This window comes from Melanerpes formicivorus, unplaced genomic scaffold (genome assembly GCF_026170545.1).
Source record: "Melanerpes formicivorus ecotype bairdi unplaced genomic scaffold, bMelFor1.0.p_v2 SCAF_222, whole genome shotgun sequence".
NCBI classification, from domain to species: domain Eukaryota; kingdom Metazoa; phylum Chordata; class Aves; order Piciformes; family Picidae; genus Melanerpes; species Melanerpes formicivorus.
In genome coordinates, this window is record NW_027142574.1 from 205,157 (window position 1) to 343,546 (window position 138,390).

At 53.3% G+C, this 138,390-nt stretch overlaps 4 protein-coding genes across 4 annotated transcripts in view; all 4 read left to right on the top strand.

Annotated features, from left to right (window-relative positions):
• Positions 1–5,374, top strand: part of FPGT (fucose-1-phosphate guanylyltransferase) — a 6,492-nt gene extending 1,118 nt beyond the window's left edge. The window contains 4 exon segments of the mRNA XM_068169764.1: positions 1–66; positions 1,317–1,409; positions 2,616–3,058; positions 3,060–5,374. The exon segment at positions 1–66 is cut by the window's left edge and continues 102 nt beyond it. Of these exon segments, the coding sequence (XP_068025865.1) occupies positions 1–66; positions 1,317–1,409; positions 2,616–3,058; positions 3,060–4,058 (1,601 nt within the window). The 3' untranslated portion in view covers positions 4,059–5,374.
• Positions 5,375–12,783: 7,409 nt separating this feature from the next.
• Positions 12,784–93,373, top strand: TNNI3K (TNNI3 interacting kinase). Its single transcript, XM_068169763.1, has 25 exons — positions 12,784–12,859; positions 13,544–13,652; positions 18,532–18,617; positions 21,673–21,770; positions 24,370–24,480; positions 34,541–34,639; positions 36,324–36,462; positions 45,157–45,301; positions 45,393–45,497; positions 46,399–46,493; positions 47,358–47,507; positions 48,241–48,327; positions 51,697–51,753; positions 52,991–53,083; positions 53,933–53,990; positions 55,248–55,442; positions 57,085–57,189; positions 75,200–75,252; positions 76,336–76,388; positions 77,597–77,729; positions 80,859–80,968; positions 85,621–85,680; positions 88,134–88,303; positions 92,428–92,507; positions 93,285–93,373. The coding sequence occupies exons 1-25, from the start codon at positions 12,820–12,822 to the stop codon at positions 93,359–93,361; spliced, it is 2,508 nt and encodes an 835-aa protein (XP_068025864.1). The 5' UTR covers positions 12,784–12,819; the 3' UTR covers positions 93,362–93,373.
• A 7,814-nt stretch (positions 93,374–101,187) lies between these two features.
• Positions 101,188–134,124, top strand: LOC137458099 (glutamate-rich protein 3-like). Its single transcript, XM_068169771.1, has 15 exons — positions 101,188–101,203; positions 101,485–101,926; positions 105,131–105,224; positions 106,582–106,707; positions 107,633–107,704; positions 109,374–109,502; positions 109,834–110,037; positions 111,837–111,965; positions 113,253–113,336; positions 116,154–116,357; positions 116,467–116,647; positions 117,640–117,826; positions 119,184–119,290; positions 132,999–133,133; positions 133,753–134,124. Exons 1-15 carry the CDS (start codon positions 101,188–101,190, stop codon positions 133,971–133,973), a joined length of 2,331 nt encoding a protein of 776 aa, XP_068025872.1. The 3' UTR covers positions 133,974–134,124.
• LOC137458097 (quinone oxidoreductase-like) lies at positions 129,354–131,045 on the top strand. The gene is made up of 4 exons (XM_068169769.1): positions 129,354–129,443; positions 129,829–129,930; positions 130,019–130,114; positions 130,697–131,045. The coding sequence occupies exons 1-4, from the start codon at positions 129,369–129,371 to the stop codon at positions 130,856–130,858; spliced, it is 435 nt and encodes a 144-aa protein (XP_068025870.1). The 5' UTR covers positions 129,354–129,368; the 3' UTR covers positions 130,859–131,045.
• Positions 134,125–138,390: the final 4,266 nt, after the last annotated feature.

Genomic DNA, 138,390 nt, shown 5'->3' on the forward strand with positions numbered 1-138,390 from the left:
AGAGGAAGGAGCTGCCCCTGGGAACGCAGTACCACGTCTGCACGGATCCTCCCGGGCCCAAAATCGGTGGGCAGATGTGGGCCTTTCTGCTCTGGGTGGTGGGGGCTGTGTGGTAGAATCCCAGTCTGCTTTGTGTGGGAAGGGACCTTAAAAGCCATCCAGTCCAAACTCCTTGCAGTGCGCAGGGACAGCGGCAACCAGGGCAGGTTGCTCAGAGCCCCCAAACCACCTGGCCTGCAATGGTTCTAGGAATAGGACATCCAGAACACAGAATTAACCAACTTGGAAAAGACCTTTGAGATCATCAAGTCCAGCCTATCACCCAACACTATCTTATCAACTAAACCATGGCACCAAGTGCCCCATCCATGCACTTTTAAAACACTTTCAGTGATGGTGACTCACCCACCTCCCTGGGCAGCCTGGGCCAGGCTATCATCACCTTCAGTGTCAAACATTTACCCCTTCTCTCTAGCCTGAATCTCCCTCTTTTAGTTGAAAACCCTCACCCCTTGTCCTGCCTGTCACAACCAGGCCCTGCTGAAAAGTCTGTCCCCAGCTTTCTTGGAGGTCCCTTGAAGTCCTGAAAGGCCACAATAAGGACATCATGTAGGATATAGAATGACACCAACTCATGGTTTTTATCAGTTCAAGTTACAGAATACACAATTAACTGGGTTGGAAAAGACCTTTGAGATCATCAAGTCCAACCTCTCACCCAACACCATCTCATCAACTCAACCATGGCACCAAGTGCCTCAGCCAGGCTCTTCTTAAACACTTCCAGTGATGGGGACTCCACCACCTCCCTGGGCAGCACATCTCCCAGAGACCAACCCCCACCTGGCTACAGCCTCCCTTCAGGTAGTTGTAGACAGCAAGAAGGTCTCCCCTGAGCCTCCTCTTCTCCAGGCTAAGTTCAGACCATTTGAATGTATTTTACCACTTAATGCACAGCAAAAATCTAAAGTAGTCTTAAATGTCCACAACATCATCCTCTAATTGTTAATTCCTCTTCCCTTTTGGTGTTGAAAGTGACTAAGTGGAGGTGCTCATGGCCAGGCTGGATGAGGCCTTGAGCACCCTGGTCTAGTGGCAGATGTCCCAGCCCATGGCAGGGGGGCTGGAACTAAATGATCTTTAAAGTCCCTTCCAATCCAAACCATTCTGTGAACTGTTGTCCACCGCAGAAGGGCAGCACTGAAAAACATGTCCTCATCACCCTGCCCCAGCACCTGATCCCAGTATGCCTCACCTCCCAGTGCCTGTGTTCCTGCTGTGTCTTTCCAACAGAGACTAAATCACTTTTCCTTCAGGAAATGGTGGCTCCACACTCCATGTTTTGCAGTGCTTGGAAGATCTCTACGGTGATAGATGGACTTCTTTGACTGTGCTGATAATTCATTCTGGTAAGTTCTGGGTTCTATTTCACACTCCTGGATTGTATGGCTCTTTGGGTTTTATTTCCTAAAAATAGCCTGGTGGCAGAGGAGCTGGAGCTCTGAAAATGCACTTCCCTCAGCAAAGCAATCCCAAGTGTGTCTGATCAGATCATTTGAATTTAGAGTGATGCTTAGGAGGTGTTGCTGGCACCACTTAAGCATTTCTCCCCAGCACTTAAGCTGCTTGATCAAACAGTGGAGAAGTGTGGTGGGTTGAAATTTCTACACCCCCCCCCCCAGCAATACCTTTGCCAGACCAACTCAGTTAGAAGCAAATGGAAGCTGTATTTGCAAGCAAAACTGCACTCTGCAATGGAATGCAATGAATGTGTACAAAATACACAGGGTTTACAATATTCTGCCCAAGGTCATCCAGTCCAGCTGTCAGCCCCCCACCACCATGGCCACTAAGCTATTTAGTCTACAAGTTTCTTGACAGGGACAGCGACTCCACCACATCCCTTGTCAGCCTGTCCCAATGCCTTTCAGGAAACAAGTTGTTCCTTGGGTCCTACCTAACCCTTCCCTAGCCCAGTTTCAGGTCATTTCCTCTCATTCTGCCACATGGTATCATAGAATCATAGAATTGCCAGGGTTGGAAGGGACCTCAAGGATCACCCAGTGCCAACCCCCCTGCCATGGGCAGTGACAACTCACACTACAGCAGGTTGCTCACAGCCACATCCAGCCTGGCTGCAAACACCTCCAGGCAGGAGGCTTCCACCACCTCCCTGGGCAACCTGTGCCAGTCTTTCACCACCCTCCTGGGGAGCAGCTTCTTCCTCACAGCCAATCTCAATCTCCCCATTTCTAGTTTTGCTCCATCCCCCCTAGTCCTCCCTGACACCCTCAAAAGTCCCTCCCCAGCTTCCTTGGAGCCCCCTTCAGATACTGGAAGGCCACAATGAGGTCTCCTGGGAGCCTTCTCCTCTCCAGACTGAACAACCCCAACTCCCTCAGTCTGTCCTCAGAGCAGAGCAGCTCCAGCCCTCTGCTCATCCTCATGGCCCTTCTCTGGACACCTTCCAGCACCTCCAGATCCTTCCTGTAATAGAGGCACACAGTACTCCAGGTGGGGTCTCAGCAGAGCAGAATAGAGGGGGAGAATCGCCTCCCTGGCCCTGCTGGCTCTGCTTCTCTTGCTGCAGCTCTCCAGCTGTCCTTCTTTTCTAGGTGGCTACAGCCAACGCTTACCAAGCGCGAGCGCTCTGGGGAAGCTCTTCACAGCGGTGCCCCTGGGGGATCCTGTTTACCAGATGCTGGAGCTGAAGCTGGCCATGTACATCGACTTCCCCAGGCACATGGCGCCGGGAGTCATGGTCACCTGCTCGGACGACATCGAGCTGTACAGCACTGGCGGGGCTGAGCCCCTCGCGTTCCGGCGGCAGGGCTTCACCGCCTTGGCTCACCCTTCCGAGCTGGCGGTGGGCACCACCCACGGGGTGTTTGTGTTGGATCCGGCCCAGGCCTCGGGGAGCGGAGGGCCGGAGCCCGTGCCGTGCCGGCGCTTCCTGCACAAGCCTGACGTGGGGACGATGCGGCGGTGCGGCGCGGTGTGCGCCAAACCCGGCCGGGCCAGGCCGGGCTCCTCCGGAGAGGGCGGGCCGGCCAGCGCCGGGCTGCGAGTGCGTGTACACAGACAGCGTCTTCTACATCCACCACGGCACTGCCCGGCGGCTGCTGGCCTTTTACAAGCAGATGGGCTCTCTGTGCTGTGAGATAGATGCTTATGGCGACTTCCTGCAGGCCCTGGGGCCGGGAGCCACTCCGGATTACACCACCCACACCGGTAACGTCGTGAAAGAGGAGTCACGGCTGGTTGAGGTACGGCAGAAGCTGTTCTCCCTGCTGAAGGGAACTGCGCTGAACGTTCTAGTCTTGAACAACTCCAAGTTCTACCACATTGGAACCACTCAGGAGTATCTGTCTCACTTCACAGCAGACAGCAAACTGAGGTTTGAGCTTGGCTTGCAGCCCGTGGCCTTCAGCATCTCCTCGGGCACCTTGGATCCGTCAGCGAGCGTCATCCAGAGCGTCCTGGAGCCAGGGTGTGTTGTTGGAGCTGGGTCTGTTATTGAGTACTCCAGAATTGGGCCTGAGGTCTCAGTAGGGAAGGGCAGCATCATTAGTGGGTCACACATAGATGTGAAGGTAGATGTACCTCCCAAGTGCTTCCTGAGCTCGTTGAGTGTCAGAACGAACGGGCAGGTGAGGTATGTCAGCATGGTGTTCGGTGTGGAGGACGACCTGAAAAGGAGTGTGAAGGCTTTGTCAGACATCCACTCACTCCAGTTCTTTGGAGTCAGCTTGCTGGAGTGCTTGGACCTGTGGGGCGTGAAGGTTTCCCACCAGCTCTTCTCTGGTGACAGCACACAGCTGGGGTTGTGGGCTGTGAGGATCTTCCCAGTTTGCTCTACTTTGAGTGAATCTGTCAGAATGGCCTTAAAAATGCTGAGCTCTGTGCAGGACAGGTCAGCCTTCGACCTGGGCAGCTGTAAGCTCTTGTCTGTGGAAGAAATGCTCTCCTGCAAGGATGTGGAAGACATGCTCAAGTTCAGGAAGCAAATTTATGATGAAATCCATCTGCAGAGAGCAAAAGAGAAGCCTGATGCGTAGGCTGAGCTGTACTTGAACAAATTTCCTCTTTCCAGTAGGGGATGATGGATGGCTCCCAGCTTGTGTAGCTCCTCAGCAGACAGCACACAGATCTCTGCTCTGATTCCACTGGAGCAGAAATAATGAAACTGCACCAGCAGTGTGGCTGTGCTGTGACATCAATAATGCAGCCAATGCAGATAAACTCCTCTGCTGATGAAAGGAGTGGTGAAATACATCAGATCTCTGAGAGCGCTCGTGGGGGAGCTTCTCTTGGGGTGCACATGAGGATGTTTTGTGGACTTGGTCATCAAGGTCTCTTCCAAGCAGAGCAATTCTCTGATTCTTTGTCAGTAAGAATCCTAGAATCAATAAGGCTGGAAAAGACCTCAAAGATCATCATGTCCAACCTGTCAGCCAACAGCTCATGACAACTAAACCACGGCTCCAAGTGCCACATCCAATCCCCTCTTAACACCTCCAGGGATGGTGACTCCACCACCTCCCTGGGCAGCACATTCCAGTGGCCAATTCCTCTTGCTGGGAAGAACTTTCTCCTCCTCACCTCCAGCCTAAACTTTCCCTGGCACAGCTTGAGACTGTGTCCTCTTGTTCTGTTGGTAGTTGCCTGGGAGAAGAGACCAACCCCCACCTGGTTACAACCTCCCTTCAGGGAGTTGTAGAGAGCAAGGAGGTCTCCCCTGAGCCTCCTCTTCTCCAGGCTAAGCAACCCCAGCTCCCTCAGCCTCTCCTCCCAGGGCTGTGCTCCAGACCCCTCCCCAGCTTTCTTGCCCTTCTCTGGACACCTTCCAGCAGCTCAGCATCTTTCCTACACTGAGTGGCCCAGAACTGGACACAGGACTCAAGGTGTGTCCTAAGCAGTGCTGAGCACAGGGCAGAATAACTTCCCTGCTCCTGCTGGCCACACTCTTCCTGACCCAGGCCAGGATGCCCTCGGCCTTCTTGGCCTCCTGAGCACACTGCTGGCTCATGTTCAGCTGCTGTCAACCAGTACCCCCAGGTCCCTTTTTGCCTGGCTGCTCTCAGCCACTCTGACCCCATCCTGCAGCACTACCTGGGGTTGTTGTGGCCAAAGCACAGAACTTGGCCTTGTTCAATGCCATCCTGTTGGCCTCTGCCCATCTGGCCAGCCTGTGATATGGCACAGCAGAAATCAGTTAGGAAATGGTCTGAAAACAGCTTTAGGAGTTTTCCAGAGTGGACATCAGCTCCAGCAGCAGGGGGTCATGTGGTGATCATTTGTGTCTCTCTTCTTCACATGCTGCCTTTTTGCAGTGGTGGCTCAAACAGGTGGAGGTTAATCCATTAAAGGTCCTTGTGAAATCAAGACATCTAAATGTTCATCATTTTCTTCCTCTTTTTGTTTGTGTGTGGGGGGGGGGGAGTGGGGTTTATACTTTCCTGATTTCCATGGGTGGGAGCAGGGAAAGAAACTGCCTGATGGTTCCTTCTTCCCTTTGTTACTGATAGTCTTGGGGTCGAAAGCTGGCAGCAGAACCACACTGAGTTACTTCTTTTGGTTTACTGTCAGTCATTTGGAAGCTGCTGGCTTGGTTGGGCACATTTTTTTGTCCTCCCAAATGTCCTGGTTACATTTTGTGTTCCTCTGAACTGAGCTGGGAGTCTTTGCAGTGATTCTTGATCCTCAGGCAGAGCAGTGGAGGGGAGAGTCTTGTGCAGGCTGTGCAGTAAAACTTAACAAGAATCATAGAATTGTCAGGGTTGGAAGGGAGCTCAAGGCTCAGCCAGCTCCAACCCCCCTGCCATGGCCAGGGACACCTCACACTACAGCAGGTTGCTCACAGCCACATCCAGCCTGGCTGCAAACACCTCCAGGCAGGAGGCTTCCACCACCTCCCTGGGCAGCCTGTGCCAGGCTCTCACCACCCTCCTGGGGAACAACTTCTTCCTCACAGCCAATCTCAATCTCCCCACTTCTAGTTTTGCTCCATCCCCCCTTGTCCTATCACTCCCTGACACTGTCAGAAGTCCCTCCCCAGCTTTCTTGAAGCCCCCTGCAGATCCTGGAAGGCCACAATGAGGTCTCCTGGGAGCCTTCTCTTCTCCAGCCTGCACAACCCCAACTCCCTTAGTCTGTCCTCAGAGCAGAGCAGCTCCAGCTCTCTGCTTATCCTCGTGGCCCTTCTCTGGACACCTTCCAGCACCTCCAGATCCTTCCTGTACTAGGGACTCCAGAACTGGATGCAGTACTCCAGGTGTGGCCTCACCAGAAGAAGACGACTGTGGTGACCAGGGGGTTGCTGGTGTCTAGCAGCACATTCTGAAACAAGACTCTCACGGCATCCTGGCACAGGGTTTTCCTTCAGTCAGAGGAATTAAGGATGTGATGCTGAAAAAGGGGCTACAAAGATGCCAAGGGGACCAGAACATCTCTCTTCTGAGGAGAGACTGAGACATTTGGGACTTTCTAGTCTGGAAAAGTGCAGACTGAGGGGAATCTCATCAATACTTCAAGGGCTGGTGGCAGGAAGATCGGACCAAGCTTTTTTCAGTGGTGCCCAGTGACAGGGCGTGGGGCAATGAATAGAACAGAATTAACCAGGTTGGAAAAGACCTTTGGGATCATTGAGTCTAACCTCTCACCCAACACCATCTAAGCAACTCAGCCATGGCACTAATGGCATCATCCAGATTGTTCTTAAACACCTCCAGGGATGGTGACTCCACCACCTCCCTGGGCAGCCCATTCCACTGGGCACAAACTGGAGCATAAGACATCTGAAAGCGAGGAGGAACCTCTTTACTTGGAGGGTTGTAGAGCACTGGAGCAGGCTGGCCAGGATGGGGGTGGTGTCTCCATCTCTGGAGACGTTCCAAACCCACCTGGATGTATTGTAATGGAACTGAGGGAAAAAAAGAGGGTGTATCACCTTTGGAAGCGAGGGGAGGCAACCCACAGAATGTTTAAGGATGTTGCTAGGTCTTGTAGGAAGAGAATTAGGGAGGCAAAAGCACACTTGGAGCTTAAACTGGCCTCTACTGTGAAGGACAACAAAAAGTCCTTCTATAAATACATTAATAGTAAGAGGAAGGGGAAGGAAAACCTCCACTCCTTGGTGGATACGGAGGGGAACATTGTAACCAAGGATAAGGAAAAGGCAGAGATACTTAACACCTTCTTTGCCTCAATTTTTACTAGAAGGGCAGAACGTCTTCCTGACAGCTGGCCTGCAGAGCTAGCAGAAGGAGCCAGGGAGCTGCACAGTTTCCCTATGTTCCATGAGGCGGTGGTTGGAACTCTCCTTAGCAGCTTGGATCCCCACAAGTCCATGGGACCAGATGGGATTCATCCTAGGGTGCTGAGAGAGCTGGCAGATGAGCTGGCCAAGCCACTCTCCATAATTTTCCAGCAGTCCTGGCTCACTGGCGAGGTCCCAGAGGACTGGAAGCTGGCCAACGTGGTGCCCATCCATAAGAAGGGCCGGTTGGATGAGCCAGGGAATTACAGGCCTGTCAGCCTGACCTCAGTGCCAGGCAAGATCATGGAACAGGTCATCCTGAGTTCAATAACACAACACTTACAGGATGGCCAAGGGATCAGGCCTAGCCAGCATGGATTTAGGAAGGGCAGGTCCTGCCTGACCAACCTGATCTCCTTCTATGATCAGGTGACCCGCCTGGTGGATGTGGGGAGGCCTGTTGATGTAGTCTACCTGGACCTCAGCAAGGCCTTTGACACCGTCCCCCATAGCAAACTGCTGGCCAAGCTGTCAGCCCATGGCTTGGACGGGAGCACACTGCGATGGGTTAGGAACTGGCTGGAGGGCCGAGCCCAGAGAGTGGTGGTGAATGGTGCCACATCCAGCTGGCAGCCAGTCACTAGTGGTGTGCCCCAAGGATCAGTGCTGGGCCCTGTGCTCTTTAACATCTTTATTGATGATCTGGATGAGGGCATTGAGTCCATCATCAGTAAATTTGCTGACGACACCAAGCTGGGGGCAGGTGTTGATCTGCTGGAGGGTAGAGAGGCTCTGCAGAGGGACCTTGACAGGCTGGACAGATGGGCAGAATCCAACGGCATGAGATTTAACACATCCAAATGCCGGGTTCTGCACATTGGCCACAACAACCCCATGCAGTGCTACAGGCTGGGGTCAGAGTGGCTAGAGAGCAGCCAGGCAGAGAGGGACCTGGGGGTGCTGGTTGATGGTAGGCTTAACATGAGCCTGCAGTGTGCCCAGGCAGCCAAGAGGGCCAATGGCATCCTGGCCTGCATCAAGAACAGTGTGGCCAGCAGGAGCAGGGAGGTCATTCTGCCCCTGTACACTGCACTGGTTAGGCCACACCTCGAGTACTGTGTCCAGTTCTGGGCCCCTCAGTTTAGGAAGGAGGTTGAGCTGCTGGAACGAGTCCAGAGAAGAGCAACAAAGTTGGTGAGGGGTTTGGAACACAGCCCTATGAGGAGAGGCTGAGGGAGCTGGGGCTGCTTAGCCTGGAGAAGAGGAGACTTAGGGGTGACCTTATCACTCTCTACAACTACCTGAAGGGAGGTTGTAGACAGGCTGATGATGGTCTCTTCTCCCAGGCACCCAGTACCAGAACAAGAGGACACAGTCTCAAGCTGCGCCAGGGGAGGTTCAGGTTGGATGTTAGGAAGAAGTTCTATACAGAAAGAGTGATTGCGCTATGGAACGGGTTGCCCGGGGAGGTGGTGGAGTCGCCGTCATTGAAGGTGTTCAGAAGGAGACTTGACGGGGTGCTTGGTGCCATGGGTTAGCTGTTTGGGTGGGTTGGATTGGTTGATGGGTTGGACACGATGATCTTGAAGGTCTCTTCCAACCTGGTTTGGTTTATTCTAATAAAGGTTTATTCTAATAAAGGTTTATTCCTGTGTGACCTTCCCTGGGTCTAACCCTGCCTTGGCAAGGAGTTTGAGCTTGATTATCTCCAGAAGTCCTTTCCAGCCCCCACCATTCTGTGATCCTGTGCATATGGTTGTTGGGTAGGACCTTCTGAGGACAGAAGAGCAAGTGCAGGGTCCTGCATCTGGGTCGAGGCAATCCCAGGCACAAATCCAGGCTGGGCAGTGACTGGCTGGAAAGCATCCCTGAGGAGAGAGACCTGGGGGTGCTGGTGGACGAGAAGTTCAACATGAGCTCTCAATGTGCTCTTGCAGCCCGCAAAGCCAATCAGATCCTGGGCTGCATCAGGAGAAGTGTGGCTAGCAGGTCGAGGGAGGTGATCCTCCCCCTCTGCTCAGCCCTGGTGAGACCCCACCTGGAGTACTGTGTCCAGTTCTGGAGCCCCTATTACAAGAGGGATGTGGAGGTGCTGGAAGGTGTCCAGAGAAGGGCCACGAGGATGAGCAGAGGGCTGGAGCACCTCTCCTGTGAGGACAGACTGAAGGAGTTGGGGCTGTTCAGTCTGCAGAAGAGAAGGCTCCGAGGTGACCTCATTGTGGCCTTCCAGTATCTGAAGGGGGCTACAGGAAGGCTGGGGAAGGACTTCTCAAGATCTCAGGTAGTGATAGGACTAGGGGGAATGGAATGAAGCTGGAGGTGGGGAGATTCAGGCTAGATGTGACAAGGAGGTTCTTCACCATGAGAGTGGTGAATCCCTGGAATGGGTTGTCCAGGGAGGTGGTCGAGGCCCCATCCCTGGAGGTGTTTAAGCCCAGGCTGGATGAGGCTGTGGCCAGGCTGATCTAGTGTGGGGTGTCCCTGCCCGTGGCAGGGGGGTTGGAACTAGATGATCCTTGTGGTCCCTTCCAACCCTGAATGAAACTGAAACTATGAAACTATGAAACCACCTACTGGAATGGGGAGTTTGGTTTTGTCTGAGGCTTGGGGAGTTTCCCAGATGGATGTAGCCTCTGGCTCATCTCTCCTGAAAGGCAGCTGTGGGTGGTGCAGTCCCAGCTGGAGCCCAGGCAAGTGTCTGATGATTTCACTCATGTTAGCTTGCTTTAGTTAATTACTTGTGCTGTGTAGAGCAATAATGGGGCTCATAAGGACCGGGGTGTTGATGACTTCCCTGGATGCCTGGGGAGCTCTGCCATAAAGACCTGAGGTTTAGCTGCACAGCTCGCTGGGTGCCACCACGAAACCTGAGAGTGCAGGATTAGGGCAGCAACCTTTTGGGCAGGAAATGGGAGACTGAATAATTGGGCACTTAAAAAAAGAACACAAGGGAAGGCAGCTGAAATAAAAAGAGGAGCAGCCAGATGGTCTCTGTGCCAAGAGGATTTGGGGAACTGACAGGAGAAGGTGAGCAAGCTCCAACAAGTCTGCCTGGAAATGGTCTTGGCTTGGATGCAGAGTTTGTCCTGGAGCTCAGAGGTTCCAGCTTCCTCACATTCCTGAAGCTCTGATGCCACAGCTTCATTTTCTGCTCCCTGCACACGTGGAGAGTTAATCCCTGTGCTATTGTGAGAGCAGAAACAGCAGTGCTGGCCGCCTGGGCTGGGCTGCCGCCGAGGGGCCTCTGCGCTCAGCCCTGCCCTTACATGGCCTCCAGAGCTCCAGCGCTGCTTCACTTCCACATGCATTTCCCTTCACCACCTGCTGCACTTGCTGTGACGTATCCAGATGTCACCAGAGTGATGCTGAGACCTGCAGGTGCAGCTGACAGCAGCTGATGGACGTGGGTCTGTCCTACTTGGTGTGAAATAAGCATAGATGCATAGAATGGTTTGGCTTGGAAGGCACCTTAAAGATCATCTAGTTCCAACCCCCCCTGCCAGGGGCAGGGACACCTCCCACTAGACCAGGCTGCTCAAGGCCTCCTCCAACCTGTCTCCCTCCACAACTTCTCTGGGCAACCTGTTCCAGTACCTCACCACCCTCCTAGGGAAGAATTTCTCCCTCATGTCTCATCTCAATCCAGCTTCTTCCAGTTTGAAGCCATCCCCCCTCGTCCTGTCACTCCATGCCTTTGTCAAAAGCCTCTCTCCAGCTGTCTTGTAGCTTCCTTCACATAGTAAAGAGCTGCTCTAAGGTCTCCATGGAGCCTTCTCCAGGCTGACCAACCCCACCTCTCTCAGCCTGGCCTCAGGCTGAGTGTGTGTGTACCAAATACATCTAAACAAACAGTCAAAGGAGGGAAAGAGGCATAGAGACCCCAGCATGACTCCCATGACTGGCAGGGCCAGTGCCCTAGAAGCATAGAAGAGTCTGAGTTGGACGATGGTGGAGCTCCAACCTCCTCCAGCCACATCCCCTCTTGGCAGCCTCGTGGCTGGTTTGGCTGCCTGCTGCTGCAAGTAGGATTCTTCACAGTGGAGGGTCTGGAGGAACACAGAGTGAATGTGCTGAGCTCTGAGAGCCTGCTCACCTCCTCCTCTAGCTCAGTGGGGGTTGGTCTCTTCTCCTGTGACAGAACAAGAGGACACAGTCTCAAGCTGTGCCAGGGGAAGTTTAAGGCTGGATGTTAGGAACAAATTCTTCCCAGCAAGAGAGATTGGCCATTGGAATGTGCTGCCCAGGGAAAGATGTTGAGGTGCTGGAAGGTGTCCAGAGAAGGGCAAGAAAGCTGGGGAGGGGTCTGGAGCACAGCCCTGTGAGGAGAGGCTGAGGGAGCTGGGGTTGCTTAGCCTGCAGAAGAGGAGGCTCAGGGGAGACCTTCTTGCTCTCTGCAACTCCCTGAAGGGAGATTGTAGCCAGGTGGGGGTTGGTCTCTTCTCCCAGGCAGGCAAGCAGCACCAGAACAAGAGGACACAGTCTCAAGCTGTGCCAGGGGAACTTTAGGCTGGAGGTGAGGAAGAAATTCTTCCCAGCAAGAGAGATTGGCCATTGGGATGTGCTGCCCAGGGAGTCCCCATCCCTGGAGGTGTTTAAGAAGAGCCTGGCTGAGGCACTTGGTGCCACGGTTTAGTTCATCAGACGGTGTTGGGTGAGAGGTTGGACTCAATGGTCTTTGAGGTCTTTTCCAACCTGGTTAATTCTGTATTCTGTATTCTAGATGATCCTTGAGGTCCCTTCCAACCCTAACCATTCTATGATTCTAGGAAACACCACCACCATCAAAACCCAGCTGGGTAGTCTCAATGTTTTACTTCAGTCCTGCTGCCACCAGTCCCCTGAGGGCTTCCCCAAGCCCAGTTGCCCAAGGGAGCTGCTGAAGAAGGGCCAAGGGTGGCATCACACATCTCCCAATCACTTTGTCTCCTTTGGGGACTTGAAGCTTACAAGGGGCAATTTTACCAAGAGCCCCAAATCGATTAGATATGTTGGGTGATAGGTTGGACTCAGTGCTCTCTGAGGTCTTTCCCAACCTGGTTAATTCTGTACTCAGAAGTCCCATGTCTTCCTGGAGCCTTATCCAAGCTGAACAACCCCAGCTCTCTCATCCTGACCCCACAGGGGAGGTGCTCTGGCCCTCTGATCATCTTTGTGACCTCCTCTGGACCTGCTCCAGCAGTCCCTCTTATGCTGGAGGCACCAGAACTGAATGCAGTGCTGCAGGTGGGATCTCACCAGAGTGGAGCAGAGAGGCAGAATCACCTTCCATGTCCTGCCAGTCACTACCATTCCACCAGCCTGAGGAGTTCACCAGCTGAGGGGAGCGTTCCTGTGGACTTGGGCAGCAGATCAGCCAGCTGAGGAAGTGCCTTGGTGATGTTTTCCCAGCTGACAGCACAGCCTTGCTCTGTGCCATTGTTGCATGACCTTCCCTTTGGCACAGAGGCTATTTTTAGCTGTGGGCTATCAAAAGTATTTCTCAGGAGGGCTCTCGCTGCTCTCCCACAGGGAGTCAGATTGCTGCGAGAGCTTGGCTGAAACAAAGAAGATCCCTTGGACAAATGGGGAATTACAAGTCTAGACCAACCCAAACATGCACTGGTAATTAATGCTGCTTGTTTTAATTGCTGTTTGTTTCCCCTCCCTCCCCCCCCAATCCATCTGCAAGGAGCAGACGGTTTGTCGGGAACAGCTCCTGGCTGGTCGAGTTGGAGGAGAAGGTGGTGTGTTGTCCTTGGCTGACAAGAAGAAGAATTTAGCATAGCCTGGGAAAGGCAACAAGCTCAGAAACCAAATGTCTCTGTGCAGTGGTGTAAGATCACTCTAACTTGGGTCATTGTGTGGCTTTTAACTGGTGCTTCAAGCCCTTAAGGCTGGTGCTCAGCTGCTGCTTCCAACCCTTCGGCTTCCAACCTTGTTGTGCCCTGTGTCTGTGCTGAGATGCAGCCTCAGGCTGCAGCTTTTCTTTTGCTCAGGGGAAAAACGTTTCTGGTGAGGCTTCACTTGCATTGGCTGGCTGTGGGATCAGGATATCCACGCTGGTGTGTATGGGATCCATATGTACCAGGGCAGCTGTGCCCTTGCTGCGTGCAGAAGGGGAAGGGTTGAGAGCTGTAACATTTTAGACCTTCCTCGTGTAGTAGAAGACTTTGTGAAGCAGCCTGCGACTGGGTGTTTGAAAACTCGGAGTGCTCTGGTTGCTGGGACAATGGCAGTTTGAGTCCCTGGGTTTCCTGTGTTCCTGAGGTGTCCTGTGAGTGTTTTTGTTGCTGTTGTCGTTGTCAGATGAATGGAAGAAGAAAGTCAGCGAGTCATACACCATAATCATAGAGCGCCTGGAGGATGACCTGCAGATCAGAGAGAAGGAGCTGGCAGAGCTGCAGCATGTTTTCAGGTAAAATGCCCTGGAAAGCCTGTTTGTGAATGTCTTTCAGATGAGCACTTGCTCCTCAGCAGTGGGTTTGGTTCCAGGTGTTTGCTTACGGGAGGAGTTCCTCACGTCTGGAACGTGCGCTCCTCGATGTCTATTTTTGGGACTGTTGTTGCAGCCCTCAGCCAGAGCCTCACAGCACAGCAGGACCAGAAGTATTCATAGCTTCACAGAATGGTTTGGGCTGGAAAGGACCTCAAAGGTCATCCAGTTCCAACCCCCCTGCCATGGGCAGGACTGTGTCCCACATTGCAAGGAGCAATGGATGGAAGCTGCAGCACAGGGGGCTCCACCTCAACACAAGGAGGAACTTCTTTACTGTGAGGCTCACAGAGCACTGGAACAGGCTGCCCAGAGAGGTTGTGGAGTCTCCTTCTCTGGAGCCTTTTAAGGCATGTCTGGATGTGTTCCTGTGTGAGCTGTGCTGGATTGTATGGTCCTGCTCTGGCAGGGGGGTTGGACTGGATGATCTCTCTGGGTCTCTTCCAACCCCTGACATCCTGTGATCCACCAGCCCAGGTTGCTCAAGCCCTCATCCAGCCTGGCCTTGAACACCTCCAGGGAGGGGGCATCCACAACCTGCTTGGGCAACCTGTTCCAGTGTCTCCCCAGCCTCACTGGAAAGAATTTCTTCCTGCCTTCCAGTCTAAATCTCCTCCCTTCCAGCTCTTGCCCTGTCACTACCAGCCTTTGTAAAACGTTGATCCCCAGCTCTCCTCTAGCCCCCTTCAGGTATTGAAAGGCCAGCAGAATGTGTCCCCAGAGCCTTCTCTTCCACAGGCTGAACAACCCCAACTGTCACAGCCTGGTGGCTGTTAATTACTCATGACAATATTTCCCAACAAACACCTATGTGCTCTTGTAAATTAATTAGCCCTAAGGGGATGCCTGCTCTTGGTGTGTTCCTTTTGGAGTTGCTCCTGTGCATCTGCAGGCAGGGATCACAGGCTCACAGGAGGTCAGGGCTTGGAAGGCACCCAAAGAGATCACCCACTCCAACCCCCCTGCCAGAGACCTTACAGTCTAGCTCAGGTCACACAGGAACACATCCAGATGGGGCTGGAAAGGCTCCAGAGAAGGAGACTCCACAACCTCTCTGGGCAGCCTGCTCCAGGGCTCTGTCACCCTCACAGTGAAGAAGTTCCCCCTTGTGTTGAGGTGGAACCTCCTGTGCTGCAGCTTCCATCCATTGCTCCTTGTCCTATCCCAGGGAGCAAGTGAGCAGAGCCTGTCCCCTCCCTCCTGACCCCCAGCCCTCAGATATTGATAGGCATTGATTAAATCCCCTCTCAGTCTTCTCTTCTCCAGACTAAAGAGCTCCAGGTCCTTCACCCTCTCCTCCCCAGGCAGTGCTCCAGTCCCCTACTCATGCTCCATTCAGCTCACTGACTGTGGGCAAGTAGGAAAATCATCAGGTAAATAACTGCAGACCACTTGGAAAAAAACAAAGCAAAAACCAAACAGAGGATTCTAATCACAAAGACATCACAAGCTCAGAAAAGCCAGGCTGCTCCGAAGAAACTAATCCTGGTGCTCACTTCCAGCTAACAGAGTTAGCCCTGCTTCAGCCTGTCATGTGAAGGAGGACACTGGGCTCTCAGTGTGGTACACTGACCACAAGGGCCATGGTCCAGTGAAGTGCTTCAGTGTTTGGCTCATTTTAAACCTCTTTATCAGTAAAACTATCTGAAATGGGAGGCTGCACACTCTTTATTTGAGATAAGGAAGGTAAGTGAATCACAGAATTGTCAGGGTTGGAAGGGACCTCAAGGCTCAGCCAGTCCCAACCCCCCTGTCATGGCCAGGGATACCTCACACCACAGCAGGTTGCTCACAGCCACCTCCAGCCTGGCTGCAAACACCTCCAGGCAGGAGGCTTCCACCACCTCCCTGGGCAACCTGGGCCAGGCTCTCACCACCCTCATGGGCAACAACTTCTTCCTCACATCCAATCTCAATCTCCCCATTTCTAGTTCTGCTCCATCCCCCCCAGTCCTATCACTCCCTGACACCCTCAAAAGTCCCTCCCCAGCTTTCTTGGAGCCCCCTGCAGATCCTGGAAGGCCACAGTGAGGTCTCCTGGGAGCCTTCTCTTCTCCAGACTGAACAGCCCCAACTCCCTCAGTCTGTCCTCAGAGCAGAGCAGCTCCAGCCCTCTGCTCATCCTCATGGCCCTTCTCTGGACACCTTCCAGCCCCTCCAGATCCTTCCTGTACTAGGGGCTCCAGATCTGATGTCAGCAGAAAGGCATCAGGAAGGCACCCAGACAAGCCTGGGTGTGGTGCAGTCATTTGATCCAGTTTTCATTGTCAACCTGAGCATTTTGATTGCAGCTTTTAATACAGGAAACCTTCTTTGCAATCTTTCCCCATAAAACCAGGCAATTTCTGCTGCTTTACAAGGGCTCAAACCATATTAAAATCAATTATCAGCCAGAAAACAAACTGAAGGCTTTTCTTTTTCACACCAGAAACAGAGGAAGATTTCAGTATCTGGCTACAACCCCCCTGGATTCTCAAGCACACATTAAGGGCTCAGGAGGTGAATTTTTAACACAGCTTAAAGATGGAAATTGAAGCAGGAGATGTGACTCAGCCAGCAGGATGATGTTCTGTGCTTCTGGGGCTTGCAGAGTTCACCCTGGGGACACAGCCATCCGCTCCCCACACAGGCACTGCCAGGCACCGGTGCCTGCAGGGTGCACATCCCCACCAGCACAAGAGGGCACAGCAAAGACCAGAGAATCAGAGAATCAGGGAATCAACCAGCGTGGAAAAGACCTCAGAGATCATCAACTCCAACCTATTACCCAATACCTAACACCTCCTGGCAACTAAACCACGACTCCAAGTGCCACATCCAAGCCTGTCTTGAACACCTCCAGGGATGGTGACTCCACCACCTCCCTGGGCAGCACATCCCAATGGCCAGTCTCTCTTGCTGGGAAGAATTTCTTCCTCACCTCCAGCCTAAACCTCCCCTGGCACAGCTTGAGACTGTGTCCCCTTGTTCTGGTGCTGCTTGCCTGCCTGGGAGAAGAGACCTGGCTACAGCCTCCCTTCAGGGAGTTGTGGAGAGCAAGAAGGTCTCCCCTGAGCCTCCTCTTCTCCAGGCTAAGCAACCCCAGCTCCCTCAGCCTCTCCTCCCAGGGCTGTGCTCCAGACCCCTCCCCAGCTTTCTTGCCCTTTTCTGGACACATCTCAATGTTCTTCTTAAATTGAGGAGCCCAGAACTGGACACAGGACTCAAGGTGTGGCCTAAGCAGTGCTGAGCACAGGGCAGAATGGCTTCCCTGCTCCTGCTGGCCACACTCTTCCTGCTGCAGGCCAGGATGGCCTTGGCCTTCTTGGCCACCTGGGCACACTGCTGGCTCCTGTTCAGCCTACTTTCAACCAGTACCCCCAAGTCCCTTTCTGACTGGGTTTGATGATCTTAGAGGTCTTTTCCAGCCTTGATGACTCTCTGATTTTAAGATCTTGTTTCCCAGAGGCTGGAATTCATTTTCCCCTCAGCTGGTCCCGGGGGGAAGGCTGCAGGACGGCTGAGCCTTGGATCGCTATCATTAATCACAGCTTGTCAGAGGAGAGCTGCACAGAGATAAAACACTGCTGAAGAATGAGCTTTTATTTTTACTGAGCAAAACATTTTCCACGTCAGTAAAGTGGAAGTGGTAGACGAGGGGCTGTCACCAAACAGAGGGATTGTGACTGGAATGTGTGAAGGAAATGTGTCCACACCACACTGATTTACATTTAGGACAGAAAAAATATCAGCTTCCTTAGCATGTGGTGCCCCTCTTCTGAGGAGTGCATGTGAAAACCCAGGCCCAGATAAGATTTAATCTCTGCTTGGGTAAAACAAGTCAAATTGTGTCTCCAATTTAGAGTGGAATGGAATGGAATGGAATGGAATGGAATGGAATGGAATGGAATGGAATGGAATGGAATGGAATGGAATAGAATAGAATAGAATAGAATAGAATAGAATAGAATAGAATAGAATAGAATAGAATAGAATAGACCAGGTTGGAAAAGACCTCAGAGATCATTCAAGTCCAACCTATCACCCAACACCATCTAATCAACTCAACCATGGCACCAAGTGCCTCAGCCAGGCTCTTCTTAAACACCTCCAGGGATGGGGACTCCACCACCTCCCTGGGCAGCACATTCCAGTGGCTAATTCCTCTTTCTGGGAAGAACTTTCTCCTCACCTCCAGCCTAAAGTTCCCCTGGCACAGCTTGAGACTGTGTCCTCTTGTTCTGGTGCTGCTTGCCTGCCTGGGAGAAGATACCAACCCCCACCTGGCTACAACCTCCCTTCAGGGAGTTGCAGAGAGCAAGAAGGTCTCCCCTGAGCCTCCTCTTCTCCAGGCTAAGCAACCCCAGCTCCCTCAGCCTCTCCTCCCAGGGCTGTGCTCCAGACCCCTCCCCAGCTTTCTTGCCCTTCTCTGGACACCTTTCAGCATCTCAACATCTTTCCTAACCTGAGGGGCCCAGAAGTGGACACAGGACTCCAGGTGTGTCCTAAGTAGTGCTGAGCACAGAGCAGAATGACTTCCCTGCTCCTGCTGGCCACACTCTTCCTGCTGCAGGCTGATTTAGCTGTGTTTAGGATGTATGGACTGAGGCTGGATCGCAGGCATGCTCAGAGGACCATCAATCTGCCTGCTCGCTGGGGATCAGTGAAGCATCTCCGTACTCGGAGTGCAAAGTGGGCATAAATTTAGCCTTGTGCCTGCAAAACAGCTACGCTGGGATTTCTCTTTCAAGTGTTTTCCAAGTGAAAGAAGTTGTGCTAAAGGATGACAACAGTAATCAGCTGTAAAATTTCTTTTTTTCAGCTCTGATGAAGCCTTCTGCAAAGTCAATTTAAATTACCGCACGGAGAACGGGCTCTCTCTTCTTCACCTCTGCTGCATCTGTGGGGGTATGTGCCTGGTGTTCTTCAAACCTCCTCGCTGCCTGGCTGCTGATTCCCTCTGGCTGGCAGTTGCCAGCAAGGGTCTACCTTCTGTACCTTTCTGCCTGTGTTTGCTGAGAGCTGGGGAAAACATTTGTAAGTCTTACTCCTGACTTTGCTGCTTGGGGCTTGAGTCAGGTTCCACCACACCGCATTGGAGCTGCTTCTGCAGTCCAGGGGTCATGGTTGATGATGGGCAGTGTTTTACTGCAGGTGTTCAGCTAAGCACCAGTGGCCTTCTGTGGCCAAGAAGGCCAGTGGCCTCATGAAGAGGGTGTTCAAGAGGGGATTGGATGTGGCACTTGGTGCCATGGTCTAGTCATGGGGTCTGTGTTGATAGGTTGGACTCGATGATCCCCGAGGTCTCTTCCAACCTTAGTAATACTGTGAGAATGTGATACTGTGAAGAAGAGTGTGGCTGGAAGATTGTGGGAGGTTCTCCTCTCCCTGTACCCTGCCCTGGTGAGGCCACAGCGAGAGAACTGGTCCAGTTTTGGGCTCCTCAGTTCAAGAGAGACAGGGAAATACTGGAGGGAGTTCAGCTGTGGCTACAAAGGTTTTGCTGAAGGGCCTGGAGCATCTCTGTGAGGAGGAAATAGAATAGGATAGGATAGGATAGGATAGGATAGGATAGGATAGGATAGGATAGGATAGGATAGGATAGGGTAGGGTAGGGTAGGATAGGATAGGATAGGATAGGATAGGATAGGATAGGATAGGATAGGATAGGATAGGATAGGATAGGATAGGATAGGATAGGATAGGACCAGACTGAACCAGGTTGGAAGAGACCTTCAAGATCATCACATCCAACCCATCATCCAACGCCACCTAATCAACTAAACCATGCAACTAAGGCTGAGAGCCCTGGGTCTCTTGAGCCTGGAGAAGAGCAGCCTGAGAGAGGAATCTGATCAATGCTCAGCAAGAACTAAAGGACCTGTGGGAAACAACAGGATGGGGCCAGACTCTTCTCTGTGGTGCCCAGAGACAGGCCAAGGGGCAGTGGGCACAAACTGGAACCCAGGAGGTTCCATCTGAGCAGGAGAAACTTGTTTGATGAGAGGGTGCTGGAGCCCTAAAGCAAGCTGCCCAGAGGGGTTGTGCAGTTTCCCTCTCTGGAGAGCTTCCAAAGCCAGCTGGGCATTGTGCTGCTGGGCAAGCTGCTGTGGGTGCCCTGCTTTAGCAAGGGGGTTGGACTGGATGATCTCCAGAGGTCCCTCCCAAACCTACCTTTCTGGGGTTCTGTAAGCACTTGCTGTAGGCACTAGTCAGTCAAGCCATACTGCCCATGTGGGATGGCTCATTGCTGCATTCTGCACATGCTGTGAGCTCCAAGAGAAGGACCCAGCTTGAGCAGACCTTCGCCATGTACACATCACCTTTAGTCTCCAGCATAAAGGAAACGCCTGGGGTTTATTTCACGGAGATTAAAAGAAGAATAACTCAAATGCTTTAGTGAAAAACCCTCAGCTGAGAGGATTTTTGCAACAGAAACTCAGGCTATGCAAGAGGTGGTATCTTAGGGGATGCTCATGAAGAGAGACTGGTGGTGGAATTTTCCACTCGGTTCCACGCTGCTGCTCAGCGCTCCACACGGTGAGTCCCTAGCTCAGGCACAGGCTCTGCACTTGTGATGCCATTTCCAGCAGAAATGGGCTGTGAGAGGCAGAGAGGCTTCAGCTCTGCAGAGTGCCTCACTGACAGCACACACCAACACTCTTCTCCATCTCAGTTAGATGCCAGCACGGAGGAGGGTGTGATCCTGCGCCGCTGAGAGACAGGATCTTTGCTCCTCGTTGCTTCACCACGAGGGTGGCACCACACTGGAACAGCTTGCCCAGAGATGTTGTTGAGGCCCCATCCCTGGACACATTCAAGGTCAAACTTGATGTGGCCCTAAGCAACCTGCTCTAGTTGGAGGTGTCCCTGTTGACAGCAGGGGGGTTGGACAAGATGACCTTCCAGGGTCGCTTCCAACGCAGTGCAATGTGTGAACCTGTGATCTGTGCTAGAACAGGACAGGACAGGACAGGACAGGACAGGACAGGACAGGACAGGCTAGAATAGAAATAGAAATAGAAATAGAAATAGAAATAGAAATAGAAATAGAAATAGAAATAGAAATAGAAATAGAAATAGAAATAGAAATAGAAATAGAAATAGAAATAGAAATAGAAATAGAAATAGAAATAACCAGGGTGGAAGAGACCTTTGAGATCATCAAGTCCAACCTATCACCCAACACCTCCTGACTAACTAAACCATGGCTCTAAGTGCCACATCCAATCCTTTTCTGAACTCCTCCAGGCATGGGGACTCCACCACCTCCCTGGGCAGCACATCCCAATGGCCAATCTCTCTTTCTATGAAGAACTTCTTCCTCACCTCCAGCCTAAACCTCCCATGCCACAGCTGGAGACTGTGTCCTCTTGTTCTGGTGCTGCTTGCCTGGGAGAAGAGATCAACCCCCACCTGGCTACAACCTCCCTTCAGGGAGTTGGAGAGAGCAAGAAGGTCTCCCCTGAGCCTCCTCTTCTCCAGGCTAAGCAACCCCAGCTCCCTCAGCCTCTCCTCCCAGGGCTGTGCTCCAGACCCCTCCCCAGCTTTCTTGCCCTTCTCTGGACACCTTCAAGTCTCTCAATGTCCCTCCTAAATTGAGGAGCCCAGAAGTGGACACAGGACTCAAGGTGTGGCCTAAGCAGTGCTGAGCACAGGGCAGAATGACCTCCCTGCTGCTGCTGGCCACACTCTTCCTGATGCAGGCCAGGATGCCCTTGGCCTTCTTGGCCACCTGGGCACACTGCTGGCTCATGTTTAGCCTACTATCAACCGCTACCCCCCAGGTCCCTTTCTGCCTGGCTGCTCTCCAGCCTCTCTGACCCCAGCTTTTTGTTTTATGTCTTGCCTAGCTCAGCAGAGGAGCTCCCTGATTCTTTGCTTTCAAAGCCACACTGAAGCTTCTTTGTTCCTCTGCTGGTTCTTTCCTGCCCATAACTGCTTTCTAACCCTCTTTCTGAAGGTACCAAGTCGCACATCAGAACCCTGATGCTGAAAGGGCTGCGCCCGTCCCGGCTCACCAGGAATGGATTCACAGCTCTGCACCTGGCTGCTTATAAGGTGAATCATTCTGAGCAGAACTGATGGAAAGGAACCAGAGCTGAGCAGCTCAAACTCTCTGGCTGCCAATTCTGGTGAAAATAGAAACTTCACATATTTAGGGTGCACAGGAAGATGACTTGTGACGAGCACAGCACAGGGAACCAGCGTGGGCTTTCACAGCGTCATCCAGCAGGGGACAATGCTGCTTGGGAAAGAGGGATCAGACCATGCAAGGCTGCTCAGGGTAGAGGAGAGTCCTTTTTGCCCTTATAGACACTAAGAGAAAGAGTCTGGAAGCCATTCATTTGATGATTTCTTCCTTTCTTGTGGTCTCTCCTCAAGTCCCATGTGATAGTTGGGCTTTCACAGTGTCATGCAGGAGGGGACAATGCTGCTTGGGAAAGATGGATCAGATTATACAAGGCTGCTCAGGGTAGAGGAGAGTCCTTTTTGCTGTTATAGACACTCAGAGAAAGAACCTGGAAGCCATTCATTTGATGATTTCTCCCTTTCTTGTGCTCTCTCCTCAAGTCCCAGGTGATGGCTGGACTTTCACAGTGTCATGCAGGAGGAGACAATGCTTGATCAGACCATGCAAGGCTGCTCAGGGTAGAGGAGAGTCCTTTTTGCTGTTATAGACACTAAGAGAAAGCGTCTGGAAGCCATTCATTTGATGATTTCTTCCTTTCTTGTGGTCTCTCCTCAAGTCCCACAGGATGGTTGGCTTTTTACAGTGTCATGCAGGAGGAGACAATGCTTGATCAGACCATACAAGGCTGCTTAGGGTAGAGGAGAGTCCTTTTTGCTCTCATAGACATTAAGAGAAAGAGTCTGGAAGCCATTCATTTGATGATTTCTCCCTTTCTTGTGGTCTCTCCTCAAGTCCCACAGGATGGCTGGACTTTCACAGTGTCATCCAGCAGGGGACAATGCTTGATCAGACCATGCAAAGCTGCTCAGGGTAGAGGAGAGTCCTTTTTGCTGGTATAGACGTTAAGAGAAAGAATCTGGAAGCCATTCATTTGATGATTTCTTCCTTTCTTGTGCTCTCTCCTCAAGTCCTACATGATGGTTGGGCTCAGAGGTCTTTTCCTACTGAGGAAATTCTATGATTCCATGATTCAGCTTCCATATGAGTTGTCTTCACTGTTATATTTATCCTTGAAGACCATGAATAAAAAGGAGTGCAAATAAAAGCAGGAGCAGGGATTGAAGTGGACAAAGAGAGCATTTCCCTAAAGAATATCTCCTGGGAGCTCCTTGAGTGCCCTTCTTTACTGGGATGTTGGGGAAGTGGTAGAGTCACCACCTCTGGAGGTCTCTTTTCCCAAGGAGCAAGCAATAGGACAAGGAGAAACGTCCTCAGATTGCACCCTAGGAGGGACAGGTTGAGCATGAGGAACAATTTTTTCCCCCAGAGGGTTGTCCAGGCCTGGCCCAAGCTGCCCAGGGCAGTGGTGGAGTCCTCATTCCTGGAGGGGCTTCACAGCTGTGGAGATGTGGTGCTGAGGGACATGGTTTAGTGGTGGTCTGGCAGTGCTGGGGTAGTGGTTGGATGTGGAGAGCTTAAAAGCCTCTTCCAGCCAAAATGACTCTGTTCTCTGTTTCTGTGATGCCATGATTCCATGTTGTGACCTGTAACCCAGTTTGCTGAGCACTTCTAATGGCTTGGAGGCTGAGAGGTTTTTAAAGGCAACATGAACTCAGTTCAGGAAAGAGGTTGAGCTGCTGGAAGGTGTCCAGAGAAGGGCAAGAAAGCTGGGGAGGGGTCTGGAGCACAGCCCTGGGAGGAGAGGCTGAGGGAGCTGGGGTTGCTTAGCCTGGAGAAGAGGAGGCTCAGGGGAGACCTTCTTGCTCTCTCCAACTCCCTGAAGGGAGGTTGCAGCCAGGTGAGGGTTGGTGTCTTCTGCCAGGCAAGCAGCACTGGAACAAGAGGACACAGTCTCAAGCTGTGGCAGGGGAGGTTCAGGCTTGATGTGAGGAAGACATTCTTCCCAGCAAGAGAGACTGGTCATTGGGATGTGCTGCCCAGGGAGGTGGTGGAATCACCATCCCTGGAGGTGTTTAAGAAGAGACTGGATGGGGTGCTTGGTGCCATGGTTGAGTTGATTAGATGGTGTTGGGTGAGAGGTTGGACTCGATGATCTCTGAGGTCTTTTCCAACCTGGTCTGGTCTATTCTATTCTATTCTATTCTATTCTATTCTATTCTATTCTATTCTATTCTATTCTATTCTATTCTATTCCATTCCATTCCATTCCATTCCATTCCATTCCATTCCATTCTAAGATACTAGGAAGAAATTCTTTACAATGAGAGTGGAGAGGCACTGAAACAGGTTGGCCAGAGAGGTTGTGGATGCCTCCTCCCTGGAGGTGTTCAAAGGCATGTTAGATGAGGCCTTGAGCACCCTGAGGTGCCCCTGCACACAGCAGGGGGGGTGTAACAGAGTGACCTTTGATGTCCTTTCTGCCCCCACCCATTCCGTGATGATTCTATGCAAGGCAGCAGCCTGACGGCAGGAAAGGTGCAGACAGCCCCAGCTGCCTCTGGGTCCCTGCCTGCTGCGCTCCCAGCTCTGTTCCAGGAATAACAGATTTCCACCCTGTGCCTTTAGGACAACGTGGAGCTGCTGACAGCGCTGCTGCACGGGGGAGCTGACATCCAGCAGGTGGGGTACGGAGCCTTGACCGCCCTGCACATCGCCACCATCGCTGGACACCACCAGGTGGGGGGCTCCTCTCAGAGGCTGTCTCAGCAGCTTGCTCAGGCTCACTCACAAACAAGACTGAGGACAAGTGCAATACAGTGATTGTTTTCTGTAAGGTTTGGGGGGAAAACCGCAGCTGTGCACAGAGCTGACACTGAAAAATCATGCATAGAGTATGAGTCATCCAATCAATAAGGTTGGAAAAGACCTAAAGATCATCAAGTCCAACCTGCCACCCAGCACCTCATGACTAACTAAACCATGGCTGCAAGTGTCACATCCAATCCCCTCCTGAACACCTCCAGGGATGGGGACTCCACCACCTCCCTGGGCAGCACATTCCAGTGGCCAATTCTTCTTTCTGGGAAGAACTTTCTCCTCCTCACCTCCAGCCTAAACTTCCCCTGGTGCAGCTTGAGACACAAAGGCCAAGGACCTGTTGGTGCAGCTTTGGCCTTTAGGGCCACAGCAGTGCTGGGAGGGCTGGAAGCCCTCTGCTGGGAGGCCAGGCTGAGGGAGTCGGGGTTGTTCAGCCTGGAGAAGAGAAGGCTACAGGGAGACCTTCTGGTGGCCTTCCAGCGCTTCAAGGGACCCTCCAAGAAGGACTTTGAGCAGGGCCTGTTGTGCCAGGGCAAGGGGTGATGGTTTGAAGTAAAAGAGAGAGATTCAGGCTGGAGAGAAGGGAGAAATGTTTGATACTGAGGGTGGTGAGATCCTAGCCCAGGTTGCCCAGAGGGGCAGGAGATTCTCCATCCCTGGAACCATTGCAGGTCAGGTGTCAGGTTGCCTGGGGGCCTGAGCAACCCTTCTCTATTTGCATATGTCCCTGCTGACTGCACAGGGGTTGGACTGGATGGACCTTGAGAGGTCTCTTTCAAACAAACCAAGTCCATGATTCTGTGATTCCATCAGTACTGTGATTCTGTGCAACTGTCCTTAAAGTCTTAGCAATAAGTGGCAGAGATGTTTTCTAGGTACCAGACCTGCTAACCACTGGACAGATGCTGGAATTCAGTCACTCCTCACATGTGAGCACTTCCAAACCTGGATATGGAGTGAGGCTTCCAATCACTGCTGCTCTGCCTGGGGAAGAGGCAGAGCAGAAGACTTTTACTCCCTCCTCTCCTAGGTGTCATGGCTCTGCTTCACAGCCACCATGCTTTTCACTTCAGAGCCAGGGGTTCTCACTTTGGAGCTATTTGATACTGTGGATTAGTGCAGAGGAAACTTGTCAGGGGAAGGCTGGCATGAACCTCAAGCATCAATCTTGACAAGCCTCCTGTGGGCTGGAGAGTGATGGCTGTGGGGAGAAGGGGAGGGGAGGGAGGGATGAGGTTCCCCAGCTGCCTGCAGTCAGGCCCTTCCTTCTAGACACGCTGTCAATCAGGAATGTGTTTTCTTATCATTTGCCACCCCAGCTCAGTCATTTCACACCTCATCTCGTTTCTGTCACCTTGACAACGGCTCACTCAGGCTAATTTATTTATTTCTTCAATCCCCTGAAGGAGTGGGTGTGCAAAATTACCTCAGGAATGAAGGGCTCACCGCTGCAGAGCGCTCCTGGAGCCGGGGGCTTCGCCTGCCATCTCCTCCGGGTGCATTAAGCACACAAAGTCTTTGTCTCCTGCCTGAGCAGAAGTTTCAAAGGCAGAGTGCTGGGCTAATTGATGGAGTCTGGAGCAGCAGGATCCTTTACAGGCAGATAATCAACAAGAAACACAAGAAAACAAACTCAGGGCATGCAGGTGAGACTGATGCTCACCTTTACACAGCGAGCAGCTTGGACATGGGACACACATCCGAGGTAGAAGAGCTTGGCTGGATGGCTGGAATGAAGCAGGCTTGCAATTTGCAGCAGGGAGGAAAACCTCTCTGTGTGTACATGGCAAGAAATGTAGAGATTCAGGCTGGAGAGGAGGAAGAAATTCTTTACAGTGAGGCTGGGGAGACACTGGAACCCTGCCCCAGGGAGGCTGGGCTGCCCCCTCCCTGGAGGTGTTCAAGGCCAGGTTGCATGAGGGCTTGAGCAACCTGGGCTGTGGAAGGCTTCTTACAGAATGCAGAACTAACCAGGCTGGAAAAGACCTCAGAGATCATCAGGTCCAACCTCTCACCCAACACCATCTGATCAACTCAACCATGGAGAGGAGAGGAGAGGAGAGGAGAGGAGAGGAGAGGAGAGGAGAGGAGAGGAGAGGAGAGGAGAGGAGAGGAGAGGAGAGGAGAGGAGAGGAGAGGAGAGGAGAGGAGAGGAGAGGAGAGGAGAGGAGAGGAGAGGAGAGGAGAGGAGAGGAGAGGAGAGGAGAGGAGAGGAGAGGAGAGGAGAAGGAGAGGAGAGGAGAGGAGAGGAGAGGAGAGGAGAGGAGAGGAGAGGAGAGGAGAGGAGAGGGAGAGGAGAGGAGAGGAGAGGAGAGGAGAGGAGAGGAGAGGAGAGGAGAGGAGAGGAGAGGAGAGGAGAGGAGAGGAGAGGAGAGGAGAGGAGAGGAGAGGAGAGGAGAGGAGAGGAGAGGAGAGGAGAGGAGAGGAGAGGAGAGGAGAGGAGAGGAGAGGAGAGGGAGAGGAGAGGAGAGGAGAGGAGAGGAGAGGAGAGGAGAGGAGAGGAGAGGAGAGGAGAGGAGAGGAGAGGAGAGGAGAGGAGAGGAGGAGAGGAGAGAGGAAGGAGAGGAGAGGAGAGGAGAGGAGAGGAGAGGAGAGGAGAGGAGAGGAGAGGAGAGGAGAGGAGAGGAGAGGAGAGGAGAGGAGAGGAGAGGGAGGAGGAGAGGAGAGGAGAGGATTTTGTGACAATTTCAACAGTGTCACATCAATTTAATTTTTCAAGGCTTGTTAAGTCCTTTGAATGCACCCCTGGTCACAAGCTACATTCCAGGGGAGACAGGAGGGGCAAACATGCTGATGCAGTGAAAGACTTCTGAATGAAAAGGGATTTATTAGTGGTAGACAACCTTCGAGATGGGACCAACCCCCTGTTCCCTAACAGGTCCCTTGTACAAAAACTTTGACACTTCAGATTGTCAGCTTTGCAGACTGCAAACATCAAGTAGCACTGCTTGATCTTGCCTGCATCCCCCAGCCCTAGTGAGACATCCCCAGGGGTTGTGAACTCAGAATGCCAACTGCTGTTTGCAGAATGCAACAGGCAATGGTACTGGCTCCTCAGCTTAAGGAGGACATTGAGATACCTGAACGTGTCCAGAGAAGGGCAACAAGGCTGGGGAGGGGTCTGGAGCACAGCCCTGGGAGGAGAGGCTGAGGGAGCTGGGGTTGCTTAGCCTGGAGAAGAGGAGGCTCAGGGGAGACCTTCTTGCTCTCTCCAACTGCCTGAAGGGAGGTTGTAGCCAGGTGGGGCTTGGTCTCTTCTCCCAGGCAGCAGCACCAGAACAAGAGGACACAGTCTCAAGCTGTGCCAGGGGAGGTTTAGGCTGGAGGTGAGGAGAAATTTCTTCCCAGGAAGAGAGATTGGCCATTGGGATGTGCTGCCCAGGGAGGTGGTGGAGTCCCCGTCCCTGGGGGTGTTCAAAATAGGCTTGGATGTGGCACTTGGAGCCATGGTTTAGTTGTCAGGAGGGTGTTAGGCATTGGTGATAGGTTGGACTTGATGATCTCTGAGGATAGATTAGAATAGAATAGAATAGAATAGAATAGAATAGAATAGAATAGAATAGAATAGAATAGAATAGAATAGAATGGGGATGGGATGGGATGGATGGGATGGGATGGGATGGGATGGGATGGGATGGGATGGGGATGGGATGGGATGGGATGGGAATGGGATGGGATGGGATGGGATGGGATGGGATAGAATAGATTGGAGTGGAGTAGAATGGGATTGGTTAGCATAGGATGGAATAGGATAGAGTAGAATAGAATGGGATAGGATAGGATAGGATAGGATAGGATAGGATAGGATAGGATAGGATAGGATAGGATAGGATAGGATAGAGTAGCATAGAGTAGCATAGACTAGACTTGACTTGACTAGACTAGAATTAGCCAGGTTGGAAAAGACCTCAGAGATCATCAAGTCCAACCTATCATCCAGTGGTGCAAGGGCCTGGCTTGCTGAAGTTGTCTTCCCATTTATACTTTGCCTGCTGGAAAGTCAATAATCATTGATCTTATTTGCCCTAGAGGAGTTTTTATCCTGTGCCTTGTCCAACAGACAAAGTCCTTATGTAGCTTGCCTTGGGTTTGATTTTGTTGACTCCTCCTGACCTTCAGACTAGTTTAATTAATTGTCTTTGAAGCTAAGGTAATTGGACTTGAATGTTTCCAAAGCTTCTGAAAAATTCCTTCATAAGAGAGTTTTGAGGGAGGGGAGGTGGGTTTGCAAAGTGAGGTGCTCAAGTATCATTTTGAAAGAAAAAAATGGCTATGGGAGGAAAAGGGAAGCAGTCCTGTCCTGGATTGACTGGGCTGTAAGTCTTGGCCAGCTGTGGCCTGCAGGCTCTTAGCAGCTTGGAGTGAGCCAGGAGCTTAGGGCAGCTGTCACCAATTGGCTGCAGGTATAGCCCATGATCATGCTCAGTGTAAAGGGGGAACTCTGCTGAGGGTTCCTGCTCCATCCCTGGAGGGGCTTGCTCATCTTTCTGCTCCTGAGGACTGGGTAACACTTTTGCTTTCTATTGGTGTTAATGTCAGTTTATATCATTTGGGGAGGTTTAGGCTGGAGGGGAGGAAGAAGTTCTTCCCAGCAAGAGAGATTGGCCACTGGAATGTGCTGCCCAGGGAGGTGGTGGAGTCCCATCCCTGGAGGTGTTTAGGAAGAGCCTGGCTGAGGCACTTGGTGCCATGGTTGAGTTGATCAGATGGTGTTGGGTGAGAGGTTGGACTTGATGATATCAAAGGTCTTTTACCAACCTGGTTATTCTATTCTATCAAACCTGCAGGACTCCTCTGGATGCTGCTTGGCTGGGAGGGGACATCAGGTGATAGAGGAATGGCTACAGCTCAGCCCTAAACACAGGCTAGATGGAGACAAAACTGTTTTGCTCTTCTCCTGCCCTTGCTGCTGCAAGTCCAGCCTAGGAAGCTGCTGGCTGCCTTTGTGGCCATGCCAACCAGCTGGCTCACCTTCAGCCTGCTGTGCACCAGGCTCCTGAGGTCCCTCCCAACAGAGCTGCTCCCCAGTCTGAGCTGTTGCAGTAGGGGTTTTGTGTTTGATGTGTTTGCCTATTCCTCTAGCCTGTCTGGGTCCCTCTGGACAGCAGCCCCACCCCTTGGCTGTACTGAGGACATAATTTGATGTCCTTTGCTAAACATGAGAAAATGCACTCTGTTGCCTGCCTTCATAGAATCAACCTGGTGGGAAAAGACCTCAGAGATCATCAAGTCCAACCTAATGCTTAACACCTCCTGACAACTAAACCATGGCTCCAAGTGCCACATCCAATCCCCCTGCCTTGAACCCCTCCAGGGTTGGGGGACTCCACCACCTCCCTGGGCAGCACATCCCAATGACAATTCCTCTTGCTGGGAAAGAACTTTCTCCTCACCTCCAGCTTAACCCTCCCCTGGCACAGCTTGAGACTGTGTCCTCTTGTTCTGGTACTGGTTGTCTGGGAGAAGAGAACAACCCCCACCTGGCTACAACCTCCCTTCAGGTAGTTGTAGAGAGCAAGAAGGTCTCCCCTGAGCCTCCTCTTCTCCAGGCTAAGCAACCCCAGCTCCCTCAGCCTCTCCTCCCAGGGCTTGCATGAGAAGTTAGAAAGAATTAGGACCCTTGCTGCCTGAGATATGGAAAGAAACAGCTCCCAGTGGCAGAGCCCTGCAGGGTTCAGCTTGATACCAGCCATCAGCCTGGAGACCTCTTAAACCACTCCCCTCCAAGCCCACATCTGACTATTCTTCTACTCACTGGCCTTGCACACACCTGGGCCATAAGCTCTCAGCTTTGCCACGAGTGTCTTGGTGAGATGGTGTTGAAGGCCATGCTGAAGTCAATGGCACACACTGTTCTCCCCTTGCCCCCAAAATCCACTTATCCTGTTGGAGAGGACAATCAGCTTGGTCAGGCTTGCCCACAGTGAATCTGTGACCAGCTGCACCTGATCACAGCAAGGCACTGAATCATGGAATCAACCAGGTGGGGAAAGACCTCAGAGATCATCAAATCCAACCTGTTACTTAATGCCTAACACCTCCTGACAACTAAACCATGGCTCCAAGTGCCACATCCAAGCCTTTTCTGAACACCTCCAGGGATGGTGACTCCACCACCTCCCTGGGCAGCACATCCCAATGGCCAATCTCTCTTGCTGGGAAGAACTTCCTCCTCACCTCGAGGGGAGGCAGCTCTCACTTGAGAGCTGCCCTCTCTGCAGCACAGAGATGTCCCCTGGGTGCTGAGCTGAGCTGCTAGTTACAGTCTGTCTCCTGGGGACACAAATCTATTTTTGGCATGGGTGGGTTTTTTGTTTCCTAAATGAGAATTTAAAGCTCTTTTCTTGCACCAGAACTTTTCCCCTGGCTTTCTGCAGTGATTTTTCTCTTCACACATCCCTCCAGCACACCCACCTACTTGTAATGCCTCTGACAGCTTCCAGTGTTTCCTGAGATTCCTTTCTTCTTTCTTAGAAAGGCAGCTTGTCTGTGAAGCTATCAGGATTGTCTCTGTGCCTCTCTCATCATCTACAGCTGAGTGGAGCTTGCTTAATGTGACTCACAAGCCCCTTTTTCTACCAGGAGATCACAAAGTAGCTGGCGTGGTCGCCATCTCTGCAGCCTGGGAAAAGGTGTCAGAATTCATCTAGTGCCACCTCCATCATCAGAGGTACCATCCACATGGCTCAGCACAGCTTTTTCATCTTGAAAATCCACCATGGGGCTGGAGGGCCGAGCCCAGAGAGTGGTGGTGAATGGTGCCACAGCCAGCTGGCAGCCAGGCACTAGCGGTGGCCCCCAGGAATCAATGCTGGGCTCCATCCTGTTCAATATATTTATTGATGATCTGGAGGAGGGCATTGAGTCCATCCTCAGTAAGTCTGCAGGTGACACCAAGTTGGGGGCAGCAGTTGATCTGTTAGAGGTTTGGAGAGCTCTGTAGAGGGACCTTGCCAGGCTGGACAGATGGGAAGAGTCCAACAGGATGGCAAGCACTGGGTGCTGCACATTGGCCACAGCAACCCCAGGCAGTGCTACAGGCTGGGGTCAGAGTGGCTGAGAGCAGCCAGGCAGGACCTAGGGGTAGCAGCTGACAGCAGCTGAACATGAGCCAGCAGTGTGCCCAGGGGGCCAAGAAGGCCAAGGGCATCCTGGCCTGCAGCAGGAAGAGTGTGGCCAGCAGGAGCAGGGAAGTCATTGTGCCCTGTACTCAGCACTGCTCAGGCCACACCTTGAGTCCTGTGTCCAGTTCTGGGCTCCTCAGGTTAGGAAGGATGTTGAGGTGCTGGAAGGTGTCCAGAGAAGGGCAAGAAAGCTGGGGAGGGGTCTGGAGCACAGCCCTGTGAGGAGAGGCTGAGGGAGCTGGGGTTGCTTAGTCTGGAGAAGAGGAGGCTCAGGGGAGACCTTCTTGCTCTCTCCAACTGCCTGAAGGGAGGTTGGAGCCAGGTGGGGGTTGGTCTCTTCTCCCAAGCAAGCAGCACCAGAACAAGAGGACACAGTCTCAAGCTGTGCCATGGGAGGTTTAGGCTGGAAGTGAGGAAGAAATTCTTCCCAGCAAGAGAGATTGGCCATTGGGATGTGGTGGAGTCCCCATCCCTGGAGGTGTTTTAGAGGAGCCTGGCTGAGGCGCTTGGTGCCATGGTTGAGTTGTTTGGATGGTGTTGGGTGATAGGTTGGACTTGCTGACCTCTGAGGTCTTTTCCACCCTTGCTGATTCCATGGTGTGTTGAACTACTCAAGCAATCCATGGCGCCAGCCCCGCGATGCGCCCAGCGGCTCCCCCGGGGCTGCACACACCCCAGCAGCCTTTGGGCTGTGGTGTGGGAGCCAGAGTGGTTCCATTCAGGCTCCTGTTTTGACAGGTTATTCAGGAAGCAAATATTTGATAATTCACAGCTGTCCAGGAGGACGTGGGAAGCTGAAAGAAAACACTTTGGGTTATTTATTGAAGCCAAGGGGCTATTATCTTCTAAAACACAAAGGAATCTTTACACACCAAGGGAATTATGCTTGAGCATTTACCTTCACACATTTACATTTAAAAGGGCCTTTCATTTGGGTGTTGGTTTTTTTTTCCCCTCCTTTTTTTTTTTTCCCCACTTCTAAAAACTCTGCTCTGTTTACTGCTCTGTGTTCATAATGCTTAAAAGAAAATTAAAGGTTATTCTGGGAAAATCCAGGCAGTCATTTCTGTGCCTTGTACTACAGAAATCAGCCTGTTCTCTTTTTTTCCCCTTTCCTTTCCCTGGCAGACAGGGTTTGGGGCTGATTTCTAAAGCATCAGTGACATTCAGTGTTCAGCTCAAGAACTGTAAGCTGACTGCTTGCATGTGTTGTGCTCAGCTCCTCGCCTTCAAGGCTCTGCAAGGCTGGGCTTGATCAATGGGCTGAGCTCAACAGGGTGAGGTTCAGCAGGGAGGGGACAGGCTCTGCTCACTTGCTCCCTGGGACAGGACAAGGAGCAATGGATGGAAGCTGCAGGTGACCCGCCTGGTGGATGTGGGGAAGGCTGTGGATGTGGTCTACCTGGACCTCAGCAAGGCCTTTGACACCATCCCCCATAGCAAACTGCTGGCCAAGCTGTCAGCCCATGGCTTGGACGGGAGCACACTGCGATGGGTTAGGAGCTGGCTGGAGGGCCGAGCCCAGAGAGTGGTGGTGAATGGTGCCACAGCCAGCTGGCAGCCAGGCACCAGTGGTGTGCCCCAGGGAGCAGTGCTGGGCCCTGTGCTCTTTAACATCTTTATTGATGATCTGGATGAGGGCATTGAGTCCATCAGCAGTAAATTTGCTGACGACACCAAGCTGGGGGCAGGAGTTGATCTGCTGGAGGGTAGAGAGGCTCTGCAGAGGGACCTTGACAGGCTGGGCAGATGGGCAGAGGCCAAGGGCAGGAGATTGAACACATCCAAGTGCCGGGTTCTGCACATTGGCCACAACAACCCCATGCAGTGCTACAGGCTGGGGTCAGAGTGGCTGAGAGCAGCCAGGCAGAGAGGGACCTGGGGGTGCTGGTTGATGGTAGGCTGAACATGAGCCAGCAGTGTGCCCAGGCAGCCAAGAGGGCCAATGGCATCCTGGCCTGCATCAGGAACAGTGTGGCCAGCAGGAGCAGGGAGGTCATTCTGCCCCTGTACACTGCACTGGTTAGGCCACACCTCGAGTCCTGTGTCCAGTTCTGGGCCCCTCAGTTTAGGAAGGAGGTTGACTTGCTGGAATGAGTCCAGAGAAGAGCAACAAAGTTGGTGAGGGGTTTGGAACACAGCCCTGTGAGGAGAGACTGAGGGAGCTGGGGCTGCTCAGCCTGGAGAAGAGGAGACTCAGGGGAGACCTTCTTGCTCTCTACAACTACCTGAAGGGAGGTTGTAGACAGGTGGATGATGGTCTCTTCTCCCAGGCAGCCAGTACCAGAACAAGAGGACACAGTCTCAGGCTGTGCCAGGGGAGGTTCAGGTTGGATGTTAGGAAGAAGTTCTATACAGAAAGAGTGATTGCCCATTAGGATGGGCTGCCCGGGGAGGTGGTGGAGTCGCCGTCATTGAAGGTGTTCAGGAGGAGACTTGATGGGGTGCTTGGTGCCATGGGTTAGCTGTTTGGGTGGGTTGGATTGGTTGATGGGTTGGACACGATGATCTTGAAGGTCTCTTCCAACCTGGTTTAGTTTATTCTAATTTATTCTGCAGCACAGGAGGTTCCACCTCAACACAAGGAGGAACTTCTTCATCGTGAGGCTCACAGAGCCCTGGAGCAGGCTGCCCAGAGAGGTTGTGGAGTCTCCTTCTCTGGAGCCTCTCAGGGCCCATCTGGATGTGTTCCTGTGTGAGCTGAGCTGGATTGTATGGTCCTGCTGTGGCAGGGGGGTTGGAGTGGATGATCTCTTTGGGTGCCTTCCAAGCCCTGACCTCCTGTGAGCCTGTGACCCGCAGGCACATCTCTGCCTGGTGTTTCTAACAGGAGCTCTCTGTCTGTGTGCCCCTAGGCTGTTGATGTTCTGCTGCAGCACGGAGCCTACGTCAACGTTCAGGACGCAGTTTTCTTCACCCCCTTGCACATTGCTGCCTACTATGGCCACGAGCAGGTAACTACACAGGAGCTTTGGGAAGCTGAGGAGTGGAACCCCAAGGCAGCTGTAGGCTGAGTGTTGGCTATCATAGAATCACAGAATGCTTTGGGTGGGAAGGGACCTTAAAAATCATCTAGTTCCAAGCCCCCTGCTGTGGGCAGGGACATCTCCCAGCAGCCCAGGTTGCTTTAAGGCTTCATCCAACCTGGCCTTGAACACCTCCAGGGAGAGGGCATCCACAGCCTCACTGGGCAACCTGTTCCAGTATCTCACCACCCTCATGGGGAAGAATTTCAGTATGAGGGTGGTGGGACTTGAGATCAGGCTGCCCAGGGAGGTTGTGGATGCCTTCCCCCTGGGGGTGTGCAAGGCCAGGCTGGATAAGGCCTTAAGCAGCCAAGTCTAGTTAAGAGGCATCCCTGCCCATAGTGGGGAGGTTGGAGCAGATGATCTCTGAGATCCTGTCCAACCTAAGCCATTCTATGACTTCCCTCCTAATGTCTCATCTAAATCCAGCTTGTTCCAGTTCAAATCCACCAGCCCTCATCCTCTCCCTCCATGCCTTTGTATAAAGTGCCTCTCCAGCCATCAAACTCAGCTCTTTCCACTTCCCACACTTAACACAAAAATGACCATTTAGAAAGCCAGGTTGTCCACAGGGTTCCTGTGCACATAACAGTCCAGCTGTGCTTGCTTCAGTCACACAGCTCAGGGGCTCTGTGAAACTCCAGCCCTGACCAAAGCTGACACTGAACCTCTCCACTCTGGTACTGAAGTGCAGCTGGCAGATGGACAGTCTCACAGTGCAGTCATTTGCCCTCAGCAGCTCTTTGATGTGCAGTGGGCTGATGGCTCCATTTTCACTCACACAAGTCATTCCCTGTACCTTTCTTGGGCTAAAAGCCCATCTTCTGGGGAATGTTTAAGTTTAAAAGGATGGCCTCTTGTTGGAGTGTATTTTTCATTCCAGGGGCAGGTGGCTTCCAGTTCATTGAGGAGTTGTGGGAGCAGCTTTAGAAAGAACTGAGTCCAGATGCTTCTGGGGCTGGGTGACAGCAAGAGTGGGAGCCAAGCAGATGCTCCTGAGATGCTGCTTTTCCATACATGTTTCCCTCACCCAGTATCCTTGAGAGACCAGGCTGGATGAGGCTCTGGCCAGCCTGATCTAGTGTGGGGTGTCCCTGCCCATGGCAGGGGGTTGGAACTAGCTGATCCTTGTGGTCCCTTCCAACCCTGACTGATACTATGACTTCTGGTGTGTTGGGCTGAGGGGTTCAGAACAAGAGGACACAGTCTCAAGCTGTGCCAGGGGAGGTTCAGGCTGGATGTTAGGAAGAAATTCTTCATAGAAAGAGAGATTGGTCACTGGAATGTGCTGCCCAGGGAGGTGGTGGAGTCCCCATCCCTGGAGGAGTTCAGAAAAGGCTTGGATGTGGCACTTGAAGCCATGGTTTAGTTAGTCAGGAGGTGTTGGGTGATAGGTTGGACTTGATGATCTCTGAGGTCTCTTCCAACCTTATTGGTTCTAAATCCCTGTGCCTTGTGCCCAGCCTTTTACCATAGGACACAGCAGGGGATGAATGAGGCCTCCCTGTTTGGCCCTCAGAGAAGTGCTCACACCCAGTACTACCCAAAGCAATGCTCCATCTGACTCTGCTCTGCTTGCATCTGAGGTTTTTAACCCTAATGAACCCTTTAGGTGACCCACCTCTTGCTGAAGTTTGGAGCTGATGTGAATGCAAGTGGTGAAGTTGGAGACAGACCACTCCATCTGGCTGCTGCCAAAGGCTTCCTCAACATTACAAAGCTCTTGATGGAAGAGGGGAGCAAAGCTGATGGTGAGCAGAGACATTGATAAAATAATCATACTAATCCACTGTAACATTTTGTTTTATCTTGGAGTCAGGCTTTGAACCTTGAATTTAGCTTCCTAACATATTCTGTGTGTTCATGAATCATCTCTGGGCAATTGAAAAAGAAAATAGCAGCTAGAGAACTTCCTTCAGCTCTTAAGAGTGCTTGGTTTGTCACCCCATGTGCATTCTTCAGTTACAGGTGAGAAGCAGCAGCACAAAACAGGGAGATTGTGGATTCCTCCTCCTAAGAGATGGTCAAGACCAGGTTGGATGGAGCTTTGAGCAACCTGGTCTAGTGGAAAGTGTCACTGCCCAGAGCAGGGGCTGGGAACTAGATGATTTTCAGGGGTCCTCTTCAGAATACAGAATTAACCAGGCTGGAAGAGACCTTTGAGATCATCAAGTCCAACCTCTCACCCAACACCATCTAATCAACTCAACCATGGCACCAAGGGCCTCAGCCAGGCTCTTCTTAAACACCCCCAGGGATGGGGACTCCACCACCTCCCTGGGCAGCACATCCCAATGGCCAATCTCTCTTGCTGGGAAGAACTTTCTCCACACTCCACACCTCTAGCCTGAACCTCCCCTGGCACAGCTTGAGACTGTGTCCTCTTGTTCTGGTGCTGCTTGCCTGTGAGAAGAGACCAACCCCCACCTGGCTACAACCTCCCTTCAGGCAGTTGGAGAGAGCAAGAAGGTCTCCCCTGAGCCTCCTCTTCTCCAGGCTAAGCAACCCCAGCTCCCTCAGCCTCTCCTCCCAGGGCTGTGCTCCAGACCCCTCCCCAGCTTTCTTGCCCTTCTCTGGACACCTTCCAGCAGCTCAACCTCTTTCCTAACCTGAGGAGCCCAGAACTGGACACAGGACTCAAGCTGTGGCCTAAGCAGTGCTGAGCACAGGGCAGAATGACTTCCCTGCTCCTGCTGGCCACGCTCTTCCTGATGCCCTTGGCCTTCTTGACCACCTGGGCACACTGCTGGCTCATGTTCAGCTTCTGTCAACCAGTACCCCAAGTCCCATTGTGCCAGGCTGCTCTCAGCCACTCTGCCCCCAGCCTGTAGCACTGCCTGGGGTTGCTGTGGCCAATGTGTAGAACCTGGCACCTGGATATGTTCAATCTCCTGCCCTTGGACTCTGCCCAGCCTGTCAGGGTCCCTCTGCACAGCTCTCCTGCCCTCCAACAGATCAACTCCTGCCCCCAGCTTGGTCTCATCTGCGAATTTCCTGATGATGGACTCCAAACTTTCTATGAATCCCCTTTGCTAGGTTTACCAGCACAGATTTACCATGTTCTGTGTGAATCTCACCTCCAGCACACATCCTGCTCAGGCAGGAACAAGTGTGGAGGCAAAGAGCACACCTCAGAGCTGTGAGTGCTTTTTCCAGCAGTGAGCTCTTGCTGTGTCAGTTGTGGTGTGCACAGGACTGAGGTAATTATAAGGAAAAGGGGGGGGAAGAGGAGATGTTCACTCACCACATCTAGGCAGGGGGAGGTTCACAGCCAGTGTATTCCATAAGGAAAAGAATCTGGGACACCATTTCAGGTTCTCTTCTTTAAAATCAGCATCTTCATCACTGGTAAAGAAGAAACAGAAGACTGGAGGCAGGAAGTCTTCTGCTCCAATCAGCCTGCTTTCAAACTTGGCATAAATACAGCAGCAGACGAATGACTCTTAAGTGTCCAGGAATGGAAGTAATTGGGGACATAAGCTGAAGAGATGCTGGCAGTGTTCTGTGCTGAACAGTAATTGGTGTCATAAACCTGAGCTGCTGCTTTGAACATCACCTGGCTCGCTCGTGGCTGGGCTCTGGGGCCATGGCAACTGCAGGGAAACTGTGGCCACCAAATCAGCCTGAAAAGGTCAGGACGCTGCTGGAACGCTGCGGTGGTGGCAGCCTGACAGCAGGCAGAGCTCTCCCACCCAGCCACAAGAGCTGTAAGAAAAACATCCCAGTGGTGCTGCCCATGTCTCCATCAAGGTCCTCAGAAGGACATGGAGAGACTTGAAGGTGTCCAGAAAAGGGCAAGAAAGCTGGGGAGGGGTCTGGAGCACAGCCCTGTGAGGAGAGGCTGAGGGAGCTGGGGTTGCTTAGCCTGGAGAAGAGGAGGCTCAGGGGAGACCTTCTTGCTCTCTCCAACTCCCTGCAGGGAGGTTGTAGCCAGGTGGGGGTTGGTCTCTTCTCCCAGGCAAGCAGCACCAGAACAAGAGGGCACAGTCTCAAGCTGTGCCAGGGGAGGTTTGGCTGGAGGTGAGGAAGAAATTCTTCCCAGCAAGAGAGATTGGCCATTGGGATGTGCTGCCCAGGGAGGTGGTGGAGTCCCCATCCCTGGAGGTGTTTAGGAAGAGCCTGGCTGAGGCACTTGGTGCCATGGTTGAGTTGATCAGATGGTGTTGGGTGAGAGGTTGGACTTGATGATCTCCAAGGTCTCTTCCAACCTGGTCTGCTCTGTTCTGTTCTATTCTGCTCTGTTCTGTTCTATTCTGCTCTGTTCTATTCTTTTCTGCTCTGTTCTGTTCTATTCTGTTCTGTTCTAGCTGTCACTTAATTTGCCTTAACTAGCTGAGGTCTTCACAGACTGGATTTCTCAGTTCTGCTTCAGCAGCTTTTACTTTCTCCTTTCTTTCTTTCTTGTTCTTTCCTCACACCCTCCAAACTCCTCAAGATTTCCTTTGCATTACTGAGTCAAGATGATTATCAGCTTGCATTATTTATTGTGTCAGGGAATTCAGTTTTCTGGTTTAGAATATCCAAGTGATAGAATGCAGCAATAACTGGGCTGCAAAGGATCACTTCAGAAGTTTTGATTCATTTCTGCAAGCTGGCAGATATTTTTTTCCCCCCTAGGATAATTGTAATAAAATTGGGAAGGCTTTTTCTCCTTAAAGTTGGAAAGGGAGTTCAGGGCTGTTCAGTCTGGAGAAGAGAAGCTCAACAGGAGCCAGCAGTGAGCACTTGCAGCCCAGAAAGCCAAGCAGAGCCTGGGCTGCAGCAAGAGAAGCAGAGCCAGCAGGGCCAGGGAGGGGATTCTCCTCCTCTGCTCATCTCAGTCTGCACTTTTCCAGACTAGAAAGCCCCAAATGTCTCAGTCTCTCATCAGAAGAGAGATGTTCTGGTCCCCTTGGCATCTTTGTAGCCCTTTTTTCAGCATCACATCCTTAATTCCTCCGACTGAAGGAAAACCCTGTGCCAGGATGCCATGAGAGTCTTGTTTCAGAATGTGCTGCTAGCACACCCACCAGCAACCCCCTGGCCACCACAGTCGTCTTCTGCTGAGACCCCACCTGGAGTACTGCATCCAGTTCTGGAGCCTCTGTGCCAGGAAGGATCTGGAGGTGCTGGAAGGTGTCCAGAGAAGGGCCACGAGGAGGAGCAGAGGGCTGGAGCTGCTCTGCTGTGAGCACAGACTGAGGGAGTTGGGGCTGTTCAGTCTGGAGAAGAGAAGGCTCCCAGGAGACCTCATTGTGGCTTTCCAGTATCTTAAGGGGGTTCCAAGAAAGCTGGGGAGGGACTTCTGAGGGTGTCAGGGAGGGATAGGACTGGGGGCAATGGAACAAAACTAGAAATGGGTAGACTGAGATTGGCTGTGAGGAAGAAGTTGTTCCCCATGAGGGTGGTGAGAGCCTGGCACAGGTTGCCCAGGGAGGTGGTGGAAGCCTCCTGCCTGGAGGTGTTTGCAGCCAGGCTGGATGTGGCTGTGAGCAACCTGCTGTAGTGTGAGGTGTCCCTGGCCATGGCAGGGGGGTTGGAGCTGGCTGAGCCTTGAGGTCCCTTCCAACCCTGACAATTCTGTGGTTCTATGACTCCAAAACCTCTTCCTTCCAAAATGAAAGAAAAACAGTCCTATGAGAAAAGCTGGTTGGGAGCCTGCTGGGGCAGCTCAAACAGAAGTGGTTGGTAGCCTGGAAACAAACATTTCCTTGGCTTCATGTGAGCTGAATGCTGTTTATTCTTCTTCTTCTAACTGCTGGACCTGGAGGTTACTTTCAGGCACCACCTGATAGAAAACCAATTGTTTGTCTTTATCAAGAGACCACAGGAATGATAAAATGTGTTTGCTTTCAGGGCAGCTGTGCTGCCCAGAGTTGTAGGTCCTATTTTGGGGGGGGAATCTCTAAAAGTGGCTGTCACCACTGCCAAACCCAAGCTATTTCAGCTCTGAAACCAGTGCTGGGTGTTATAAACCCAGGCACGTCCAGGCACACTGCTCAGAATATTCAACACTTTCCCCTCCCTGGGACTTGGGCTGCTTCCCTCTTCTGAAACAGGCTTGCAGTGTCCTTCTCCTCCTTTCACTGGCTGTAATGGTTTCTCCTCTAACCTGCTACCTCCAGCAAGTCTCAGTCCTCAGCATCATTTCTGCAGTGCTCCATTCTGTTCCAGACAAGAACTTGGCGTCTGCCCATTTCCCCTTGTAAGGCAACCTCAGTTTCTCAGGCCCTGGCTGCCATGCCAGCTGTACTCTCTCTCCTCCATTTAACATACAAATACTTTAAATCTTCAGTCTGAAGAACTCTCCTGGGCTCTTCCTTAGTCATTCCTGCCTCAATGGCATGCCCTTCTTGCCGTGTCTCTCCTCCAGAGTACTTCTCCTGCATTTTTGTGGCTTGATTCTGAATGGCTCCTTCACTTTAGGACACTTTATCCCCTGTGTTCCATTTAGATAGCAAAAGGCTCCCACTTAAGGCCTTATTTTAGGGGTGCTGGTGGAGGAGAAGCTCAACAGGAGCCAGCAGGGAGCACTTGTAGACCAGAAAGCCAATCCTATCCTGAGCTGCAGCAAGAGAAGCAGAGCCAGCAGGGCCAGGGAGGGGATTCTCCCCTTCTGCTCCACTCTGCTGAGAGCACAGCTGGAGCTCTGGGGCCAGTTCTGGAGCCTCTGTGCCAGGAAGGATCTGGAGGTGCTGGAAGGTGTCCAGAGAAGGGCCAGGAGGAGGAGCAGAGGGCTGGAGCTGCTCTGCTATGGGAGTTGGGGCTATTCAGACTGTAGAAGAGAAGGCTCCCAGGAGACCTCATTGTGGCCTTCCAGATCTGCAGTGGGGTACAGAAAAGCTGGGGAGGGACTTTTGAGAGTGTCAGGGAGGGATAGGACTGGGGGGGATGGAGCAAAACTAGAAATGGGGAGATTGAGATTGGATGTGAGGAAGAAGTTGTTGCCCAGGAGGGTGGTGAGAGCCTGGCACAGGTTGCCCAGGGAGGTGGTGGAAGCCTCCTGCCTGGAGGTGTTTGCAGCCAGGCTGGATGTGGCTGTGAGCAACCTGCTGTGGTGTGAGGTGTCCCTGGCCATGGCAGGGGGGTTGGGACTGGCTGAGCCTTGAGGTCCCTTCCAACCCTCATAGGTTGAATCTAGAGCAAACCCCCTCATCTCCAGCAGTGGTTGCACATCCTTCCAGAGGTGAGGGAAGTGGTTTGGAGAATCTGACATCATTCCCAACTGCACAAGCAAGGGAGAAGATGTGTGTTTCCTTCCCTGCTCCTTGTACCTTACACCCCATTGTGCTGTGGAAGCTCGTGGCCCTGAGCCCCCTGCTGTCCTTCAGGCCAGCCCCTGGGTCCACATCCTGAAACTCTGACATTCATTGCAATAAACCTTTGGCATTTATTCTCCTCTTATTTATTGCTCTTCAGGATGAATCTGTGTCTGGTAGAGCACTGCAATGGCAAGTAAAGGCTAATGTGTCACATCCCTCCCTAAACTGGAGAATCATTTTACAGTGGAGAAATAAAACAGTTGGTCCTGCCTGACCAACCTGATCTTCTATGCTATGGTGGATGTGGGGCAGGCTGTGGATGTGGTCTGCCTGGGCTGCAGCAAGGCCTTGGACACCATCCCCCAGAGCTAACTCCTGGCCAAGCTGTCAGCCCCTGGCTTGGACAGCAGCAACTCTGAGCTGGGTTAGGAACTGGCTGGAGGCTGAGCCCAGAGAGTGGTGGTGAATGGTGCCACAGCCAGCTGGCAGCCAGGCACCAGTGGTGTGCCCCAGGGATCAGTGCTGGGCCCCGTCCTCTTCAGTATCTTTTTTGATGATCTGGAGGAGGGCATTGAGTCCATCAGCAGTAAGTTTGCAGATGCCACCAAGTTGGGGGCAGGAGTTGATCTGTTAGAGGGTAGGAGAGCTCTGCAGAGAGACTTTGCCAGGCTGGACAGATGGGCAGAGTCCAAGGACAGGAGATTGAGCACCTCCAGGTGCCAGGTTCTACACTTTGGCCACAACAACCCCAGGCAGTGCTACAGGCTGGGGTCAGAGTGGCTGAGAGCAGCCAGGCAGAAAGGGACCTGGGGGTGCTGGTTGATGGTAGGCTGAATATGAGCCTGCAGTGTGCCCAGGTGTCCAAGAAGGCCAAGGGCATCCTGGCCTGCAGCAGGAAGAGTGTGGCCAGCAGGAGCAGGGAAGTCATTCTGCCCTGTGCTCAGCACTGCTCAGGCCACACCTTGAGTCCTGTGTCCAGTTCTGGGCTCCTCAGTTCAGGAAAGATGTTGAGCTGCTGGAAGGTGTCCAGAGAAGGGCAAGAAAGCTGGGGAGGGGTCTGGAGCACAGCCCTGGGAGGAGAGGCTGAGGGAGCTGGGGTTGCTTAGCCTGGAGAAGAGGAGGCTCAGGGGAGACCTTCTTGCTCTCTCCAACTCCCTGCAGGGAGGTTGTAGCCAGGTGGGGGTTGGTCTCTTCTCCCAGGCAAGCTGCACCAGAACAAGAGGACACAGTCTCAAGCTGTGCCAGGGGAGGTTTAGGCTGGAGGTGAGGAGAAAATTCTTCCCACCAAGAGATATTGGCCACTGGGATGTGCTGCCCAGGGAGGTGGTGGAGTCGTCATCACTGGAAGTGTTTAGGAAGAGCCTGGCTGAGGCACTTGGTGCCATGGTTGAGTTGGTTAGATGGTGTTGGGTGAGAGGTTGGACTTGATGATCTCGAAAGTCATTTCCAACATGGTCTATTCCATCCTATCCTATCCTATTCCATTCTATCCTATTCTATCCCATTCTTTCCTATCCTTTCCTATTCCATCCTATCCGATTCCATCCCATCCTATCCTATCCTATCCTATCTTCTTTTCCTCTCTCCTTTTGATGTGAGTCTTATGATAGGTTCCCATTCACCTGAGAGGGTAAATGGGAGCAGTTAATGATATTTGCAGGCCACAGATTACAGAAATCCTTCTCTTTGTTTTCATCCTGAAAGAGCATTGATGTTTGGAAGTGTCACTAGCCACAACTGAAGTTGTAAGTTCAGCTCGGTTTGAAGGGCTGACCTTTTCTGTGAGCCTTTGGCTTTACCTGAGAAAAGTTTTAAAGCAGGGGTTTATTTCCACTGCCCTTTATCCTCATAGACAAGACAGAACCTGGGTCTGTGTTGGTTTAGCCTTTGCCCCAGGGAGGATCAGCCTCAGGAGGGAATCATTCCTGGGAGATGTTTGTCAGAGTGCTGCAGGAAAGTCTGTGTGGCACAGGTTTGGGTTCCTGTAAGGACTAATTGCTCCTTAGTTGTCTGTTAATTGCTTGTAAATCGTCTCAAAGAACTGGTGCTAGACAGAGCTGAGAACAAAGGGTCCTGTGCAGGAGCTGGGTCTGACACTTCCAGCGGCTGTGGCATCAGCCAGTTAGGGTTGTGCTGGCTTCAAACACAGAAATTCACCAAGAACCACAGAGGCACTTGGTCTCTTTTACAAATACATAAAGCCCCTTTTGGGGGTGGGAAAAGAGTATTCCTGTGTGTCTGTACCAATGGACAGCTTGGCCTAGAGCCTTGTCCAAGCTCCCTTTTGCTTCCTGATAGTGAAGTTAACGAGGAACTATGGGAGGTATAACCAGGCCCACTCCAGGCATGGCTGAGAAAGTTCCCAGGTGCTGGAATGCATCTTCCTGGCCCCTAAACAGGCAGAGGGGCATGGATATGGTCCAGGGTAAATAGCAGCCTCAAACAATTCCTGCCCATGAGTCAAGCTGGGGTTGCTTAGCCTGGAGAAGAGGAGGCTCAGGGGAGACCTTCTTGCTCTCTACAACTATCTGAAGGGAGGTTGTAGCCAGGTGGGGGTTGGTCTCTTCTCCCAGGCACCCAGCACCAGAACAAGAGGACACAGTCTCAAGCTGTGCCAGGGGAGGTTTAGGCTGGAGGTGAGGAGAAAGTTCTTCCCAGCCAGAGAGATTGGCCCTTGGGATGTGCTGCCCAAGGAGGTGGTGGGGTCCCCATCCCTGGGGGTGTTCAAAAAAGGCTTGGATGTGGCCCTTGGAGCCATGGTTTAGTTAGTCCTGAGGTGTTGGGTGAGAGGTTGGACTTGATGATCTCTGAGGTCTTTTCCAACCTGGTTGTTTCTATGATTCTATTTTATCTTATGGGTAAACCTGAGTAGGCAGCAGAAGAGCAGCAAGAAGTCCTGTATGGATAAGATCAGGGGCAATGAATCATAGAATCAGGCATTTGGTTGGGTTGTGGGTTTGGTGTGCAGCTCTCCATTTGCTTGGGTTTGGTTGATTTGATTGGGTTGGGTTGATTCTATGATCATCCAGCCCAGCCCTTGACCCAGCACAGAAGGGTAAATGCTACACCACTGCCCGAAGTACCAGGTCCACACACTGCTTGAATCCCCCCAGGGGTGGTGACTCCACTGTTGCCCTTGGGCAGACCATCCAGAGCAGTTCTGTGTCACACTGTTCTTGGGTGTTTTCCTGGGTCCCATGGCAGTGAATGCTCAGGACAATGAGGACCACGTTCCGCTGCACTTCTGCTCGCGCTTTGGCCACCACGAGATTGTGAAGTTCTTGCTGCAGAGCGGCTTCGAGGTCCAGCCCCACGTGGTGAACATCTATGGAGACACCCCTCTACACCTGTGAGTGAGCAGGGCAGCTCTGGCTTACGGGGGTTGGGTGTGCCGGGGAGGCTGGTGGTGTTAATGGCCTCTCTGCTGCCTTCATCCCCAGGGCCTGCTACAACGGGAAGCTGGAAGTCGTCAAGGAAATCATTCAGCTGTCAGGGACAGAAAGTCTCACCAAAGAAAACATATTCAGTGAAACAGCTTTCCACAGGTGAGAGGTTTGGAAGCCTGCATCCAGGGAATTCATCTGATAGGTGTCTCCCAACAGCCAGGTGAGGAACGAAGCAAGCAGTGAGCTCACCATGAGCACTAAGCTGTTTGTTTGGGATATAGGAGAAGACATGAAGAGGTAGAATCATGGAATCCCAGCATGCCAGGTTGGAAGGGACCCCAAGGATCACCTGGACCAACTTTTCTAGGTGGTGGTGCAGTTGAAATGAGATGACCCACCATGCTGTCGAGCTGAGTATTAAAACTGCCCAGCATAGAATAATCCACCACTTCCCCTGGGAGATGATTCCAGTGTCCATCTGTTCTCATGGGGAAGCATTTTCTTCTGGAGTGCAATGGGAATCTCCCCAGCAATAACTTGTCCCCATCACCCTTTGCCTTTTCCATGGGACTCCTTTTAAAAATGGAATGGAATGGAATGGGTGGGAAAAGACCTTGGAGACCATCAAGCCCAACCTCTCACCCAACACCATCTAATCAACTAAACCATGGCACTAAGTGATCATCCCAAAGAGATCATCCAGTCCAACCCCCCTGCCAGAGCAGGACCATACAATCCAGCTCAGCTCACACAGGAGCACATCCAGATAGGCCTTGAAAGGCTCCACAGAAGGAGACTCCACAACCTCTCTGGGCAGCCTGCTCCAGGGCTCTGTCACCCTCACAGTGAAGAAGTTCCTCCTTGTGTTGAGGTGGAGCCTCCTGTGCTGCAGCTTCCATCCAGTGCTCCTTGTCCTATCCCAGGGTGCAGCTGAGCAGAGCCTGTCCCCTCCCTCCTGACCCCCAGCCCTCAGCTATTGATAGGCATTGATTAAATCCCCTCTCAGTCTTCTCTTCTCCAGACTAAAGAGCCCCTGGACTTTCCCCTTGGTTTTTTGCAGTGCTTGCACCTATGGGAAGAACATAGAACTTGTCAAATATCTTCTTGACCAGAATGTTGTAAGCATCAACCACCAAGGAAGAGATGGACACACAGGTAACATCCTCCTCCTGGTTGTGACTGAGTGCATACCCCAGCACTACCAAATGTGGGAGCCCTGCAAAGTGAGGCTTGCCAGGGGGATTCCCAGGGAAACATGAGGAGCAGCATCCTTCAGTGACCTTCAGACAGGTCTCATCTTTCTGGAGATATGTTTGCAGGCAGGTGTAGAAGTGGTAAGAGCTGAGTGAGGAGAAGTCAGGCTTATTAGTGTGTGTTTGAGGAATAAAACTGGATGTACATCAGTTCTGAAGATCAGCAAGGATTAGGCCCAAGGAAGGTGGTGGAACACTGGAACAGCTTGCTCAGAGAGGTGGTGGAAGCCCCATCCCTGGAGACATTCAGGATCAGGCTTGATGGGGCTCTGAGCAACCAGCCTGATCTAGTGTGGGGTGTCCCTGCCCATAGCAGGGGGGTTGGAACTAGATGATCCTTGTGGTCCCTTCCAACCCTGACTGATACTGTGATACTATGATCTAAGTTGGAGATGTCTCTGCTGCAGGGGGTATGGATTAGATGACCTTTAAAGGTCCCGTCCAACACAGTATGTTCCATGACTCTATGATTGTTCTGCTGAGGCTGGGCACAGAGGACACTGTCTGGAGGGCTGCACACCTCCATGTGCCACAACTAGAAGCTCCACATTTGCTTTTCCTTGCATACAGAGATGTGAAATGTGATCTGAAGGTGGTGGAGCAGAGGCTGGCGTGGTGGAGCAGCAGTAGTTGGGTTCTGGAGGTGTTAGGAGTTCATTGTCACCTCTCTCCTAGGCTGTGTTTTGGGCTCTGTGTTCCTTATTGAGGGACTCAAGGTGCTGAGTGTTGTGGGAGCCTTGCTGACCTCCCTGCTCTCCTCTTGTAGGCCTGCACTGTGCCTGCTACCACGGCCACATTCGACTGGTGCAGTTTCTGCTGGATAACGGAGCCGACATGAATCTGGTAGCTTGTGATCCCAGCAGGTCCAGTGGGGAAAAGGATGAGCAGACCTGTCTGATGTGGGCTTATGAGAAAGGTACTTCCACTGTCTGGTTGCTGCTGATTCACTGTCCCTGGAGGGGTTTAAGCAGTGAGTGGACTTGGTGCTTAGGGACATGGTTTAGTGATGGTTTAGTCCCCCTATGACAAGAGGGATCTGGAGGTGCTGGAAGGTGTCCAGAGAAGGGCCAGGAGGATGATCAGAGGGCTGGAGCTGCTCTGCTGTGAGGACAGACTGAGGGAGTTGGGGCTGTTCAGTCTGGAGAAGAGAAGGCTCCGAGGTGACCTCATTGTGGCCTTCCAGTATCTGAAGGGGGCTACAGGAAGGCTGGGGAGGGACTGCTCAGGATCTCAGGTAGTGATAGGACTAGGGGGAATGGAATGAAGCTGGAGGTGGGGAGATTCAGGCTGGAGGTGAGGAGGAGGTTCTTCACCATGAGAGTGGTGAAGCCCTGGGATGGGTTGTCCAGGGAGGTGATCGGGGCGCTGTCCCTGGAGGTGTTTAAGGCCAGGCTGGCTGAGGCTCTGGCCAGGCTGATCTAGTGTGGGGTGTCCCTGCCCATGGCAGGGGGGTTGGAACTAGCTGATGCTTGTGGTCCCTTCCAACCCTGACTGATACTATGAGACTATGACCCTTCAGTGCTGGGTTGAGGGCTGGACTGGATGCTCTTTGAGGTCTCTTCCAAGCAGATATATCCTCTGAATGACTGCATTTGAAAAACACCTGTGGAGCTCCCTGCAAACCCTTACATCTCCTCTTCCTTTCTCAGGCCATGATGCCATTGTGACCCTCCTGAAGCACTACAAGAGGCCCCAGGATGACTCCCCCTGCAACGAATACTCACAGCCTGGAGGAGGTATGGTCTGAGCAATCACCTCCTGGTGTACCCAGCAGGCCTGACCCAGGGACTGCAGGAATCTCTGGGAATGTTCTGCCAAAGTCAGGGAGCTCTGGATGGGGTCTGTTTGGCACAAAATTAGTGTCATGAGAGTCACAATTTTCCAGCTTAGGCCAAAAATCTTCCTTTGTCTTACAAATATAACCTTGAGTCCTGGGTCCAGTTCTGGGCTCCTCAGTTTAGGAAAGATGTTGAGCTGCTGGAAGGTGTCCAGAGAAGGGCAAGAAAGCTGGGGAGGGGTCTGGAGCACAGCGCTGTGAGGAGAGGCTGAGGGAGCTGGGGTTGCTTAGCCTGGAGAAGAGGAGGCTCAGGGGAGACCTTCTTGCTCTCTGCAACTCCCTGAAGGGAGGTTGTAGCCAGGTGGGGGTTGGTCTCTTCGCCCAGGCAGGCAAGCAGCACCAGAACAAGAGGACACAGTCTCAAGCTGTGTCAGGGGAGTTTTAGGTTGGAGGTGAGGAAGAAGTTCTTCATAGAAAGAGAGATTGGCCATTGGGATGTGCTGCCCAGGGAGATGGTGGAGTCGTCATCACTGGAGGTGTTTAAGAGCCTGGTTGAGGCACTTGGTGCCATGGTTTAGCTGATTAGATTGTGTTGGGTGATAGGTTGGACTTGGTGATCTCTGAGGTCTTTTCCAACCTGGTCTGGTCCATTCCATTCCAGAGTTGTCAGAACAAGAGGACACAGTCTCAGGCTGCGTCAGGGGAGGTTTAGGCTGGATGTCAGGAAGAAGTTCTACACAGGGAGAGTGATTGCCCATTGGATTGGGCTGCCCAGGGAGGTGGTGGAGTCACCATCATTGGAGGTGTTCAGGAGGAGACTTGATGGGGTGCTTGGTTGCAAGGTTTAGTTGATTAGATGGTGTTGGATGATAGGTTGGACTTGATGATCTTGAAGGTCTCTTCCAGCCTGGTCCATTCCATTCCATTCCATTCCATTCCATTCCATTCCATTCTATTCCATTCCATTCCATTCCATTCCATTCCATTCCATTCCATTCCATTCCATTCCATTCCATTCTCACTCCATGTCACTCACTAGGAAGGAAAGCTGAAAGCCCTGAGATGGAGCTCAGTCCCTGGCCATCATTGCTCACACCTTCCTACATCCTTCCTACCTCTCTCAGGCAGCCTCTCTGAGGTTGCTGTGCTGACATTTGGTGTCTTGCACTGCTCAGACTCCCTTGTGTTTGGGGCATCTGAGTCCCCCTGGGGAGCAATTAATGACCCTTTCTGCTGCAAAAATCCTTCTTTGTGTTGACAAAAGCCCAGAAGGATATTGATCCCCAGGGTTAGCTAAGCAGGCTGTTGTGCAGTGTGTTGGGAATGCTGCCTACAGAGGAGGTGAACATCTTCTGCACTGGGGCTTCTCCAGGCCAGGGATTCCTCTTGCTGTGGAACCAGGAGGACCCCACAGTCAAAGCTTCTCTTTCCACTTCCTGCACAGTGTGACCAGTCCCAGATTTAGGTGCAGCACCTCTCAAGTGTGTGCAGAGCCTTAGCTGGACTGAGCTTCTGCAAGGTGTTGGAGATGTATTTGGGCAAGCAATTAACACATCCAGACAGATGCTTTAAAGCTGGGTGTTTACAGAGCTCAGCTCCCAGTCAAGCAGAAGAACAAGAGATGACATTTCTGGTACCTGGAGAAAGCTGAGGTCTTCCAGAAAATACAGTGGGTGAACAAGACAGCAGGATGTGTTCACAGCCTGGATGGCAGGGCTTGGGAATCTGATCTGAGCTCCTGCACAAAGCCATAGACTCATAGAATCAACAAGGTTGGAAGAGACCTCAAAGATCATCAAGCCCAACCTGTCACCCTAGACCTCATGACTACTTGACCAGGGCACCAAGTGCCACATCCAATTCCCTCTTGAACACCTCCAGGGATGGGGACTCCACCACCTCCCTGGGCAGCACATGCCAACGGCCAACAACTCTCTCTGTGAAGAACTTTCTCCTCACCTCCAGCCTAAACTTCCCTGGCACAGCTTGAGACTGTGTCCTCTTGTTCTGGGGCTAGTTGCCTGGGAGAAGAGATCAACCCCGACCTGGCTACAATGATGGGGTGCTTGGTGCCATGGTTTAGGTGATTAGGTGGGTTGGATTGGTTGATAGGTTGGATGATAGGTTGGACACAATGATCTTGAAGGTCTCTTCCAACCTGGTCTGGTCTGGTCTGGTCTATTCTATTCTATTCTGTTCTGTTCTGTTCTGTTCTGTTCTGTTCTATTCTGTTCAGGGAGTTGGAGAGAGCAAGAAGGTCTCCCCTGAGCCTCCTCTTCTCCAGGCTAAGCAACCCCAGCTCCCTCAGCCTCTCCTCACAGGGCTGTGCTCCAGACCCCTCCCCAGCCTCGTTGCCCTTCTCAGGACACCTTCAAGTCTCTCAATGTCCTTCTTAAACTGAGGAGCCCAGAACTGGACACAGGACTCAAGGTGTGGCCTAAGCAGTGCTGAGCACAGGGCAGAATGACTTCCCTGCTCCTGCTGGCCACACTCTTCCTGCTGCAGGCCAGGGTGCCCTTGGCCTTCTTGGCCACCTGGGCACACTGCAGGCTCATGTTCAGCCAGCTGTCAGTCAGTACCCCCAGCTGATACAAACTGGTACAACTCCCTTGCAAGGAAGTTGGAGCAAGGTGGCTGGAGAGCTGCTCAGCAGAGAAGGACCTGGGGGTGATGATTGATGTTGGCTGACCATGAGCCAGCATGTGCCCAGGTAGCCAAGAAGGCCAATAGCATCCTGGCCTGGATCAGCAATGGTGTGGCCAGCAGGAGCAGGGAAGTCATTGTGCCGGGCACTGGCAAGGCCACACCTTGAATCCTGGGTTCAGGTTTGAGCCCCTTAGCCCAAGGCAGACATTGAGGGCTGAAGCAGGTCCAGAGAAGGGCAATGAAGTTGGTGAAGGGTCTGGAGAACAGGGCTGGGGAGGAGCAGCTGTGGGACCTGGGGCTGTGGAGCCTGGAGAAAAGGAGGCTTGAGGGGAGACCTTCTGGTTGTCTACAACTCCCTGACAGGAGGTTGGAGCCAAATGGGGGTTGGTTTCTCCTCCTAGTATCAGGTGATAGGGAAGAGTAAATGGCCTGAAATGGTGCTGGGGGAGGTTTGTATTGCACATGAGGAACAATTTCTTTCCTGCAGGAGTGGTCAGGCACTGGAGCAGGCTGCCCAGGGGAGTGGTGGAGTCACCATCCCTGGAGCTCATGGAACCTGTGGCCGTGGCACTCGGGGCCGTGGTTTAATGGCCATGGTGGTGTTGGGTTGATGGTTGAACTTGATGATTGTAGAGGTCTTTTCCAATGATTCTGTGACCACTGATCTGTCCTTGTCTTTCAGATGGCTCCTATGTGTCTGTGCCATCCCCTCTGGGGAAGATCAAGAGCATGACTAAAGGTACTGCTGATGGCAAGGGGGGAAGTGCAGCTTTCATGGTCCTTTTAGCCAGGGTGGTTGTCAGCCTGAACAGGCTATGGGAGATCCAACATCCCTGGAGTTCCTTGTTCAGCACTGTAACCACAGGCACAAGGAGCAGTTGCATCTCCCTGGGATTCTGTGGGAAGCAACATCCTTAGCTCTGTGGCTCAACATCAGGCTCAGCATTCACCTTGCTTTCATTTACCTTACAAAATTGATTTGGTTTTATTTCTTTGGAGTAAAGGGTGTGATTGTGGAGCAGTGCTAATGAAATCCATGAATTCAGACAAATACTGTGCTGATTGCCATGAATTCCACTGTAAAGTGCCTGGATTACCTTTACAAGAAAGATGGACAGTGGCACTGAGTGCACCCTCAGCAGGTTTGCTGATGACACCAAGCTGTGTGGTGCAGCAGACAGCTGGAGGGAAGGGATCCATCCAGAGGGAGCTGGACAGGCTGCAGAGCTGAGCCCAGGACAACCTCATGAGGTTCAACAAGACCAAGGGCAAGGTCCTGCAGCTGGGTCAGGGCAATCCCAAGCACTGCTATAGGCTGGGCAGGGACTGGCTGGAGAGCAGCCCTCAAGAAAAGGCCTTGGGGGAGCTGGTGGAGGAGAAGCTCAACAGGAGCCAGCAGTGAGCCCTTGCAGACCAGAGAGCCAAGCAGAGCCTGGGCTGCAGCAGGAGAAGCAGAGCCAGCAGGGTCAGGGAAGGGATTCTCCCCCTCTGCTCCACTCTGCTGAGAGCACAGCTGGAGCTCTGTGTCCAGGTCTGGAGCCTCTGTTCCAGGAAGGATCTGGAGGTGCTGGAAGGTGTCCAGAGAAGGGCCACGAGGATGAGCAGAGGGCTGGAGCTGCTCTGCTGTGAGGACAGACTGAGGGAGTTGGGGCTGTTCAGTCTGGAGAGGAGAAGGCTCTGAGGAGACCTAATTGTGGACTTGATGAGGCCATGGGCAGGCTGCTGTAGTTGGAGGTGTCCCTGCTGTAGTTGGAGCAGTCCCTGCTGGCTGCAGGAGGGTTGGACAAGATGCCCTTCAAGGGTCCCTTCCAGCCTGATGCAGTCTGTGAATCTGTGGGGTTCCTGTGGTTACTAAAAGCAGCAGGAATGGGATTCCCAGACACCAGCTGAGAGGAGGAAGGTGAGCCTTCACAGTGCAGCAGCTCAGTGCAGTGACATGCTGCCTCTGTCCTCCCCACCCCACCTGTGTGTTGCAGAGAAGGCTGACGTGCTCCTTCTCCGAGCCGGGCTGCCCTCCCACTTCCACCTGCAGCTCTCCGAGCTGGAGTTCCACGAGATCATCGGCTCAGGTACTCCAAACACATCCCTCTGGGTTCACTGAGGGGATGGCACTGAACAGCTCCAAGTGCTGGGGGCTGCACTTTGACCACAAAGACCCCATGCATCTACAGGCTGGGGTCAGAGTGGCTGGAGGGCAGCCAGGCAGAAAGGGACCTGGGGGTACTGGTTGACACCAAATGAACAGGAGCCAGCAGTGTGCTCAGGAGGCCGAGAGGACCAAGGGCATCCTGGCCTGCAGCAGGAAGAGTGTGGCCAGCAGGAGCAGGGAAGTCATTCTGCCCTGTGCTCAGCACTGCTTAGGCCACACCTTGAGTCCTGTGTCCAGTTCTGGGATCCTCAATTTAAGAAGGACATTGAGAGACTTGAAGGTGTCCAGAGAAGGGCAAGAAAGCTGGGGAGGGGTCTGGAGCACAGCCCTGTGAGGAGAGGCTGAGGGAGCTGGGGTTGCTTAGCCTGCAGAAGAGGAGGCTCAGGGGAGACCTTCTTGCTCTCTCCAACTGCCTGAAGGGAGGTTGTAGCCAGGTGGGGGTTGGTCTCTTCTCCCAGCCAGGAAAGCAGCACCAGAACAAGAGGACACAGTCTCAAGCTGTGCCAGGGAAGGTTTAGGCTGGAGGTGAGGAGAAAGTTCTTCCCAGCAAGAGAGATTGGCCCTTGGGATGTGCTGCCCAGGGAGGTGGTGGAGTCACCATCTCTGTTCACAAAAGGCTTGGATGTGGCACTTGGAGCCAGGGTTTAGTTGCCAGGAGGTGTTAGGTATTAGGTCATAGGTTGGACTTGGTGATCTCTGAGGTCTTTTCCAGCCTGGTTGATTCTATGATTCACAATAAAGATCTTTTTCTTGTTTTAAACCCTTTTAGGGTCCTTTGGCAAAGTATACAAGGGGCGATACAGGAACCAGATCGTGGCGATCAAACGGTGAGTTGCCCTGACCCTCCCGTCCCCCTGTTAATGACATCAGCTGACACAGCCTGCTTCGGGTTGGAAAGGACCTCAAAGATTCACAGATTCACAGAATGGTTTGGGCTGGAAGGGACCTTAAAGATCATCTTCTTCCAACCCCCCTGCCATGGGTAGGGACACCTTCCACTAGAACAAGTTCCTCAAGGCCTCACCCAACCTCCAGCCAGGGGCGAGATCATAGAGTTATAGAATCAGCCAGGTTGGAAAACTCCTCAGAGATCACCAAGTCCTCAGAGATCATCAAGTCCAACCTATGACCTAATACCTAACACCTCCTGGCAACTAAACCGTGGCACCAAGTGCCTCATCCAATCCCCTCTTGAGCACCTCCAGGGATGGGGACTCCACCACCTCCCTGGGCAGCACATCCCAATGGCCAATCTCTCTTGCTGGGAAGAATTTCTTCCTCACCTCCAGCCTAAACCTCCCCTGGCACAGCTTGAGACTGTGTCATCTTATTCTGGTGCTGGTTGCCTGGGAGAAGAGACCAACCCCCAGCTGGCTACAGCCTCCCTTCAGGGAGTTGGAGAGAGAAAGAAGGTCTCCCCTGAGCCTCCTCTTCTCCAGGCTAAGCAACCCCAGCTCCCTCAGCCTCTCCTCACAGGGCTGTGCTCCAGACCCCTCCCCAGCTTTCTTGCCCTTCTCTGGACACCTTCCAGCACCTCAACATCTTTCCTAACCTGAGGAGCCCAGAACTGGACACAGGACTCAAGGTGTGGGCTAACCAGTGCTGAGCACAGGGCACAGTGACTGCCCTGCTCCTGCTGGCCACACTACTTCTGATCCAATCCAACCCCCCTGCAGTCAGCAGGGACATCTGCAGCTAGAGCAGGTTGCTTGGAGCCCCAGACAACCTGATCTGGAATGTTTCTCTCACTACCTTCAGAGCAGGAGTGATGGCTTCAAAGTGGAAGAAGCTCTATTTGGATGAAATGTTAGGAAGAAATCCTTTACAGTGAGGGTGGTGAGACTCTGGAACAAGGTGCCCAGAGAAGCTGTGGAGCCTCCAAGCCTCAAAGTGTTCAGAGCCAGGCTGGACATGGCCTTGAGCCACCTGGTCTGGTAGGAGGTGTCCGTGCCCATGGCTGGTGTGTTGGATCTAGATGATCTTCAGGGTCCCTTCCAACCCAGACCTGTGTCTCATTGTAAGAGAAGTGTTAACCTCTTAATATTTGATGACATTTTTGCCTCTCCTCCCCTGTGAATGGGAAGCTACCGAGCCAACACCTACTGCTCCAAGTCTGACGTGGACATGTTCTGCCGAGAGGTCTCCATCCTCTGCCGCCTCAACCACCCCTGCGTCATCCAGTTCGTGGGAGCTTGCTTGGATGACCCCAGCCAGTTTGCCATTGTCACCCAGTACATTTCTGGAGGCTCCCTCTTCTCCCTGCTCCACGAGCAGAAGAGGTACTCACCCATCTGCTCCCTGGGTTTGTGGGACAGGGTTTGGAAGGCAGCAACAGAACGAGAGTGTGGTCAGCCTGGAGGAGGCTCAGGGGAGACCTCATTGCTCTCTACAACTGCCTGAAGGGAGGTTGTGGCCTGGTGGGGGTTGGTCACTTCTCCCAGGCAAGCAGGGATGGAATCAGATGGAATAGGATGGAATGGAATGGAATGGAATGGAATGGAATGGAATGGAATGGAATGGAATGGAATGGAATGGAATGGAATGGAATGGAATGGAATTAACCAGGTTGGAAAAGACCTTTGAGATCATCCAGTCCAACCTCTCACCCAGCACCATCTGATCAACTAAACCATGGCACCAAGTGCCTCAGCCAGGCTCTTCCTAAACACCTCCAGGGATGGGGACTCCACCACCTCCCTGGGCAGCACATCCCAATGGCCAATCTCTCTTGCTGGGAAGAATTTCTTCCTAACATTCAGCCTAAACCTCCCCTGGTGCAGCTTGAGACTGTGTCCTCTTGTTCTGGTGCTGCTTGCCTGGGAGAAGAGACCAACCCCCACCTGGCTACAACCTCCCTTCAGGTAGCTGTAGACAGCAAGAAGGTCTCCCCTGAGCCTCCTCTTCTCCAGGCTAAGCAACCCCAGCTCCCTCAGCCTCTCCTCCCAGGGCTGTGCTCCAGACCCCTCCCCAGCCTTGTTGCCCTTCTCTGGACACCTTCCAGCAACTCAAAATCTTTCCTGAACTGAGGGGAAATGAATGAGGGGAGAGAGTAATTGGCCATTGGAATGTGCTGCCCAGGGAGGTGTTGGAGTCACTGTCCTTGGTGATCTTCAAGGAAAGCCTGGATGAGGCACTCAGTGCCATGGTCTGGTTGATTGGATGGGCCTGGGTGATAGGTTGGACTGGGTGATCTTGGTCTCTTCCAACCTGGTTGATTCTGTGATTCTAAGATCAGTGAAGACAGATTGGACTGGATGATCTTGGAGGTCTCTTCCAACCTGGTTGATTCTAAAATCAGTGAAGCTCTGCTGCTGTCAATGCAGCTCCTTTCAGTGAAAAAGAAGAGAGGAAGGAACACAGCAGAAAATAATATCTAAGCTCTGATTCAGGCCTTTGGGCTGAACAAGGGAAATGAATAAATAGCCACAACATTCCTGTCATCCTTTTACACTCTACCCATCTACACAGGCTCTGTGGCATCAGCACCTGAAGGCATCCTACAGGAAGGCTGGAGAGGGACTTCTCATAAGGGTGTTTAGCAACAGGAGGAGGGGGAATGGTTTTAAGCTGAGGGAGAGTAGGTTCAGACTGGGTCTCAGGGAGCAGTTTTTCAGTACAAGGGTGGTGAAACACTGGAACAGGTTGCCCAGGGAGGCTGTGGATGCCTCCTCCATCGGGGTGCTCAAGGCCAGGTTGGATGTGGCCTTGAGCAGCTGAGTCTCGTTGTGAGGTTTCCCTGTCTACAGCAGGGAGGTTGGAGCAGATGATCTCTGAGGTCCCTTCTAAAGTAAGCCCTTCTGTGATTTTGTGTTGAAAACAAGGCCAAAGGTTCTGTGAATTACAGGTGTGATTACCTCATGGGTAATTTCTCTCTTTTTACTACATGGGAGTCAATTTTCTTTCCCCTTTCCCAAAACACAGAACCCTTGACCTGCAGTTTAAGCTGATCATTGCAGTGGATGTTGCCAAAGGCATGGAGTACCTCCACAACCTCACCCAGCCCATCATCCATCGTGACCTGAACAGGTAGGTTGGTTTCTCTGTCCTGCAAGCTCAACTGCCACCACAGGGTGCAGCTGCTAAAGCCCAGAGTGTCCTCCCATCTGGCTCACCTTTGTTAGAAGCAGGAAGCATCTTCCCTATCAGTGGAACTTGTGTGTCACATCCATGTCCAGAGTGTCCTCCTACCTTGATCTTGAAGGTCTCTTCCAACCTGGTCTGGTCTGGTCTGGTCTATTCTATTCTATTCTATTCTATTCTATTCTGCCCAGCTTTGTTAGAAGCAGAAAGCATCTTCCCTATCAATGGAACTTGTGTGTCACATCCATGTCCAGAGTGTCCTCCCATCTTGATCTTCAAGGTCTCTTCCAACCTGATCTATTCTATTCTATCTGGCCCAACTTTGTTAGAAGCATAGTTTCATAGTTTCATAGTTTCATTCAGGGTTGGAAGGGACCACAAGGATCATCTAGTTCCAACCCCCCTGCAACTCCCTGAAGGGACATTGTCACCAGGTGAAAGTTGGTCTCTTCTCCCAGGCAGCCAGCACCAGAACAAGAGGACACAGTCTCAAGCTGTGCCAGGGGAGGTTTAGGCTGGAGGTGAGGAAGGAATTCTTCCCAGCAAGAGAGACTGGCCACTGGGATGTGCTGCCCAGGGAGGTGGTGGAGTCACCATCACTGGAAGTGTTTAAGAAGAGCCTGGCTGAGGCACTTGGTGCCATGGTTGAGTTGATCAGATGGTGTTGGGTGAGAGGTTGGACTGGATGATCTTTGAGGTCTTTTCCAACCTGTTTAACTCCAATCTACTCTACTCTACTTTACTCTATTCTAACTTGTGCATCATATCCATGTCCAGAGTTGCTCAGGTGAGTTGTTCTGCCCTACCCTCTGCTCTGGGCTAACCAAAGCTGGCTGTATTGAAAGCAGAGCAGGGAGGTAAAGGATTGTGGCAGGGTTGTGGCATTCCATAGTTCTAGGTTGTATTTAGTGCTTGTAAACACAGTTCCCTTTGCTTTCAGCTGGGCTGGGCTGGGCTGGCAATTTTGTGTTGGGGGGGGCTCATTTCAACCCACCACAAGGATGTTGGTGCTGCCCTGCAGGGATGGGGATGCACCAGGCAGGGTTCTTGTTTAACCTCTTTGTTTGGGACTTTGGAGAGTTTATTGACACACAGCACTGGGCTCTCAAGCAACACCTCCTCCCCTTCTGTCACTGTTTCATCTCCTTGTTTTGTTTTGTTTTGCCTTCTTTCTTTTTCTCTTTTGCTGTAAATATTTACCCACAACTCTGAGTTCAGCTGTCTGTTTCTTGATGGGCCATGTATATGTACATATATATATATAGCCACATCCAGCTGGCAGCCAGGCACTAGTGATATCCCCTAGGGAGCAGTGCTGGGCCCCATCCTGTTCAATATCTTTATTGATGATCTGGATGAGGGGATTGAGTCCATCCTCAGTAAATTTGCTGATGACCCCAAGCTGGGGGCAGGAGTTGATCTGTTAGAGGGTAGGAGAGCTGTGCAGAGGGACCTTGCCAGGCTGGGCAGATGGGCAGAGTCCCAGGGCATGATATTGAACACATCCAAGCGCCAGGTTCTACACATTGGCCACAACAACCCCAGGCAGTGCTACAGGCTGGGGTCAGAGTGGCTGAGAGCAGCCAGGCAGAAAGGGACCTGGGGGTAGTGGTTGACAGTAGGCTGAACATGAGCCAGCAGTGTGCCCAGGTGGCCAAGAAGGCCAAGGGCATCAGGAAGAGTGTGGCCAGCAGGAGCAGGGAAGTCATTCTGCCCTGTGCTCAGCACTGCTTAGGCCACACCTTGAGTCCTGTGTCCAGTTCTGGGCTCCTCAGTTCAGGAAAGAGGTTGAGGTGCTGGAAGGTGTCCAGAAAAGGGCAACAAAGCTGGGGAGGGGTCTGGAGCACAGCCCTGGGAGGAGAGGCTGAGAGAGCTGGGGTTGCTTAGCTTGGTTGCTTGGCTCCGCACCTTTGCCCTGCTGGCTGAGAGATTCTGCCCTGGAGGATTTTAAATGATGCTTTCCACAAGAGGAAGCCCTGAAGAGGATCTCACTAGAGATCTGCAAAGCACATCATTGCCTCAGTGGGCTTTTTCCAGGTGGCATTTGTGAGGGTCAGGAGATAATGTGCTGTGAGGACATCAGAGGCCTGATGCACAGCGCCGGGAGCAGCTTCATCCCTGCAAGTTGCCAGCGTGCCAGTAGAAGCCACGCTTCCAGCCTGAGCCCCAGCCAGCCCACAGCCACAATTACCAGATGAAAATCTTTGTGACAACTTAAGAGAAGGACCAAGAGTGATATTCTGTGTTAAGTTTTGCCAGGGGCTTCACAGGAGCCTCGCATTTTCTACCTCCAATTTCTCACGCAGCTCCCAACCCCTCTTTGCGAGTCCCGCGGCCCGCCGCCACGCTCGGAAACGCGTGAACCAAATCTGCAATGTGGCTCTGCAGAACACAGGCCACCAGGAATCTTTCATGCCTCTCTACCCTGGAAAAGGGGTTATCCTTCCATTCTGGGGATAATTGGGAGTTTTATTTTGCTTTCTAGTTGTGGAAAGAGAAGTTCTGACAGCTCTCAGCTCTGGCGGGCACGTAGCGGCTTATTGCCGCCGAGAGCACGGCCAGGGATTGTAGCCACGATGATTATAGCACTTTAATAAAAGAGAGACCATTTTAGTATCAATTTAATTTAAGCCATAAGAGCTGAACATGGGGGGACCAAGCCTTTGAGCAACTAACCTTTATTTGATGGCTCTAACTAGCTGTAAAAGTTTGAGCGCTGGCTTAGCTAGGGAGATGAAAGAGGAGCTGGGAGCCTGGTGGTAATGGGGATGGTGTCTGCAACTCCTCTTTGTTACAGAAGCCCTTGTGAAGTCCCAAAATAGCAGTTGCCTTTCATTAAACCCACAGCATGTCAAAGGCAGAAGGATCCTTTCATGGCCCTCTTCTCCAGGAAGGGGCAGACACCGAAGGTGCTCTGCCTGGCTCCTGCCCCCATGGCTGCAGAGCTGCAGAACTGCCTGCTGCTGTTAAAGCCTGGATGATCACACACTTCAGAGCCTTTTCTCCTCTTTTTCCTTCCATGGCTTCATGAAGAGAATGAGGCTTGCTCTCTGTGATTCCAGCTGTGTGTGGCCTCAGTAGAAGACAATTAGTTTCTGATCTGCTGAACTCATTATTCACCTTCTGCCAGATCAGAACAGATTCCCCTTGCTGTATTGCTCAAAACAGGGGCTTCAGAGTTCCTTTCTCATCTGTGGCTTGCAAATTTCCAAGGGCTGTTGAGGCAGTAGCAGAGGTTTTGAGTGGCACCTCCCAGGCCTGATTTCTGTGGGTTGTATTTTTTACCTTAGGAAAGACATATGACGAAGTGTGGTGTTTGCTGGGGGTACCAGGCTGACAGAGCCCTTCCAGAGGCTGTCTCCTGCTTTCAGACACGTCCTCAGCACCAGGATGGCCCTCTCAGTGCTGCTCTGTCAGCAGCACTTGCACACACCATGCACAGCAGGGTCTGCCTGAGCTCTCAGCCTCTCCCCAAAACCTGTCAGCCCAGGTCATGACCCTGTGTATCACCAAGCTGGGTTTATTTGAGGCACACAAAGAGCCTTGAGCTTCTGCTTAGCCTGGAGAAGGGGAGGCTCAGGGGAGACCTCATTGCTCTCTACAGCTCCCTGAAGGGAGGTTGTAGCCAGGTGGGGGTTGGTTTCTTCTCCCAGGCACCCAGCACCAGAACAAGAGGACACAGTCTCAAGCTGTGCCAGGAGGGGTATAGGCTGGAGGTGAGGAAGAAATTCTTCACAGAGGGATTGGCCACTGGAATGTGCTGCCCAGGGAGGTGGTGGAGTCCCCATCACTGGAGGTGTTCAGGAAGAGCCTGGCTGAGGCACTTGGTGCCATGGTTGAGTTGATTAGATGGTGTTGGAAGATAGGTTGGATTTGATGATCTCTGAGGTCTTTTCCCACCTGGTTTATTCCACCCTCTCCCCTTGCACCCTCTCCCCTTGCACCCTCTCCCCTTGCACCCTCTCCCCTTGCACCCTCTCCCCCTGCACCCTCTCCCCTTGCACCTTCTCCCCTTGCACCCTCTCCCCCTGCACCCTCTCCCCCTGCACCCTCTCCCCTTCCACCCTCTCCCCTTCCACCCTCTCCCCTCCCACCCTCTCCCCTTCCACTCTGAAGCTCCACACACTTTATGCACATTGTGTGGTTGTGGTCATTTTTGCCCCAGCTGACAGAGGTCCAATTTGAACCAAGGCCACAGAAAAGCCTGTGGGTTTGTATGATCCCTGTCCCCACAGGGTACAGCCTTTAGGAATCCCTCTGGTTGTGTTTGAATAACATTTTCATCTGACATTGGGGAGGGTGGGGGTGGTGTGGTGTCTCCAAACAACTCCACATGTCCTACTCAAATCACTTACCTATTTTGATGGATAGCATATAGGGGTGCTAAAAAAATCAGGCTAAACATAACCTAAGAGTGCCATGGCTGTGCTGGATGAACCCACCACACTTCTGTGATTTCATTTATCATCCCAGGGCTTGGGCTCAGCTGAAGCTGGAAACCTGGAGGACAGTGATGTGTGGGAGTCCTGGTTGGGAGAGCTTCCCTGGTTTTTTCTTTCCCCCCCTTAAAATCTATTATCTGCTAAAATTTGTGTTCCTCACTTGACTGTTCTTGCTCATATCTGTAGATCTTCTGCCTCTTTGTTGAGGCCATCAGTATTGCTTTCATTTTCCATTCATCATGCAAGCCACTGCCAACTTTCTCATTTCTTTTTGTTCACATCCTTTCTCGCTCTCCTGAGTGCTCAGGGATCAGCCAACACTGTGATAAACACCATGGGAGGGCTGCCGTGGCCACAGCTGCACACTTTGATCTCTCCACTTCCTCAGCCCTTCAGAGGCTGTGTGCTGTGAAGGCAGAGTGCCTGGTGCATGGAAACCCTCACTGGAGGCTTTTGACCTAGCTTAGAGGGTTCTGTGGCTCCTTCTCCACACCCCCAGCTTGTCTGAAATCCTGTGTTTGTGCTGCTGGTTTGCAGAAGCCTTGCTCTTGATTTGGTGCATGCAGCTGGTGTCTTTCTGCAACCAGAACTGAAGCAATCCTCTGGCTGTGTAAAAAGCCTGCCTGGCTCAGGTGGTGATGCTTCCACACTTCTGTCTGATGCTTTCTGATTACACCACTGGACCCTGACTCATGGGTGACTTACTGGAAGGTGTCCAGAGAAGGGCAACAAAGCTGGGGAGGGGTCTGGCTTGGATGGGAGCACACTGTGATGGGTTAGGAGCTGGCTGGAGGCTGAGCCCAGAGAGTGGTGGTGAATGGTGCCACAGCCAGCTGGCAGCCAGGCACCAGTGGTGTGCCCCAGGGAGCAGTGCTGGGCCCTGTGCTCTTTAACATCTTCATTGATGATCTGGATGAGAGCATTGAGTCCATCAGCAGTAAATTTGCTGATGACACCAAGCTGGGGGCAGGAGTTGATCTGCTGGAGGGTAGAGAGGCTCTGCAGAGAGACCTCGACAGGCTGGACAGATGGGCAGAGTCCAAGGGCAGGAGACTGAACACATCCAAGTGCCAGGTTCTGCACATTGGCCACAACAACCCCAGGCAGTGCTACAGGATGGGGTCAGAGTGGCTGAGAGCAGCCAGGCAGAGAGGGACCTGGGGGTGCTGGTTGATGGTAGGCTGAACATGAGCCAGCAGTGTGCCCAGGCAGCCAAGAGGGCCAATGGCATCCTGGTCTGCAGCAGGAACAGTGTGGCCAGCAGGAGCAGGGAGGTCATTCTGCCCCTGTACACTGCACTGGTTAGGCCACACCTCGAGTCCTGTGTCCAGTTCTGGGCCCCTCAGGTTAGGAAGGAGGTTGACTTGCTGGAACGAGTCCAGAGAAGGGCAAGGAAGTTGGTGAGGGGTTTGGAACACAGCCCTGTGAGGAGAGACTGAGGGAGCTGGGGTTGCTCAGCCTGGAGAGAAGGAGGCTCAAGGGAGACCTTCTTGATGTCTACAACTACCTGAAGGGAGGTTGTAGACAGGCAGAGGTTGGTCTCTTCTCCCAGGCAGCCAGCACCAGAACAAGAGGACACAGTCTCAGGCTGTGCCAGGGGAGGTTCAGGCTGGATGTTAGGAAGAAGTTTTTCATAGAAAGAGAGATTGGCCATTGGGATGTGCTGCCCAGGGAGGTGGTGGAGTCCCCATCCCTGGAAGTATGTAAGAAGAGCCTGGCTGAGGCACTTGGTGCCATGGTTGAGTTGCTTAGATGGTGTTGGATGATAGGCTGGCCTCAATGATCTCAAAGGTCTTTTCCAACCTGGTTAATTCTCTTCTATTACCTCCTCATCTCCCATGAGTGTGACAGCAGTGGAACAGCATCAGGCTGTTGCAGCCAGGCCCAGCTAAGTGCAGACAGAGGGAGATGTTCCAGCTCTTGTCATCTTTTCTGGTTGCATCTACAGCAGATGTCTTCTCCCTGCAGCAAAACTCATTTGCATTCTGTGATAGTAACACAGTGGTTGGGGAAAAAAAAACCCTCCTGAATTAGTGTGTAAAAAAAATGAAGGCTTTCTCATTTTCTCCTCCAAGAAGTGATGCTCAGCACACTTCAGCCTACTCCTGAGCTGCCTGGGAAAGTGCAGCTCATTGCTGAGCTGTGGCTCTGCTAGGATAAAAGACCAACATGGGCACAGCCTGCAGAGTGCAATGGAACCATGGCCCTGTGCAGGCCTGATCCTGCCTTGGGAGAAAAGGTGCTGGCAGCAGTGGTTCTGCTGCCTGGCTCTTACTCCCCTAACCCCCACCTTCGGTTTTACCTCCTTTGGGGTACATGGATCCTTCCCTGCTGATTGGGGTCCTAGGATCCCAGCATGGTGGCAGCTGGGAGGGACCTCTGGAGATCATCCAGTACAACCCCACCACTTAAGCAGGGGCACCCACAGCAGCTTGCCCAGGATCACAGTGGCCTGGGGGGTTTGGAATCCCTGCAGAGAAAGAGACTCCACAACCTCTCTGGGCAGCCTGCTCCAGGCCTCCAGCACCCTCACAACAAAAACATTTCTCCTGCTCTTTAGGTGGAACCTTCTGGGTTCCAGTTTGTGGCCACTGCCCCTTGTCCTGTCCCTGGGCACCACTGAGCAGAGTCTGGCCCCAGCCTCTTGCCCCCCACAGCTCCTTTAGCTCTTGCTGAGCATTGCTCAGCTCCCCTCTGGGGTTGCTCTTCTGCAGGCTCAACAGCCCCAGGGCTCTCAGCCTTTCCTCCTCACAGAGCTGCTCCAGGCCCCTCAGCATCTTTGTAGGCTCCCCTGGACTCTCTCCAGCAGTTCCCTGTCTCTCTTGAACTGGGCAGCCCTGAACTGGACTCAAAACTCCAGCTGTGACCTCACCAGGGCAGAGTAGAGGGAGAGGAGAACCTCCCTTGATCTGCTGGCCACAGTCTTCTCCAGTACCTTCTGAAGAATCCCAGTTCATGGTGCTTGGCACTGCATCCCTCAGTGCTGCTGAGTGACGCTTTTGAGCTGCTCCTTCCAAGCTGGGGCCCTGCGTGGCTGCGTTTGGAGCGCAGACGCTCGCTTCCTTGCTTCGCCTGCTGCTGGCTGTGCTTCATCTTGATCAAACAGAGAAACAAACAAAGGAAAAGAATCAAAGCTGCAGTTTTGTTAATTCCTGATTCCTGCTCCTCACAAGCTTGCCTTCCCTGCTCCCATTCTGTGTCCTCACTACAAAGTCTCTCCCAGGAAAGCGAGATCCAGCGAGCATCTTCAAAGTTTGGAAGGGAAGCTCACATCTCCAGACGTCCCCCCGGCAGAATAATGAATTCTGATCCCTTGCTACTGATCTGTCACAGTCAATGGATTTCACTGAGCCCTTGTAGAGAGACCAGAAATGAGTGTTAGCTCTCCTGCATGCCTTAGGCTGCAGCCAGCTCCCTCTTCACCCACCATCCCTTTCCTTCTTCCAGCGGTCGCTGATGGGGAGCTGCCCGCCCCCTGCCTTTGCCCCAGCTGGGTTAAGACCACAAATTCAGGAGGCACAGCTCCCCCCACCCCCACCAGCCTGCTTCAGCCTCCATCACCTGGGGAAATCAGTTCTCAAGCAGTTGTTGGGTAATTTAAACCCTGCCTTCATCACAGTATTTCACAGTATCACCAAGGTTGGAAGAGACCTCTGAGATCATTGAGTCCAACCTGTCACCCCAGACCTCACGACTAGACCATGGCTCCAAGTGCCACCTCCAATCCCCTCTTGAACACCTCCAGGGAAGGGGACTCCACCACCTCCCTGGGCAGCACATTCCAATGACCAATGACTCTCTCAGTGAAGAACTTCCTCCTCACCTCAAGTCTAAACTTCCCCTGGCACAGCTTGAGACTGTGTCCTCTTGTTCTGGTGCTGGTTGCCTGGGAGAAGACACCAACCCCCACCTGGCTCCAACCTCCCTTCAGGGAGTTGGAGAGAGCAATGAGGTCACCCCTGAGCCTCCTCTTCTCCAGGCTAAGCAACCCCAGCTCCCTCAGCCTCTCCTCCCAGGGCTGTGCTCCAGACCCCTCCCCAGCCTCGTTGCCCTTCACTAGACATGTTCAAGTGTGTCAACATCTTTCTTAAACTGAGGAGCCCAGAACTGGACACAGTACTCAAGGTGTGGCCTAACCAAAGCAGAGTCCAGGGGCACAATGACTTCCCTGCTCCTGCTGGCCACACTATTCTTGATGCAGGCCAGGATGCCCTCGGCCTTCTTGGCCACCTGGGCACACTGCTGGCTCATGTTTAGGCGGCTGTCAATCAGCACCCCCAGGTCCCTCTCTGTCTGGCAGCTCTCCAGCCACTCTGACCCGAGCCTGTAGCTCTGCATGGGGTTGCTGTGGCCAAAATCATCATCCCTCACAGCCTGCATTCCTGGAGCCTCTCTAGTCACCAGCCTGGCCAGACCATACCACATCCTCTCCCCTAGACACCCCATATCTCCCTGCCACACACAGGGAGCAGTGGGGTGCTGAGTTTCAGAGGAGGGCATAGCTGCCTCCATGGACCTTCCTAAGCCACCTGCCAGGGCAGCCCCACCTCAGCCACATCCTCTGCCTTGAGTCCTAAACACAGCTGAGAAACCATTGCTCAGCTGAGCCCAGGGTGTCCCAGCTCAGTCACATCCTCTGTCTTGAAGCTGGAGCAGGATAGATTTAGACTGGACATCAGGAGGCAGTGAGAGTGGTGAAATACTGGAACAGGTTGCCCAGAGATGTGGTTGAGGCCCCATCTCTGGAGACATTCAAGAGCAGACTCGGTGTGGCCCTGGGCAGCCTGATCTAGCTGGAGCTGTCCCTGCTGTCTGCAGGGGGGTTGGACAAGATGACCTTTGAGGGTCCCTCCCAACCCAATGCAATCTGTGAGATTGCTGCCCTGGCACTTTCAGCCTGCAGAACCAAGAGAGGTGCTGGTTCTTTGTTGTTGGGTGGCCAACCTCCTGCAGACCTGCTGGGGTTTGTGGGCATGAAGAGTCTTTCACTCCCAGGTGCTGAGCACGGTGGTGAAAACTCATCAGCGTATGGAGCAGGAGCACTTCAGTTCTCCCAGCTGTGTGCTGTTGGGGATGTCAGCATCATAGTCGAATGGCACATGGGTTTGTACACTCAGTGTGAAGAAGAGGAGCAGGAAATGAGAGCCTTTGAAAGGCATTTGTGGCTCCAGAGAAGCAGAAGCCCATATGTGTATAAATATGCAGAGAGGTGTTTGCTCTGTGCTTGGGGGATGAGCAAATTCCTTACAGCCCCCTGTACTCTATTGCATAAAGAGCTGCTGGAGAGCTGAGAGGCTGGAGGAAAGAGGCTGCTGGAAAGCTCTGGTTAATAGCATCACAGAATAGTTAACTTGGAAAGGGCCTCCAAGATCATCCAGTCCAAAACCTTCCCCAAAGCTGGACAGACTTCAAAATGAAATGTCAGAGTGAAATCTAGTAACGGGACACAAAGCTGGCCTCAAGCCTCATCTCTGGCAGAGCATCTCACTTTATATGGCAAAACCTGCCAGGAGATTAGACTGAGCCCCTGACAGAACATAGAAAACATCTTGGACTAGACTCAAATTTGGTCATTTTGATTGACAGAGCTTCAAACCTTTTCTTCTCTATCCCCCAGCAAAGAAGTACTGCAGGAGGTAAAGGCTGCTGCCAGCAGCTTTGATTTCAAGTTCCACAGTCCAGTCCAAATCCATGGAACAGGGGCTGGTGTCAGGAGAAACATAGATGGTCAAGATCAAGGTTTTGGAGAGGCACTGAGCCATATTTGCAGTCTCACAGTGCTCATGAAACCAGTAATGTCTTCTGCACACCAGGGAAGATGTCTGTCTTTGGGAGAGGTAGCCACCAATACCAGAGGGACTGAGCTGATGTGGGATCAAAGGGTAGTGGAAACACCATCCCTGGTGGTGTCCAAGAGTCATAGAATTGTCAGGCTTGGAAGGGACCTCAAGGATCAGTCAGTTCCAACCCCCCTGCCATGGCCAGGGACACCTCACACTACAGCAGGTTGCTCACAGCCACCTCCAGCCTGGCTGCAAACACCTCCAGGCAGGAGGCTTCCACCACCTCCCTCGGCAACCTGTGCCAGGCTCTCACCACCCTCCTGGGGAACAACTTCTTCCTCACATCCAATCTCAAGCTACCCATTCCTAGTTTTGTACCATTCCCCCCAGTCCTATCACTCCCTGACACCCTCACAAGTCCCTCCCCAGCTTTCTTGGAGCCCCCTGCAGATAATGCAAGGTCACAATTAGGTCTGGTGTGAGCCTTCTCTTCTCCAGCCTGCACAGCCCCAACTCCCTCAGTCTGTCCTCAGATGTGGCCATGGCACTGTGGGACATGGTTTAGTGGCCATGGTGGTTTTAGACTGAAACTTTGACTCGATGACCTTGGAGGTCTTTTCCAACCAAAACAATTCTATGATTCTATGACTGGAGGGGGGTGGGGGGAAGGGATCTGTCGCTTTTTGCCATCCTCCTCATTCCTTTTTTTGGTCCATTAGGCACTGGGCACACACAAAATAAGATTCCAGGAGAAAGTGTAGCTAATAAAGCCCCAATTATAGCCCTCTCAGGGCTTGGCTCCACAGCACATCGACAGGCACAACACACAAAGCTCTCTCAGTTTGTAGCCCTTCTGTGAGATAAGAGACTTGGCAACCAGGAGGAATTATCTCCTCCAGCCTTTGCAGCGCTTCCTAACAGTTTGCTCTTCTCGGCGCTTGTGGCCAAGTGAGCACAATTCGAATGCTCTCTCCAGCACGAACATGTGCATGTCAGCCACGAGGAGCCGAGCCAAGGGTCGTTCATCCCTGTCCGGAGAGCCCCAGGGTGGTAGGAGCGCTCCGAGAGGATGTGCTCCCAACTCGTGCGCTGCATCCCCATCTAGTGACCCCTCTGTGCACAGCCTCCCAGCTGCACGGCCGAGACTTCCCTGCCCTGTCCCGGAATCGTGCAGCGTCAGGGCTTGGGAGGGATCTCATCCAGCCTAACCCCCCTGCCGGGGCAGGATCACCTAGAGCAGGTCACACTGGGAAGCATCCAGGCAGGTTCTGAATGTCTCCACAGAAGGAGACTCCATTACCTCTCTGGGCAGCCTGCTCCAGTGTTCTGCCTCCCTCTCAGTGATAAAGTTTCCCCTTGTGCTCACATGGAACCTCCTATGCTGCAGCTTGCACCCCATGCCCCTTGTCCTGTCCTTGGACATCTCTGAGAAGAGCCTGGCTCTATCCTCATGGCACTCACAAGTCATAGAATCAGAGAATTGTCAGGGCTGGAAGGGACCTCAAAGCTCAGCCAGTTCCAACCCCCTGCCATGGCCAGGGACACCTCACACCACAGCAGGTTGCTCACAGCCACATCCAGCCTGGCTGCAAACACCTCCAGGCAGGAGGCTTCCACCACCTCCCTGGGCAACCTGTGCCAGGCTCTCACCACCCTCATGGGCAACAACTTCTTCCTCACAGCCAATCTCAATCTCCCCATTTCTAGTTTTATTCCATCCCCCCCAGTCCTATCCCTCCCTGACACCCTCAAAAGTCCCTCCCCAGCTTTCTTGTAGGCCCCCTTCACATCTTTATAAACATTGCTGAGGTCACCTCTCAGTCTCCTCTTCTCTAAGCTGCCAGAGAAGTCATGGTTGGGTTTGGTTTTCAGGAAGGCAGAAAGCTCATGGGAATTCTCTCTGGAATTGTCAGCATTTCCCATTGCACAGGCAGCTGTTTGATAGGCTGCTAGGGTTTATCATTACTCATAGTGCAGGCCATCCTGGAGGACTGACTCAGAATGGAATATTCAGGTTGTTTAGTTACCTAGGGGGGTGGGGAGGTGGGGAGGGAGTCTCTTCTTTGTATAGCACATTGGGAAATGCCTGCTTTCCATCTTCATTAGGCCACACCTTGAGTCCTGTGTCCAGTTGTGGGCTCCTCAGGTTAGGAAAGATGTTTAGCTGCTGGAAGGTGTCCAGAGAAGGGCAAGAAAGCTGGGGAGGGGTCTGGAGCACAGCCCTGGGAGGAGAGGCTGAGGGAGCTGGGGTTGCTTAGCCTGGAGAAGAGGAGGCTCAGGGGAGACCTTCTTGCTCTCTCCAACTGCCTGCAGGGAGGTTGTAGCCAGGTGGGGCTTGGTCTCTTCTCCCAGGCACCCAGCACCAGAACAAGAGGACACAGTCTCAAGCTGTGCCAGGGGAGGTTTAGGCTGGAGGTGAGGAGAAAGTTCTTCCCAGAAAGAGTAATTGGCCCTTGGGATGTGCTGCCCAGGGAGGTGGTGGAGTCACCATCCCTGGAGGTGCTCAAGAAAGGCTTGGATGTGGCACTTGGAGCCATGGTTCAGTTGTCAAGAAGTGTTAGGTCATAGGGTGGACTCGATGATCTCTGAGGTCTTTTCCAACCTTATTGATTCTATGATTCTATTTTATCTTATGGGTAAACCTGAGTAGGCAGCAGGAAAGCAGCAAGAAGTCCTGTATTGATAGGATCAGGGGCAAGGAATCATAGAATCAGGCATTTGGTTGGGTTGTGGGTTTGGTGTGCAGCTCTCCATCTGATTGGGCTGGTTGGGTTATATTTGGTTGGTTTGGTTATCTTTGGTTGGATTGTAGTTTTGGTGTGCAGCTCTCCAGTTGGTTGGGCTGGTTGGGTTGGTTGGTTTGGTTAGGTTTGCTTGGTTTGGTTGATTTGTTTGGGTTAGGTTTGGCTGATTTGTTCAGATTGGGTTTGGTTGGGTTGGGTTTTGGTATGCAAACTCTCCATTTGGTTGAGCTGGTTGGGTTGGGGTTGGTTAAGTTTGGTTTGGTTGGGTTTGGGTTGGGTTTGGCTGATTTGGTCAGATTGGGTTTGGTTTGGTTAGATTTGGTTGGGTTGGGTTTTGGTGTGCAGCTCTCCATTTGGCTGGTTTGGTTGGGTTTGGTTGATTTGTTTGGAATGGGTTTGGGTAGATTTGATTTGGGTAGATTTGGGTGGGTTTGAGTAGATTTGGTTGGGTTGTGGTTTTGGTGTGCAGCTCTCCATTTGGTTGGGTTGGTTTGGTTGATTTGTTTGGGTTGGGTTTGGTTGGCTTAGGTTTGACTTAGTTTGGGTTTGGTTGGCTAGTTTGGATTGGGTTGGGTATCATAGTTTCATAGTATCAGTCAGGGTTGGAAGGGACCACAAGGATCAGCTAGTTCCAACCCCCCTGCCATGGGCAGGGACACCCCACACTAGATCAGGCTGCCCAGAGCCTCATCCAGCCTGGCCTTAAACATTCCAGGGCTTCACCACTCTCATGGGGAAGAACTTCCTCCTCACATCCAGCCTGAATCTCCCCACCTCCAGCTTCATTCCATTCCCCCTAGTCCTATCACTACCTGAGATCCTGAGCAGTCCCTCCCCAGCCTTCCTGGAGCCCCCTTCAGATACTGGAAGGCCACAATGAGGTCACCTGGGAGCCTTCTCTTCTCCAGACTGAACAGCCCCAACTCCTTCAGTCTGTCCTCACAGCAGAGCAGCTCCAGCCCTCTGCTCATCCTCGTGGCCCTTCTCTGGACACCTTCCAGCCCCTCCAGATCCCTCTTGTAATAGGGGCTCCAGAACTGGAGGCAGTACTCCAGGTGGGGTCTCCCCAGAGCTGAGCAGAGGGGGAGGATCACCTCCCTTGCCCTGCTGGCCACACTTCTGCTGCTGCAGCCCAGGATCTGATTGGCTTTCTGGGCTGCAACTGCACACTGAGAGCTCCTGTTGAGCTTCTCCTCCCCCTGCACCCCCAAGGCTCTCTCCTCAGGGCTGCTTTCCAGCCAGTCACTGCCCAGCCTGGATTTGTGCCTGGGATTGCCTCGACCCAGCTGCAGGACCCTGCCCTTGCTCTTGTTGAACCTCCTGAGGTTGGCTTGTGCCCACCTCTCCAGCCTGTCCAGGTCCCTCTGGATGGATCCCTTCCCTCCAGCTGTCTGCTGCACCACACAGCTTGGTGTCATCAGCAACCCTGCTGAGGGTGCACTCAGTGCCACTGTCCATGGCACCCACAAAGATGTTGAACAAGACAGGTCCCAGGAATGATCCCTGAGGGACTCTGCTTGTCCCTGGCCTCCACTGGGACATGGAGCCATTGACAGCCACTCTTTGGGTGCAGCCATCAAGCCAGGTTTGGTTATATTTGCTTGGGCTGTGGCTTGGGTTTGCAGCTCTCCTGCCTAGCTGCTCCTAAGACAACCCTCTTATAAACTGGGTAGGAAATGTTTGCAGTCCTGTGGCCAAATCTTTTTGGTAGCTGTCCTCTTCCCACCTGGAAGCTTATTCTTTGAAGTCCTGCAGTGAGTAGGAAGGACACAGACAGGGGGAGGAGATTTCCTGCCACAGCCCTCAGTGCCTTTGAACAAATGGTATGTAAAGAAAGCTGCCTGTTCTTCACATTACCTTCACTCAGTGGGTTTGAACCACCACACAAATCTCACCATTCACCTCCTTGGTTCTGGTAGTTTCAGGACAAATCCAGCAGATGCAACTTTAAGCCTTCAAATGTCTCTGCTGACAGCCTAGGGTAAAGTTCTGGCTCCCTGAGCCTCTCCATCCCCTGCAGCCTGCAGTTGCCATGGTTTCCAAGATTCCCCAGGAATCACAACACTTTAATAAGTGTCAGTACAAGTAATTATCTCTGATAAATGATTGCTCTCATCTCTGGATGCCCTGGCAGAGATTGCCCCAGACATCTGCTGACCAAACAAGAATTTCCCTCTGTTTATTCCTTTCTTTCTAGCTCCAGAAACTGCCTGTGGAAATAAAACCCTACACAAATGTCTCCAGTGGGGATCTCATTTCCCTGGGATCTCTCACTGCAGTGCAGGAGGAAGGGGTGAATCTGAGCCTCAGCCTTCAGCCCTGCATGTCAGCCTGGGGCAGGGGCAGCTTGGGATGAGCAGAAGCAAGGACAACTCAGCCCCACAGCCCTCACATGGCACCTCCAGCATTCCCATCAGCAAGATCCCTCCTGGGCAAACCACCACCCTGGCCATGGGCAGCACAGGCTCTGCCCTTCACAGGACAGCAGCCATCACCCCTGACCCTTCCTTGGTTGCAGTCACCAGTCTCCACAGATGTTGATTTAGAATCATAGAGTTGTTTTGCTTGGAAACAACCATCCCTGGAGGTGTTCAAACAGGGAATGGATGTGGCACTTGGAGCCATGGTTTAGTTGTCAGGAGGTGTTGGGTGACAGGTTGGACTTGATGATCTCTGAGGTCTTTTCCAACCTTGTTGATTCTATGATCCTGTGAAGAGACCTCCAAGATTATGAAGCCCAACCCTTGACTCAGTACTGCCAGGTCACCACTAAACCATGGCCCTCAGCACCACATCTCCATGGCTTTGAAACTCCTCCAGGCATGGGGCCTCCACCACTGCCCTGGGCAGCCTGGGCCCTGAAGGGGAAGAAATTGTTCCTCATATCCAACCTAAACCTCCCCTGGTGTAACTCGAGGCCGTTTCCTCTTGTCCTGTCACTTGTTCTTTGGGAGAAGAGACCAACCCCCACCTGGCACCAACCTCCTCTCAGGGAGTTGTAGAGAACCAGGAGGTCTTTCTTCAGCCTCCTCTCCGCCAGACTGAACCCCCCCAGTTCACAGTCTCACAGTCTCACAGTATCGCTCAGGTTGGAAGAGACCTCGAGGATCATCGCGTCCAACCTGTCACCACAGACCTCACAACTAGCTCCTCCCTCAGCTCCTCCTCACCATATCTGTTCCCCAGACCCTTCACCAGCTTCATCACTCTTCTCTGGGCCTGCACCAGCCCCTCAATGTCTTTCTTGGAGTGAGGGGCCCAAAACTGAACCCAGTACTCAAGATGTGGCCTCACCAGTGCCCAGTCCAGGGGGATAATCCCTGCCCTGGCCCTGCTGATCACTCTGTTGCTGATCCAAGCCAGGGGGTTGGTGACCTTCCCAGCCCCCTGGGCATACACTGGCTCATCTTCAGCCAGCTGTTGGCCAGCACCCCAGGAATTACCATTGTGTCATCACTTTTTCCCCCCTCAGCTTAATGGATTTCTCTCTGCCTCTGGTGGTGTCTAGCCCATTCTGTAGTGACTCCTCAGATCTGTGTTCCTACCCTTCCATAAATCAGGAAGCAGCACCATGGATTCACATCAATATGAACCTTAGAAGAGAAGGAAAGAGATCAGTCCATGTCACTTTGCTCAAAGCCCATGGCTGTGTTTCTATCCAAACATCATCTCTTTCTCCTCCTCCTCACTGCAGGGCTCACACTGAATGAAGCTGTGACACATGAGCTGTAGCTAATTGCACAAATTGGTTTGCTCTAGAATTGATTAGGAGCTGACATTCCCATTGATGAAGCTGCTGGCTTTGCCTTCTTGGAATTAATGTGGGCTTTGTAACAGTGGGGTGGGATGGGATGGGATGGGACAGGATGGGATGGGATGGGGTGGGATGGGATGGGATGGGATGGGGTAGAATAGAATAGAATAGAATAGAATAGAATAGAATAGAATAGAATAGAATAGAATAGGGCATTAACCAGGTTGGCAAAGACCTCAGAGAGCATCAAGTCCAACCTATCACCCAACATCATCTGATCAACTCAACCATGGCACCAAGTGCCTCAGCCAGGCTCTTCCTAAACACCTCCAGGGATGGGGACTCCACCATCTCCCTGGGCAGCACATCCCAATGGCCAATCTCTCTTGCTGGGAAGAATTTCTTCCTCACCTCCATCCTAAGCCTCCCCTGGCACAGCTTGATGCTGTGTCCTCTTGTTCTGGTGCTGCTTGCCTGGGAGAAGAGACCAACCCCCACCTGGCTACAACCTCCCTCCAGGGAGCTGTAGAGAGCAAGAAGGTCTCCCCTGAGCCTCCTCTTCTCCAGGCTAAGCAACCTCAGCTCCCTCAGCCTCTCCTCCCAGGGCTGTGCTCCAGACCCCTCCCCAGCTTTCTTGCCCTTCCCTGGACACCTTCCAGCAGCTCAACCTCTTTCCTAACCTGAGGAGCCCAGAACTTGGACACAGGACTCAAGGTGTGGCCTCAGCAGTGCTGAGCACAGGGCAGAATGACTTCCCTGCTCCTGCTGGCCACACTGCTCCTGCTGCAGGCCAGGATGCCCTTGGCCTTCTTGGCCCCCTGGGCACACTGCTGGCTCCTGTTCAGCTGCTGTCAACCAGTAAATAAATATCAAGTGTAGTTCAAAGGGGTTTATCTGAAGCCATTGCTCTACTTAAGCAGATGATTTGAGCTCCTCAGGAGTTTAGCTAGGAACCAAAACCCCCAAACTTTTCACTGGCAAGGTGAGGAGAAAGTTCTTCCCAGAGAGAGTTGTTAGCCATGGGAATGTGCTGCCCAGGGAGGTGGTGGAGTCCCCACCCCTGGAGGTGTTCAAGAGGGGATTGGATGTGGCACTTGGTGCCATGGTTTAGTAGTCGTGAGGTCTTGGGTGAGAGGTTGGTCTTGATGAGCTTTGAGGTCTTTTCCAACCTTATTGATTCTATGATTCAAGACACTCTTAAACCTATGACAATGTTTTTTCCCTCCCCCTCAGTCACAATATTCTGCTGTATGAGGATGGCCATGCAGTTGTTGCTGATTTTGGAGGTAAGGAGGTTTTCTGGGAGACATCTACAAATGAGCCTTAAATTCTCTGTTACTAAAGAAGAAACTGCTGAGGAGGTTGCTCTTCATTTTGTTCTTATGGGAGGACACAGAAGCTGTTAGGGATAAGAACATCCCTGGGGTTTGGGGTTTTTTCTCACCTAAATCAGCTGATGCTGTGGAGAACCCTTTGGTTGATCTGAGAAGGAAGCAGGCAGGATTCAGAAGCCTCATGGTCTGGGCACATCTCTTAAGGGGAGCTACAAGAAAGCTGGGGAGGGACTTTTGAGGGTGTCAGGGAGGGATAGGACTTGGGGGGGGATGGAGCAAAACTAGAAATGGGGAGATTGAGATTGGCTGTGAGGAAGAAGTTGTTCCCCAGGAGGGTGGTGAGAGCCTGGCACAGGTTGCCCAGGGAGGTGGTGGAAGCCTCCTGCCTGGAGGTGTTTGCAGCCAGGCTGGATGTGGCTGTGAGCAACCTGCTGCAGTGTGAGGTGTCCCTGACCATGGCAGGGGGGTTGGAACTGGTTGATCCTTGAGGTCCTTTCCAACCCTATTGTCAGTGCTCTGATTCTATGACTTGTGAGTGCCATGAGGGTAGAGCCAGGCTCTTCTCAGAGATGTGCCCAAGGAGGTGGTGGAGTCGCCGTCATTGGAGGTATTCAGGAGGAGACTTGATGGGGTGCTTGGTGCCATGGGTTAGTTGTTTAGGTGGGTTGGATTGGTTGATGGGTTGGATGTGATGATCTTGAAGGTCTCTTCCAACCTGGTTTGGTTTATTCTAAATAAAGGTTTATTCTAAATGCCAGAGGACAGGACAAGGGGCAGGGGGTGCAAGCTGCAGCATAGGAGGTTCCATGTGAGCACAAGGGGAAACTTTATCACTGAGAAGGAGGCAGAACACTGGAGCAGGCTGCCCAGAGAGGTAGTGGAGTTTCCTTCTGTGGAGACATTCAGAACCTCCCTGAGTGCTTTCCAGTGTGACCTGCTCTAGGTGATCCTGCCCCGGCAGGGGGGTTAGGCTGGATGATCTGGTGAGATCTGTGTTGCTTGGACAACAGCTGATTTCTGTTCTCTGTGTTTCAGAATCCAGGTTTTTGCAGTCCCTGGATGAGGACAACATGACAAAACAGCCTGGGGTTTGTTCCTTGCTTTGTTTCACATCATTACCACAACACATCTAGGCAAGCTCGGGTTAGGAGGGAATGGCACTAGAAAGGTTTAGTTGGAATGATGAAGTGGTGCAGGATTTTCTCTCTCCTAACAGCTCCTGGGGAGTTGGTTTCTTTCCTTTAAGCCTCATTAATAGCAGAGATGTTGTGAAGGTATAATATCTGCCACAGGAAAGCAATGCTTCCCAGCATTGTCCTTGGAGCTCTGTGGCCCCCAAATCCTCCCTGAAGTGTCATTTTAACCCTTCTCCACACACTGCTCTGGTGGTCAGAGCTCTGATCAGTCTGGATATGTGGGGCTGAGCCAGCCCCCACCCTGGTGCTGTGAGGTATAAGCTCTAGATGGTGTGAGCTGGATGAAGATCTTCCTGGCAAATGCAGCAGTTACTGTATGGAGCAGTGGCAGTAAGGAAATAATAGAGGAAAACAAGCACACAAATGCAGGAAAAGCTGCACACAGGAGGAAGGAGATGAGAAGCTTTGGTGGATGAGAAGCTCAACAGGAGCCAGCAGTGAGCACTTGCAGCCCAGAAAGCCTGGGCTGCATCAAGTGAAGCAGAGCCAGCAGGGCCAGGGAGGGGATTCTGCCCCTCTGCTCCACTCTGCTGAGACCACAGCTGGAGCTCTGGGTCCAGGCCTGGAGCCTCTGTGCCAGGAAGGATCTGGAGGTGCTGGAAGGTGTCCAGAGAAGGGCCACGAGGATGAGCAGAGGGCTGGAGCTGCTCTGCTCTGAGGACAGACTGAGGGAGTTGGGGCTGTTCAGTCTGGAGAGGAGAAGGCTCCCAGGAGACCTCATTGTGGCCTTCCAGGATCTGAAGGGGGCTCCAAGAAAGCTGGGGAGGGACTTCTGAGGATGTCAGGGAGTGATAGGACTGAGGGGATGGAACAAAACTAGAAATGGGGAGATTGAGATTGGATGTGAGGAAGAAGTTGTTGCCCAGGAGGGTGGTGAGAGCCTGGCACAGGTTGCCCAGGGAGGTGGTGGAAGCCTCCTGCCTGGAGGTGTTTGCAGCCAGGCTGGATGTGGCTGTGAGCAACCTGCTGTGGTGTGAGGTGTCCCTGGCCATGGCAGGGGGGTTGGGACTGGCTGAGCCTTGAGGTCCCTTCCAGCCCTGACAATTCAGTGGTTCTAAGTGGGCAGTGCTGATGTCCTGCTGGTGTCCCCTGCCTTGCAGAACCTCCGCTGGATGGCCCCGGAGGTGTTCACCCAGAGCACCAGGTACACCGTGAAGGCTGACGTCTTCAGCTATGCTTTGTGCCTCTGGGAGCTGCTAACTGGGGAGATTCCCTTTGCTCACCTGAAGCCAGGTAAGATGCTCCCTGAATGTTAAACTGGGGACTTCTTTCTGTATCCCAAGATGCCCCACCCTCTCCACAGTCATGCAAGACCTTGGCCTGGGTTGCTCTCCTCACACAACTGGCAGCTTCTGCAGGGCTGCATTTTGACAGGAGCTTGTCTCGCTGTACATCCAGACACAGCTGCCCTAGCCAGCTCAAGCAGCCATGAGGCCACAGGCTCTTTAGGAGAAGAAGAAATGGCCTCAGCTTGAGTTCTATGAATCAGAGATAAGAGGATGGGATGGGATGGGATGGGATGGGATGGGATGGGATGGGATAGGATAGGATAGGATAGGATAGGATAGGATAGGATAGGGCAGGGCAGGGCAGGGCAGGGCTGGGCAGGGCATTAACCAGGTTGGAAGAGACCTTTGAGATCGTTGAGTCCAACCTCTCACCCAACACCATCTAATCAACTCAACCATGGTACCAAGTGCCTCAGCCAGGCTCTTCTTAAACAGTTCCAGGGATAGTGACTCCACCACCTCCCTGGGCAGCACATTCCAATGGCCAATCTCTCTCTCTCCTAAACTGAGGAGCCCAGAACTGGACACAGGACTCAAGGTGTGGCCTAAGCAGTGCTGAGTCCAGGGGCAGAACGACCTCCCTGCTCCTGTTAGTGCAGGCCACTACTGAGCAGGACAGGGCTGCCACAACATTGCCCTGATTGGGATTTCTACCTCTAGTGGATCCAAGCCCATGGTTAATTCCTCCCATTCCCTTCAAGCAAAACCTTGCCAAGCCAAAATAAATGCATCTGGATTTCATATCAACAGCTAAATAAAACCCTTTTGTTTGTCTGACACTTCAAATTGATGTGATCAGAGCCTGGGGGCTATGGAGGGAGCTGCAAGATTGCAGCCAGGAGATTGGAACAAGGATGGGCTCATTTTTTTCCCCCACCATATCCACCTCTCATCACAGCATTCCTTGTGAGAACAGATTAATTTCTGCCATTGTCTTCCCTCATTGCAGCTTTTGTCTGCATAACAATGGTTCAGAAGCTCACTATCAGATAAATCCTGGGATATTGGAGCTCTGTGTGTCTGCAGGAGGGGCAAACTGATTTTTCTTCCTTAAGTTCCTCAAGAGGAGGAGATGCACCGGGGAATGGTTTTACAAGCCTAAGGGATGGGATAGAATAAGAATAGAATATAATTAGAATAGAATAGAGAGGAAGAGGAAGAGGAAGAGGAAGAGGAAGAGGAAGAGGAAGAGGAAGAGGAAGAGGAAGAGGAAGAGGAAGAGGAAGAGGAAGAGGAAGAGGAAGAGGAAGAGGAAGAGGAATGGAATAGAATAGAATAAGAATGGAATAGAATAAGAATGGAATAGAATAAGAAGAATAGAATAGAATAGAATAGAATAGAATAGAATAGAATAGAATAGAATAGAATAGAATAGAATAGAATAGAATAGAATAATAGGAGAAGAGAAGAGAAGAAGAGGAGAGGAGAGGAGAGGAGAGGAGAGGAGAGGAGAGGAGAGGAGAGGAGAGGAGAGGAGAGGAGAGGAGAGGAGAGGAGAGGAGAGGAGAGGAGAGGAGAGGAGAGGAGAGGAGAGGAGAGGAGAGGAGAGGGAGAGGGAGAGGGAGAGGGAGAGGGAGAGGGAGAGGGAGAGGGAGAGGGAGAGGGAGAGGGAGAGGGAGAGGGAGAGGGAGAGGGAGAGGGAGAGGGAGAGGGAGAGGGAGAGGGAGAGGGAGAGGGAGAGGGAGAGGGAGAGGGGGAGAATAATAGACCAGGTTGGAAGAGACCTTCAAGATCATCACATCCAACCCATGGTCTTGAAGGTCTCTTCCAACCTGGTTCATTAATGCGAACACAGGGGAAGAAAAAGGCCTAAAATTTGAGTGCCTTGTCCCTGTCCCTGGGCCTGGGGAAGGGATGTGAAGCTGTGTGGCTCTGCAGTCAGTGGTGTGTGTGATTGTGGTGGGATAGCTCTGTGCTGCTCGCTGAAGGCACAGAATCACAGAACCATGGATTTGTTTTGGTTGGAAAAGCCCTCTGAGAGCACTGAGTCCAACCATCAACCTAACACCTCCCTGGCCGTTGAACCATGGGCACTCACTGACAAACACCAGGAAAATACTGCTTCATGTTACAGGTTGGAGCCAGGTGGGGGTTGCTCTCTTCTCCAAGCCAACCCCCAACAGAACAAGAGGACACAGTCTCAAGCTGTGCCAGGGGAGATTTAGGCTGGAGGTTAGGAAGAAGTTCCTCCCAGCAAGAGAGATTGGCCATTGGAATGTGCTGCCCAGGGAGGTGGTGGAGTCCCCATCCCTGGAGGTGTTTAGGGAGAGCCTGGCTGAGGCACTTGGTGCCATGGTTGAGTTGATCAGATGGTGTTGGGTGAGAGGTTGGACTTGGTGATCTCAAAGGTCATCCAGGTCTTCCAACCTGGTTAATTGTATTCTATTCTATTCTATTCTATTCTATTCTATTCTATTCTATTCTGTTCTGTTCTGTTGTACTCTGCTCTGCTCTGCTCTGCTCTACTCTACTCTACTCTACTCCTATTCTACTCTACTCTATTCTAACAAAAAGGTCACTCACTGGATTTTTGCTAAGAAAAACAGCTAAAATTAGGGTTTTCCTTAGCTGTAAGAGAACTGGCCATGGGATATTTTAAGAGCTGTGAGCCCATGCCACTTTATCTGCAGCTGGAGTGTTCAAGAAAGGCTTGGATGTGGCACTTGAAGCCACAGGTTACTTAGTCATGAAGTGTTAGGTATTAGGACATGAGGATCTCTGAGGTCTTTTCCAACCTGGTTGATTCTGTGATTCTAAACCTGTCATTTGGTCTTAATAAGGAAGACATTGAATTTATTATTAAGTGGTTTGAAGGCCAACTCATATTTTTCCCCCCCCAGAGGCCTTTTTTCTCAGGGTTTATTTAAGGCTGGGTTGCCTTCCCCTGTGCTCAGCGTTAGCAGCGACGTGTTTTCATTCAGAACTGCCTTAGCTGTCTTTGCACACATGATGGAGGGAGAAGCTCTTTAGGCTCCAGGCTCAGCATGCCTGCCCCTGCTGAGGTGCCTGCAGTGGAGAAGGGGCTGCTTTCCTGGGCCCTCTGGGGCACTGACAGCTGTCTGTTGGGTTGCAGCGGCGGCGGCTGCAGACATGGCGTACCACCACATCCGCCCACCCATCGGCTACTCCATCCCCAAGCCCATCTCTGCCCTGCTGATCAGGGGGTGGAATGCCTGTCCAGAGGTGAGTGCCCCCACTATGGTGGGTTGAAATTCCGCCCCCTTGTCGTTCCCCCCCCCCCCCCACATGAACTTTGCCAGACCAGCTGGCTGGGGTCAGAGTGGCTGAGAGCAGCCAGGCAGAAAGGGACCTGGGGGTAGTGGTTGATAGCAGCTGATTGTGAGCCAGCAGTGTGCCCAGGTGGCCAAGAAGGCCAAGGGCATCCTGGCCTGCAGCAGGAACAGTGTGGCCAGCAGGAGCAGGGAAGTCATTCTGCCCTGTGCTCAGCACTGCTCAGGCCACACCTTGAGTCTTGTGTCCAGTTCTGGGCTCCTCAGGTTAGGAAAGATGCTGAGCTGCTGGAAGGTGTCCAGAGAAGGGCAAGAAAGCTGGGGAGGGGTCTGGAGCACAGCCCTGGGAGGAGAGGCTGAGGGAGCTGGGGTTGCTTAGCCTGGAGAAGAGGAGGCTCAGGGGAAACCTTCTTGCTCCCTACAACTCCCTGAAGGGAGGTTGTAGCCAGGTGGGGGTTGGTCTCTTCTCCCAGGCAGGCAAGCAGCAGCAGAACAAGAGGACACAGTCTCAAGCTGTGCCAGGGGAAGTTTAAGCTGGAGGCAAGGAGAAAGTTCTCCCCAGCAAGAGAGATTGGCCTGTGCTGCCCAGGGAGGTGGTGAGTCCCCATCCCCAAAGGTGTTTAACAAAGGCTTGGATGTGGCACTTGGAGCCATGGTTGAGTTGTCAGGAGGGGTTGGGTGACAGGTTGGACTTGATGCTCTCTGAGGTCTCTTCCAACCTGGCTGCTTCTATGATTCCGTTTACTCCCCTGCAGCCTTTGTCCAAGCACAGACTGTGCCCAGCCTCCCTGAGCTGCAGAGCTCAGGTGAGATCTGAGCCTCTGTTGTCTTGGCTGCAGGCAGTGTGTGGCTGGAAGGAGGATGTTCAGCTGTGAGATGAGAGCGTTCAAGGGCGGCTTTTGGTAGCTGTGCCGCACCAAGGATCAGCAGACAGGAACAAGTGTTCCTGCACTTCAGCAGGAGAGGGGAGTGTAGGTGACAAGTGTGAAGTCTTACATGTACTTTGAGGAGAGAAAACACCACAGCCACCTCAAGAAGGGAAAAACAGATGTGACAGTGACAGCCACACAGACTGTCTGGGCTGTCACGTTCAGACCAGCCCTGGCTGCCCACTGCTGGCTCCGGTGGCAGCACATTCCCAAGGCCAATCTCTCTTGCTGGGAAGAACTTTCTCCTCACCTCCAGCCTAAACTTCCCCTGGCACAGCCTGAGACTGTGTCCTCTTGTTCTGGTGCTGCTTGCCTGCCTGGGGGAAGAGACCAACCCCCACCTGGCTACAACCTCCCTGCAGGTGGTTGTAGGGAGCAAGAAGGTCTCCCCTGAGCCTCCTCTTCTCCAGGCTAAGCAACCCCAGTGGTGCTTCAGACCATCCATGGTGGAGGGAGAGCAGCAAGCCTCCCCTAAGAAGTCTTTATATCTCTGTCCTTATCAAATCTTCCAAACCAGGGTTGATAACTGGCTCTTTTCTGAGGCCATGTCCCAGCTGTCTCTCCTGACTGGCTGGATTTTACACAGATCTGGGCATCTGTACATGGAAATCATGCAGATGTTGGAGTGTGTGGGCACCTGTGCTGGCTTAGAGGAGTTGGGGCTGTCTCAGTGACAGTGACACTCTGCTGGCATTGATGGAGCAGGAGAATGATGGGTTTGCTCACAGCTTCTGGGCTTTGGCAGTGATGGAGGATAGAAAGCAGCCAGATGAATGTCATCTCTCTGAAGTGTTTCTCACACAGGACTCTGGAGATCCTTCATACACCAGGCAAGGGACCCTGGGAGCTCCTGGGAGCTGTCTGATGCCATCTTTGCACCGTGCTGCTGTAGCAGTTTCAGGGCTGCTTTTGCACAGGGCTCTAACCTGTCTGATAGCCAGGAAGCATCCCCCAAGAGAGTAGAAACCCAGCATGCCTGGGGAATGTTCCACCACGTGGGTTAGCTGCTTTAGGAGCCACAGGGCAGGGCTAGGCCTTGGGGTTGGCAGCCTTGGTCGACTGGCTGGTTTCCTGGTGCCCTCCTGGCATTTGCAGCCTTCCCTGATCAACAGTGATGTTTCATTCCTGATGAGTGGGAGTGGGTTTGGGAACCTGTGTGATCCTTCTGGTGTTGCAGGAGAGCTCATTTCGTATCACAGCTTTGTGTTACTAAACCACATACTCTGACTCTCCTGCTGGAAACAGAGTCCTGGATTGGAGTCCCTTTCCCAGCTAGCCCAGCTTAGGAAGGGAAGTTCTCATGTGCCTAAGCCTGTCCTTGTCCTGGCTGCCTGAGAGCTTTCTTACCTGCTTTGGTGAGCTGAAGCACATGCTCAAGTGCTCTGCTGAGGGAAGGGGAAGAGCCTGTGGGACTTGGAGCAGCAGTGGACTGCCATGAGCACTGCTCCCTTACTGGTTCTGTGTGTAATACCCTAGTGTGAGGCCTGGGGTACAGTGTGCCTGCAATGCAGGGCTGCTGTATTTCCCCCTGGGTTTATCTGTTGGTTCTGGAGCATGCTTTTCTCTTTGGGGAGGTTTGTCAGGGCTGGGGGTGGTTTGGTTTCCGTGTGAGTGTGAAGCAGCTGCTAATAATCATCAGCATGGAACTCACACTGTGTTTAAATTTATTAATAAGATGTCATATTAAAGTGTTGACTTAAGCACTCTGTAATGGATATAGTCACTCTGTCTTGTTAGCATTTCCACAGCTCATTTAGCCCCAACGAGAAGAAACCATCTCTGCAGAATCCTAATGCACTTGGGTGCTCATCACTCCAGCATCTCTTCATCCTGCTCCTGCTTCAGGCCAGGATGGTGGCTCAGGCAGGCAGTGGATGGCCTGAGCTTTGCACAGAATGGGGGCAAAAGCTTACTAAAACAATGTTCATTGAGGGTGCTTGGCGCTTGTTCTCAGTAACAAAGCTTTGGAGCTGCTTCTGAATAGTCCCAGGAGGGCCCCCGGGCAGGGAAGAGTAAAGAGAAGTCAATAGCTCGTCCTGAAGCAGCCACTGCACATCCACAGCGCTGCTGAGAGCTCCCTGCAGGGCTTCACAGCCATTGTTTCCCAAGGTCTTGGGTGTGCAAGAACCCTTGTGCAGTGATGCCTCCTGGGGAGACGTGTTCAGAGCAGGAACCAAAGCTCTGCCAGGGAATTAGAGCAAGCAGAGTAAGCAAGGCATCTAACAGCTGAAAAGCATCACCATACCCATGTCCAATTCACAGCATCCCACTGCAGGTGCCTAAACAAAGACATTTGCTTACAAGGAAGAGTTTTTCTGGGGGGGGAAATGGTGAATTTTGGGGGTCAGAATTTACCAAGAGGTTTGCTCAGTTTAAAAGCAGAAGAGGCAGAAAACGGAGTCTGTCTCTGGGTGGATTTACTGGATGCCAATGGAGTGCCTCCAAACTTGCACTTCCATCCTTTTGTCTGTCTCTGACTTCACTCAGGGCTCATCCCCACTGAAAACCAGCTCCCATGTCTCATGTCACTGGCACTGCTCACCAGGCACTCAAACATCTGTTCTCCAGAAACTTCTGTCTGTGGCTCTTTCCAAAGGCAAGCTGGTGACTAGCAAATGAGGCTGTGTCTCTTAAGCAGCACTTTTTTCATTAGCTGCTTTAATTTGCAAGCTTTAATTAGAGTCAGAGCATTTGCTGTAGTACCTGGGGCTTAGCTCTGTAAAGACAATAAACACTGGGTTGGTTTCAGTAAGTGCAACTCTAATGTCACTGTCAGCTCTTCTGTAGCCTTCCAAGGCAGTGCTGTGGAGGAAGATGTGGTGATGGAAATGAGGAGCTTGTCTAACAGTTAATTAAGGAATTCCCAGCTCTCCTCTGTCAAACATCATGGCATGCACTGCTTCAGTCAAGGCTGAACTTCCCAGGGTGAGCTCTGCTGTGAGCTGGAACAGGGTATTTATTGATTAGCAGAAACAGAAGGAGGTGGATTTGTCAGTGCTCCTCTCCCCAGCATGGCTGCCACAGAAAGCCACAGAAAGCACACAGAGGCAGAGACATGTCCTGGGCAGGTGATGGGGAGCAGCTGTAGGATGGTGCACATGCAGTGGTGTGAGTACACCAACAAGGGAGGGAGCAGGGTGGCCCTAAGTGAAGGTCAGGAGCTGCTGTGTCACAACCTTGTTCATCAGCAAAGAAGAGGCACAGCTCAAGGTCCAGCAGAGCCAGGATTTTACTGTTAGGGGGTTTGTAATCATGGTCTAGTCAATATTAGCTCAGATCTAATTATTAACAGAAGAGGAGAAGGATGCAAGTCAAGATGCTAACCGTTTAATGGCTTGGTTCTGGTCCTGCAGCTCCCAGCCGAGCCCAAGCAGGCTGAAAGCGAAGTCATGAAATGGTTGTGGATATCCTCTCCCTGGAGGTGTTCAAAGCCAGACTGGATGAAGCCTTGAGCAATCTGGGCCAGTGGAAGGTGTCCCTCCCACAGCAAGGAGATTGGAACTAGATGATCTTCATGATCCCTTTCCAACCCAAACCATTCTATGCATCTGTGAACTTCAGAGAAGGGGCAGGGAGGGAGCTGTGTGTGGTTCACCACCTATCCGTCTGTCACTCCAGCCACAGAAGATGTGCCCCCTTCTCCTTAACACTGCTGTGCTCTTCATTTTGTTCCCAGGGCAGACCAGAGTTCTCAGAAGTAGTCACAAAACTGGAAGAATGTCTGTGCAACATTGAGGTAAGGACTCGATGTCCACTGCCTTGGGTGTGCTGCGTGGTCGGGAGCTCAAGGGCAGAGCGGCAGCAGCAGCAGCTGAGGGGAGCGGTGGCCTTGGAGCCCACAAGCTGCTGGAGGTGCTTCATCCTGTGGGCAGCCAAGACTCTGCTCTTTGAATAGTGGTTGATCAGCTGCCAGGAGGAGGAGGAGGCTGGGGCTTCTGTGTCAGGAGCTGCTCAGAGAGGTTCACTGAAGACAGAGTGAGGAGAAAGTGCTTCCCAGCAAGAGAGATTGGCCACTGGGATGTGCTGCCCAGGGAGGTGGTGGAGTCACCATCCCTGGAGGTGCTCAAGAAAGGATTGGATGTGGCACTTGGAGCCATGGTTGAGTTGTCAGGAGGTGTTGGGTGACAGGTTGGACTTGATCTCTGAGGTCTTTTCCAACCTTATTGATTCTATGCTGTGGGGCTGCACTTCACGTGGTCCTGGGCAGAGGAGCTCCTCCCCATTTTCCCCATTCCAAGCTACTTGATTTAAAAGGAGAAGTGGCAGAGCTGGCCAGGGGCCTAGGAGAAGACACAGGAACCTGCAAACTGTTCCTGCTTTGGGCTGTGGCTGTCACACAGGCAGATGTGTGCCTTCAGCCTGGTGTCAGACCAGTGCTCAGGCAGAAAGATCCAGGGCTGCAGCTCTTGGAATCGGACTTTTCTCTGTGTGGTTGTGTGTGTGTGTGAGAGAGAGAGAGGGAGCTTTAAAAAAACCCAAATAAATAAAATAATAGAAGATCCTTTTCAAATGGATCACTGCTCTTGAGCTTAAGGGTCAGAAAAGGCAGCCCAAATCTATTGCATCAGCTGCAGCTGCAGCCAGAGCTGCTTGCTCCATGTGTGGGCGAAAGCTTTTAAGTGTGGAACAGAAGTGAAGCTCTGCATCAGATGGAGCTGGGGCGTCTCTGACCTGCCTGCTGTGAGATGCAGGCAGTGGTGATGCAGGAGGAGATCTGGAGCAAGGGCTTGTGGACAGAAAGAGGGAGGGGAAGTGTCGTTTAGCTGAGGAGTCAGACCTAGGCTCCCTGTGCTCAGAGCAGAGCTGTGTCTGGAGAGGCCTGAAGGAACCAGATCTCTGGCAAGGTTACTCAGCACTGAAGCTGATGGAGGGTGAAGGTGGGGCATTTTCACTCCCTACCCCTCCTCTCTTCCTTCTCTTTCTCTCTCTCAGCAAGCCATTCCTGCTCATTTTCAGTACCTCTGGCACCAGCAGCGGCAGGCAGCTTTTGTGGAGCCTGCTGCTGCCGGTGCTGTGTTGTGTGGTCAGTCCATAGGTACAACTGCACACACTGCTGTGCCAGCCCTGTCTGCACTGTCCCATCGGTGTGCATGCCTGTCCTGAGACACCTGGAACCTGTGGCCAGGCAGCTCTGCCGCTGTCCCAGCACAGAGTGGGAGGCCCCAGCCACGGGTCCTACAGCAGGAGCAGGGATGGCTCCCAGCTGCGCAGTGGCTGCTCACACACCCGGTGAGGCATGGCTGAAGTGATAGGACAAGAGGTAGCAGGCTCAAGTTGCACCAGGGGAGGTATAGGAGGGATATTAGGGACAATTTCTGTCCTGCAAGAGTGGTCAGCCATTGGAACAGGCTCCCCAGGGAGGTGGTGGAGTCGCCATGCCTGGAGGTGTTCAAGAAACCTGCGGCTGTGGTGCTTCCGGATATAGTTTAGTGGTCCTGGTGGTTGGGTTGCAGTTGGGCTCAATGATCTTAGAGGTCTCTTCCAACCTTAATGATTCTACGATTCTTGGGCCCCCCAGCCTCAGCTTGAGAGGCCCAGGCCATGAGGGAGTCTGCTCTGTCTGGCAGGCAGCAGCCAGCCCTCAGCTGAGCAGTGCCAGGAGGCACCACACTGTGCAGCAGATGTGTGGCACATGGCTGGGTTAAGACTAGAATAGAATTAACCAGGTTGGAAAAGACCTGAGAGATCATCAAGTCCAACCTCTCACCCAACAACATCTAATCAACTCAACCATGGCACCAAGTGCCTCAGCCAGGCTCTTCTTAAACACCTCCAGGGATGGGGACTCCACCACCTCCCTGGGCAGCACATCCCAATGGCCAATCTCTCTTGCTGGGAAGAATTTCTTCCTCACCTCCAGCCTAAAGTTCCCCTGGCACAGCTTGAGACTGTGTCCTCTTGTTCTGGTGCTGGGTGCCTGGGAGAAGAGACCAACCCCCAGCTGGCTACAACCTCCCTTCAGGGAGTTGGAGAGAGCAAGAAGGTCTCCCCTGAGCCTCCTCTTCTCCAGGCTAAGCAACCCCAGCTCCCTCAGCCTCTCCTCCCAGGGCTGTGCTCCAGACCCCTCCCCAGCTTTCTTGCCCTTCTCTGGACACCTTCCAGCAGCTCAACCTCTTTCCTGATGAGGGAGCGCTGCAGGAAGGCTCCTAACACATTCCCCACGGGGCTTTGTTTGCTTCCCAAACGCAGCTGATGTCTCCAGCCTCCAGCAACAGCAGCGGGTCGCTGTCCCCCTCCTCATCCTCGGACTGCCTGGCGGCGCGGGGGGGCCCGGGGCGCAGCCACGTCGCAGCCCTGCGCAGCCGCTTCGAGCTGGAGTATGCCCTCAATGCCAGGGCCTACGCCGGCTGCTCGCACAGGTACGTCCCACGGGGAGCTTGCTCTCCTGGCCACATCGTCCCCAAGAGCTTTAGGTTGGAGATTAGGAGCAATTCCTTCCCTGCAAGGAGTGCTCAGGCGTCGGAACAGGCTGCCCAGGGAGGCGGTGGAGGCACCGTCCCAGGAGGTGTTCGAGAAACCTGTGGCCGTGGCGTTCAGGACATAGTTTAGCAGTCGTGGCACCTGGTGTCAAGGTCCGGAGACATTAGATGTCTCGGTCCGGAGACACAGTTCTTTTAAATATTCCCGTGTTGTGAAATTAAAGGCACAAACGAGGCCAAAGTATCAACAGCTAGACTATCTATTACATAAATAAAGTGGACATAAGAAAGGAAGAGGGAGAAAATAGAGAAAGTGGACATAAGAAGGGAAAGGGAGAAAAGAGAGAGAGAGAGAGAGACGAGAGATAGAAGAGGAAAGGAATTATATTACCACACCCCTCATCCCCCCCAAGATAAAGTCTGTGGAGGAAAGGTGCTGCAGGAGATGTTGGGTTTGTAGAGACACCGTGGTGAGGCTTTTGCTGGAGAACAGCTGTGGTCCTCTGGGGAGATGTTGGGTTGATACAGGAACGGTGCTGAGGATTTGGCTGGAGCTGTGGTCCTCCGGGCAGCTTCTGTTCTCCGGAGCAGCATTGTCCCGGCTTCTCAGCGGCCTGGCCCGTCTCCTGTGTTTTTCTTCATCTCCATTTTTCTCCCCGTTTTTCTCCTCTGTTTCTCTCCTCTGTTTCTCTCCTGTGTTTCTCTCTACAAACCAGTAGTTGCTCAAGTCTTTTATACAGTTTTTTAGTCCTTAGGTATGTAGTCAAAATATTGTCCCTCAGGAATTCCAGTGGCAGGAAATCTGTGTGTTTGGGCAAGACCCTGGCTGGAGGAGGGGGGAATCTCCGTCTACCCTGTCTCCATCCAGACAAAGCTCAGGAAACAGGTGGAGATTATCTTGCCCTAAAGGCGTGATGGCTGGGTCCTTGGGTCCATTGTTGTAGTCCCGTGTTATCACGATGCAATCACAAGCTGATTTGCATCCAGGATTGGTGGACAGGATTCTTTCCACCTTCTTTGCAGTGGCTCTGCTATCACTTTATCTTTGTTGACTCACATAGAGAGAGACAAACTTATTAGACTCTCACACCTGGGTTACTGTTGGGCTTGATGATCTTGAAGGGCTTTTCCAACCTTAATGGTTCTAAAACTGCATGGGTCACCTCCCCAAAATGGGGTTGCCCTGAGGCAGGGCTGTGCCTGAGGAGAGGATGAGACTGGATGAGGCACTCAGCTCCATGGTTTAGCTGATCAGATGGTGCTGGGTGATAGGTTGGACTGGATGATCTCGAAGGTCTTTTCCAGCCTGGCTGATTCTGTGCTCTGTAGTGTGGCTGTGTGGGGAGCCAGCCATAGAAACAGACCTCAGAGCTGACCCACTGCTGGGGCAGCCAGGAAAATGATCCCTGCAGCCTTGTGTTCTCCTGTGGCTGCAGCACAGGGTGTTTGGGTGCTCTGAATGTGGTGTGAGCTGTCCTGCTGCCAGGAGCACAGCTAAGCCTGTGCAGTTTTCAGTGGGAGCAACATGAAACCAGTAGAAAATGAAGCCCAGCTTGGTATGGGCTCTAGGCACACACCCCTGCTCTGTCACATGGAACACAAGGCCACTGACTGCCCATCCAAGGGGATGGAGATGGAGGCTGTGCCCTCAACTGCCCTGCCAGCAGCTCTGGGAGGGGTGGTGTTTGTATCCCCATTTGAAACATTGCACCAAAGAGAAGCTACAAGACTTGTGTCACCAGGGAGAAGCTGACAAACCCAGGGTAGACCAGGGGCAGCATTCTGGTACCAGATGAGGTGGCTGGAGGCATCATCTGGCACAGAGCCACCAGCCTCCCTCACAGCATGGGCACCGCTCACATCTCCGAGAAGCAGTCACAGAGTCACCTGGGCAAAGACAAACGATTCGCCTTCAAAGCCTGCGGAGGAGCGGCGGGCTCGGTCGAAACGCGACCCTTTAGCACCACTTAGCAGCCAGCAGCAGCAACAGCAGAGCCCCGGCGAGACGTCCCGGCTAGCTGGGATGTGGAGCAGGCACAGCAGCTGCACCGGGGCAGAGGAGCGCAGCCAGGGGGCCTTGCCCGCTCGGGGGGTCCTGTGGAGAGGCGGCAGGCAAACGCCTGCAGGAGAGGCTGCCGTCGTGTGCAGGAAAGCACAGCCGAGAGCCAAACCTTCACCTGGCAAAGGGGTCTTTGAGAAACTGCTTTGTCCTGTGCTGCTGGAGCAGGACCTGGGGTGGCATTGGGGTCAGGACAAAGGCAGCATCAGCCAGACCTTTGTTTTCCATACAGGGACAAGTTTAGCTTGCATGAAAGAAGTGAAAATGTGACACATCCAGGCTGGGGTAGGCAGGAGAGGGAGAGCAGGGGCACTCTGCAAGCCAGTGCAGGACTGTGGCTCACCAGCCACCAGCATGGGCTGCTCTGTGCCTCGGGGGGCATTTAAAGCTGGAGGTGTCCTTCAGCACTCTGCCACACAAACCCCCAGTGTTCAAATCCACCCTGAGCCACCACATGCTCCAGAGAGGGAAGGGCTCCCAGAGCCTTAGTAGCTGTGCACTCATACAGCACACCCAGATAGAATAGAATAAACCAATTGAATAAACCAAACCAGGTTGGAAGAGACCTTCAAGATCATCGTGTCCAACCCATCAACCAATCCAACCCACCCAAACAGCTAACCCATGGCACCAAGCACCCCATCAAGTCTCCTCCTGATGATGATGATGATTGATCAAAGAATGATTAAGGTTGGGAAAGACCTCTAAGATCATCAAGTCCACCATCTCCATTGCCACCAGACCATGTGCCAGCATGCCACATCTACTTGTTCTTTGAACACCCCCAAGGATAGCAAATCCATCACCTCCCTGGGCAGCCTGGTCCAATGCCTGACCGCTCTTGCAGGAAAGAAATTGTTCCTCATGTCCAACCTAAACCTCCCCTAGTGCAGCTTGAGGCCATTGCTCCTTGTCCTGTTACCTGGGGCAAGAGGCCAGCAATGGTCTCACTCCAACCTCCTTTCGGGTAGCTGTAGAAAGCCAGGTCTCCTCTCAGCCTCCTCTTCTTCAGGCTGATCAACTCCATCTCCCTCAGCCCCTCCTCAGACTTGCTCTCCAGCCCCCTCACCAGCTTCATTGCCCTTCCCTGTACCTGCTCCCACTGACAGCAGTTTGATCTTGATGAAGGGGTACGCCGGGGTGCTCCCACCTCTGCTCGACTTCCTGGGCTGCCCCCCATTCCCAGCTACTCTGAGGACTCTGTGTCTTATGAAACATGCAGCTCCTCACCACAGCACAGACAACTCAGCTGGTGCCATCGCCCTGTACTACACATGGTGCCAAACTGCTGTGGCACCAAAGTGATTTGGGCTCTGCCCTCTCCTTTCGGTGCCTGTTTGGTGATTGCTCTTGGCATGGTGGGATGCGGAAGGCTGAGTTGGCTGCAACAGCAGTGCACTGTATGCCCATCTGACAGGGCAGCTGAACATGTCCATGCACCATGGATAGAAGCTCTCACTGCTGCTCTTCTGCTTCTTTACACCTTCAGCATTTCCCACAGAGCCCAAGGACAGTGCCTGCATGAGGAGAGGCTTTTCTCTGTTACGTGGCTCCCAGCCACCCCAAGTCAGAAGCCCAAGTCAGAGGCAGCTGGGCTGTCCTTTCTTTGTGTCTTTGCAGGGCTGGATTGCATTTTCCTTCCAGCTCTAGGAGAAGTTCTCATGCTCTGGAGACGTGATTTATCACAAATATATCCCAGGCAACCCCCAACAGAACAAGAGGACACAGTCTCAAGCTGTGCCAGGGGAGGTTTAGGCTGGAGGTGAGGAAGAAATTCCTCCCAGAAAGTGAGATTAGCCACTGGGATGTGCTGCCCAGGGAGGTGGTGGAGTCCCCATCCCTGGAGGGAAGAGCCTGGCTGAGGCACTTGGTGCCATGGTTGAGTTGATTAGGTGGTGTTGGGTGACAGGCTAGACTCTATGTCATCTCAAAGGTCTTTTCCAGCCTGGTTAATTCTATTCTAGTCTAAACTGATATGAACTGACAGCCCCCACTTCATTTGCAGCACTGGGCAACAGCCTTCTCAGGGCCTGACTTTGGATGACATGAGAAGAACCTTCCAGTACCCACCAGTTGACCACAATGGTGAGTTAAGGCAGAGTCCTGCTCTCAGCCCTTTGGTGTGGCTGACCAGGGGGAGCTGCAGCCTCCTGAGGTACCAAGAAGGTCCCATGGGAAAACCTACCTGCAAGAAAACTGGAATATGGTGTACAGGGTCCTGGGCCCTCTCTTCTCACCCTTCTCCCACTCTACCTCACACCCCAGACACTTTCCATGGTGTAGTGGCTGTGCTTTCCTGTTTCCATCTGGGTGTCTCCGTGCAGTGCCTGGCTAGCAGGAGGTTTGTGCTGGCTCAACTGGGTTTTAATCACCTTAGCACAGTGACCAGTGACACCTGGAAAGGGAGAACCAGCCAATTCCTTTAGCCCCACTGGAGCAGCTCATGGACAGCCCAGCAGCTATTGCTTCCTGCAGTGCAGCCTCCAGCATGAAGATGCTTTAAGAACACTTCTCAGAATGCTTAGTTTGAGCCATGTGAAGCTTCAAGTGGGAAAGGGCAGAAGGTTGTTGGTTCTTGTTGATGGCAAAGTCCAACAGTGTGATTGAAACACTGAGGTTTGTGTTTTGATGCCAGTCACCAAGGCTTCTTTGGGCCCCATGATTGTGGGTTCCTTGGGGGTGTTTACTTCCCCTTTCCACTTCTCCTCAGCAGGTGGGAGGCCTGCAGACAGCACAGGGGATCAGCAGGCTGGGAGCCTGTCTATCCCAAGCTGGTTTTATTGATGTCATCACTGCAGGGAACTGAGGGGCAGGGTTGCTGCTGTGCTGAGCTGCACCTGACTTTCCCCCTGCCTCTTGCAGGCTACGTGTCGGACCCCATGAGCACCATGAGGTTCCACTCCTGCAGCAGCAGTGGCAGCTTTGAAGAGAAGAGCTGAGGGCAGCAACTGTCCAGCTCCAGAGTCTCACCATCAGCCAGCAGCAAGAGTCCTCACCGTGCCAGCCTGACCCTCAGCTCCACAGTGAACAGACTGAGCTGCTGGTGGTGCCAGGTCCCCAGCCTGAGCTCTGCTCTCATGCCCTCCTCTGCTGGCCCCCTTGAGGGCTGGGGGTTTTGGTGGTGTGCAGCTGTTCTGTAACAAATGCTCTGCTCCCATCTTCACCTTTAGGAGTGTGACAAGATGAAAAATGCATCTGTTGTAGGGCCAGAGCTCCAGGCCAAGATGTCCTTAGCTTGGCCTGCACTAAGGGGCTGTCAGCTCTGACTGATAGGTGCCAGCCAAGAGCCCATCGAGAGGAGGAGCATCCTGGAACTCCACACCACCACCCAGGCCACCTTGGAGCCTGAGCTGTTCCTGTTCCCAGCTCCTGAACCTGACCTGGTTTCTTTTGGACTTCTCCACAGTCCCAGACACATCCTGTGTCTCATTTTCAGCTCCCTAGCACAGCTGCAGCTCCTCAGGGCCCTGGGCTTTGGCTCTTTCCTGCTCACTGAGAATAAAGAGATATTTAGGTGGCCAACCTCAGCCTCCCCTTCCAGAGGTTTGTTTTCCTTACCCACTTCCTTGGAGTGTTTTTCACACAGAGTGTAAGCTTTCCTTCACACTTGGCTTTACCAAAAGCAACACAGGAGCTCCAAATCAAACTCCAAACCTCTCACATCACCCCACAGCCATGCTGCACCCATGAGCTGCCTGCAGCACAGCAGCAGGTAAGGATGGGGTGGGGGCTGGTTCCCATCCAACCTTGCCTGGGCCCATCCTGCAAAGAGAGCTGTCAGGAAGAGCCAGGAGAGACAGCAGATGAGATCAGTCTGCTCACATCCTGGGCTGCATGCATCAAGAGAAGAACAGCCAGCAGGTCGAGGGAGGTGATTCACCCCCTGTACTCCACTCTGCTGAGACCCCACCTGGAGCACCGTGTCCAGTTCTGGAGCCTCTGTTCCAGGAAGGATCTGGAGGTGCTGGAAGGTGTCCAGAGAAGGGCCACGAGGATGAGCAGAGGGCTGGAGCTGCTCTGCTCTGAGGCCAGACTGAGGGAGTTGGGAGAAGAGAAGGCTCTGGCTGTTCTCCCCCAGCTTTCCCTCCCATCTGCTCAGGCCTCTCCTGCAGCCCGTCCTTGCCTGCCCCTGCCCCAGGAGCTGCCAGCTGCAGCTGGCTGTCTGGACACAGCCCCTGCCCTCCTGCAGCCAGCTCCACTCCCTCATCTCCATCTGCAGGGCTGCTCAGGGAGGCTTCTGCCACGGGCTGCTCCCCAGGGGATGTGGCTCCACACAGTCCCCCATGCCCTGGGGACATGAGCTGTGCTGTGCCCCACTCCTGCTCTGCCTTGCCCTCAGCTGACACCTCCTCTGCCACCCCTACCCCACCAGTCCCACTCTGTCCTGTTCCTCACCCCATGAAACCCCTTCTGATTCCATGGACACTTGCAGGGCAGAAGGAAAAGGACCACTGCTCAATGGTCCAATGTCAAAGCTGTGCTCTGGCAGCAAACACTGCAGGCCTGCCCAGCATGAACATCTCAGTGGGACCTAACACAAAGCTTTGCTTTAAGCTGCTGTGGACCCAAAAGCTGGCTTTGGTCTTTCCTGCCTACCTTTCCCTTTCAAAGCACTCCCTGCTGCCCAGACTGAAAACCAGCTGTGGCCTTCTTTAGTGCAGAGGGCAACAAACATGAATCACCACTTCCTAGCCCTGTACAGTGACCTGAAGTGCCACAACTGACAGCAGCAACCCCCCAAAGGCCTGCTCCTCTTGCCTCCATTCCCAATTGGAACACACAGCCAGGGGCTCTCCTTGCAGGGGCTGAGCATCTGCAGCCCCCAGCTGCTAGGGCTGGGCACTGTGGCCTGCCTGGCTCTTGGGGAGTCCTTGGGGTGTAGGGAGCCAAACAGGAGCCTGCCAGCCAGTGCTGGGCTGGGCCAGCCTTACCCCAAGCCCCTCTCCTGCAATCTCAGCACAGACCCCCAGGCTCCCAGAGTGACTCCTGACAGACACCTGCAACAGTAAAGGCTTTATTAACTGAGCAGGGAGGAGGGAGCAGGGAGGTCATTCTGCCCCTGTACACTGCACTGGTTAGGCCACACCTGGAGTCCTGTGTCCAGTTCTGGGCCCCTCAGTTTAAGAAGGAGGTTGACTTGTTGGAGCGTGTCCAGAGAAGGGCAACAAAGTTGGTGAGGGGCTTGGAACACAGCCCTGTGAGGAGAGGCTGAGGGAGCTGGGGTTGCTTAGCCTGGAGAAGAGGAGGCTCAGGGGTGACCTTATTGCTGTGTACAACTACCTGAAGGGAGGTTGTAGACAGGCAGAGGTTGGTCTCTTCTCCCAGGCAGCCAGCACCAGAACAAGAGGACACAGTCTCAAGCTGTACCAGGGGAGGTTCAGGCTGGAGGTCAGGAGGAAGTTTCACACAGAGAGAGTGATTGACCACTGGAATAGGCTGCCTGGGGAGGTGGTGGAGTCACCATCACTGGAGGTGCTCAGGAGGAGACTTGATGGGGTGCTTGGTGCCATGGGTTAGTCGATTAGGTGGTGTTGGATGATAGGTTGGACACAATGATCTTGAAGGTCTCTTCCAACCTGGTCTATTCTATTCTATTCTATTCTATTCTATTCTATTCTATTCTATTCTATTCTTCTCTACTCTACTCTATCTGTCATGCAGTAATCCACAATGCTCTGGAGAAAGGCGGTGCTCCAGAACACATCCAGTTCATCGATGATATCATCGTCTGGGGTAAAACTGCTGAGGAAGTCTTCGAGAAAGGTAACAAAATCATTGACATTCTTCTGAACACAGGTTTTGCCATCAAGCGAGACAAGGTGAAAGGACCTACCACAGAAATTCGGTTTCTGGGAGTGCAGTGGCAGGATGGACGCCGACACATTCCAGTGGATGTGGTAAATAGAGTCTCCAACATGGCAAATCCCACAAGCAAGCAAGAGACCCTACGTTTCTTGGGGATAGCGGGATTTTGGAGACTGCACATTCCTGGATACAGTCAGATTGTGAAACCTCTGTATGATGTGACTCGAAAGAGAAACCATTTCCACTGGGGACCTGAACAACAAGCAGCCTTTGACCAGATAAAGCAAGAGGTAGTTCAAGCAATGGGTCTGGGACCAGTCCGAGATGGTCCAGACATTAAGAACATTTTGTACACGGCTGCAAGTGACAATGGTCCAACCTGGTGCTTGTGGCAAAAAGCTCCAGGTGAGACACGTGGACGACCTCTTGGTTTCTGGAGTCGAGGTTACAGAGGTTCAGAGGCTAATTATACTCCAACAGAGAAAGAAATTTTAGCTGCCTATGAAGGAGTAAAATTATCTTCTGAGGTGATTGGAACTGAATCACAACTTCTCTTAGCTCCCAGATTACCAGTTTTGAATTGGATGTTCAAAGGCAAGGCTCCACACCACATCATGCCACAGACTCAACATGGTCTAAGTGGATGGCTCTGATAACACAAAGAGCTCGAATGGGAAATCTTGAAAGGCCTGGTCTAGTGGAGGTGATCTCAAGTTGGCCTGAAGGTATCAACTGTGCTAAACCTCCAGAGGAGAAAGTAACTCGTGCTGAGGAAGCTCCTCCTTACAATGACCTTTCTGATGATGAAAAGAAATATGCTTTGTTCACAGACAGTTCCTGTCGTCTTGTTGGGAACAAGCGAAGGTGGAAGTCTGCAGTGTGGAGTCCAACACGCCGAGTTGCAGAGGCGAGAGATGGAGAAGGAGAATCCAGTCAGTTCGCAGAGGTAAAAGCTGTCCAGCTAGCTCTCGACGTGGCTGAACGTGAGAGATGGCCAAAGCTTTATCTCTACACCGACTCATGGATGGTAGCCAATGCTCTATGGGGTTGGCTAAAGAACTGGAAGAAGAGTGGTTGGCAGAGGAAAGGAAAACCCATTTGGGCAGCAGACCTGTGGCAGGACATTGCTGATCGAATCGAGAGAATTCCAGTGAAAGTGAGACACATCGATGCTCACATTCCTAAGAGCAAAGCTACTGAGGAACAGCAACACAACCATCAGGCAGATCTAGCTGCAAGAGTTTCTCAAGTAGACATGGACTCTAATCTTGATCTTGACTGGAAACACCGAGGTGAGATATTCTTAGCTCGGTGGGCTCATGATTCGTCAGGACATCAAGGCAGAGATGCAACATACCAATGGGCTCGTGACAGATCCATAGACATTTCCATGGATGCTATCACGCAAGTCATCCATGACTGTGACATTTGTGCTGCTATTAAGCAGGCAAAACGACTTAAGCCCTTGTGGAATGGTGACAGATGGTCCAAGTACAAGTATGGTGAAGCTTGGCAGATTGACTACATCACTCTACCATGTTCTTGTTCTGGTAAGCAATATGTGCTTACTATGGTAGAGGCAAACACTGGGTGGTTGGAAACTTACCCAGTTCCACATGCAACTGCACGCAACACCCAGGTGGGGGTTGGTCTCTTCTCCCAGGCAAGCAGCACCAGAACCAGAGGACAGAGTCTCAAGCTGTGCCAGGGGAGGTTTAGGCTGGATGTTAGGAAGAAATTCTTCCCAGCAAGAGAGACTGGCCACTGGAATGTGCTGCCCAGGGAGGTGGTGGAGTCCCCATCCCTGGAGGTGTTTAGGAAGAGCCTGGCTGAGGCACTTGGTGCCATGCTGTACTTGGCAGACAAGTCCAAAACCAGACCAAAACCTGAGCCTGGTCTCTGGCTTTGCACAGAGGGTTTGGTGTTGAGTTCAAAGTTCAGGTTTGCAGTGGCAGGGCTTTGCCAGGCAAAGGTCTCTTTTAATGCCATGTTACTGTTTCTGGCTGCTGCTCAGCTGGGAATTGAAACCCCCAAGTGAATCACTGTTGTAGCATAGCACAAGCAGATACACATATATCTGCAAAGACAGAAACCCTGTCCCCAGCAGTCTTAAATCATCAGGATTTAAGTGAGGGTTTGCACATTGCCTGCTTGGAAATACTGAATTCTTTTAAATGTGGCCTTTGGGCAGAGGGCTTTCTATGACTGAGAGGCTTATGATTGACAGTGCCTCTTCTCTTGCCTAGTGCTGCCCCTATGCACTTGTTCCAAAGGCATGGAGTGACAGGATGAGGGGTGATGGCTTCCAACTGGAAGAAGCTGGAGGTAGATGACATATTAGGAGGAAATTCTTCCCCAGGAGGGTGGTGAGGCACTGGAACAGGTTGCCCAGGGAGGTTGTGGATGCCTCCTCCCTGGAAGTGTTCAAGGCCAGGCTGGATGGGACCTTGAGCAACCTGGTCTAGTAAAAGGTGTCCCTGCCCAGGGCAGGGGAGTTGGACCAGGTGACCTTTAAGATGCCTTCAACCCAAAGCAGTCTGTGATTTGTGATTCTAATTCAGAGCAGCTCTTTGCATCACTGCTGCTGAAGGTAGTGCTTGCTCTGGGGCTTCTCACCAGAAGGTGTCAGAGTGGCTCTGCTGGTTTGGTGGCAGTGCTGCTTCTCCCTGCTCAGGCAGAGCCCAGCAGAGTCAGCACAGCCCGGCCTGCTGGGCAAGGAGATGTCACACAGCATGCAGCTCTTCTGTGGCTTTGGTGGTGCAGATGGAAGGGTTTGGTTTGCTTTTGGCAGCAGCGGTGTGAATGGCACCAACCAGGGAGTGCTGGGCAGGAAGATGTGGAGCTGCAGTGGTGCTGTGGGCAGCAGGGAGGTGTGTGAGGTGGGGAGCTGCAGTGGTGCTGGGGGCAGCAGGGAGGTGTGTGAGGTGGGGAGCTGCAGTGGTGCTGGGGGCAGCAGGGAGGTGTGTGAGGTGGGGAGCTGCAGTGGTGCTGTGGGCAGCAGGGAGGTGTGTGAGGCGGGGAGCTGCAGTGGTGCTGTGGGCAGCAGGGAGGTGTGTGAGGTGGGGAGCTGCAGTGGTGCTGGGGGCAGCAGGGAGGTGTGTGAGGTGGGGAGCTGCAGTGGTGCTGGGGGCAGCAGGGAGGTGTGTGAGGTGGGGAGCTGCAGTGGTGCTGGGGGCAGCAGGGAGGTGTGTGAGGTGGGGAGCTGCAGTGGTGCTGGGGGCAGCAGGAAGGTGTCTCAGAGGATGAGTGTGTGGCTGCTGATGCTGTAGAAATGGGGCTGGGCTCCAGCTGGTGGGAGCATAAGGTCTGGTCAGCACTGTCATGCTGAGGGAGGGGGGCACTGGAGTACCCCTGACTTGGCTGTAGCAGTGCAGCCCTTGTGCATTAGTGCAAACCCACTTTAACTGTGATGTGAGGGGGAATGATTGGGATGTAGAGGGGTGCTGCAGGCTGTGTTCTCTGTCAGTCACTGGTGTCCAGTGCAGGAAGAATCACCCTGGCAAGGTGCCTGCTTCAGCTGCTGCAGCTTTATTTCTGAGAGCTGTTATTTGGCACATTTGGGGCTGGTCTTTTGGCTGTGTCTGATCTGTGCAAATCACTCATCCAGAGTGTCTGTCACCCCAAAGAGCCCTTGGTTCAGCTCTCCTTGTAGGATATGCTGTCCCCTCAACAGGGCAGGGAAGGATGGGGGGAGAGGGTGAGAATCCCAGACAATTGAATTAGAGTAATTAGAATCATAGAATCAATAAGGTTGGAAGAGATCTCAGAGATCATCAAGTCCAACCTATCCCCCAGCACCTCATGACTAACTAAACCATGGCACCAAGGGCCACGTCCAGTCCCCTCAGGGATGGTAACTCCACCACCTCCCTGGGCAGCACATTCCAACAGCTAACAACTCTCTGTGAAGAACTTTTTCCTCACCTCCAGTCTAAACTTCCCCTGGCACAGCTTGAGACTGTGTCCTCTTGTTCTGGTGCTGGTTGCCTGGGAGAAGAGACCAACCCCCTCCTGGCTACAGCCTCCCTGCAGGGAGTTGGAGAGAGCAAGAAGGTCTCCCCTGAGCCTCCTCTTCTCCAGGCTAAGCAACCCCAGCTCCCTCAGCCTCTCCTCACAGGGCTGTGCTCCAGGCCTCTCCCCAGCCTCGTTGCCCTTCTCTGGACACCTTCAAGTGTCTCAATGTCCTTCTTAAACTGAGGAGCCCAGAGCTGGACACAGGACTCAAGGTGTGGCCTAAGCAGTGCTGAGTACAGAGGCACAAACCCCTGTTAGCTATTTTATCCCTGGGAGGTTTGTCTTGATTTAAGCAGATGGGGTTTCTGAAGCAGCTGTTCCCAGTGAGGGTCTGCTTGGTGCTGCTGTGGGTGGTGGGAGAGAGTGCAGAGGCTCTCAGTACTGTGCTGGCCTCTGTGTGCAGGCAAGGTTTGGAATTCAGAGGGTGCTTCTGTGTGCACACACCATGGTCTGGGAACTCGTGCTGCAGAGGTTTCTGTCTTGAAAAGCAGCTGCTCATTGTTCCTATCAGTGTGTCCAAAAGAAATGCTGCCTGTGCTTTCCAGTCATTGAGAGCATCCTTCCTCCATTGCCATCATGTGGTCCCTGCATGTGCTCCTGACTTTGTGTGCTGCAGAGAGGTACAGTAAAGAGTTGCTGCCTTTACAAAAGAGAAATGAATATGAAGTGCAGGCAGATCATGGGAACAAAGACCCTGTGGGCAGTGGAAGCCCTTTGACACTGTGGAGCAAGTACAAGAGGTGGAAGGCAGTCCCTGTCCTTGAGTGCCTGCACTCAGTGCCTTGCGCTGTGGCCCCTGTGTGTCTGTGCTTCAGCCTGACCCACAGCAGCGAAGCGAGAGGGGAGCCAGGAGCATGGCTGGGCCATGGCATCTCCTTCCTTTCAGGACATACAGAGGGCACTGAGGTGCACACCTTGCTGCCTTCCTGCCGTTTGAACAGAAGGAATGGCAATTGGGGTGGGTATGTGAGAGCATTGTGCACCTCAGCACTTTCTGTGCTGCAGTGCTAAGTCCATGGGTCTGCGTTGGAGAAAAATCCCTTCTCCCTCCTTTTTACCTGTTATCTCCTTCTGCCCCCCCCCCCCTTAATTCCCTTCCTCCTTTCTTTCTCTCCCCTTCCTTTCCCGTTTCTCTCCCCTTCTTTTTCTTTTCCGTTTTACTCCCCCCGTCTTTTCCCTTTCTCTCGCTTTTTTACCCGCGTTTCCTCCCCTTTTGCCCCTTTCCCTCTCCCTTCCCCTGGAGACACAGCAGCTCAGCGTGTTCCCTCCCTGCGGCCCGTCCTGACCGCGCGGAGCCGGGGCTCTGCCAGGCCACGGGCTGCGGCTGCAGGAAGCGGGCCCGGGCCGGAGAGCCGGGGGGCTTGCCCCGACGTTTTGCGTGCCCGGGCTGGTGCCCGTGTCCGGCTGCGGGCAGAGGCTGACAGCCGTGGCCGGCCGGGGAAGGAGCAGCTCGGGGCTGAGGGACCCCCGAGGTGGGTGGGTCTGGCCCCGGGGCCCTCCGTGACGTCACAAGTGGCGGGGGGAAGCCCTCGGCGGCCATTGGCGGAGGGAGCCTCGGCCACGCCCCTCGGGTGTCCTAGCGACACTACGAGACGCGGTCTCTGTGCCTGGACGCTAGCTCCGAGCGCTTCCTCGTCGCCGTTCGCCCCCGGTCTCGCCGTCGCCATGAGCCGCCCGCAGTCGGGGTGAGTGGGGCGGCGGGGCAGGAGGGGACGTGGGGAGCGGGGCTGCCGGGCCGGGCCCTTCCCCGCGGCGTCGCCCTTCGTCCATCGCGCTCCCGCCTGAGCTGTCCTGCGGGCTGGTGCCGGGGGGGCGGTGGGTGGCACGGAGAGCCCGAGGGGAATCGCTGCCTCGGTGCCCGAGCGGTTTCCGTCCTGCCAGCAGCCCCCGGCCTGCCCGGGGTTCCGGAGCTGCGCCGCTGTGCTGCTCTGAAAGGCTGCCGGCCGCCTTCTGTCACAAGAGCGATGCAGAGTTAGCAGTGGTTGAGGCCACATCTCGGACACTAGGAGCACAAAAAGGAGACTGAGGGGCTGGAGCGGCTCCAGAGAAGGGCAGGAAAGCTGTGGAAGGCTGTGGAGGACGGCTCTGGTGAGGGGCGGCCAGGGGAACTGGGCTGTATGGAAGCCAGAGCAGCTTTGCTGGTGTCCCCAGCAGAAGCAGGGCAGGACACTACAGGTGGTTCAGGTGAGGAACAGTCTCCATGGGGCACAGGACTGTTTGTGTGGCTGGAGGGGCCATTCACATCCTCCAGCTGTGCAACACAACGGGCTGGATTTGTCAGTGACCGTTGAGAACTGAAGATCTGGGGCTCTCTTTGGTCATTTCCTTGGGGAGCAGCCACTGGTTTGATTGCACTGTAAGTTATTAATGGTGAAGCTCTGCTGTACAAAACTGATGTCAGGTGCCTGCTGTAGCTTTGTCTTGGGATCCTTGGGCATGAGCAAGAGTGGTCTTCAAACTGATGGTGGCTGGGAATAGTGTGCTGTCAAGTGGGAAAAGCAGGTGCTGGTGGCAATGCTCATGCAGTGACAATCCTGTGGGATAGAGAGCTGCAAGTGGACAGTGCCTTCATTGACATCCTCCTCATCAGCTCAGCATGTTGTGTGCTTTCCATACTCTGACACCCATCTGGATTTGAGAAAGAATTGGTTGGATGATCACATGCAAAGGGCTTGATGTCCAGATGGAGATGGGTGACAAGTGCTTGGAGGTTTAGGTTGAACATGAGGAAGAGTTTCCTTCCCTAAATGGGTTGTCCAGCTGGCCCATGCTGCCCAGGTCAGAGGTGGAGTCCCCATCACTGGAGGGCTTTCAAAGTCTTGTAGGTGTGGTGGTGGCCATGGTTTAGTGGTTAGTGGTGATCTGGCAGTGCTGGGTTAAGTATTGGACTCGATGATCTTAAAGGTCTTTTGCAACCCCAACGATTCTATGATTCTTTTCTCTCTGCTGGGAGAGGGAGGACTGGCCAGCTGGATTAAGCAGGAACACTGGCAGAAGCCCCAGATGAGCAAGGGCTTGCAGGACCAGCCCTTCTTACTGACTGCAGTGTGAGTTTGAGTTGGTGCCCGGGTGTGCTGTGAGGACTGTTTGTTGCACCAACAGAGGTGCTCACCCATGCAGAGCTCAAGCTTCTCTCGCTGGGGTGGCTCTGACAAAGCCACTGCCTCCACTTGCATTCTTTCCAATGGCTTCGTGGGTGCTGGGTCAGGCCCAGAACATTTCCTTGTTTCCTCCAAAGCCCTTCTGAACTTTGCACTTAATTCAGCATTTTTGAGGGCCGGCCTGTCCACATCTGGAACGGGAAGCTGAGGTTGCTGCTTCACTGGGCTCACCTGGGAGTTGCATTTTAAGCAGTGACATGGCCCATGAAATATTAGCTGGGAAGGAGTCCATGACAAGGAGTTGGATTGAGTTTCTCCTCTGCCTCTGTGCCCAGTTGCCAGGTGATACCATCAGTCAATGCTCACCATAACCATGTGATAAAGCATTTCCTCTGCTGGTTTCACGTGTGAGTGCAGACACTGGAGTGAAAAGGTGGGGTGGAGAAGTTGCTGTAGTACCAGTGTTTGAGCAGCATGATTGGTAGGGCAAGGGAGATTGGGTAAAATGTAAGTTACTGTGGGTAAGCTAGCTGTGAGATGAGTGTGAAACCCCAGACACCATCCCTGTGGATCCCCAGTCCCTGGTGTTTTGGATTTGTGGTTTGTTGGTCCTTGTTCTTTCTTTCCCTGAGCACTTTTGTGTGTGGCAACCCAGTGGAGCTGTAGAGATTTCCCTTCAGCTCTAAGGAGGGTGTGGGATATGTGGTGGGGCAGTGGGAAGTATGCTGTAGAGCAAAGGTTCTGGGCCATCTCCCTCTTTGTTGAGGGGGGGATACCTCCAAGAGCTGGGTCTGCACCTGCTGGACTCAGGCAAGCATGCAGCTGCAAATGTTGTGTAGCAGTCTCCCAGTATTGGAGGGGGGCTACAGGAGAGCTGGAGAAGGACTTTTGACAAAGGCATGGAATGACAGGATAGAGTAGAGTAGAACAGGATAGAGTAGAACAGGATAGAGTAGAACAGGATAGAATAGAATTAACTAGGTTGGAAAAGACCTTTGAGATCATTGAGTCCAACCTCTCACCCAACACCATCTAATCAACTCAGCCATGGCACCAAGTGCCTCAGCCAGTCTCTTCCTAAACACCTCCAGTGATGGTGACTCCACCACCTCCCTGGGCAGCACATCCCAATGGCCAATCTCTCTTTCTATGAAGAACTTTTCCTAACATCCAGCCTAAACCTCCCCTGGCACAGCTTGGGTCTGTGTCCTCTGAGGGTGATGGCTTCAAGATGGAACAAACTGGGTTTAGATTAGACAGGAGGAAGAAATTCTTGCCCATGAGGGTGCTGAGGCACTGGGACAGGTTGCCCAGAGAAGCTGTGGAGGCTCCAAGCTTGGAAGTGTTCCAAGCCAGTCTGGATGGAGCCTTGAGCAACCTGGTCTAGTGGAAGGTGTCCCTGATGATGGTGGGGAAGGTTTGGAACTAGGTGATCTTTAAGTTTCCTTCCAACCCCATGCAGTGTAGGATTCTATGTGGTACTGACCTGCTGAAGGTCAGAGCTTTTATCTGAGGAGGCTGTGGTGGGAGCTGGTGTTGGAGGAAAGCTTCAGGGCTGAGCCCTGGTGGAGCCTGTGCCTTGGTGGTGCTACACTGCTCGATGCAAAGCTGCTATATCTCACTGCTTGTTTCTGATACCAATCTTCTGGAGGCCTTAAGGGGTTACCTTCACATCATCTAGTGGGCATTTCTCTGGCAGAAGGCTGGGTGTGATCCATCCAGAGGGTTGAAGATGTGATGATGTGGCTGTCAAGAGGCTTCTGTGCATCTGCCTTGATTCTCTTTCAGGTTCATTCCTACCTACAACAGCCTGACAGACAAACACCTGGCTGGATATTTCAGCAACACCCGGATGAGACGACATCTGCAGAGATCAGGACTGGTGAGACTGAGAACTTTCCTTTTTCAGAGGGTTGCTTTGAATGCTGCACCAGCCATGCACCCAGGTCTGTGGTTTCTCTCCCAGCCATATGTGTTTTGATGGGTAAGAATGTGAGGAGCCAGGCAAACACGTGGGCTTGTGCTGTGCCAGAGCAAAGCCACACAGTCACACCACGGCCGGCTGTGTTTAATCACAGCACGTCCCCCTGTGTTATTCTTGACCCTGGGTCAGGTACCCATGAATGCAGGGCTCAGCCTGCTCTCTTTGGGGTCAGAGTTACAGGAGGACAGGTAAAACTGGGCTGGGAGCTTTGCTGCATGTGCCAAGTGGCTTTTGAAGACACTAGTGGCCTTTTCCCATGGGCTTGTAGTGTTAAGACAAGAGGAAATGAGTTGAAACTTGAGGAGGGGAGATTTAGACTGAATATCAGGAAGAAAGTCTTTCCAGTGAGGGTGGTGAGACACTGAAACAGGTTGCCCAGGGAGGTGGTGGATTTCCCCTCCCTGGAGGTGTTCAAGGCCTGGTTGGTTGTGGCCTTGAGCAGCCTGGGCTAGTGGAAGGTGTCCCTGCCCAGGGCAGAGGGTTGGAGCTAAATGGTCTTTAAGGTCTCTTCCAATCCAGCCCATTCTGTGAATCTGAGGAGACACCACAGCTGGCACTGAGGATGTTTGAGGACATCAAGGTCCAAGGGCCACTGGGGCTATGAAGGTGCTGGCATGGAGGCTGCTAGTGGATGGAGTGGAGTCACCATCCCTGGCGGTGTCCAAGAGGGGATTGGACGTGGCACTTGGTGCCATGGTTTAGTCATGGGGTCTGTGGTGACAGGTTGGACTTGATGATCTTTGAGGTCTCTGCCAACCTTGGTGATTCTGTGATTCTGGATGGTGAGAGCACACTGTAAGTAATATCCTCACACTCAGTTTGGATCCCATGCACCACAGATAGCATGCTGCAGTGCAACAGTCATCATGTGCATCTGCATGAAAGTGGGAGCAGTGGCTGACAAGGGCTGGTGGTTTATGTCTTGGAGAGCTTTGGCTGAGCCCTGAGCTTCTCAGAGTGGAGGCCCAGTCAGTGATTACATATGGCATGGTCACAGTGATGCCAGTCTGCTATAGCTCACATGCAGGCAGATGATCTTCAGGGAGAGGCTTTGATAAGTTCAGAGTGGTTTGCTGCTTTTGCTCCCTATTTCTTTCTGCTCATTGGAGTTGGCCTCTGCAGGATCTTTCTGTTTGTGAATGTGCAGAATCATGTTGGGCCTGTGAGAGGTTTTAGCCTGTGAAATGGGAGCACCTCTGAGCCTCCTGCTTGTTTCAATAGCTTCAGTGGTGTTTTTCAAATGTGCTTCTTGCAGATCTCAAGGAGTGGCAGAATAATCTCTGAGAAGGAATACCAGAGAAATGAAGTCAGGAAGAATCACCTGAGACACCTGAAGGAGACCCTGACTCGCACCATATTCTTTAAGATCCTTGACTTGAAGGTATGCATTCACTAAGGGTGTCCAGGCCTCTTCAGATCCTTCCCTACTGACAGCCAGTGCCTGCTAGCTTGTCCCAGGCTGCTTTATGGAGCTGTGCCCTCACATTGCCCTGAAATGCTCTCCCCTGCTGAGAATCATAGACTCCTGGAATGCTTTGGGTTGGAAGGCACCTTAAAGATCATCCAGTTCCAACCCACTGCCATGGGCAAGGACACCTTTCCCTAGCCCAGGTTGCTCAAGGCCTCATCCAGCCTGGCTTTGAACACTTCCAGGGAGGGAGCATCCATGACCTCCCTGGGCAACCTGTGCCAGTGTCTCACCACCCTCACTGGAAAGAATTTCTTCCTAAGCTGTTCCCCAAATCCAGCTTCTTGTAGTTTGAAGCCATCACCCCTCATCCTGTCACTCCATGCCTTTGTCAAAAGTGCCTCTTCAGCTCTCCTGTAGGAAATGGGACAATTTCTCTGCTTGAAAAATGGAAGCCTCCACATGAAGCCTCCACTGGCCTCGAGTTGTTCACCGACAGTGTCATCAGGGCACAGGCTGTCCTGAATCCATTACTGCCCTTTGGTAGCCATCACATTCTGGGGTGATGTTCACAGGGTTAGTCTGCTTACAAAAAAAATCTTATCAGAAGCAAATAGTTTGAACCAAATGTTATCTGAGTGCAAAATTTGGGCACATCTGCTGAATGGAGCTGGTGCCCACCCCTGCACACAGACTCCGTTCTTGCCTTGCCGTGCTGATGGACGCAGACGGGATGCCAAAGGGGTTGCATCAATCCTGGTTTCATAAGAGGGCTCAGGGAGGGTAACACCCAGGGAGCAGCAGGTGGGGGAGAGGCAGGACAGGGGCAAGTGTTCTGGCATTCAGTGCCATCTCATAATGTCCATTACCGAGACCTGCCTTTCCCTTACATTGGTAGCGTCGTCAGCAGCTGGAGTGGATGAAGAAGCCTGAGAGCTCAGTGAGGATGGAGAAGTGGCAGAAAATCAAGGTAAGGCTTGAGTGCTCTTGAGTAGTGGTGAGAGCTGGCAGCTGTGCTCTGTCATTTGACAGGGCTTCACTGAGCCACGTGTTCTGACTCTGACGTTTATGGAGGAAGTACAGGAAATAGGTAAGCAGAGGATCCTGGCCCAGCTTGCATCTCCCCCTTCCTCTGCCCAGCAGTCCAGGGACTTCCATTCATGCATCTCCTTCCTTTTGTTTTGGTTGTGCAGTGTCTTTGGTTGTGGGATTTCATTCTGAGTGATCCTTCCTTGCATTTCTGTGCAGTAATTAATGTCTCTGCTTCCTGATGGCTCTGTTGGATGCTCCATGGTTCTGCTTGTGAAGGCTGTCACTGACTGTCCTCCTTTGCAAGGCCTCTGTGGGTTTGCTTTTTCATACATTTTTCATGCTGCTTCTCAGTTTCCCAAACTGAAGCCCCACAGCCTATTGAATCTGTCATACCTGAGGCATTCCAGGCTTCTCAAGGCTGTTGCCATGTTTTGACCTTTCCCTGTTTTGAAACGGGGATCCAGAAGGGGATGAATAATTCAAGTCACACTTTGCAGTTCTCCTGGTAACTCTAGACACTGCTTCTGAGTGCTGCTGAGCCCTGAGCTGACATCTCCAGCTGTTTGCCTCCCCAGGTGATAGCTAGCAGAACCAGCATGCATGCAGTGACAAGAGGTTCTGCAGTCTTCACTTTGGTGTCATTTAGGTAGGGCTTGATGCTGTGGTTGTTGGAGTCCTGGGAAAGCAATGGTTCTTCTCCCCATGAAGTCACTTGGATTCACATGGGGAAAGTTGTTCTCATGGAAGGAGGCTGGACCTAGAGGACTGTTAAAGTCCCTTCTGACCCAAACCAATCCATTGCTTTGTGCTCATGTGGCTGCCTCCTGTTACTGCTACGTAAGCTGCACCTCTGGTGCCCAGAGGCTCCAAGCCAGCAGGTGGACACAGGAAGCAGCATATTTCATACCCATAATATCCTGCACCCCGTAAGTCCATCTGCAAAGTCATTCTCTTCCTCTTCTTTCCCTCTCTTCCTTCCCATGGGAGATGGTGGGGGAGTGTCTCAAGGTCTCTTAGGCCTGGCTAGGCCTAATGCCAGGAGGAGAAGGGGAAGGGCAGTCTCAGACCTGGCCAGCCTGAGGCTAGCCTAGCAGTGGGGGAAGGAAGAGCCCTGGGGGTTTTGGGTACCCCCTCAGGTGGGGAAAAGGGAAGTGTTGGGAGGCTGTTGGGTGTGCTGGAGGGGACTCTGTATGCTTTTAGATGGTGCTGGCTGATAGGTTGGACTTGATGATCTCAGAGGTCTTTTCCAACCTGGGTAATTTTTTCTTTCCCCCCTTTTCCCGCCTTTTCCCCCTTCTCTCCCTATCCTTCCTTGGGATTCTTTTCTCTCTGTGCTTTGTATCTTCTAAACACTTGCTGCTTTTCCACTTAAACTTCCCACCACTTTTACAATCCATTTGTGTGAGTGTCATCCTTTTGCCCCTCTCAGGGGGCAAGAGAGGATCAGCCTGGCCTATTTCTTATGCAGGAGCCTGCCATGATGTCTTCTCCTTCCTTAACCAGCTGTTCCATGAGGTCCATCCAGGGAAGGGCAGACAGGAGGCAGGCTCAGATGTTGCTGTTAGAGGACCTAGCACCTCACAGAGACATAATTTATGCTCTTTCAGATGGAACACTCCAGAAAGCTCCTGGGAGGTGGCACCCCTGCCTTCATGCCACATCCACCCAATTGCCGGAGAAATCACCATGGCCTCGATCTTTCAGTGCCTGGAGAGCCTGCTGGCCAGTCACACCTGGTGAGTCTCACCACAGGCTCCAAGTGCTGCAGTGTGAGCACACAGAGCTGGCCCTTTGCTGGGAGTTCCATGGGACTGGAGGACTTTGGAATGGACCTTGACCTGCTGCCCCTGGCTGGCAGAGCCTGCATGAATTGTTCCCTTTTGCTGGGCATTGGCTCTGTGTGGTGCTGATCACCTCCCTTGCTCCAACAATATGATGGCTGCTCAGACTTGTTCTAGAAGCCTGTGTGTGTTCCTCAGTGTGAGCAGCAGCCAGAGGGTGATGAGGCCAAGGTGCTTGGGAGCTGGTTTTGCCAAGCCTCTTGAACCTGTTACACTCTTTTTGCAGGGGGAGAGGATTGGGGTGAAGGCAAAGGAGAATGTGAGTGACAGATGCCTGCCTCGCCTCCCTCTGGGTGGAGACTCACTGATGCCTGTGCCACATCCTCCTGGGCCAAAAGACCCCAGAAGTACAGCTGCTCTGAAAAATGGGATGCCCAGATGGAGGCAGGTCCATCCCATCACAGCCCCAGATGGGCAGCTTTCAACAAAGGTGAGCTCTCTCTGCCTGCTGCTGTCTGTGGAATCATGGAGTGAGTCACAGAATCATTTGGGTTGCAAAAGACCTTTGAGATCATCCAGCCCAACCATACTCTAATTGTGCCAGGGCTGGTGCTAAATCCATGTCCCTCAGCACCACTTCTGTGCCTCTTTGAAACACCTCCAGGGATGGGCATTCAAACACTTCCCTGGAGAGCCTGTTGCAGTGTTTTGAGAACCCTTTCAGTGAAGAAGTTTCTTCTAACATGCAGCCTAAACCTCCCCATGCTGCTACCTTGGTGTGCTGCTGAAGGATGTGTAGACCTGGTTTGCATAAAGATGGAATTTTTGAAAGAAGGAAAATGTACAACTATTCAAACCAGTAACTGCCACCCAGCTACCTCTAGGGAAACCTTTAGTGGTGGAGAAAAAAGGTTGCTTGAAGAAAGAGCCCCATAGCAAGTCTTAGAGTAAAGCCTTCCCTCTGAGCCTATCTAGCAGGAGTTCAGAGGGCTACATGAAATGCCTGTAGTGTATGAAAAGTCTTATCTCTCATGCCCTATCTGCAGCCAGTTTGGACTCCTGTGAAGGAAGTTACAGGAAAGCAGGATGATAAGAGCCATTACACATGGCCCCTGCAATTTTGGGCAATTCCATGCAATGGATTTTCAGCTCAAAGCATTTTTCTGCCCTTCTGCACATTGCAAACTACTTTGCAGTCTGGGCAGCTCGATGGCTGCCTTCAAAGACAGGATCCCTCTGCAGAGGGACCTGGACAGGCTGGACAGATGGGCAGAGCCCAATGAGATTGAACACATCTGAGCGCCAGGTTCTACACATTGGTCACAAGAGCCCCATGCATCTACAGGCTGGGGTCAGAGTGGCTGGAGAGCAGCCAGGCAGAAAGGGACCTGGGGGTACTGCTTTATAGCAGCCTGAACAAGCTGTGCCAGGGGAGGTTTAGGCTGGATGTCAGGAAGAATTCCTTCCCAGCAAGAGAGATTGGCCATTGGAATGTGCTGCCCCGGGAGGTGGTGGAGTCCCCATCCCTGGAGGTGTTTAGGAAGAGCCTGGCTGAGGCACTTGGTGCCATGGCTGAGTTGATCAGATGGTGTTGGGTGAGAGGTTGGACTCAGTGATCTCAAAGGTCTTTTCCAAGCTGGTTGATTCTGTATTCTGTGTGCACAGCCATGATCTTTGTGTCCAGCTGCAAGCTGAATGCACTTTCTGTGTGTTCTGTGTTGGGAGACTTTTGGCTGTGCTATAGGGGATTCTGTGTGCTTTTAGATGGTGTTGGGTGATAGTTTGGACTTGATGATCTCAAAGGTCTTTTCCAAGCTGGTCTGGCCTGGTCTGGTCTATTCAATTCTATCCTATTCTGGTCTGGTCCATCCTATTCTATTCTATCCTATTCTATTTTATTCTATCCTATTCTATCCTATTCTATTCTATTCTATTCTATTCTATTCTATTCTATTCTATTCTATTCTAGTCTTTGGGGTTCTTTTGTCCCTATGCTTTGTAGCTTCTGCAAAACACTTGCTGCTTTCCCATTTAAACTTGCCATCATTTTTTCAATCCATTTGTGTGAGTGTCATCCTTTTGCCCCTCTCAGGAACAAGAGAAGATCAGCCTGGCTTCAAACCAGGACAGCTCAATTCTTATTTGATTAGCAGCCTGCCATGATGTCTTCTCCTTCCTTAACCAGCTGTTCCATGAGGTCCATCCAGGGAAGGGCAGACAGGAGGCAGGCTCAGATGTTGCTGTTAGAGGACCTAGCACCTCACAGAGACATAATTTATGCTCTTTCAGATGGAACACTTCAGAAAGCTCGTGGGAGGTGGCATCCCTGTCTACATGCCACACCCACCCAGTTGTGCAAGAAATCACCATGGTCTTCATCTTTCCGTGCCTGGAGAGCCTGCTGCTCAGTCTCACCTGGTGAGTCTCACCACAGCCTTCATGTGCTGCAGTGAAGCACACAGAGCTGAAGGTGTGCAGGTGCTGCTTGGCCTGCAGCACTGACTGAAGAACTCTGAGGAGCCTACAAGATAGCTTGAGGAGGGATTTTTCACAAAGGCTTTCAGTGACAGGCTGAGGGGCAATGGCTTTGAGCTGGAAGAGGGAGAGTTAGACTGGAGACCAGGAAGAAATTCTTTCCAGTGAGAGTGGTGAGACACTCAACAGGCAATCGCCCAGGGAGGTCGTGGAGGCCTCCTGCCTGGAGGTGTTCAAGGCCAGCTTGGATGGGGGTTGGGTGAGCTGGTTTAGTGGAAGGTGTCCATGCCCATGGCAGGGGGATTGGAAGCAGATGATCTTACCAACATCTATAAAGAGCTGAAGGGTGAGTGTCATGAAGGTGCCAGTCTCTTTTTGGTGGTGCCCAGTGATGGGGACAAGGAAGAGTGGGTACAAGCTAGAGCACAGGATGTTCCACCTCAATGCAGGGAGACACTTCTTGTCAGTGAGGGTGATGGAGCACTGGAACAGGCTGCCCATGGAGGTTGTGAGTCTCCTTCTCTGGGAACTTTCCAAACCCACCTGGATGCCTTCCTGTGCAGCCTGCCCTAGGTGATCCCAATGTGCCAGGGGTGTTGGACTCGGGGATCTCTGGAGGTCCCTTCCAACCCAACCCATTCTGTCAGTCTATGATTAGGGCCTCACCCTTCAAGTCCTCTGGTTTTGGTTTGTGTTGCCTGTCAGCCTTCAGGTCCTCTGGTTGTTTCCTGTCTGCAGGATTGTGTCCCTGAAGAGAAATCTTGAGAAGCTGATGTTGCAGGAATGGCACATCAGAACCTAGGGGGGCGAAAAAAAGTGTTGCTCTGGGATAAATCTTTCTAACCTCTGTCCCTTTTCTCCCTTGTCTCCCCAGGCCAGGCTGGTGCCAGTATCTTGAGTATTGTCAGTGTAAACTGTGGCTTTAGGCAAGTTTCCCTGTGCAGTAGAATTCTGAAAGCCATGGAGGTCTTGCAGAAAAGAGCTGCAGGGCTGCAGTAAGACTCAAGGGCATCCCAGAAGGCTTTGGAGCTCTGCTTAGGAGCCTCTTGGCTTTCTGCTGACAGGCAGAGAAGGGATGTTAGTAGGCCCTTGAAATATAGTGATACTAAAGTCTCAGCTGAAAGGTCAGATAGATAGTGCAATTCTAACTGGTTCTCCACTTACTAATGATAATGGGTGCAGACTGAAGAGAGCCTTCAGTCTTGAGTGACCTTCTCCTCTCCAACGCAGAGGGCACCTGGCCCCGCAGCTCATTCCAGTGGTGGACATCGTTCACATCCACACCAGTCCAAGGAGCCTGCCTGTTCTGAGGAGGTGAGTTAGCTCAGCTGAACACTTGCTTTGGGATTTAGCATTTTAACTTGGCATTCTGAAGGGGGTGCAAGGAAAAGGGGAAACCAAGAAGTCAGGAAGTTGCAGAGCATGGTACAAAAGCAGGCACGCTTCTGTCATGCACTCTGTGTGTGTGCTGGAGGCACCAAAACACAGCCCAGGGCTGCTGTTTCTCTGGGTTCATGTCCAGAGAAGGGCAACAAGGCTGCTGAAGGGGCTGGAGAAGAGGTGTGGTGAGAAGCAGCTGAGGGAACTTGGGTTGTTTAGGCAGGAGAAAAGGAGGCTGAGGGGAAACCTTCTGGCTCTCTACGGCTCCCTGAAGGAGGCTGGAGCCAGGTGGGGCTCAGTCTCTTCTCCCTAGTGTCAGGTGACAGAATGAGAAGAAATGGCCTGAAATTACCCTAGGGGAGGTTTAGGTTGGCTACTGGGAATAATTTCTTTCCTGCAAGAGTGGTCAGGCTCTGGAAGAGGCTTCCCAGGGAGGTGGTGGAGTCACCACACCATCCCTGGAGGTGTTGAGGAGCTGTGTGGCCGTGGCACTTGGGGACAGGCTTTAATGGCCATGGTGGTGTTAGGTCAATGGTTGGAGTCAGTGATCTTTGTGAGGTGTCCCTGCCCATGGCAGGGGGGTTGGAACTAGATGATCCTTGTGGTCCCTTCCAACCCTGGCTGATTCTATGATTCTCTGATCTCAGAGGTCTTTTCCAGCCAAGCCAATGCTATGGTTCTATGACATTTGCTTCAAGATTGCCCTGTAAAGACACAACAATAAAAGCTGTATTTATGGCCAAGAGTCATTTTCAGTGCTCCAGTTTTTGGATGCTCAGAGATGCCTGAAGGGATCTGGCTCTTTGGAGGCAGACTGCAACATGTCATTTCCTGAGGGTACCTGAGACTCACTCATCACTCCCAGCATCTTGATCAGTTGCTCTTGGCTTTTGTTTTGTGCTGCTGCTCTGCTCTGGAAGCTGCACACTGGGTTTCTGTAGCTTTTTCCTTTTGTAGGCTTCCTGGCAACCAAACACATCTGCAGGAAAGAGCCAGCACCACCTTTGCAACCTGCCACATCACAGCTGTGCAGTGGCAGGGTCTGCACCAAAGACTTCCAGCTCTAACCAGAAGTGCCATGCACGTGAGCATGGGGAGCCTTTGAGCACTGGGGTGAGGCCATGCTTTGTTCTGCAAATAAAATGTTAGGGACAGCTTTGGAGCACTGCTTGAGTGCTGTAGCTCTCAGAGCTGCTCCCTGCAAGCAACACCTTCTGCACAGTCATCAGCTTTGAGTCTCCTTTTTAACCTCCCTGTAGTTTTCAAGACATTGCCTCCTTGGTCTACCACCCAGCTCTTGGTCACAAGCAGGAAAAATGGGGGGACCTGCCTTTTGTAGCACAAAATTCCTCTGCATGCAAAATTCTCTCCCTCTAGGAAGATTTTCAGCAGTGTGGAGAGGGAGGCAGCCACCCAGTCCCTGCCAACAGCTCAGAATAGCTTTGCACAGTCTGAAAGTTTTCATCTGCAGATACCAAGGAGCAAACCAAAAGCCTGCTCAAAACAGGGATTGCCTTACTTCATTTAACTCATTGGTTATTTTTACCATTCCTCCTACTAAGCCACAGTAGCAGGTTCATAGAGCAAGAGCTTTCTGGGGTAGCCACAGATGGCCTTGATCAGTAGACAGTTACTTTGAGGTGAGGTTTGGACTTCTCTTCTAGAGGAGCAGGATGCCCTTGGCCCTTTGCTGGGAGTTCTGTGGGCCTGGAGGATTTTGGAATGGACCTTGACCTGCTGCCCCTGGCTGGCAGAGCCTGCATGAATTGTTCCCTTTTGCTGGGCATTGGCTCTGTGTGGTGATGATCACCTCCCTTGCTCCAAGAATATGATGGCTGCTCAGAGTGGAATGGAATAGAATGGAGTAGAATTGAATTGAATTAAGCAGGTTGGAAGAGACCTTTGAGATCATTGAGTCCAACCTATCATCCACCACCATCCAATCAACTAAACCATGGCACCAAGCACCCTATCCACGCTCCTCCTAAGTACCTCCAGTGGTGGTGACTCCAGCATCTCCCTGGGCAGCACATTCCAATGGCCAACCTCTCTTTCTATGAAGAACTTCTTCCTAACATCCAGGCTGAACCTCCCCTGGCACAGCTTGAGGCTGTGTCCTCTTGTTCTGTTGGTGGTTGCCTGTGAGAAGAGACCAAGCCCCACCTGGCTAGAGCCTCCCTTCAGGTAGTGGGTAGGGGTGATTAAAATGGTTTCTTTAATGCTCACTGCTGCCAGAAGACTGAATCAGTGCCAGATTCTGAGGGCATGATTCAGAGCTTGGATCCAGAGCATGCAATGCATGCAAAGTCTTTCTCTAGAGGTGTCTCAATTTTCATGGCTCTAGTCCCCTCAGTTTCATCCCAGGGGAGGACTAAACCTCTACCAGAAGGGTTCTGAACCACTTCTTGTATGACTGATGCCAACTGACTTTAGGTTGTGGCTGCTCTGGAGTTTGCTTGCCAGCTGGGGGAAGGCAGCAGTGCTGTGGGGTGGTGCAGTACCCAGTCTGCTTGTGATCAGGACTGTCCATGGCCAGAAGCAATACATGGTTTAGTGTTCTGTGTCTTAGGGTATGCTTCTTGCTTTGCAAATGGAAAGAAAGAGAAATGTTTCCATGAGCAGAACTGAAAGACTTGTTCTAGAAGCCTGTGTGTGTTCCTCAGCGTGAGCAGCAGCCAGAGGGTGATGAGGCCAAAGTGCTTGGCAGCTGGTTTTGCCAAGCCTCTTGAACCTGTTCCACTCTTTTTGCAGGGGGAGAGGATTGGGGTGAAGGCAAAGGAGAGTGTGAGGGATAGATGCCTGCCTCGCCTCCCTCTGGGTGGAGACTCACTGATGCCTGTGCCACATCCTCCTGGGCCAAAAGAGCCCAAGAGTGCAGCTGCTCTGAAAAATGGGATGCCCAGATGGAGGCAGGTCTGTCCCATCACAGCCCCAGATGGGCAGCTTTCCACCAAGGTGAGCTCTCTGTGCCTGCTGCTGCTTAATTCTGTATTCTGTGTGCACAGCCCTGGTCTTTGTGTCCAGCTGCAAGCTGCATGCACTTTCTGTGTGTTTCCTGCTGCAGAGCTCTGGAGGACTCCACAGGCCCTCACTACACCCAAACGTGCTCATCACCATGGTCTTCCTGGGGAAGAATCTGCAGTTGGCACACCCTGACACCCAGCACAGGCATGAAATCAGAGTGTATCAGCAGCACTGTAGAGGAAGAAACCATTGTGTCTACACAGGCATGCTACTGGAGAAAGGTAAGGGTGGTCAGAAAGTTCATCCTGGCAGCATCTTTCTTTATCTCTTGGTTTTTTGGGGGCTAAACCAGTGCTGTGGCAGTGAAATGACTTCAACAAGAAGGTTGGAAAAGACCTCAAAGATCCTGAAGTCCAAGCTGTCAGCCCAGACCTCATGACCAAGTGCCACATCCAATCCCCTCTTGAACGCCTCCAGGGATGGGGACTCCACCACCTCCCTGGGCAGCACATCCCAATGGCTAACAACTCTCTCTGGGAAGAATTTCTTCCTCACCTCCAGCCTAAACCTCCCCTGGCACAGCTTGAGACTGTGTCCTCTTGTTCTGGTGCTGGGTGCCTGGGAGAAGAGACCAAGCCCCTCCTGGCCACAACCTCCCTTCAGGGAGGTGGGGAGAGCAAGAAGGTCTCCCCTGAGCCTCCTCCTCTCCAGGCTAAGCAAGCCCAGCTCCCTCAGCCTCTCCCCTCACAGGGCTTGTGCTTGAGGCCTCTCACCAAGATGTGCTCATCCAGGGCTTTTGTCGAATCTGCTTCCACACTCAAGCTGCCCCTACTGTCCCATGGGTGAAGTGAGGCTACAATGACTTCTGCAGAGTATGGCAGAAAGGATTTAGAGAAGGGATTTAGCCAAATGCTCTGGTCCCTGTTCTGCTGTGGCAGTGAGTGGCCAAACTGAGCCTGTGTTACCTGCTTGCAGCTTGATACTGAGGGCTTGGGAAGGACACAGGACTCAAGGTGTGGCCTAAGCAGTGCTGAGCACAGGGCAGAATGACTTCCCTGCTCCTGCTGGCCACACTCTTCTTGCTGCAGGCCAGGATGGCCTTGGCCTTCTTGGCCAGCTGGGCACCCTGCTGGCTCCTGTTCAGCCTGCTCTCACCCAGGCCCCCCAGGTCCCTTTCTGCCTGGCTGCTCTCCAGTGGTGATGCAGAGGAGATAACAGCAATGGCAACGAGCAGAACCTTTTCCTCTGAACCCTTTCACTTCTGCACCTACAGAGGCCTTCCAGTTCACCTCCAGGAGGCACCATGGCTTCCCCTTCAGCCTCACCTTTTTTCTCAATGGGATGCAAGTGGACAGGCTGAGCTGCTGCTGTGAGTTCAAACTGCAGAAGCGCTCCAGGCTGGGGGGCAGCCGTGGATACTTTGGGTTTCTCCACGTGGAGGGAGCATCTCCTTGCTCCAGGTATGGTCACAAGGACTCAGCAGCCCACTTGTAACAGACTTTATCTCTAGTTTCCCCTATTTTCATCTTTACAGATTAAGCAGGTTGGAAAAGACCTCAGAGATCATTAAGTCCAACCTCTCACCCAACACCATCTGATCAACTCAACCATGGCACCAAGTGCCTCAGCCAGGCTCTTCCTAAACACCTCCAGGGATGGGGACTCCACCACCTCCCTGGGCAGCACATTCCAGTGGCCAGTCTCTCTTGCTGGGAAGAATTTCTTCCTCACCTCCAGCCTAAACCTCCCCTGGCACAGCTTGAGACTGTGTCCTCTTGTTCTGGTGCTGGGTGCCTGGGAGAAGAGACCAACCCCCACCTGGCTACAACCTCCCTTCAGGGAGTTGTAGATGGCAACAAGGTCTCCCCTGAGCCTCTTCTTCTCCAGGCTAAGCAAGCCCAGCTCTGTAGCACCTGGTCTGTTTCTCAGCACCTCTTGAAATGTGCACAAGTGAGCTTGGCTTTCACAGGCCCACAGCAGAGCTGGTGCAGAGCAGGTCTGGTGAGGAGCAGCTGAGAGAACTGGGGTTGTTTAGTCTGGAGAAGAGGAGGCTGAGGGGAGACTGCACTGCTCCCTATACCACCTAGGTGGGGTGAGAGCCCACCTGGAGTACTGTGTCCAGGTCTGGAGCCTCTGTGACCGGTTGAGGCTGTCCCCTTAAGAAAGGGAATACGGTGGTGGGAAGTTGGTAAACGAAGAAGACAGATCTAAACTAATTTCATTGGTAGGTTGGGAGGAAGCACCTTCTGAACTGGGAGTGCAGGAGGGTATCCTGGGCATTCCAGCACTTTTATCTTCTGTCTTTCTTCCGCTCCTCCGCCGAGCAGCAGCTCTCTCTGTGCTGGGCTTCCGGCCAAGGCTTGGCCTTGAAAACCTGAGCCTTGAGGTCCCTTCCAGCCCTGACAATTCTGTGATTCTGAAGGAGGCAGGAGTGAGGTGGGGGTTGGTCACTTCTCTCTGGTATGATGTGATAGGACAAGAGGAATTGGCCTGGAGTTGTGCCAGTGCTCTTCAGAGGTGATGCTTGGTGTAGCTTGAAGCTGATGGACACTTGCTGGTTTGGATTTTACTCTGTTTGTGCTTCACTTGCCTCCTTTAAGCATGGACAGTGCAATCCTTCCTGAAGGAAGAAGTGCAGCACTTGAGAATGTCAAGGTGCTTCTCTGAGTTGTTCTCAGTCCTCTCATGGTCTGAGGGGCAATGCAGAGGCAGGAGCCTGGTTTCACTGCTGGCAATGAGCTGAAGAGCTCCCTGGGTCTGCTGCCTTTCCCAGCAGTGAGACATGTGGCACTTCCCATTCCCCATCTTCTTTCACAGGTGTGATGTTGACTCCAGCCTGGACCAAAAGCCATCCCCTCCCAAGAAGAAAGCAGAGAAGAGCCATGAGGGAAAGCCTGTGGGGCCCTTGGGAGATGGAGTGCAGGGTGAGCCAAGTCAAGGCAGTGCTGAGCAGAAGTCAAGCAGAGCTGCAGTGTTGGTCATCTTAGCAAGTGCTGAAGAGAGTGAGGACAAAACAGAGACTGGAGAGGAGTTGAGAGAAGGAGAAAGGGGAAAAGTGTCTGATGATGAGAGCACAGAGAGACAGGAAGGCAGTGAGAAAAGTGGTCCAGTATTCCAGAGCACAGGCAGGGGAGGAAAAATGGGAGAGAGAAAGACACCTTCTGGTGTGGGATTGTGGGCCTGCAGTGCATGGCCTGGGGTGTCCTCTCTCAAGACAGCTCTTGTGTGAGATCTGTGGTGCTGCCTGTGTGCAGGCAAGAAGATCACTGAGGCTCCTTTGGGGCAAGCATCAGAGTGAGAGGCAAGAAAATGAGTAAAGAAGGTTTGGGAGCCAGAGGAGGATGGGAAGGCAAGAGGGGAGTGGGGCACAGTGAAGGGCCAAGAGTGCAGAAGGAGGATGGCAGCAGGTGGAGGAGCAGTAGAAGAGAAGGAAGAAATGGGCCTGGCTGTGGGTAGGCACAGAGCAAGTCTGAGGCATGCTTCTATGGGAGACAGGCCATCAGCATCAGGTGAATGGGCAGAAGGTGCTGGCCATTGGAAGAGGAGGTGGGAAAGCCTCCTGCTGTGTGATTAGAGCTGGATGGGAGGGAGAGGGGTGAAGTGTGGAGGGGAGGAGGCTGGGTGCTGGGGCAGAAGGGGAGGTGGGAAGAGCACACAGCAGCAAAATGTCAGGAAGATTTGGCACCAAGGTGAAGTACTGGGGGTTGGAGTGGATGATCTCTGGAGCCAACTGAGCCCCCAGAGCATGGCCTTGGTGTATTGTGTCCTGTCTGCTGTTGCCAGTGTTAGGCTTTGGCTGGTCCTGTTGACTCCAGGAGCTGGGTTTCACCCATCCTGTGATTATTATCAAGCCCAGAGATGATTTATTGCCTGCAGGAGAAGCTGTGTGCCAGGCTGGTGGCCTCTATCCAGTGTCAAAGCACTGGGCTCCAAAAGAAACCCCAGAGAGCATCAGAGGCAGCTGGTGAGGAGAAGCAGCACAGGAATTTTTCTTCTCTCACCATGCTGATGTCCCTTGGTTGGCTGGGAGAGAATCATAGAATCAATGAGGTTGGAAAAGACCTCAGAGGTCATCAAGTCCAACCTGTCACAGCACATTCCAATGGCAGATTTCTCTTTCTGGGAAGAACTTTCTCCTCCCCTAGAGCCTGAACTTCCCCTGGCACAGCTTGAGACTGTGTCCTCTTGTTCTGGTGCTGTTAGGATCTTTAAGGACAGCTCAAGAGCCTCAGCCCCGACACTGCTCTCACAAAGTAATGCTCTGGTTATTTTTTGCTGGGAGCAGATGGAGCTCTCCTGGGAGAGGGAAGGAGAACACCTGATGAGCAGAAGGCAGCAGGCACCGAGGAGACGGGAGAAGAATTGGCCCTGCTGCCCAAGGAAGATGTGGTGGCTCTGCTGCAGGTGGAGGAAGCTGCCCCTGGGCAGAGCAGCGAGGCAGGAGAGCATGCGAGAGAAATGGGAGCGGAGCCTGATGTGGGAGTGCTGCCTGGAGAGAGTGAGGCAGCAGGGGAAGGGCAGGCCCCTGGGGCAGAGGAAGGGGCAGGGGCACAGGTGGGCAGGGAGGTGGGTGGAGCTGTGTTAGAGGGGAAAGAGGTGGCTGGGGAGGTCTCAGAGGGAGAAGAGGCTGTGGAGAAGACTGTGGGAATATCAGAGCCTCCAGAAAAGGAAGTGGTGGATGAGATGGGGGCAGAGGGTGCCGTGGAGGCGGTGGAGGGTGTGGTGGAGGTGGCAGAGGGTGAAGTGGAGGAGGCAGGGGGTGTGGTGGGGGAGGCAGAGGGTGTGGTGGAGGCGGCAGATGCACAAGGCGCCGTGGAGGAGGCAGATGCACAGGGCGCCGTGGAGGAGGCAGAGGGTGTCGTGGAGGCGGCAGAGGCAGAGGGAGCTGTGGAGGAGGCGGAGGGGACGGTGGAGGCGACAGAGGACACCGTGGAGGACGCAGAGGCAGAGGGCGCCATGGAGGACACAGAGGGAGAGGGTGTGGTGGAGGAGGTAGAGGGTGGGGTGGGGGAGGCAGAGGCAGAGGGTGCGGTGGAGGCGGCAGAAGCATATGGTGCAGTGGAGGAGGTGGAGGGTTTGGTGGAGGAGGCAGAGGGTGCCGTGGAGGTGACAGGGACAGAGGGTGCGGTGGAGGCGGCAGAGGCAGAGGGTGCGGTGGAGGCACCAGAGGATGCCGTGGAGGAGGCAGATGGTGTGATGGAGGAGAGGGAGGCAGAGAGTCCTGTGGAGGTGGCTGAGGTTGTGGTAGAGGCGGCAGAGGCAGAGGGGGCTGTGCAGGCGGCAGAAGCAGATGGTGCAGTGGAGGAGGTGGAGGGTTTAGTGGAGGAGGCAGAGGGTTTGGTGGAGGAGCCAGAGGGTGCCATAGAGGAGGCAGAGGCAGAGGGTTTAGTGGAGGAGGCAGAGGGTGCCGTGGAGGCAGCAGAGGCAGAAGGTGTGGTGGAGGAGGCAGAGGCAGAAGGTGCATTGAAGGAGGCAGAGGGTTTAGTGGAGGAGGCAGATGGTTTGGTGGAGGAGGCAATGGGTGCCATGGAGGAGGTAGAGGCAGAGGGTGCCGTAGTGGAGGGAGAGGGTGCGGTGGAGGCGGCAGAGGGTGCAGTTGAGGAGGCAGAGGGTGCTATGAAGCAGGCAGAGGGTGCTGTGGAGGAGGCAGAGGCAGAAGTTGTGGTGGAGGAGGCAGAGGCACAGGGTGCCGTGGAGGCGGCAGAGGCAGAGGGCGCTGTGGAGGAGGCGGAGGGTGCGGTGGAAGCGACAGAGGGCGCCGTGCAGGAGGCAGAGGGTGCGGTGGAGGAGGCGGAGGGTGCAGTGGCGGAGGCAGACACAGAGGGCGCTGTGGAGAAGGAAGAGGCAGAAGGTGTGGTGCAGGAGGCAGAGGGTTTAGTGGAGGAGGCAGAGGGTTTAGTGGAGGAGGCAGAGAGTTTGGTGGAGGAGGCAGAGGGTGCCATGGAGGACGCAGAGGCTGAGGGCGCCGTGGAGGAGGCAGAGTCACAGGGTGAAGTGGAGGAGGCAGAGGGTGCGGTGGAGGCATCAGAGGGCGGCATGGAGGAGGCAGAGGCCGAGGCCGCTGTGGAGGAGGCAGAGGCAGAGCGTGCCGTGGAGGAGGCATACGGTGTGATGGAGGAGAGGGAGGCAGAGATTCCTGTGGAGGTGGCTGAGGGTGTGGTAGAGGCGGCAGAGGCAGAGGGGGCTGTGGAGGCGGCAGAGACAGAAGGTGCATTGGAGGCGGCAGAGGGTTTGGTGGGGGAGGCAGAGGGTGCCATAGAGAAGGCAGAGGCAGAGGGTGACTTGGACGAGGCAGAGAGTGTGGTGGAGGAGGCAGAGGCAGATGGTGCAATGGAGGAGACAGAGACAGAGGGTGCGGTGGAGGCACCAGAGGGTGCCTTGGAGGAGGCAGAGACAGAAGGTGCCGTGGAGGCGACAGAGGCAGAAGGTGTGGTGGAGGAGGCAGAGGCAGAGGGTGCGATGGAGGAGGCAGAGGCAGAGGGCGTGGTGGAGGAGGTGGAGGGCGCAGTGGCAGAGGCAGAGGGTGTGGTGGAGGAGGCAGAGGCAGATGGCGCGGTGGAGGCACCAGAGGGTGCCTTGGAGGAGGCAGAGGGTGTGGTGGAGGCAGCAGAGGCAGAGTGTGTGGTGGAGGCGGCAGAGGCAGAAGGTGCAGTGGAGGAGGCAGAGACAGAAGTTGTGGTGGAGGATGCAGAGGCACAGGGCACCGTCAATAAGGCAGAGGGTGTTGTGGAGGCGGCAGAGGCAGAGGGCGCTGTGGAGGAGGCAGAGGCAGAGGGCACCGTGGAAGAGGCAGAGACAGAGGGTGTGGTGGGGGACGCAGAGGCAGATGGCGCGGTGGAGGCACCAGACGGTGCCTTGGAGGAGGCAGAGGCCGAGAGCGCCGTGGAGGAGGCAGAGGGTGAGGTGGAGGAGGCAGAGGCAGAAGGTGCATTGGAGGAGGCAGAGAGTTTAGTGGAGGAGGCAGATGGTTTGGTGGAGGAGGCAATGGGTACCATGGAGGAGGTAGAGGCAGAGGGTGCCGTGGAGGAGGCATACGGTGTGATGGATGAGAGGGAGGCAGAGAGTCCTGTGGAGGCAGTTGAGGGTGTGGTAGAGGCGGCAGAGGCAGAGGGTCTGGTGGAGGAGGCAGAGGCAGAGGGTGCGGTGGAGGAGGCAGAGGCAGATGGCGCGGTGGAGGCACCAGAGGGTGCCTTGGAGGAGGCAGAGGGTGTGGTGGAGGCAGCAGAGGCAGAGGGTGTGGTGGAGGCGGCAGAGGCAGAGGGTGCCATGGAGGAGGCAGAGGGCGCCGTGGAGGAGGCAGAGGGTGCGCTGGTGGCAGCAGAGGCAGAAGGTGCCGTGGAGGAGGCAAACGCAGAGGGTGCCGTGGAGGAGGCAGAGGGTGCGGTGGAGGCATCAGAGGGCGCCGTGCAGGAGGCAGAGGCCGAGGGCGCCATGGAGGAGGGAGAGACAGATGGTGCCGTGGAGGCAGCAGATGCAGAAGGTGTGGTGGGGGAGGCAGAGGCAGACGGCACGGTGGAGGCACCAGAGGGCGCCGTGGAGGAGGCAGAGGGCGCAGTGGAGGCAGCAGAGGGTGCGTTGGAGGAGGCAGAGGCAGAGGGCGCTGTGGAGGAGGCAGATGCAGAGGGCACCGTGGAAGAGGCAGAGACAGAGGGTGTGGTGGGGGACACAGAGGCAGATGGCGCGGTGGAGGCACCAGACGGTGCCTTGGAGGAGGCAGAGGCCGAGAGCGCCGCAGAGGAGGCAGAGGGTGCGGTGGAGGCAGCAGAGGCAGAGGGTGCGGTGGAGGTGGCAGAGGCAGAAGGTGTGGTGGAGGATGCAGAGGCAGAGGGTACGGTGGAGGAGGCAGAGGGTGTGGTGGAGGAGGCAGAGGAAGAAGGTGTGGTGCAGGAGGCAGAGGCAGAAGGTTCATTGGAGGAGGCAGAGAATTTAGTGGAGGAGGCAGATGGTTTGGTGGAGGAGGCAATGGGTGCCATGGAGGAGGTAGAGGCAGAGGATGCTGTGGAGGAGGCATACGGAGTGATGGATGAGAGGGAGGCAGAGAGTCCTGTGGAGGCAGCTGAGGGTGTGGTAGAGGCGGCAGAGGCAGAGGGGGCTGTGGAGGCGGCAGAAGCAGATGGTGCAATGGAGGAGGCATTGGGTGCGGTGGAGGAGGCAGAGGCAGATGGCACGGTGGAGGCACCAGAGGGGGCCGTGGAGGAGGCAGAGGCTGAGGGCGCCATGGAGGATGCAGAGACAGAAGGTGCCGTGGAGGCGGCAGAGGCAGAAGGTGTGGTGGAGGAGGCAGAGGCAGAGGGTGCGATGGAGGAGGCAGAGGCAGAGGGCGCGGTGGAGGAGGTGGAGGGCGCAGTGGCAGAGGCAGAGGGTGTGGTGGAGGAGGCAGAGGCAGAGGGTGCGATGGAGGAGGCAGAGGCAGAGGGCGCGGTGGAGGAGGTGGAGGGCGCAGTGGCAGAGGCAGAGGGTGTGGTGGAGGAGGCAGAGGCAGATGGCACGGTGGAGGCACCAGAGGGTGCCTTGGAGGAGGCAGAGGGTGTGGTGGAGGCAGCAGATGCAGAAGGTGTGGTGGAGGCGGCAGAGGCAGAAGGTGCAGTGCAGGAGGCCGAGACAGAAGTTGTGGTGGAGGATACAGAGGCACAGGGCACCGTCAATAAGGCAGAGGGTGTTGTGGAGGCGGCAGAGGCAGAGGGCGCTGTGGAGGAGGCAGAGGCAGAGGTTGCAGTGCAGGAGGCAGAAGCAGCGGGTGTGGTGGCGGAGGCAGAGGGTCAGCTGGAGGTGGCAGAGGCAGAAGGTGCGGTGGAGGATGCAGAGGCAGAGGGCCCCATGGATAAGGCAGAGGGTGTGGTGGAGGCGGCAGACGGAGAGGGCACTGTGGAGGAGGCAGAGACAGAGGGTACGGTGGAGGAGGCAGAGGCTGAGGGCCCGGTGTCGGACGCAGAGGAAGAAGGTGCCGTGGAGGAGGCAGAGGCAGATGGCGCGGTGCAGGCACTAGAGGGCGTGGTAGAGGCGGCAGAGGCCGAGGGCGCCGTGGAGGCACCAGAGGGCACCGTGGAGGAGGCAAACGCAGAGGGTGCCGTGGAGGAGGCAGAGGGTGCGGTGGAGGGGGCAGAGTCAGATGGCACGGTGGAGGCACCAGAGAGCGCCGTGCAGGAGGCAGAGGCCAAGGGTGCCATGGAGGAGGCAGAGACAGATGGTGCCGTGGAGGCAGCAGAGGCAGAAGGTGTGGTGGAGGAGGCAGAGGCAGACGGCACGGTGGAGGCACCAGACGGTGCCTTGGAGGAGGCAGAGGCCGAGAGCGCCGTGGAGGAGGCAGAGGGTGAGGTGGAGGAGGCAGAGGCAGAAGGTGCATTGGAGGAGGCAGAGAGTTTAGTGGAGGAGGTAGATGGTTTGGTGGAGGAGGCAATGGGTACCATGGAGGAGGTAGAGGCAGAAGGTGCCGTGGAGGAGGCAGAGGCTGAGGGTGCAGTGGAGGAGGCAGAGGCCGAGGGCGCCGTGTGGGACGCAGAGGCAGAAGGTGTGATGGAAGAGGCAGAGGCAGAGGGTGCGGTGGAGGCGGCAGCGGAAGAAGGTGTTGTGGAGGAGGCAGAGTCAGAGGGTGTGGTGGGGAAGGCAGAGGCAGAGGGTGCCATGGAGGAGGCAGAGGGCGCCGTGGAGGAGGCAGAGGGTGCGCTGGTGGCAGCAGAGGCAGAAGGTGCCGTGGAGGAGGCAAACGCAGAGGGTGCCGTGGAGGAGGCAGAGGCCGAGGGCGCCATGGAGGAGGGAGAGACAGATGGTGCCGTGGAGGCAGCAGATGCAGAAGGTGTGGTGGGGGAGGCAGAGGCAGACGGCACGGTGGAGGCACCAGAGGGCGCCGTGGAGGAGGCAGAGGCCGAGGACACTGTGGAAGAGGCAGAGGGTGTCGTGAAGGAGGCAGAGGCAGAGGGCGCAGTGGAGGCAGCAGAGGGTGCGTTGGAGGAGGCAGAGGCAGAGTGCTTGGTGGAGGAAGTAGAGGGTGCCATGAAGGAGGCAGAGGGTGCCATGGAGGAAGTAGAGGCAGGGGGTGCATTGGCAGAGGCAGAGGGCACGGTGGAGGAGGCGGAGGGTGCGGTGGAAGCGGCAGAGGCAGAGGGTGCGGTGGAGGGGGAAAGGGTGGGGTGGAGGAGGCAGAGGCAGAGGGTGCGGAGGAGGAGGCGGAGGGTGTGGTGGAGGAGGCGGAGGGTGCGGTGGAGGAGGCGGGGGCAGAGGGCGCCGTGGTGGAGGGGGGTGGTGGATGGAGCATGGCTGTCTGTCCCGGGGCTGTGTGTGAGCAAGTGTAATGGGTTGGGGGCAGATCCCCTCCCCACCCCGGGCAGAAAGAACAACTCAGAGAAAGGGCTTGGAAAAGTGATGGAAAGTGTAAATAGACAAACAATAAACAAACAACACTGAAAGCTTTGCAGAGAGCCACAAGCGCTGTGACAAAGAGAGAAATCCCAGAACATGGCCAAGAACATCCCATCCCCACCTGGGGGTACACCCACACCCCCCAGGGCTCTTTCTTCCCCCCCCAACACAGCCTTGGGCCTGGGCAGGCCCAAGGGAGGCGGCTCACGCCATTTTACCGAGGCAGCAGCAGGGGAGGAAAGAGGAAGTGAAGACCCCGCATGGACATTTTACAGGGGAGCAGGGCATTATGGGAATGCAATACCTGGTCTCCTGTGACCACCCCCTGGGCTGGGCCCACCCCTTGGGACCTCCCAGGTGTGGTCTGTGCAGTGGCATCCGGGCCAGCACCCAGCCTAAACCACCACAGCAAGGCAGGGCTGGTGGCTGTCGTTGTGGTGGGTGGCCAGGCAGGGGCAGGGGCCGTGGCCAAGGGGCCAGCAGGAGAGGCAGAGCTGGCAGAGCAGGAGATGGGGCAGGAGGTGGCGGTGGCTACCGATGGCAGGGTGGATGACAGGGTGGGGGCACAGGAGGTGGTTAGAGGAACAGGACAGAGGGGGACTGGTGGGGTAGGGGTGGCAGAGGAGGTGTCAGCTGAGGGCAAGGCAGAGCAGGAGTGGGGCACAGCACAGCTCATGTCCCCAGGGCATGGGGGACTGTGTGGAGCCACATCCCCTGGGGAGCAGCCCGTGGCAGAAGCCTCCCTGAGCAGCCCTGCAGATGGAGATGAGGGAGTGGAGCTGGCTGCAGGAGGGCAGGGGCTGTGTCCAGCCAGCCAGCTGCAGCTGGCAGCTCCTGGGGCAGGGGCAGGCAAGGACGGGCTGCAGGAGAGGCCTGAGCAGATGGGAGGGAAAGCTGGGGGAGAACAGCCAGAGCCTTCTCTTCTCCCAACTCCCTCAGTCTGTCCTCAGAGCAGAGCAGCTCCAGCCCTCTGCTCATCCTCGTGGCCCTTCTCTGGACGCCTTCCAGCACCTCCAGATCCTTCCTGGAACAGAGGCTCCAGAACTGGACACGGTGCTCCAGGTGGGGTCTCAGCAGAGTGGAGTACAGGGGGTGAATCACCTCCCTCGACCTGCTGGCTGTTCTTCTCTTGATGCATGCAGCCCAGGATGTGAGCAGACTGATCTCATCTGCTGTCTCTCCTGGCTCTTCCTGACAGCTCTCTTTGCAGGATGGGCCCAGGCAAGGTTGGATGGGAACCAGCCCCCACCCCATCCTTACCTGCTGCTGTGCTGCAGGCAGCTCATGGGTGCAGCATGGCTGTGGGGTGATGTGAGAGGTTTGGAGTTTGATTTGGAGCTCCTGTGTTGCTTTTGGTAAAGCCAAGTGTGAAGGAAAGCTTACGCTCTGTGTGAAAAACACTCCAAGGAAGTGGGTAAGGAAAACAAACCTCTGGAAGGGGAGGCTGAGGTTGGCCACCTAAATATCTCTTTATTCTCAGTGAGCAGGAAAGAGCCAAAGCCCAGGGCCCTGAGGAGCTGCAGCTGTGCTAGGGAGCTGAAAATGAGACACAGGATGTGTCTGGGACTGTGGAGAAGTCCAAAAGAAACCAGGTCAGGTTCAGGAGCTGGGAACAGGAACAGCTCAGGCTCCAAGGTGGCCTGGGTGGTGGTGTGGAGTTCCAGGATGCTCCTCCTCTCGATGGGCTCTTGACTGGCACCTACCAGTCAGAGCTGACAGCCCCTTAGTGCAGGCCAAGCTAAGGACATCTTGGCCTGGAGCTCTGGCCCTACAACAGATGCATTTTTCATCTTGTCACACTCCTAAAGGTGAAGATGGGAGCACAGCATTTGTTACAGAACAGCTGCACACCACCAAAACCCCCAGCCCTCAAGGGGGCCAGCAGAGGAGGGCATGAGAGCAGAGCTCAGGCTGGGGACCTGGCACCACCAGCAGCTCAGTCTGTTCACTGTGGAGCTGAGGGTCAGGCTGGCACGGTGAGGACTCTTGCTGCTGGCTGATGGTGAGACTCTGGAGCTGGACAGTTGCTGCCCTCAGCTTTTCTCTTCAAAGCTGCCACTGCTGCTGCAGGAGTGGAACCTCATGGTGCTCATGGGGTCCGACACGTAGCCTGCAAGAGACAGGGGGAAAGTCAGGTGCAGCTCAGCACAGCAGCAACCCTGCCCCTCAGTTCCCTGCAGTGATGACATCAATAAAACCAGCTTGGGATAGACAGGCTCCCAGCCTAAACCTCCCCTGGTGGAAAAAAAGGACTTCTTCTTTCTTTCCCTCTCTCCTCCCTCTTCCTTCTTTCCCTCTCTCCTCCCTCTCCCTTCTTGCCCTCTCTCCTCCCTCTCCCTTCTTTCCCTCTCTCCTCCCTCTTCCTTCTTTCCCTCTCTCCTCCCTCTCCCTTCTTGCCCTCTCTCCTCCCTCTCCCTTCTTTCCCTCTCTCCTCCCTCTCCCTTCTTGCCCTCTCTCCTCCTTCTCCCTTCTTGCCCTCTCTCCTCCCTCTCCCTTCTTGCCCTCTCTCCTCCTCCTTCTTTTCTGTTTTGTTTTGTTTTGGTTTTATTTTTCATTTCCCCTTCTCCTCAGGTGGGAATAGCAACCTGTCAGATTGACAGAGCTCGTGGTTTAAAGGGTTTGGGTACAGCAGGAACTGAACAAGGCATGAACACGCTTCTGAGGAACAGTGCCCACCAAGCATTTAACCACAGGGAAGCTAAGTACATCAATAAAATCAAGGTAAGCATGCACCTAGGCTAGGTGAAGTGTTTTTCTTACTAACAGAACAGGTGGTTGTGGAAGGGTTTTAGAGCAGATTTATGCAGGAGCAATAATGCCCTGCCTCTTTCATTCTCACACAAGGAAAAGCTTTTCCAGGCTGGGAGAAGCTGAGCCTTCTGCACAGGCAGTGGCGTCTGTGATTTAGAAGCTCTTGCATCCCAGCAAGATAGCATCAGTCAGCACATCAAAAATCTGCTGAAATTAAACTGCTTAGCTGTCAGCCTTGCACAAAGGTGCATTTAAAATGTAGGCTGTAGAGATGTCCATTATCTGTAGCACATGAAATAGAGTGGAACCCAAGCACTAACTGGGGTGGTTTTACAGCCTGCTGTGTCCTCTGCAGGAATACACAGGAATGGAAGGAGTTGATAGCATCATAGAAATGCTCTCCAACGTCAACCTGGCTACTGACTTGCAGCTGCTGTCCTGTGGAGGAAGGGTGATGGTGAGCACTTGCTGTCACTGACTTCACCTTGTGCATTTAGTGACACAATTCAGCCAGTAGAGCTTCTCTCTCAACTCCTTTGTAACAGATTGTGGGCTGCAGAGGTCCCATTGAGATCAATCCAAGGGACACCATGAGTAAAGAGTCCAGCATCATTGGAGTTGGTCTGTTTCTTGCAACTGAGGTAAGAAGCCTGTTTGTTGTAAAGAATGTTTTGTTGGGATGCCAACACCTCTCTGTTTCCTGTTAGAATCCTGTAGAATCATTTGCAGGGGTGACTGCAGAATTTCACTGTAAGGAAAGAGGCTCAGGGGAGAACCTTATTGCTGTCTACAACTCCCTGAAGGGAGGTTGTAGCCAGGTGGGCCTTGGTCTCTTCTCCCAGGCAAGCTGCACCAGAACAAGAGGACACAGTCTCAAGCTGCACCAGGGGAGGTTTAGGCTGGAGGTTAGGAAGAAATTCTTCCCAGCAAGAGAGATTGGCCACTGGAATGTGCTGCCCAGGGAGGTGGTGGAGTCCCCATCCCTGGAGGTGTTTAGGAAGAGCCTGGCTGAGGCACTTGCTGCCGTGGTTGAGTTGATTAGATGGTGTGGGGTGAGAGGTTGAACTCAATGATCTCTGAGGTCTTCTCTAACCTGGTTAATTCTATTCTATTCTTTCTTAACATGATAAAACCATTTTGGGTGGTGAAATTTGGTTTAACACTTGGCACAAGTAGCCAGTGCTGCTCTACAGTGTGGTAAATGTTGCCTTGATTGCACGCAGGAGGAGAGGCGTGAGTGTGCCACGGCAGTCTTTGATGGCATAGAGGCTGGCTGGCTGAAACCAGCTGTGGGCTCTGAATATCCCCTGGAGAAGGTGGTGAAGGCTCATGAAGACATCATTCACTGCAGTGGTGCTCGAGGGAAGATGGTGCTGCTTCCATGAAGTCCTTTGCCATTTGCTTTGTGGCTGCTGTAGCTGCACCTTTGCTTCCACCATTCATCGAATGGGTGTTACCAAGCATCCTTGGATCAGGTGTGACAGTGACAGCAAAGGCCACCTCAGGTGAATTAATTACATTAATGACCAACATTTGCTGATGATCAGGGTTGCACATACTTTCAAGTGATTTTGGCAGCTGCTTTTTTGTCTGATGTGTCTGCTGGTGTGGCTTTGAGGTGCAGGGAAACGAATATCTTGATCTTGTGCTCAATGTGAAGTGAGAGGGAGGCCACTGCAGGTAGTGCAGATCACCAACCTGACCTTCACTTACAATGGGCAGTTCTTCCTCCCCGTCCCTGGCATTGTCTTCCATAGCATCAGGAGTGTGGCTAGAGGCCCTTGCAGTGAAGACTGAGGTAAAGAAGTTATTAAGTACCTCAGCCTTTTGCTCATCACTTGTGACCATGTCACCAGTTTCCTTTCTGAGGGGGCCCACACCTTCCCTGGTCTTCTTCTTCCCATTCATATACCTGTAGAAGTTCTCAGTGTTCCCTTTAATCTCCCTGGCTAGATTCAATTCCAACTCTGCTTTGGCTTTCCTAACCAGGACTCTTGCTGCTGGGGCAGCCTCCTTATCTCCCCCCTGTTCTAGCTGTCCTTCTCTCCACTGCCTGTAGAGTTTCCTTTTAAGCAATAGTGTGTCCAGTAGCTCTTTGCTCATCCAGGCAGGCCTCCTAGCATTCTTACCTGCTTTTCTCCTGGACACAGAGGAGCTCCTGGACACAGAGAAGGTGGTCCTTGAATACTGCCCAGCTGTCCTGGGTCCCTCTTCCCTCCAGGGCTTTGTCCCACGACACTTCGGCTAGCACTTTGGCTAGCAGATCCCTGAAGCCATCAAAGTCTGCACACCTAAAGTCTAGGGTGGTAAGCTTGGAATACTTCCTCCTGATGGCCCTGAGGAGATTCAGTGCAACTGCTTCATGGTCTACCCCTACATTCCAGTCATGGGAATCATCCCACCAAGTTTCAGTTTCAGCCACTGTGTCGTGGCATCCCAGCAGCACAGTGGCCCTTAACTCATCCTGTTTGTTGCCCAAGCTGCGCGCATTCGCATAGAAGCACTTCAGCTGGGCTGGCCCTGTCCTCCTCTTGTGCCACTTCCCCTCGGTTTCCACAGAATGTCCTGGTGGATCATTCGTGGCTTGCCTCAGGGCAGCAAGTTGAGAGCCCTTAGCAGCTCTCCTTCTCTCTGCTGCTGGTGAGCTGCCCCTCTGTTTGTCACTGGCCAGCAGGAGACTATTAACCCCGTCCCCCTTCAAATCTAGTTTCCTGTCTCTCAGTCAGAGTCTTTGATTTGTAGTGGATGAAGAAGCTTCTGAGGCAGAGGAAGAAATGAACAAAGGAGGAGAGACTGCAGATCATATGAATGGGATGTCAAGGCCCTCCTCAGGAGATGACTGTGAACACCAGAGGGAAGCCTCAGCACAGAAGGCAGTGCAGGGCTCTGAGGGGGGCTCCGTGGAGGCAAGCACTGTATGCTCTGGGAGTGACTCTGAGGATGATAAGCAAGGTTGGTTTCTTCATCAGGAGGCTGAGAGGAGTCAACCTGATGCATCTTTTCTGCTCTGTGCATGTGCAGTGTGGCTCTGGAGCCTGCAGAGGAAAAGCCATGCAGCTGCTGCAGAACTGGAGCAGAGGCTGGGGCTGTTGAGTCTGGAGAGGGGAAGACTGAGAGGGGATTTCCTCAATGTCTATCAATATCTGAGGGCTGGGGGTCAGGAGGGAGGGGACAGGCTCTGCTCAGCTGCACCCTGGGAAGGGATAGGGGGCAATGGATATAAAGTAGAGCACAGGAGGTTCCACCTCCGCACAAGGAGGAACTTCTTCAGTGTGAGGGTGACCGAGCCCTGGGTCAGGCTGCCCTGGGAGGTTGTGGAGTCTCCTTCTCTGGAGCCTTCCAAAGCCATCTGGATGTGTCCCTGTGTGAGCTGAGCTAGAGTGTATGGTCCTGCTGTGGCAGGGGGGATGGAGTGGATGATCTCTGGAGGTCCCTTCCAAGCCCTGACATCCTGTGAGCCTGTGAGCTGGCCAAAGATGGCTGTGGTGTCTGTCACTCATGCTGGCACCTGTCACTGACCTGCAGCCAAGGCCACTGGAAGAGCAAGTGTGGGCCAGCCAGAGCAGACCTTGCTGAGCTGTTCAGCTGCAGAGTCCTTGCAAAGCATTGTGACAGAAGTGGAGAGCAGCAGTGAGGAGTGTGCTGGGAGTGAGGAAGAAGGTGAGTAGAGTGGCTCTGCAGAGGGTGGCTGGCTGGGCCACAGGAGTGTGGCTGTTTCCCTTCACAGCAGGGCATGGTGCAGCATGGGCAGAGCAGCTGCTGCAGTCCCCTGTGCTGCAGGGAGCCAACTGAGCCCCCAGAGCACTGGGCTCCAAAAGTACACCCAGAGAGCATCAGAGGGAGCTCAAAACTCAAGCAGCTGGTGAGGAGAAGCAGCACAGGAAGATTTCTTCTCTCACCGTGCTGATGTCCCTTGGTTGGCTGGGAGAGAATCATAGAATCAATGAGGTTGGAAAAGACCTCAGAGGTCATCAAGTCCAACCTGTCACCCAACCCCTCCTGACCACTAAACCATGGCTCCAAGTGCCACATCCAAGCCTTTCTTGAGCACCTTCAGGGATGGTGACTCCACCACCTCCCTGGGCAGCACATTCCAGTGGCCAATTTCTCTTTCTGGGAAGAGCTTTCTCCTCCCCTAGAGCCTGAACTTCCTCTGGCACAGCTTGAGACAGTGTCCTCTTGTTCTGGTGCTGTTAGGATCTTTAAGGACAGCTCAAGAGCCTCAGCCCCGACACTGCTCTCACAAAGTAATGCTCTGGTTATTTTTTGCTGGGAGCAGATGGAGCTCTCCTGGCAGAGGGAAGGAGAACACCTGAGGAGCAGAAGGCAGCAGGCACCGAGGAGGCTGGAGAAGAAATGGCACTGCTGGGAGGTTTGCTGCCCAAGGAAGATGTGGTGGCTGTGCTGCAGGTGGAGGAAGCTGCCCCTGGGCAGAGCAGCGAGGCAGGAGAAGATGCCAGAGAAATGGGAGCACCACAACCATTTGTCTCCTTGGACTGAAGGAGATGGTCAGGGAAAGGAGCCTGCAGGTGCCAGCTCTCCTCTGCAGTGCTGGGACTTGGCACTGTGGCTGGAGGTGGTTAACATGGAAGGGGTGTGAGATGTTTGTCAGTGAATAAAGCCTTTACTGTTGCAGGTGTCTGTCAGGAGTCACTCTGGGAGCCTGGGGGTCTGTGCTGAGATGGCAGGAGAGGGGGTTGCTGTAAGGCTGGCCCAGCCCAGCACTGGCTGGCAGGCTCCTGTTTGGCTCCCTCCACCCCAAGGGCTCCCCAAGAGCCAGGCAGGCCACAGTGCCCAGCCCTAGCAGCTGGGGGCTGCAGATGCTCAGCCCCTGCAAGGAGAGCCCCTGGCTGTGTGTTCCAATTGGGAATGGAGGCAAGAGGAGCAGGCCTTTGGGGGGTTGCTGCTGTCAGTTGTGGCACTGCCAGCGACGAGCAGGGTGAGCAATCTGGCAGTGCAGACCTAGAGCCTGACATGGTGGTAGGCCATGCTCAGCAGAAATGCAGAGCCAGCTAGCAGTGGAGCAGAAGAGTGCTGTGCCTGCAGCATGGAACTAAACCAAGGCACTGGTAGCTCTACAGATGGAAAGTTCTCTTGGGACAACAGGACATGCACCTGCATCACCAAACCTTGCGTGTCATGAGTAGTTGGAGCACTAATCTGTACTGCTGCGATGGGAACCAAGGAAGCCATGCCAACGAGGCACTGCCAGTTGATAGAAGTTGTAGCAGTTCCCTTGCTACGCACTTCTGCCTTTCCTGTCTCTTCTGCTGCTACACTTTGCTGTGCTATAGCTGCACCACAGGCCTGCACCACAGGCCTGCACCACTGGTGCACTTGATGATCTCAGAGGTCTTTTCCAACCTGGGTAATTTTTTCTTTCCCCCCTTTTCCCGCCTTTTCCCCCTTCTATCCCTATCCTTCCTTGGGATTCTTTTCTCTCTGTGCTTTGTATCTTCTAAACACTTGCTGCTTTTCCACTTAAACTTCCCATCACTTTTGCAATCCATTTGTGTGAGTGTCATCCTTTTGCCCCTCTCAGGGGGCAAGACAGGATCAGCCTGGCCTATTTCTTATGCAGGAGCCTGCCATGATGTCTTCTCCTTCCTTAACCAGCTGTTCCATGAGGTCCATCCAGTGAAGGGCAGACAGGAGGCAGGCTCAGATGTTGCTGTTAGAGGACCTAGCACCTCACAGAGACATAATTTATGCTCTTTCAGATGGAACACTCCAGAAAGCTCGTGGGAGGTGGCACCCCTGCCTACATGCCACATCCACCCCACTGCCCAAGAAATCGCCATGGTCTCCATCTTTCAGTGCCTGGAGAGCCTGCTGGTCAGTCTCACCTGGTGAGTCTCACCACAGGCTCCAAGTGCTGCAGTGTGAGCACACAGAGCTGGCCCTTTGCTGGGAGTTCCATGGGACTGGAGGACTTTGGAATGGACCTTGACCTGCTGCCCCTGGCTGGCAGAGCCTGCATGAATTGTTCCCTTTTGCTGGGCATTGGCTCTGTGTGGTGCTGATCACCTCCCTTGCTCCAAGAATATGATGGCTGCTCAGACTTGTTCTAGGAGCCTGTGTGTGTTCCTCAGTGTGAGCAGCAGCCAGAGGGTGCTTAGGTCAAAGTGCTTGGGAGCTGGTTTTGCCAAGCCTCTTGAACCTGTTACCCTCTTTGTGCAGGGGGAGAGGATTGGGGTGAGAGCTGTGAAGGCAAAGGAGATTGGGACTGGTAGATGCCTGCCTCACCTCCCTCTGGGTGGTGACTGTGTGATGCCAGTGCCACATCCCCCCGGGCCAAAAGAGCCCAAAAGTGCAGCTGCAGTGAGACATGGGATGCCCAGATGGAGGCAGGTCCGTCCCATCACAGCCCCAGATGGGCAGCTTTCCACAAAGGTGAGCTCTCTCTGCCTGCTGCTGTCTGTGGAATCATGGAGTGAGTCACAGAATCCTTTGGGTTGCAAAAGCTGGGGGAGAAGAGCCAGGCCTCCATCAAACCGTGAGAGAGGGAGGGGCAGGGGCTGTGCTGGAGAGTGCAGGGAGTGCTTCACGGCACAGGGAGCCCAGCAGGCAGAGCGCCGCCGCAGCCAGCCCGGGCGCCCCGCCAGACACCCTCGGGGGCCAGAGCAGCCACGGTCCCCAGGAGGTGAGTCCTGTCTGCAGCCAGGCTGGGGCACTGAGTGGAAAGGGACCCTCCAAGTCATCTTGTCCAAGCCCCTGCAGTCAGCAGGGACAGCTCCAACTAGAGCAGGCTGCCCAGGGCCACATCGAGTCTGCTCTTGAATGCCTCCAGGCATGGGTCCTCAGCCCTGGATGGAAAATTGGTTCAGGAGCGTATAGCACGGAAGTTATACACCACGGTCGAACAGGTAACCTGGCAATGTGAGGTGTGTCTTAAGGCTCACCCCAAAGTAAGAAGAGGAGTTAGACTGGGACAAATTAGCAAAGGAAATGATGCAGGACAAGAATGGCAAATAGATTTTACTGAGCTGCCAAGAAAGGGGGGATACCGGTACCTGTTGGTACTCACTGGCACCTTCTCTGGCTGGCCAGAAGCATTTCCCTGTCGCACAAACAAAGCACGGGAGGTTACTAAGGCAGTGTTACAAGAGAGAATACCTCGTTTTGGGGTACCTGCTCGGACAGGGGACCTCATTTTGTGGCCAAGGTGGTACAACAAGTGACCAAAATGTTAGGGATTGATTGGCAACTCCACACCCCCTGCAATCCACATTCGAGTGGGCAAGTGGAGAAAATGAACCATTGAATCAAAAACCAGATAGTAAACATTGGACAGGAAGCAAACCTGCCTTGGCCACAAGCATTACCAACTGCCCTGTTGCCAATTCGAACTAAGCAAAGAATAAAGGAAGGGTTGAGCCCATTTGAAATCCTGCTTGGAAGACCTTATGTAGTAGGAACTCTGGACCCTTCTGAAGCAGGGCAATTCAGAGAGGAAATGTTGAACAAGTATGTTCAGCAAATTTATAAGAACCTGAGCATTGCTAACAAAGAGGTGATTGGAACCAATGTGAGAGGGTTAGACAGACCAGTGCATGATGTGGAACCTGGAGATTATGTCTAGGTCAGATCTCTTTCCGAGAACCCTCTGGAGCCCAAGTGGACCGGACCATATCAGGTGTTACTGACATCCTTCACAGCCATCAAAACCAAGGAGCAAGCTGCTTGGATTCACCACAGCAGAGTCAAGAAGACCTCAGCAAAAGAATGGAAACTCGAATCCCAGCGACCCCTGAAGCTCAAGCTGTATCGAGACTTGAGATTTGTTTGTTGGGTGTTACTATTGAGGGATGGGAAGGCAATGTGTACTTAAATGTTAGACAAGAACTGGCTTTGCAAACCAATCTCTCTAACTGTTGGATAGGCACTGAACTTCCCCGAGGCCAAATGAGGACCCCTTTATTTGGGGTAGCCTCAAGGAATTGGACTTGGGGGCCATCAGACTGGGTGACTACATCTGATAGTAACTTCCACAATTGTCAGCATGGGAAAGATAGTTCAGAAAGCCTGGGTCCAAAGTTTGACTTAAGAAAATACAGTATAGGAATATACTGTTGGCTGTAAGAAAGGGGGGAATGGATGAACAGAAAATTCTCATTAGCAGAACAACAGAGTTGATAAAGAACTTTCCGCTTGTTAGCTGAAATGCTGGAATGCAGGGAGGGGGAGAGGGGTTGGCAGACAGCCTTTGGATAGATCAGGAATAACAGGATTTGCCAGTGATGCACTTCTGTGAGTCTTGGACAAGATGCTCTTTTGTATAAGATAAAGGACACCTGCATGATGTATACTTCTGCTAGTTTTAGATAGACAAGCTTTGTAGAGATAGGAAACATCTGGACCTCTGTCACTATAGACAGATAACTTTTTGTATCAAAGTTTGCCCAAAACTCTCTGAAGACACACAGGTCTCTTGACATTATTCTGCCTGTGTCAGGCACACCAGAACAGGAGCATGATACAAGAAACTGACTGAGTCTCTTGTGTGTCATTCTCTAAGTCAGTGCAGGGGGAGAGGATTGGGGTGAGAGCTGTGAAGGCAGAGGAGATTGGGACTGGTAGTTGCCTGCCTCACCTCCCTCTGGGTGGTGACTCTCTGATGCCAGTGCCACATCCCCCCGGGCCGAAGGAGCACAAAAGTGCAGCTGCAGTGAGGCATGGGATGCCCAGATGGAGGCAGGTTTGTCCCATCACAGCCCCAGATGGGCAGCTTTCCACAAAGGTGAGCTCTCTCTGCCTGCTGCTGCTTAATTCTGTATTCTGTGTGCACAGCCTTGGTCTTTGTGTCCAGCTGCAAGCTGCATGCACTTTCTGTGTGTTTCCTGCTGCAGAGCTCTGGAGGACTCCACAGGCCCTCAGTACACCCCAATGTGCTTGTCACCATGGTCTTCCTGGGGAA

Excerpts from the sequence above, each read along its gene's own strand:
- TNNI3K (XM_068169763.1), top strand. The coding sequence starts at position 12,820 with ATGGGGAATTACAAGTCTAGACCAACCCAAACATGCACTG. Across the intron at positions 48,328-51,696 it reads ATACTCACAGCCTGGAGGAG|ATGGCTCCTATGTGTCTGTG; the intron begins GTATGGTCTGAG and ends CTTGTCTTTCAG. Across the intron at positions 77,730-80,858 it reads CTTTGCTCACCTGAAGCCAG|CGGCGGCGGCTGCAGACATG; the intron begins GTAAGATGCTCC and ends GTTGGGTTGCAG.
- LOC137458099 (XM_068169771.1), top strand. Across the intron at positions 109,503-109,833 it reads CTGCTGGCCAGTCACACCTG|GGGGAGAGGATTGGGGTGAA; the intron begins GTGAGTCTCACC and ends CTCTTTTTGCAG. Across the intron at positions 117,827-119,183 it reads GGAGCATCTCCTTGCTCCAG|GTGTGATGTTGACTCCAGCC; the intron begins GTATGGTCACAA and ends CTTCTTTCACAG.
- LOC137458097 (XM_068169769.1), top strand. The coding sequence starts at position 129,369 with ATGAACACGCTTCTGAGGAACAGTGCCCACCAAGCATTTAACCACAGG. Across the intron at positions 129,444-129,828 it reads AGTACATCAATAAAATCAAG|GAATACACAGGAATGGAAGG; the intron begins GTAAGCATGCAC and ends TGTCCTCTGCAG. Across the intron at positions 129,931-130,018 it reads CCTGTGGAGGAAGGGTGATG|ATTGTGGGCTGCAGAGGTCC; the intron begins GTGAGCACTTGC and ends CCTTTGTAACAG.